The sequence below is a fragment of the Oncorhynchus clarkii genome, chromosome 20, assembly GCF_045791955.1.
Source record: "Oncorhynchus clarkii lewisi isolate Uvic-CL-2024 chromosome 20, UVic_Ocla_1.0, whole genome shotgun sequence".
NCBI classification, from domain to species: domain Eukaryota; kingdom Metazoa; phylum Chordata; class Actinopteri; order Salmoniformes; family Salmonidae; genus Oncorhynchus; species Oncorhynchus clarkii.
In genome coordinates this window covers 11684026-11828204 of record NC_092166.1, presented here as the reverse complement: position 1 = coordinate 11828204, position 144179 = coordinate 11684026, and the positions used below count along the sequence as shown (strand labels likewise).

General features: G+C 42.3%; 6 protein-coding genes, 3 non-coding genes and 2 pseudogenes across 16 annotated transcripts in view; 6 read left to right on the top strand and 5 right to left on the bottom strand.

The window, feature by feature from the left end:
• LOC139375898 (serine/threonine kinase 25b) overlaps positions 1 to 2823 on the bottom strand; it is a 13859-nt gene extending 11036 nt beyond the window's left edge. The window contains exon 1 of one of the 2 annotated variants that reach the window (XM_071117854.1): positions 2404 to 2823. In XM_071117854.1, the coding sequence (XP_070973955.1) occupies positions 2404 to 2433 (30 nt within the window). In that variant the 5' untranslated portion in view covers positions 2434 to 2823. The remainder of the gene's footprint in view (positions 1 to 2403) is intronic. The other variant, XM_071117853.1, reaches the window with a different exon arrangement.
• A 335-nt stretch (positions 2824 to 3158) lies between these two features.
• Positions 3159 to 3231, bottom strand: trnav-aac (transfer RNA valine (anticodon AAC)). Its single transcript has one exon. It is a non-coding gene; the product is annotated as a tRNA-Val (tRNA).
• A 1281-nt stretch (positions 3232 to 4512) lies between these two features.
• Positions 4513 to 4585, top strand: trnav-cac (transfer RNA valine (anticodon CAC)). The gene has a single exon. It is a non-coding gene; the product is annotated as a tRNA-Val (tRNA).
• Positions 4586 to 4935: 350 nt separating this feature from the next.
• On the top strand, positions 4936 to 5008 carry trnav-cac (transfer RNA valine (anticodon CAC)). Its single transcript has one exon. It is a non-coding gene; the product is annotated as a tRNA-Val (tRNA).
• Positions 5009 to 9237: 4229 nt separating this feature from the next.
• On the top strand, positions 9238 to 16377 carry LOC139375896 (bcl-2-related ovarian killer protein homolog A-like). 2 transcript variants are annotated; one of them, XM_071117849.1, is made up of 5 exons: positions 9238 to 9514; positions 9987 to 10303; positions 11279 to 11407; positions 14428 to 14591; positions 15166 to 16377. In XM_071117849.1, the coding sequence occupies exons 2-5, from the start codon at positions 10096 to 10098 to the stop codon at positions 15289 to 15291; spliced, it is 627 nt and encodes a 208-aa protein (XP_070973950.1). In that variant the 5' UTR covers positions 9238 to 9514; positions 9987 to 10095; the 3' UTR covers positions 15292 to 16377. The 2 variants fall into 2 exon arrangements, with proteins under 2 accessions (XP_070973950.1, XP_070973951.1); XM_071117850.1 differs by lacking the exons at positions 9238 to 9514; positions 15166 to 16377 and adding an exon at positions 15048 to 15132 and having other exon boundaries at positions 10007 to 10303.
• A 37-nt stretch (positions 16378 to 16414) lies between these two features.
• Positions 16415 to 23798, bottom strand: LOC139375897 (THAP domain containing 4). 2 transcript variants are annotated; one of them, XM_071117851.1, is made up of 5 exons: positions 23619 to 23798; positions 21154 to 21398; positions 17750 to 17859; positions 17159 to 17262; positions 16415 to 16795 (listed from the first exon to the last, which is right to left on the bottom strand). In XM_071117851.1, the coding sequence occupies exons 2-5, from the start codon at positions 21345 to 21347 to the stop codon at positions 16679 to 16681; spliced, it is 525 nt and encodes a 174-aa protein (XP_070973952.1). In that variant the 5' UTR covers positions 21348 to 21398; positions 23619 to 23798; the 3' UTR covers positions 16415 to 16678. The 2 variants fall into 2 exon arrangements, with proteins under 2 accessions (XP_070973952.1, XP_070973953.1); XM_071117852.1 differs by having other exon boundaries at positions 21154 to 21307; positions 23619 to 23797.
• An 11945-nt stretch (positions 23799 to 35743) lies between these two features.
• On the top strand, positions 35744 to 78407 carry LOC139375895 (kinesin-like protein KIF1A). Of its 5 annotated transcripts, XM_071117848.1 has the most exons (48): positions 35744 to 35919; positions 41743 to 41816; positions 42265 to 42447; positions 48454 to 48522; positions 49429 to 49607; positions 49834 to 49945; positions 50273 to 50350; positions 50574 to 50639; positions 50747 to 50764; positions 50940 to 51018; positions 51186 to 51264; positions 51525 to 51667; positions 51811 to 51849; positions 52925 to 53055; positions 53339 to 53418; positions 53532 to 53607; positions 53772 to 53851; positions 54146 to 54252; positions 56615 to 56698; positions 56973 to 57153; positions 57254 to 57326; positions 57426 to 57522; positions 57663 to 57811; positions 58604 to 58786; positions 58938 to 59071; positions 59353 to 59471; positions 59604 to 59689; positions 59824 to 59959; positions 60532 to 60712; positions 63510 to 63600; positions 63766 to 63884; positions 63981 to 64036; positions 64143 to 64251; positions 64368 to 64434; positions 64534 to 64618; positions 64940 to 65045; positions 65558 to 65581; positions 66501 to 66615; positions 66757 to 66890; positions 67023 to 67084; positions 68624 to 68769; positions 69060 to 69248; positions 69426 to 69497; positions 70738 to 70844; positions 72502 to 72624; positions 72914 to 73106; positions 73406 to 73524; positions 73737 to 74975. In XM_071117848.1, exons 1-48 carry the CDS (start codon positions 35814 to 35816, stop codon positions 73774 to 73776), a joined length of 5079 nt encoding a protein of 1692 aa, XP_070973949.1. In that variant the 5' UTR covers positions 35744 to 35813; the 3' UTR covers positions 73777 to 74975. The 5 variants fall into 5 exon arrangements, with proteins under 5 accessions (XP_070973949.1, XP_070973946.1, XP_070973944.1 ...); XM_071117845.1 differs by lacking the exon at positions 51811 to 51849 and having other exon boundaries at positions 59604 to 59698; positions 60514 to 60712; positions 63963 to 64036; XM_071117843.1 differs by lacking the exon at positions 51811 to 51849 and having other exon boundaries at positions 52856 to 53055; positions 59604 to 59698; positions 60514 to 60712; positions 63963 to 64036.
• An 8739-nt stretch (positions 78408 to 87146) lies between these two features.
• Positions 87147 to 95394, top strand: LOC139376819 (solute carrier organic anion transporter family member 2A1-like; annotated as a pseudogene).
• A 3993-nt stretch (positions 95395 to 99387) lies between these two features.
• On the top strand, positions 99388 to 108193 carry LOC139377270 (ras-related protein Rab-6B-like). The gene is made up of 8 exons (XM_071120275.1): positions 99388 to 99535; positions 102421 to 102479; positions 102788 to 102841; positions 103153 to 103258; positions 103512 to 103623; positions 105375 to 105468; positions 105770 to 105836; positions 107333 to 108193. Exons 1-8 carry the CDS (start codon positions 99466 to 99468, stop codon positions 107395 to 107397), a joined length of 627 nt encoding a protein of 208 aa, XP_070976376.1. The 5' UTR covers positions 99388 to 99465; the 3' UTR covers positions 107398 to 108193.
• Positions 108194 to 109254: 1061 nt separating this feature from the next.
• LOC139377269 (CMRF35-like molecule 5) lies at positions 109255 to 120897 on the bottom strand (annotated as a pseudogene).
• A 16174-nt stretch (positions 120898 to 137071) lies between these two features.
• On the bottom strand, positions 137072 to 142369 carry LOC139377267 (CMRF35-like molecule 8). The gene is made up of 6 exons (XM_071120272.1): positions 142324 to 142369; positions 141706 to 142047; positions 139436 to 139615; positions 138770 to 138874; positions 138405 to 138454; positions 137072 to 138231 (listed from the first exon to the last, which is right to left on the bottom strand). Exons 1-6 carry the CDS (start codon positions 142367 to 142369, stop codon positions 137905 to 137907), a joined length of 1050 nt encoding a protein of 349 aa, XP_070976373.1. The 3' UTR covers positions 137072 to 137904.
• Positions 142370 to 144179: the final 1810 nt, after the last annotated feature.

The following is a 144179-nucleotide window of genomic DNA, read 5'->3' as shown; positions in this document are numbered from 1 at the left end:
TTTTCTGATGTATCAAATACTTATGTCATGCAATAAAATGCAAATGAATTACTTAAAAATCATACAATGTGATTTTCTGGATTTTTGTTTTAGATTCCGTCTCTCACAGTTGAAGTGTGATAAAAAATTACAGACCTCTACATGCTTTGTAAGTAGGAAAACCTGCAAAATCGGCAGTTTATCAAATACTTGTTCTCCCCACTGTACATACATACACAGTACCAGTCAAAAGTTTGGACAAATGGTGGCTACTTTGAAGAATCTAAAATATCAAATATATTTAGATTTAACACTTTTTTGGTTACTACATGATTCCATATGTGTTATTTCATAGTTTGTCTTCACTATTATTCTACAATGTAAAAAATAAAGAAAAACCCTGGAATGAGTTGTATATACACAGTGCCAATCAATATATTTTCCTTTATTATGTTCTAATCCTACCACCCCACCCCTAATTGGAGTAAACTAGTGAACAACAACACTTAGGCTTCTGCTTCCAGCTTTATATGTACTATATAGTTTTTACAGGCACAATCTATTTTACAGTAGTTATATGTTGTTGGTTCTGGCCTTCCTCTAACCTCAATCTCTCCCATCTATTTCTTTCACCATAGTTCTGAACCTATATACGTTTTACAGACACAGTATGTTTTACATTAGTTATCTAGTTATTAGTCCCAACCTTCAGCTCCATTCAACCCCTCCCATCTATCTCTTAACACCATCCATATTGGATCTCTATTTGCCATATAATTTAACTGTGGTGTGATCTTTCACAAAAGTTCTGAACCTTTCTATTCTCATAATTTCTACAGATTCTAAATAAATTAAAATATTTTCTAGAAGTATTATTAATCGTTTGAATATTACTTTTCAAATCACCCAGTAGTACTATCTGCAGAGTTAGCTCCAGGTAAATGTTGCAATTCTTCAGCCGTTCCTGGACCTGTGACCAAAAACAAGCTACATATGGACAGTACCAAAACAAATGATCTAATGATTCTGTCTCTTTGCAGCAACATCTGCAGAGCTGGGAAGGTTGTATCCCCCATATATTTATTTTTTTACATTTATTTTATTTTTTATTTAACTAGGCAAGTCAGTTAAGAACAAATTCTTATTTACAATGACGGCCAAACCTGGACAACGCTGAGCCAATTGTGCACCGCCCTATAGGACTCCCAATCACAGCCGGATGTGATACAGCCTATATAACATTTTATTGTTTGCAAGAATTTTGTATAATAATTTAAATTGAAAAATTCTACGTTTTGAATCCGGCATCGTTTTGCGTATCAGTTCATAAACCATGTGCCATGGAATCGGTACGTCACAAATCTCTCTCCAACTATTTTGCAATCTATATGGCACAGCTGTCATTTTTTTGGTCCTTAAATGAAACTGTTATACTTTTATCACAATTTTCTTTAAACAATTATGGTCTTCAATGCAGGGCCGACAGACAAGTTCCCTACTTTTCCCCCCCTTCCACTTTTGCAGTTATGCTGCAATTAATTGGTTGTAATTTTGGGGAGAGCAGACATTTCCATATATTTAGTTAGCTTCATGTGTGACATAACTCCACCAATCCTATTTATGATATAATTTACAAAGATACTTAAAGAAAAACCTCAAAGTTATTGAGGTTGTAATCTGAATAAAAGGAAAAAGGCCATTCTTTATCATGGAGTGAGACATTCATATTCATTTACTAGAGAACTCGTTTGGATTTAAGTATAACTTTTGTTTCGCTGAAGCCTTTAGTGAGAGGTGTAATTAATGATTTAATCATTTCTGCTCTCCGAATTCATATTCATTATATAAATAGGCCCTTTTAATTTTGTCTGGTTCCCATTCCAAATAAAATTGAATATTCCCAATGTGCTCCTGCTTGAAGTATTCCTCAGGGTCCAGCCTGGAATTCTGCTCCACAGGAAAGCAGTGACAACATAGGACTTAGTAAGAGGCACAAATACAGGCTTTATTAGCACGTAAACTGGATCTGTCAAGACATTTGGCCATTCTGGTTTTAGATGATCTATTTGTAAGAGGTTATTAGTTTAGAAAGGTCATTTGATCATATGTTGTCCAAATAGGCTACAATATAAGTCGTGCAAATAACCGACAATGTTATTGGTTAGCTGGTTTACTTGATGGGGATTAGGAGGATGTGTGTTGTTGACAGAGACAAGATTAAACATTGGAGGCTGAATGGATTTCGGATGGGTGTGTACATCTCCGCTATCTTCGAAATCTCCTGTCGTCTGTGTCAGTGTGTAATGATTTAGCTAGGCGCCCCCACCCACATAAACCCGCCCATCTATTAATCGAATGCCTCGCAGTCATCGGGGTTCGCCTTGGCTAAACGGGGTGACAGTCCCTACAGATTAGGCTACCTACCTGGTTCTGCATGTCGCGTAGGTGCGCCATCCGCTCGGCAGGTTTGACAGGAAAAGGGCAGCCGCAGCCCTTTCTGCCTGAAAGACGGAGTTGTCAAAATTCCTCTATCTTATTTTCCCTCCTCTCGAACCCCTTCCGTTAGCAGGCTAGCTAACCAAATAGCTAAACACCCAAGCTATCGTGCTGTCACTCCGCAGTGTTTTCGGCCTCGAATCCCCCGACGGCGGGCTTTACAGCCCGGCCAAAATGCAAAGCTATGTATCGTGTAACTCCATGTATAAGAGTGACATTGAACAGGAACTAAATGTTTCCGTATATTAATATTTAATTCATATCAAAGAACACTCAGCCTGTTCTTTATTTGTGGCTTGAGGAGGACAAAATAATGGGTTGAACAGCGCATGCGCACTTGCGTCTTTCACGGAGTGCAGGGTTGTGGGAGTTGTATTTCAACGCGCAGTCGCGTCAGACACAAAGTACATTTTATCAACAGTTCATCGTATCATACACATACACTGTTGCCATTTATCTCCAATTGTAGCAGGTTGTTACATAAACAACTATATCATGCAACGCAGTAAATATGTAACTCCAAGGTGGTTTGTTTCAAACTGAATAATTCTGTATATCCCAAAGGGGAATTATTATTAAATGGTTATTACGTAATGTGATTGAAGAAATGTCCAAGTCCCTTCTATTTATTTCGTCAATGTATTTGTTCTGAGACCTAGGGTACTGTCAAATTTTGGAAAAAGTGTTTCCGCCCGGTCTCGAACCGGGGACCTTTCGCGTGTTAGGCGAACGTGATAACCACTACACTACGGAAACAAGTACGAAATACATTCCCTAAATGCAGTTAAATCGATAGTTCACCCAGAATTACAAAATTACTGTTTTCCTTACTCTGTGGTGTTGGCAGTCAATGGACATGGTATGACAGCAATCCATGCTTTGGAAATCTGTTACAAGTATTCCCACGCATAATAAAGATATATGTGATGGTATACAAATGTAAGCAAGGTTTGAAATGATTGTGTTTTAGTCAAATATTATATCTGTTTGGGCTTTTTGTGGTCAATTTGCAGTTTACAAATGATTTGTAATTATGTTTTGGTCCCCTAACAATCCGCTCAAGGAAAAAATCCGCCCGCGGCTAAATTTAGTTGATGATCCGTGGCCTACAGTATACATAAATAAAACCGTCTTGGACATTTCTTCAAATAACCAGTGGAAATGCCATGGTAATCCGTGGTGTAAAGTACTTAAGTACAATTACCTGAAAGTATTACTTAAGTCGTTTTTTGGGGGGTATCTGTACTTTACTTTACTATTTATATTTTGGGCAACTTTTACTTTACTACATTCCTAAAGAAAATGATGTGCTTTTTACTCCATACATTTTACCTGACACCCAAAGAACTCGTTACATTTTGAATGCTTAGCAGGACAGGAAATGGTCCAATTCACGCACTTATCAAGAAAAACATGGTCATTGTTATGGGTGTAAGATGGCACAGTGATGCCATCTGTTGGTAAATGTTCATTACTGCAACTCCTGTGTTTTACCGGGGTGCTTGAGATACCCGGAGGTGTTGCCATGTACTGAACAAGACTGGTTACTCGCATCAATGCCTCTGTCTCGTCATTTAACATTCAAACAGTCATCCCTACTGCCTTTGATCTGGCAGACACTCTAAACACAAGTGCATCTTTAGTAAATTATGTTGACGTGTGTCCCTGGCTATCCATACATTTCTAAAACAAGACAATGGTGCCATCTGCTTTGCTTAAAAGAAGGAATTTGAAAGTATTTATACTACTACTTTTGATACTTAAGTATATTTGAGCAATTACATTTACTTTTGATACTTAAGTGTATTTAGAACCAAATACTTTTAGACTTTTACTCAAGTGTTATTTTCCTGGGTGACTTTGACTTTTAACTTTCTATTAATAACTAATAATACTAATAATACTCAAGTATAATAGTTGGGTACTTTTTCCACCATTGATGGAAATAGACCAAGCGACCTCTCCCTTTCATTAGATTCCAAGCGCAACGAACCTCCCCAACCACTCAAACTCATACCCAAGTCCTCTTGTATCTCAGTTTCCGTAGTGTAGTGGTTATCACGTTCGCCTCACACGCGAAAGGTCCCCGGTTCGAAACCGGGCGGAAACACATTTTAACAAAATAGATGGGGACAATAACTGAAAATAGACAACACATGCATAGGGCTACATAGATAGAACCGGCTTGAACATTTCTTTAAATAAAAAACAGCAGCAATGCAATGATAAGTGCATAGACTACGTCATCCCCACAGTGACTATATGAAGGTATCCATGCTGGGTTATCGTAAATCGTAAATCTGGACTACAGTATACATGAATGGAACTGTCTTAGACATTTCTTCAAATAACCAGTGGAAAAGCAACGGTGATAGACAAAGCAATTTCTGACTTCATTACATTCTGAGCGCGACGAACCCTTCACCCAGTCAAAATTACACCTAACTAATATTTTTTAAGGTTTCCGTAGTGTAGTGGTTATCACGTTCGCCTCACACGCGAAAGGTCCCCGGTTCGAGACCGGGCGGAAACACATTTTAACTAAATTGACAGAGCCGATAACTGAAAATAAACTAACAAATTGAACGGGCTACATAAATAGATCAGTCTTGAACATTTCTTTATATAAAAAAACAGCAGCAATGCAATTATAATACGGAAGTGTTTCCGATGAAACAGAGGCTAGGCTAGTTTACCACATTTGTCACAGGCTTCATCAATAAGTGCATAGACTACGTCGTCCCCACAGTAAGTATATGAAGGTATGCATGCTGGGTTAAAGGCTAGAGCTACCGATTACAAGGAACGGGACACGGACATGGACCCATATAAATAAGCCCGCTACGACCTCCAATGAGACATCGAACATGCAAAATGACAATATAGGAGAAAGGTGGAAGCCTATTATACTGGCTCCGACGCTCGTCGTATATGGCAGGGTTTGCAGATGATAACAGACTACAAAGGAAAATCCAGCTGTGAGATGCCCAGTGATGCAGAACTCCCAAAGGCCTAAATGCCTTTCAAGAATACAACACTGAGTCTAGCGTAAAAGCTTCTGTTGTTCTGGATGACTGCAGTCTATTTGCAGTCTACTAATTGATTCTATACTGAGCAAAAGTATAAACAAACATGTAAAGTGTTGGTCCAATTTTTCATGAGCTGAAAAAAAGATCCCATTTTCCAAACAAAACAAAAGCATATTTATTTTCAGTTTGGTGCACAAATTTGCTAGGCTGGCAAGGCTAATAGCTGGCTGGCTAGCTTGCTGGCTAAGACAACTGCATAAAGCTAACATTTGTTGATAGCTGGTTCGATGAGGTTATGTATTTGCAAAAATTTGGTTTACTTTATTATAGCTGTAAGCTAGCTGTTGATAGCAAAACCGGTAGTGCTAACATAATGTTAGTAGGCTAGTTAGCTAGCACCTTTGCAAGTTAATTTGTAACAATACATTCATAAAAATCTGCTTGCAAGTTGGCTGAAAATTTTATTGAAACCAGTAGTCATGAGTGCAAACACTTTGGTTTAATTTGAAGTTATACATTTGAAATCATTTCTGTTGGAGTTTACATTATAGGGAATAGGCTGGCTAGCCAGGTCCTCCATAATACATCACCCCACAGAATGTTTTTTTGTTGCCGACATGACTTCAGCATTCTTTGCCATCCTGATCGGTTTGATGTAATAACTCGAAAAATAGAAAAGTTAGGTGTCACTTTGCATTGTCATATTCAAATCGAAGCATATTTCTATTTGATAGGGCACCAGACTATTTGATTGAATAAAAAAATATAAAAATGTATTGTCACATGCAGTGAAAGGTGTTATTTTATGGTAAGCCATAGAAGTACAGCCCTCCTGGAGCAAATTAGGGTTAAGTGCCTTGCTCAAGGGCACATCGACAGGTTTTTCACCTTGTCTTCAGTCTGTAGGCTACATAAAAACCACACAGGCTACTACTCTTTCTACTATAGACTACATGATTTATGTTAGATGACTTTAGTGTTGGTGGAGTGCTGCAGCGCTGCGAGACTAGACTCTTATGATGAACTTCACCAACAGAGTGGAGCAGAGACCCGGCTTTGTGGAATCTAGCTCTGACTACATCGATTTGCCCAATGGCAATAAAATAAAATGTCATTATGAAACACCTACCACGTACCTATGAAAAAAAAAAATGTGTCCTCTGTTGTTGCGTGCCTTTTGTTTGCTGAAATGCATACTTTTCAATATACGTTAATCAAATACAACCACTGACTTTTTGCTCGTTTCTGTTTCATGAAGATGGCAACCAGTGGAGGCTGCTGAGGGGAGGATGGCTCATAATAATGGCTGGAACGTAGCAAATGGAATGGCATCAAACACATTGAAACCATGTTTGATGTATTTGATACCATTCCACTGATTCCGTTTCAGCCATTACCACGAGCCCGTTCTCCCCAATTAAGCAGCCACCAACCTCCTGTGATGGCAACCCGATGACGTTTGTAAATGAAACCTAGGCTATAAAATGATTGTAATATGTACAAAAAAGTATATTTCTACAAAGAAAAAAATATCTCTCATAGTTATTTATCAGTATCTCTGGACAGAAAATGTGCCAAGTCAATAAAGTTATGTGCCAAATTTAGTGTTTACTGGCACCTGCTTCTGCTGGGTGAAATTTGAAATCATTTCCACACTGCGACGTAGGGCTACATGATATTGGCAAATCATCCAGGCTTTACATTTAACCAAATGTTTCAATTGCGATTTAGATCATAACCCTTGGGTAAGCTGTTGGAAACATGGACAAATAATGATTATTTTAAATCCGTAGTTATATTAATAGTGGGAACTTTGAATACAGTGTTTGACATGACAACGAATGAAAACGCCAGAGAGGAAATATTGTGACAGGGTAGGAACCAAAGTGTCAATCAGTGTTTCTTTTTGGGGAAGAATTATGTGAGGTGTTATGTCTTGTTGGAGGCGGATCTTGGTCAGTTTAACTAGGAAAATGCCACCCTTGTCAATCTACACTATAAAAGTTTGTGGACACCCCTTCACATTAGTGGATTTGGTTAGTTCAGCCACACCTGTTGCGGACAGGTGTATAAAATTGAGCACATGTCCATGCAATCGCCGAATACAAACATTAGGAAAAGAATGGCCTTACTGAAGAGCTCAGTGACTTTCAACGTGGCACCGTCATAGAATGCCACCTTTCCAACAAGTCAGTTCGTAAAATTTCTGCCCTGCTAGAGCTGCTCCTGTCAACTGTAAGTGCTGTTATTGTGAAGTGGAAACTTCTAGACACAACAATGGCTCAGCCGGGAAGTGGTAGGCCACACAGAACAGGACTACCGAGTGCTGAAGCGCGTAACGCATGAAAAACATCTGTCCTCGGATGCAACACTACGCATCTATGCATAGTCACTTTAATAACTCTACCTACATGTACATATTACCTCAACTAACCGGTGTCAGGAGAACGCTAACTGCCCGAATACATAATGCCAACTCTAAAATGTGGTGGAGGAGGAATAATGGTTGGCGGCTGTTTTTCATGGTTCAGGCTAGGCCCCTTAGTTTCAGTAAAGGGAAACCTTAACGCTACAGAATAGAATGGCATTTGAGATGATTCTGTCCTTCTAACTTTGGGAGAAAAGTTTGGGGAAGGCCCATTCCTGTTTCAGCATGACAATGTCACCCATGCACAAAGCGAGGTCCATACAGAAATGGTTTGTCGAGATCGGTGTGGAAGAACTTGACTGGCCTGTACAGAACCCTGACCTCAACTCCTACGGACACCTTTGGGATGAATTGGAACACCGACTGTGAGCCAGGCCTAATCGCCAAACATCAGTGCCTGACCTCACTAATGCTCTTGTGGCTGCGCCAATGTTCCAACATCTAGTGGAAAGGAGCTGATCATCTATTTACATTGATAGAAGTGGTTTGGACTCATGTTTGATTTGTTTTAAGTACTGTCCATACTTTTAAATTACTGTATGTGACTGGCCCCTGTGTGTTAGGCAAACACAATAACTTCTACACTACGGAAACTGAAAGAGAGGAGGGGTAGAAGTAGTTATCCCAAATGAAATCCCTACCCTGATATAAATCAATTGCTGCATCTACATCTGTTTTATTAGTATAGCCTGCATTTGGGGTTTAGAGAGCATGTAATTTGCTCATAAAGACCCCTGTATGTGTATTAGAATTTATTACACATCCCCATTAGTTCCTGCCAAGGTAGGAGCTACTCTTCCTGGGGTCCAGCAAAATGAAGGCATTTATAAACAATTACAAGCATTAACTTACACTACTCTACTACCACATATCTACAACACAAATTCCAAGTGATTTGAAGGTGCTCCACTCTTGGCGTCTCTGTCGTTTTGGTAAATTTAAATATAGAGATAAGGCTTAACAATAATATGATATGATAATAATTGTATTGAGTTTCAGCCAGGTTAGCCTATTTATTTTATGTAGCCTAGTTTTTCCCTTAATTTAAATAAAAATGTGAATTAAATTCCTTGAGATAAGCAAGAAATATGATAAAATGAATGTTCAAATGAATATTCATGCCTTTTAGGTTAAAGAAGACAACAACACATTTAGGATGTAAAGTTTATGAACCGGGCCAACGATCGTTGAGCACTGCGCCTGGTGAAGAGGGTGGGGCATGAAAAGACGCACTCTTTGGCTGCGAAGCGCGTCATCTCAACCCAAATAATTTGCTATAGAAGGAAAGCGAAGAGTGGACCTACCGTTTCCTATGAATTTGGTCTGCACACGAAGTACTGTCTAGTAGCTACATTTGTTAATATGGCTTGTTTTCTGTGTTTATTGTGAAAGGTCGCGCGCGCAAGAAAAGGAATTTCATCAACGATTTTTGCGTTGAGATTGCGTTGTTTGTTAAAATTGTGACGGTATGCAGACAGGATTTGTAATTTGAGCACTGTATTCGAGAGTACTTTTCCGAAGGGATATACATGTTTTACTTTGGCACCCAAGGAATGATTTGAATCCAATCAAAATGGCATCGGTAAGATCACTGTGATGCGTGTCTTTCAGCAGGTGTCGGGTGGAATATTCTATATCAATTTAGGAAGATACTCTTAATACCTATAGGTTACTAGGTTTGATCGAGGATTAATAATGAGTAATTAATACGAAAATAGTATTTTACTAGTTTCTCAGCCTATATAAATTGGTATATATCTAGTAAAATGAACGAGGGGAAATTCACTAGGCTATTCTAGCTTGACATATCTTTCGTACATATATATGGATATTAAATAATTGTAGACCTATGATAATTGTCGGTCTTGGCTATGCCTCTATGGCAAATTTGTGAATCATACAACCTACTTGGAGTTACATAACAAAATTGTTTATTAAATTTAAGATTTTGAATGCATTTTGACCATTCTTATTTGTATTTAATTAAAAATATATATTTTGTTAACATGTAAAATGTTTGATAGGCCTAACTTTTTAACATTTATTTTTAACAGATTTAAAGATTATCTTCATTTTGGGAGCTGCCGCTGAGCAGAACCATTCAGGCACTGACTGATACACTGAAGTGGTCAGGTTTTTCCTAATCAGAATCCTGCTTGGGAGATGCAGGTGATTCGTCGCTCTTCTGTGTTTGCAGCCGGGGTGATGGAGGCCTTTGATCATTCCCCGTCAGACAAAGAACTGGTGTCCAAGTCCAAGGCACTGTGTAGGGACTACATACACTCTAGGCTCAACCTCTATGGGCTAGGCTCGTCCAAAACTCAGGTGGACTCAACGCTTTGTGATGTGGCTGCTGTGCTTCTCTGTCTCGGTAAGAACCTGCTGCAAACCGTTACATGTGAAACTTCACATAAAAAATAGCCTAATTTCTCTTGAGAATCCCTATGTTCCACTGAATAGATATGGTACACACTGTACTGGATTTGTCCACCACGTGTGTATCAGTGGCTTGCCTTGAGATTAAGGACTGACACCGACTGACATGCATGACCCAGAATGCTATTAAAACCGTCTGGCAGTCCGAGGTGAGGGCAATCAAGCTACTGAATGGTTCAGTTTGGTATGCTAATTGAGACAGGTGAGATGACACTTACATACCCCACAGGCCCCTCTTGTTCATCATCTATATTTACTAAATGGGTTGCGCAGGACCTGTCTGGACACACTGGTGGGCTATGGCTGATTTGTTCAGCTTGGGTTGGTTTGTGGCCAAGACAATAGATTTGTTTACTTTGTTGATCACAATACATCTCTAAAAGCTTGGTCACAGAGCCAAAAGGTTTGGGGAAAAACAGATTTAGGATAACCAGACTGGTCATAGAAACTAATGCCCCAGTGGTTCAATGACTGCCCCTTATTAGACAGTGAAACAATCTGCAGTTGCTGCATCCATTTTGGATGTATAAATTAATGATATGTATCCATTGATTCTTGAAGAATATAACTTTTAAATAAAGGCCTCATGAGCTTTATAAGCGTGTTTTTCTCTCCAATGTTTGTAAACAAAGTAGATGTTAAAACACTATATAGCCTCAACATGATTGAAACTATAGGTTTGATATCATGGCTGGTCAGTCCTTGCATCCATAGCTCTGTCTAAGAATTTGAGCGATTACATTTCTCCAGCCCTATCCCTCAGCTTTTTACCGAAACAGGCGGCTAGGCACTTTATTGTTTCAATTACAGATTGCCACTGTCATTAATTGGGTTGATAGACCAGTCATGCTTTCTCAGTGCTATCCTGTTCCTAAATGTTCAGCCTTGTGGTCGCCCCTGGTTTTCCTAGGTGATGAGCTGGAGTGCATGCGGCCCAGTGTCTACCGGAACGTGGCGAGACAGCTCAACATCTCAGTAGCCATGGAGACCATGGTTTCTGATGCCTTTGTTGCCGTGGCAACAGAGATATTCGCAGCAGGTGAACAACTTCAAAGGGTTGGGGGTTGATGTTGCACAAGCTGACCAGTCAGGGCTGATGTTTGGCAACACACAAGAACATCAGGTGTCTGGAACAACTGTCCTATTCCGTCACTGGTACATGAAGTCTCTGCTGTGTAAAAGCATCACACAGTAGCCTACATCTTTATTTTCTTTACATCGTGTTTTTCTGTCTATTGGACAGAGGCAAGTTGAAACTTTGACAAAAACATGCATTTATCTTTTATCTAACAGCTCACATTCCGTCACTAGTACACACAGTTTCTGCTATGGATCATGTCACTAAAGAGCGAAAAGGTAATTCAATGCCATACATTAATTACTGCTACAGTACAGCATGGGTCCCCTGGACTGCATTAATAATATGTCGCTCAAACTTGGCTCTGTGTCTGGAAAGATAAAAATAGCCTACATTCGAAAGCATTTTTCGGGCAGGCATTTAGGCAGAACTGTGACTGTTTTGACGTCACCAGAGGCATTTTGGAACACCGTGGGATTCCTCCAGACAGAAACAAACCTTTGACCAAGACAACGTTGGTCTTTTGGGATGTGGTGTTAAACGGCAGTATATTTATTAGACTAAAAAAAGATGAGCAAGATTCCTTACATTTAATGATTGCAAAAGAGATGAATGAGTAATGATTTAATTGTCAATCAAATGCTGCACTCAGAATAATGGATTGTAATGGATCAAAATCCCAACTCTGATCATGAACTGTAATTAAAAAAGATTGAAATTAAGTGTTTCAACTTCCAACCATAGACCATTATGACATCATTGGATTACATTCGATAAGGAAGTGCTTTGGCTAGACGTTCCGTGTAACCTCGCCTCTCGTCTTTTACTCATTGCCAAGTGCACAAACTAATCTTGCTTCCCCAATGTCCCCGATTTCTCTCCCTTCCCTTCTACCCCTTCTCTTCCTCCATCTTCTCCTTATCCCCAGACAATCTATTCTTGGCTGGGTCATCTCACGTCAGGGTCAGATCTCTGTAGGGAGTTAGACGACGTGAGTAACTCCCTGTCCCAGAGGGAGTTAGCTTGTTTAAGCCTTCCCTGAGGTCCATAGATCCCTAGAACCAGGTCATAGGTCAGTCAGTGAAGGCAAACAAAAAAGGCTTAAAGGAGGCTAATGCCATTAGCCTTCTTGTTGCATCACAGTCATATGAATAACTCCTGTTAGTTTGCTTCCTGTGAGCAACAGGTGTGCATTTCTTTGTTTATTTAAAAAAAAAATGTAAGCTCTTGTGGAAAATAGTAGAAAAATGAATGTAAATAATGATTATGAAAAATGGCGTTAGGTACCCCAGCGGTTAAGAGCATTGGGCCAGTAACCGAAAAGTTGCTGGTTTGAATCCCTGAGCTGATTAAGTGAAAAATATGTCTATGGCTTTGAGCAAGGCACTTAACCCTAATCACTCCTGTAAGTCTCTCTGGATAAGAGCGTCTCCTAAATGACTATAATGCAAAGAAAGAAGCAGTACTGCAGTGTGACTTCATCTATAAATATGGGCCAATGGCTCTTCTCTAAACGCTGATGAAGGATGCCACCGAAACGCGTTTGTTCTGACCTCTGAAAATATATACATCAAAGCAGACTATTTCAGTGAGTGCCGGTTTTTCCGTTCTTCAAGCCTCAGTCATGACAAGGCTGACAGCCAAACGGCTTTACTAGGAAACTAATGAACATTTCTTTGATGTAGAGCTCAGATGCGACCGCAACCGTCTTGCTCTTTCTCTCTGGATAATGGACATACTGTACAGTTGACTTCTGAAGTATGCAGTGTCTTGGGACTATCTCTGCACTAGACTGCAGCATGTAGAAGTAGAGCAATTTAAAATTATGTACAATGGGGTCCGAAATTGACACCCATAATAAAAATGTGCAAACATTTTCAATACTTCAAACCACAGGATTTCAAGTCCAGAGAGTGGAGACTGAGATGTCAATGCAAAATGTTGATTTTTGTTGCCAATTAACCATGTCTTTGTAGGTTTTGACACGTTCCTGGGGTTATTGTCTGGAAGAGTTTCAGCCGCCTGGCAGAGGCAACCAGGTTTTTGGCTAAAATGTCCTGGTACTGGGTAAAGTTCATGATGCTGTTGACCTTAACAAGGGCCCCAGGACCAGTGGAAGCAAAATAGCCCCACAACATCAAAGATCCACCACCCTATTTTACAGTAGGTATGGGGTTCTTTTCTGCTCATGTATTCTTATTGCTGTGCACGGCCAAAGAGTATTTTCTTGACATCCAACAAATATAAATGCCTGTTTGCTAAATGGCATTGGCACATTGAACTGGAGCTTTTGGTCACGACAGGAAAAAAGAGCTCTTATGGTCATCGGCATTGTGAACTTTACCCAGTACCAGGAGGCTGAAACTTGGCTTAACACATCAAAATATGCAAATAAATGGTTTATTGGCCACAAAAATCAACATTTTGCAATGGCCATCTCAGTCTCCGGACTTGAAATCCATGGAAAACCTGTGGTTTGAATGGAAGAAGGCCCACCATAAGCTCAATGAAGGACATCAAGGATCTGGAAGGATGGTCTAAGATCCCTCTCGGTGTTCTACAACTCATAAAACATTTTAGAAAAAGGCTCAGTGCAGTTAAGGCATTGAAAACGAGTGTCAATGTTTACCCCTACTTTTTGTTGTTGTTGATTGTATAACAATTAATCTTTCTCTGAGCAAATGTATTACTATAAAATATAAATACCCCTCATTTTTTGAGCCTCTAATATAGCTCAGCATTTGACTTATTTAATTTGGTCATTTTTGCTAATCTTTATCAATAGTGTCAATTTCGGACCCCAGTGTATTTGAATTGGGACCGGTGAACTGCAATGCACACTTATCAGTCTGCCTCAACTGTTTTGATATGAGCTATGTTCTTTTCATTAATGTTGCAGTATTGCAATAAATAGTATGAAGCATCGTGATCAACTAACCACAATCAGCAAACTGATCCGTGATTCTCGCTCTCGTCCATAGGTATCACATGGGGGAAGGTGGTATCTATGTATGCCGTGGCTGGGGCTCTGGCGGTGGACTGCGTGCGACAGAACCAGCCAGCTACGGTCCAAACCATAGTGGACAGCCTGGGCCAGTTTGTCCGCAAGAACCTGGCCCCTTGGCTGAAGAAACGCGGAGGATGGGTGAGTGGCTGGACTGTTGTTGACCAAGGGACAATTTCTTAACAACCACATCGTTGTGATTCTTCGAACACACGACAGCGTCATTGCTCAAAATAGTATGCAGCTTCATCTGGATATGTAAAGTTTAACATTCACCTTCTACATTTGTTCGACAAATCCTATGTATGCACCACACCGAACGCGCCGCCTCTGCAACGCAATCTCAGCGTTTCATTGGAAATGAAAAGGTAATTTTGGTGTACCAAAATGCAATAACGCTGTCGGTGTATTCGAAGCAGGATGCTTATTGAAGCGCAGCAGACCTTCCCCTCAATGTAGTTTTTTGAAGGATGCAGAGTTTAGCCTATGCTGCCCTCTAGCGGTTCAGTGGAAATGTACGGGCAACATTACCAGAGATTTTGGCTTCTCAATTGTCTTTTCTTGATTCCTTACATCGCCCTCCTTCAAATATCTTAGATCTACGGTTTTTTTCCTGACCTTCAATGCATGTTGAGAAGGTGGTAAGGATGGAGGATGCAAAGAATGTCCTGACAGTTTCTCTTAGGTCACGTTGGAAATGCCTGTCTTTTTCCAGACGGACATTAAGAGGTGTGTGGTGAAGTTAGATGCCGTTCCTCAGACCCATTGGCTGTCTCCCATTGCCCAATCCTGCAAGCACTTTCTATCAACACTGTACATCTACATTATGAAGGAGCCATGAGACTTGGAAGAATTCAGGTTGAAAGAACACGCGCTTGAAGTCCTGACATTTTCTGGAAGATTGATGGCTGTCTAAACAGTGACTTTCCTTCTTGCCAAGTACAAGTCACAGTATCACATTTGTACAATCAAACAATGACTGCTCTTCTTCCAAAGAGTAGTGAGTCAATTTAATGTGGGTAGTTCCACCAATTAGGTGCCCTTTTTACTGCAACCTAATTAACTGTCATTAGAGCAGATGATCAACTTAAGAAAATTCCACCCAAAGTCTTGGTATTTGTTTCATTAGACTATTGTTGAGTCCCAAAATGTTTTGCATGTCAACAATAAAGTTTGATGTATAACTTTCCAAATACAGAAATGTAGCCCGTATGATGCATCAGACTAGAAGTCAAAATGCTGAATGTCATTTTCCATGTGGTCTATATTAAAGGGCACTTAATTTAACAGGCTTTTAAAATTTAATTTGTGCACAATTAAAATATCAAAGGGACGCAAAGGAACTTTGTGGAACGACCCATTCGCTTAAGATGATCAACTTTTGCTCAATGTACTTGTACAGAACCATGTATCTTTCAGTGTCGTAATGCATTTTCCACTACTGTGTCGGAGTGAGTACTGTGGTAGGTGCTCATACCGCTGAAGTGAGATCCAGTCTGATACCTACAGCATATCATCTCTGGGACTTTACACTGAAGAAATTGACAATAAATCCAATGATTGTTTTGCTGCACCACTGTAGAGGACATGAATTGTATGATGAGCTATTCATGTTGTGGGATGCAACATTCTAGCCAGGCTTTGCACACTTTACACTGCTGCATTTGCTAGGAACAGAACGGGGAGGGGGTTAACCTTGCATTTGTTGCAATGTTTTGCTATGGTGTGCACTAATGAATACTCCCGTTGATTACAAGACAGAACGATGCCCATGGGGGATATTTTAGAATGTTGGATCTTTTTAAATCTTAATGTATTTTATTCCGATACTGTAGTGATGATTGAATCTAAAAGTATCTTTCCTGTGGTCCAGTTTACTTATTGTGCTGTATATACTTTCATATGCAAAATAAACTTTTAAACACTATTGTGATAAGTGTTGTAAACAGGAGTGAAATCACCAATTAGATTATTTGTTTTTATTCCACTTATCCATTGGGTTCAATATAGCCTCTGAGAAGGACAACTTGATTATAGTAGCATTAAATTAAGGGATGAACACACTTAAATAGCTGCTTGTGTAACAAGTGATATCTAGAATCGGTTTATCCTCCCCAAACCCCAATGGGAGAAAACACAACACTAACCTAGATCAGCATTAATTAAGGGTCGGGAAAATCAAATTAACAAAGTGTAGTGCTTGTTATTACGCCGTCACCTCCTGGTGGTCAAGAGGAGCGACGGTAGGTGATGTGCAAATGCTGCATAAGTGGCCCACCCTCCATCGCCATGGAGACAGTCTGCTCAAGCTTCCCATCTGGTCTCAGCTGGAACACTCTGGAAATCTGAGGGAGAGAACAGGATTCCATCAAATCCTAATTACTGTGGTTTAACCAGAGTAGTGCACTTGACACCAGAGAGTATCCAATTGGAAGGGAGCTTGTTCAATTCTGTAACACTATTGGATCTGTCAATTTTGGAAAAGTTGACGTAACACATGTCAAGATCCAAAAGAACCAGAAAGTTGTAAGCAACTTGGCACAAGGTAGCTTCTAAGCCCAAGTCCTAAACTCCCTGGTATTTACAGATCAGGAAATAGCAAAGCAGTAAGTTGCTTTTGGACCAACCATTGAATATCTATTAGGGAAATAGGCCAAATTTTGTTGGATCGAAAAGAGTATCAACAGACTGGAAAGTGGCAGTCTCACCTGCTGTACATGGGGTTCTTTAGCGAAGGAGGTTCTGGCCAGGGCATGGGTGTGTAGAGTTAACTGCTGTCCAGTCAGGTCTCCTTCCTCAATCTCCACCAGGCCTGTAAAGTGAACTCCAGATTTATTGGAGGTTCGATCTCATGGACAGATCAATGCAAACAACTGATACTGTAAAATCTGTTGAACTAATAGGATGATGAGCAGCAGTAATTCTGGTGTTTTGTCACTGATTATTTGGACAAAAAAAAAAAAAAAAAAAAAAAGTGTTGGCATCTTTTGACATTTGGAGGGGACATTTGGCCATAACTTGCAAAGAGAGAGGGTGGAACTCGTTCTGTTTCTGCTCCAGTTCTAGTAGCTTTTCATCTCTTCTCTCAATACGCATGGAACCAGAACTTAAATCGAGCCGCTGACTAATTACGTGAGACTTCAGATTTGGGTTATCTGAGATTAGAGGTTCAGACCTGGTTTAATAGTATAGTTGAACTGACAGATGAAAGGTTGCAGATTCAAGTCCCACTTGGGCAACGCTCTAAATGATCTGAAGGGTAAGTCCAGGCTAGGTCTAAGCATTGAACAGTCTCGTACCTGAGTTCTGTGCTATAATGAAGGCTACTCTGTTGCCGCCTGGTTGTATTCTGATGAAGCCACACTCCCGGTGCATAGGTTTCTTATTCTCAGCATGTAATGCATTAAACCTGCAGAACAGGGGAAATAAATGTACACGTGATTATTATAACACGGTTCATCCTAGCCCGAAAATCCAATGTCGAATTTCGTGTGGGGCATAAATTAGCATTTGGATCAGAAATTTCCTCATGACCTCTACGAGCCAGAATGTTGAATACAATTATATTTGGAACTTACTTTACCGGTTGTCCGTGTGGTTGGTTCTTTTGCAGGTAGGAATGAGAGACAATACATCCACAGGAATGTTGATGTAATTATACTTTTCAAAGCGCTGGAAGTGCGGAGGTTTCTATCAAAGATACTGGCCAAACTTGTGCACGTTTACATGGTCCTGCGCAAGCAAATATCAAAGGCGGCATTCAAACAGTACAAGAACATTAGCCAGCAGGAATCCTCTCATCCAGAAGCATATTGTCACTGGAGATTTTAACTTGGGAGGAACCGATGACATTTTTGTCCAAAACCGATATTTTGCTTGCAATAAAACCCAATACCGATAACCAATAACATTTTAGTGGCCTTAAGCATTCTAGTACAGTTAGTTTGTTGGCCTTTACCCATGTCCCTATTACCAGTAAAACAATCAAACCAATTTGTTCAGTCTCAATCAGGATTTCATCATACATGTCAAGCAGTGAAGTTTCAGCTTTGTCCATGGCCTCTTCCTCGGTACACACTCTGTGTCCTTTTCCATCTTGTCCAGCTGTCTAACATTTAATGTAAACCCTGCTTGTTTGCGTCGAAGTAGAGGTCCTTGTACCTAGCATGGTGGCGACAGTAAAGGAGATTCTGAGAAAATGCCACCGAATTGCTTATTCACAGAGTACTTGTAGAGTGCTTTTGCAAGTTAACCCCATGGTCTGTGTCGTCAGTTTTGTTGAGCAGGCGTTTAAATGCCATGAAAGAGGGTATCACGTCTGCTGCAGACGCAGTCGATGAACGTATTTCTCAATTCAGTTGTTCGAGTGGAGCTAGGAGTGTGTTCAAGTTTCAAACAGGTTCTCAAATTCCATTTAAAATGGCAGCAGCGGTATGAGAACCAGCACATTGAGCATGCAATAAGGTTTTCCTCAGTATGAAATCCTCGTCGATCCACTGTGCTGTCAGACTCAGCATGCTCATGGAGCTGATATCGCTGGTCCAAATGTGAAGCTAATAGCAGTGACGACCATAGCAAGTAGCTCATGGATGTGGGTTTCAACAATACTGTGCAACTCCGGTAGGGTAACATCTGAAAAATAGCATCTACTTGGTAGTGTGAACCGGGGCTCGACCAGTCGGCGAAAGCCAACATCAGAGAACGGTTGATTGTCAAGGGCAATGATTTCCATTATCTTGGCGTTGATGGATTTCGCCTTTGAGTTGTCTTGCTGAAGTGTTCACTCTTTCAAATGACTGCTCGACTTGAACTTGTTGGAAGTGTGCGCTTAGTATTTTTCTGCTTTTGTTCTGTGTAGCGCAGTATTTTGTATGCCGTCATTACATCTACGTTATATAGGTATGCACGTCAGCTTTGACATCGGTATTAAGCTAGAAATCGGGCCAATGTTGACATTTATCTAATATCGTCAGATTCCAATATGCTTACCGATATCATGCATCCCTAATTTTAACCAAATTCTTCCAAAGTATCACCAACATGTATCCTAACCCATGATGCTTGACACCAAGCTCAAAGTCCTGGGTCTGGACAACACCCTCTGCAACTGGATCCTGGACTACCTGATGGACAAACCACAGGCTGAGGATTGACAACACCACCACACTACTCTTAGCACAGGTGTGTCTTCAGCCCTCTGCTGTACTCCCGGTTCACCCACGACTGACTTTGCGCGACACCAACTCTACTGAAGACACCACGGTTGTAGGCCTGATAACCAACAACGAGTCAGCCTATAGGGAGGTGGGAACTGAACTGGCATTGAGGTACCAGGACAACAACCTCTCCCTCAATAATCAGCAGAACAAAGAAGTTGACTGTTGACTTCAGAAAGCAAAGGGAACATGCCCGGATCCACAGCAACAAGACTGCATTAGTCAGCATTTTCCACTGAGGACTTGACATGGACCAATAACACCACCAGTCAGGGGTGCAACTGCGCTGCTACTTCCTAAGGCGGCTGAAGTAATTTGACATGCCATCCCCCAGTCCTCTCCCAATACTACCACTACACCATCAAGAGCATCCTGACCAGTTGCATCATGGCCTGGTACAGGAATTGCTCTGTCCACAACCGCAAGTCCCTCCAGCAGGGGGTGAAGACGGCCCAGTGCGTCACCCATCCAGGACATCTACTTGAAACAGTGCACGAGGAAGTCTCGCACATCATCATGGACCCCACACACACCAGCTGTTCACTTCCTTACAGTCAGGCAGACAGTATCAGAGCATGAGGTCTGATAGAAACTGTCTCTGAGCCTGTTGGTATCTACAAACTGTCAGACTGCTGAACACTTGGTCAGTCCAGTTTACCTGCTGAGTCTCTGCACACATGACCTGTACACTTGCCCCCCCCCCCCCCCCCCCCCCCCCCCAATTCCTGCCTTCCCGAAAATGTTTAAATATTGAACTATAAAATTGTTCCTGTATTTTATTTATTCTATTCAGCCATTTACTTTGTTCATATTCTTATCTATTGTTATTTCTTATTGTTGCATTGTCAAGAAGAAACCTGCAAGTAAGCATTTCCTTGGGTGATGTTTACCATGTAGAGAGCTTGGGACTAAGGTTCTATCTGCATTTTTGTCCAAATGTTATTGACAGCCTAGTTAAAATGTTATCTACCTATATAGTACTCAATCCCCATTCATGTTTGATAAATTCAAGATAAAAATGGCTGACACTTCAGAAATGTAAAGCCAATTATCTTAGAATCATCTTTTTTTGCAGAAAAGTTTATGTAATTCTACTTTCCTGTGGATATGTCTCACACACACCAACCTGCAAAAGGACCAACCACACGGACAAAAGGTAAAGTCAATCAAAATATAATTTTATTCATCATTCTGGCTTGGAAAGGTTGTGAGAGGAAACGTCCCTGACCCAAACACTCATTTATGCCAGACGTTGAATCCAAAACAATTAGTCATTTAGCTGACGCTTTTATCCAAAGCAACTTATGTCAAATGTATGCACGTATGACTATGTATGGTCATTACTGGCGCACTACTATACCAACTGAGCTAGAAAGGACATGATTTAAAAAAATCATAGCAGGCTAAGCGCAACCTTGACAGACTCCTTGTGTAGTGTGATTTTTGTTAGGCCTGCTGTACCCTAGTCAGCTGTCAGTCCAACTCACATGAAGTTGATGACTGGTTGGCCCACATGGGAGAAGTGCAGTCTCTCGTTGTAGCGGAAAGGCGGTATGGAGGAGAAGGAGCCCTCTCCTGGCTCATCGGACTCCCAGACCCCGAGAAGCCAGTCCAATGCCAGCAGTGCAGGGTTCAGCTCAGCTATGGGAGAACACAAGGGCTTCATATAGGGGACAGTCATTTGCGTAGGCCTAGCCGGACAACCACGGCGCGTATCCAATGTCGACGTAGCCTATGAGCACACAACAAAAACTCAGTCGCTTGCCACTTCAGCTCCACTATACGGGTCGCGTTGCTTTACTATCAATTGTTGCTAGTGGTTGTACTGAATGATCCTCCAATTACACAAGTTGTTTTTGTTTACATTGTGATAGTAGCTTCTTGACGTCATAAATCTTAGTAAAATAACCAGTGGTGTGTAGTCGAGGTCATATGCAACCAAAATGTACTTTATTTAAATACACAAAATAGAACGCGTGCGTGCCAGCCAGCAAGAATTGAACCTTGGCGATTCTTGAGCATTCACTCAGTCAGATGTTTCACTGGAAGTACAAATGTGAAGCATCTGCTTGGCGTTGCCACTCACTACCAAATATTCATTATTCATTTTGGTTGCCTATCCTGACGTGAAGTTTGTTCTATAGAAAGTATTTGACTCGAGCCACAGAAGGAAATTAGAAGGGGGGAATCCCCTCCCCAATAGGTCTCTTTGCCCTCAATAGGACACCCCCAGCACCATCCCCATCAACAGCACACCCCCAGCACCTCCACCATCCCCATCAACAGGACACCCCCAGCACCTCCACCATCCCCATCAACCCCTCAATAGGACACCCCCAGCACCTCCACCACCAACACCTCAATAGGACACCCCCAGGCAAGAAAATAGCCTTGCCGAAATCCCCCGTTCTAATTTCCTTAATTTTGTGGGTAGAGTCAAAAATTGTGGCAAACAGTCAAATTCTTTCTATAGAACAAACTTCGTCAGGATAGGCAACCGAAATTAATAATTAAAGTGTGTTATATTAAAACCGAGGGAGTAAAATGTAGGCAAGCAAGACACATTTTAGAACGACTAGTCAAATAAGACATGGAGAGATTATAAATAAATGTATTTGCCAAAATTCGTAGACTAATACACTTGAAACAAATAGCCAAACCGAAAACAGTGTCTTCGATCAAATGACTTTAAAAAAAAATGAAACGTGATCAGAAACCTCAAGGGGAGCTTTCCGGTACAATACCCGCAGTGGGAGAAGATGGCGTTAGATGGATTTTAGCCGACGTTATGCAAATTCTCATCGATTAAACATTTGACCTCAATACATTTTTATGTTTCCAAAACTATAATATGTTATGAACAGAGTGAACTACGTTTTGTAGACTTTATCCTTTGCCAAAGTTTTAAATTGGCGTTCTTCAGAAGTAATGCAAGGGCGAAATGACTTATTGCACAGCACACATCAGTGTAGACGTACCCTATTGGAAATAAGCAAATGTGGGCCTATGCTAGAACGAGCCAATAGGATCTCACTAGGTTGTGCTTGGCTTGCCCACCTACTTGCGTTTTATTTATTTAACTAGGCAAATCAGTTTCTTAATCAAATCAAATTCTTATTTACAATGACGGCCTACCGGGGAACAGTGGGTTAACTGCCTTGTTCAGGGGCAGAACGACAGATTTTTACCTTGTCAACTTCTAACCAGATCTGTTCTGCCAACACAGTACAATGTGTGGTTCTGACTCACTAATCCAAGGTTACGCGTACTACACGTACTATATGAATGGTGTGATAATATTGACCTTTTACAGTGGGGTGATTGTACTCTAATCGGGTGGATTAATTTGCTACCATTGGAAATGACTGGCCGTGGTCCATTTTGGGTTAGTTATAAAATAACTTTGGTTTAGCCCGAGAAAACAATCTCAGGACAGGATATAGCTGGGCGCACTTGCTACTAGGCTAATTCAGGACACTCATGCCTTGATGTAAGGAGCTGGCGGCAAAACGTTTGATTAAACAAGTCAGAGACAAACGAATGCATCAAATTACATATTTAAAGAGAGCGAATAGATACAATCCCTAAATCAACTAACTGGCAATAGTAAAACAAAAGTTTAAAACGATTGAGTCAACCTTAATCTAGAAAATGAATAGTGAAGTCGCCGGATGGTTGAAGTGTAGAAGGGCCATAAGGAAATTTATAAAATGTGTTTCTTGGGCCGTTATCGATATCATGAATCTAACCTTATAGCCAACCTACATAAAGCGCAATGTCGCAAGTGTTATTTATAAAAACTAAATAAAGTAAAGCTAGATCTATCGGGTAAAATTGTATCGAGTTGGTATGCTGTTGACATTGAATATACATGTATAGAGAGTAGGCTAAATAAGCAGTTCAAGGATAAAATGTTTCACTGTTGGAATTAGATTGTAAAAAAAATGCTTACCTGACTGGTGAAAAGGGCACGCCATTGCAAGGTTGTCTTATTCAAAGTATGTCATTATGTTAGAAAAGACCAATCTTTCGCGAAGCAGTGAAATGGTGCATATAATACTGCGACAATATTATTCTCAGGCTGTCATATTACTGACGCCCCCCTTTTTCACAGATGGATCTTCTTCTGTGGGGTTTATCGGCGGTTGGCATCCAACGTTATGGTGCATTACCGCAACCTACTGTACTGGAGTGTGGGCTAGAGACAGGGAGAAACGAAATCCTGCCAGCCCCGTTGCTCTTAAAAAATAGAACATATTTGAGGCTATATCTAATGACGTTCTACTCAATATACAATTAAACTAATTTCCTGTATCCCCTTCTCCCTCATACCAGATCTCAGCCTCTCATTTTCCCTCTGATACTGCCCACATTGTAGCATTACATGCTCCAATGTCTCTGTTTCCTGGCAATAATCACACTTTCCTGTTGGATCCTTTCCTATCACATTTAAGGACTTATTCAACTGGCTTTGTCCCAACCTTAATCTTGTAAAAATAGCCTCCTCTCTTCTGTCCCTTCCTGCCGTCCTCCCCTCCCTGACTTTCCTCTGTACTTGAAATAAACTCAGCAAAAAAATAAACATATGTTCACTGTCAACTGCGTTTATTTTCAGCAAGCTTAACATGTGAAAATATTTGTATGAACATAACAAGATTCAACCTCTGAGACATAAACTGAACATTTCCACAGACATGTGACTAACAGAAATGGAATATTGTGTCCCTGAACAAAGGGGGAGGGCGGGGGGGTCAAAATCAAAAGTAACAGTCAGTATCTGGTGTGGCCACAAGCTGCATTAAGTACTGCAGTACATCTCCTCCTCATGGACTGCACCAGATTTGCCAGTTCTTGCTGTGAGATGTTACCCCACTCTTCCACCAAGGCACCTGCAAGTTCCCGGACATTTTCTTGGGGGAATGGCCCTAGCCCTCACCCTCCGATCCAATAGGTCCCAGACGTGCTCAATGGGATTGAGATCCTTTCGCTGGACATGGCAGAACACTGACATTCTTGTCATGCTGGAGGGTCATATCAGGATGAGCCTGCAGGAAGGGTACCACATGAGGGAGGAGGATGTCTTCCCTGTAACGCACAGCATTGAGATTGCCTGCAATGACAACAAGCTCAGTCCGATAATGCTGTGACACACCGCCCCAGACCATGACTGACCCTACACCTCCAAATTGATCCCGCTCCAGAGTACAGGCCTCTGTGTAATGCTCATTCCTTTGACGATAAACGCAAATCCGACCATCACCCCTGGTGAGACAAAACTGCGACTCGTCAGTGAAGAACACTTTTTGCCAGTCCTGTCTGGTCAAGCGACAGTGGGTTTGTGCCCATAGGCGACATTGTACTTCATAACAAAAGTACGCATATTTCCCCCGATTTTCCATCTTCTCAACATAAAAACAGTTAAAGAGGAAATCGAATCCTATGCTGCCTGAATGGATAGTGTTTTAGGTACAACCGGTCCATGAGGGATACAAATGTTTCGCATACAAAGCGTTTGAACGGTAAGCTGAAATGACTAAATATTGCCATCTGCCGGCCTTTGGGTTAAACCTTATTAGTGTTGAACAGGTAGAAAAGATTAAATCACCCATTAGTTCTCAAAAAGAAAGGAGGACCACTCTTCATATAATTAATTAAAATGCCTTTATTTGTATGGCATGTTCAATGGAAACAAAGTTTAAAAACTCTGAAGCATTTCGGCTGCTCGGCCTTTGTCAGGGAGTAAGTACAAAGTTATGATACTACAGTCATGGCCAAAAGTTTTGAGAATGACACAAATATAAATTTTCACAAAGTTTGCTGCTTCGGTGTCTTTAGATATTTTTGTCAGATGTTACTATGGAATACTGAAGTATAATTACAAGCATTTCATAAGTGTCAAAGGCTTTTATTGGCAATTACATGAAGTTGATGCAAAGAGTCAATATTTGTAGTGTTGACCCTTCTTTTTCAAGTCCTCTGCAATCTGCCCTGTCATGCTGTCAATTAACTTCTGGGCCACATCCTGACTGATGGCAGCCCAGTCTTGCATAATCAATGCTTGGAGATTGTCAGAATTTGTGAGTTTTTGTTTGTTCACCCTCCTCTCACCCTCATCCTTCTCAATGGGATTAAGGTCTGGGGAGTTTCCTGCCCATGGACCCAAAATATTGATGTTTTGTGCCTTATGGCAAGGTATTCCATCATGCTGGAAAAGGCATTGTTCGTCACCAAACTGTTCCTGGATGGTTGGAAGAAGTTGCTCTCGGAGGATGTGTTGGTACCATTCTTTATTCATGCCTGTGTTCTTAGGCAAAATTGTGAGTGAGCCCACTCCCTTGGCTGAGAAACAAACCTACACATGAATGGTCTCAGGATGCTTTACTGTTGGCATGACATAGGGCTGATGGTGGCGCTCACCTTGTCTTCTCCGGACAAGCTTTTTTCCAGATGCCCCAAACAATGGGAAAGGGGATTCATCAGAGAAAATGACTTTACCCCAGTCCTCAGCAGTCCAATCCCTGTACCTTTTGCAGAATATCAGTCTGTCCCTGATGTTTTTCCTGGAGAGAAGTGGCTTCTTTGCTGCCCTTCTTGACACCAGGCCATCCTCCAAAAGTCTTCGACTCACTGTGCGTGCAGATGCACTCCCACCTGCCTGCTGCCATTCCTGAGCAAGCTCTCTACTGGTGATGCCCCGATCCCGCAGCTGAATCAACTTTAGGAGACGGTCCTGGCGCTTGCTGGACTTTCTTGGGCGCCCTGAAGCCTTCTTCACAACAATTGAACCGCTCTCCTTGAAGTTCTTGATGATCCGATAAATGGTTGATTTAGGTGCAATCTTACTGGCAGTAATATCCTTGCCTGTGAAGCCCTTTTTGTGCGAAGCAATGATGATAGCACGTGTTTCCTTGCAGGTAACCATGGTTGACAGAGGAAGAACAATGATTCCAAGCACCACCCTCCTTTTGAAGCTTCCAGTCTGTTATTCAAACTCAATCAGCACGACAGAGTGATCTCCAGCCTTGTCCTTGTCAACACTCACACCTGTGTTAATGAGAGAATCACTGACATGATGTCAGCTGGTGCTTTTGTGGCAGGGCTAAAATGCAGTGGAAATGTTTTGGGGGGATTCAGTTCATTTGCATGGCAAAGAGGGACTTTGCTATTAATTGCAATTCATCTGATCCCTCTTCATAACATTCTGGAGTATATGCAAATTGCCATCATACAAACTGAGGCAGCAGACTTTGTGAAAATTCAAATTTGTGTAATTCTCAAAACTTTTGGCCACGACTGTACAATGTCCACTTTTGAACAGCTTTTTCCAATCAACCCTGATTTGAAGAGTGAGTGGTACATAATTCATTGGACAACACCTAGTAAGCAAAACTATAGACATTCAAAAGTGAAATACTGTAGATATGTTATCAAAAATGCAACTCTTAGCTAGAAGCATCATAACCCCTAGAAAGATAGTTCTAACCTTGAATATGACTGGGCAAAGTGGTAAGAATAGGAGAGCCATCTATTTGATAGTACTGCACTCTCGATCACAGCAAACATGGACCACAACAGTCTAAACATAGCTGAGGGCAATAGAGCAATATGTCCATTAGATGTCAGCAAAGGGAACTATCACGACCTGACAGGAAAGGTGAGAAATCCATATCTTCATTTCAACCAGGGTACTTAGTGGCCTGTAGTTTGTAAATCCATATCTTCATTTAAACCAGGGTACTTAGTGGCCTGTAGTTTGTAAATCCATATCTTCATTTAAACCAGGGTACTTAGTGGCCTGTAGTTTGTAAATCCATATCTTCATTTAAACCAGGGTACTTAGTGGCCTGTAGTTTGTAAATCCATATCTTCATTTAAACCAGGGTACTTAGTGGCCTGTAGTTTGTAAATCCATATCTTCATTTAAACCAGGGTACTTTGTAGCCTGTAGTTTGTAAATCCATATCTTCATTTAAACCAGGGTACTTAGTGGCCTGTAGTTTGTAAATCCATATCTTCATTTAAACCAGGGTACTTAGTGGCCTATAGTTTGTAAATCCATATCTTCATTTAAACCAGGGTACTTAGTGGCCTGTAGTTTGTAAATCCATATCTTCATTTAAACCAGGGTACTTAGTGGCCTGTAGTTTGTAAATCCATATCTTCATTTAAACCAGGGTACTTAGTGGCCTGTAGTTTGTAAATCCATATCTTCATTTAAACCAGGGTACTTAGTGGCCTGTAGTTTGTAACGTTCCCTTTGGTTTAGCTATGTAAGACGGCCCCCTTTTCTAATTGAGGCCGGAACATGATCAATACCCACAGCTTGTAGGGAGGCAGGGTTGCCATGGTGTAAGGACTTGTAGTGCCTTCCATAGGTATCCTGACACCTCCTTGTGGTGACTCCAAGGCTCCTCCAGCCTCTAGAGGGAGACAAAGACTGTCACTAGTCACTTTAATAATGTTTACATATGTATCTTACGTACTCATCTCATATGTGTGTACTGTATTTTTTACCGTCTATTGCATCTTGCCTATGCCGCTCGGCCATCGCTCATCTATATATTTATATGTAAATATTCTTATTCCATCTCTTTAGATTTGTGTGTATTTTTTATTTTATATTTATTATATTTATTTCACCTTTTATTTAACCAGGTAGGCTAGTTGAGAACAAGTTCTCATTTACAACTGCGACCTGGCCAATATAAAGCAAAGCAGTTCGACACATATAACAACACAGAGTTACACATGGAATAAACAGACATACAGTCAATAATTCAGTAGAAAAAAAAGTCTATATATATTGTGTGCAAAGGAGGTAAGATAAGGGAGGTAAGGCAATAAATAGGCTATGGTGGCGAAGTAATTACAATATAGCAATTAAACACTGGAATGGTAGATGTGCAGAAGATGAATGTTCAAGTAGAGATACTGGGGTGCAAAGAAGAGAGATAAATAAATATAGTATGGGGATGAGGTAGATTGGATGAGCTATTTACAGATGGGCTATGTACAGGTGCAGTGATCTGTGACCTGCTCTGACAGCTGGTGCTTAAAGCTAGTGAGGGAGATATGTGTCTCCAGCTTCAGTGATTTTTGCAGTTTGTTCACTTTGGGGGTGACCAGGGAGATATCCCTGCTGGAGCGCGTGCTACGGGTGGGTGCTGCTATGGTGACCAGTGAGTTGAGATAAGGCGTGGCTTTACCTAGCAAAGACTTGTAGATGACCTGGAGCCAGTGGGTTTGGCGACGAGTAAGAAGCGAGGGCCAGCCAACGAGAGCGTACAGATCGCAGTGGTGGGTAGTATATGCGGCTTTGGTGACCAAACAGATGGCACTGTTATAGACTGCATCCAATTTGTTGAGTAGAGTGTTGGAGGCTATTTCGTAAATGACATCGCCGAAGTCGAGGATCGGTAGGATGGTCAGTTTTACGAGGGTATGTTTGGCAGCATGAGTGAAGGATGCTTTGTTGCAAAATTTTGGATTGGAGATGTTTTATGTGAGTCTGGAAGGAGAGTTTTCAGTCTAACCAGACACCTAGGTATTTGTAGTTGTCCACATATTCTAAGTCAGAACCGTCCAGAGTAGTGACGCTGGAAGGGCGGGCAGGTGCGGGCAGCGATCGGTTGAAGAGCGTGCATTTAGTTTTACTTGAATTTAAGAGCAGTTGGAGGCCACGGAAGGAGAGTTGTATGGCATTGAAGCTCGTCTGGAGGTTAGTTAACACAGTGTCCAAAGAAGGGCCAGAAGTATACAGAATAGTGTCGTCTGCGTAGAGGTGGATCAGAGAAGCACCAGCAGCAAGAGCAACATCATTGATGTATACAGAGAAGAGAGTCGGCCTGAGAATTAAACCCTGTGGCACCCCCATAGAGACTGCCAGAGGTCCGGACAACAGGCCCTCCGATTTGACACACTGAACTCTATCAGAGAAATAGTTGGTGAAACAGGCGAGGCAATCATTTGAGAAACCAAGGCTGTTGAGTCTGCCGATAAGAATGTGGTGATTGATAGAGTCGAAAGCCTTGGCCAGGTCGATGAATACGGCTGCACAGTATTTATTGTCTCTTATCGATGGCCTTGAGCGTGGCTGAGGTGCACCCATGACCAGCTCTGAAATACAGATTGCATAGCGGAGAAGGTACAGTGGGATTCGAAATGGTCAATAATCTGTTTGTTAACATGGCTTTTGAAGACCTTAGAAAGGCAGGGTAGGATAGATATAGGTCTGTAGCATTTTGGGTCTAGAGTGTCTCCCCCTTTGAAGGGGATGACCGCGGCTGCTTTCCAATCTTTGGGAATCTCAGACGATACGAAATTGGGTGTATTGGGTAGTTGTTGTGGAATTGTTAGATTACTTGTTAGATATTACTGCACTGTCGGAACTAGAAGCACAAGCATTTCGCTACACTAGCATTTACATCTGCTAACCATGTGTAAGTGACCACTACCATTTGATTTGATTTGAAAACTTGCTACTGATGGTACAGGGACAGTAAGCCTGAAAGCCTGAAACTGGTCCAAAGCGCGTTGTAAATTTAGCTGATTTATTTAGAGAATTAGAAGCAATCCTCAAAGTAATCAGCTAATAGACATAAAAATGGTTAATTCAATATGAATGAATATGAATGAAAATAGGCGTTTCCCCAAGAGATGCAACTGTATCTACAAGAAACAGGGTATTGTGTCTGAGAAGAGAGGAATTTAGGGCTTGAATTTGAAGTTGCAGCCATCACAAGTGTGAATTGAGATAAATACATCGAAGATACATCGGAGATAAATACATCGGAGATATACTGTAGTACAGTTGAAGTGGGTCAGAAGTTCCCAGTGGGTCAGAAGTTTACATGCACTCAATTAGTATTTGGTAGCATTGCCTTTAAATTGTTTAACTTGGGTCAAACATTTCGGGTAGCCTTCCACAAGCTTCCAACAATAAGTTGGGTGAATTTTGAACCATTCCTCCTGACAGATGTAACTGTCAGGTGTAACTGAGTCAGGTTTGTCGGCCTCCTTGCTCGCACACGCTTTTTCAGTTCTGTCCACAAATTTTCTATAGGAATGAGGTCAGGGCTTTGTCATGGCGACTCCAACACCTTGACATTGTTGTCCTTAAGCCATTATGCCACAACTTTGGAAGTATGCTTGGGGTCAATATATCCGCATAATTTTCCGTCCTCATGATGGCGTCTATTTTGTGAAGTGCACCAGTCCCTCCTGCAGCAAAGCACCCCAACAACATGATGCTGCCACCCCTGTGCTACACGGTTGGGATGGTGTTCTTCAGCTTGCAAGCCTCCCCCTTTTTCCTCCAAACATAATGATGGTCATTATGGCCAAACAGTTCTATTTTTGTTTCATCAGACCAGAGGACATTTCTCCAAAAAGTACGATTTTTGTCCCCATGTGCAGTTGCAAACCGTAGTCTGGCTTTTTTATGGCGGTTTTGGAGCAGTGGCTTCTTCCTTGCTGAGCGGCTTTCAGGTTATGTCGATATAGGACTCGTTTTACTGTGGATATAGATACTTTTGTACCTGTTTCCTCCAGCATCTTCACAAGATCCTTTGCTGTTGTTCTGGGATTGATCTGCACTTTTCGCACCAAAGTACGTTCACCTCTAGGAGACAGAACGCGTCTCCTTCCTGAGCGGTATGACGGCTGCGTGGTCCCATGGTGTTTATTATTGTTTGTACAGATGAACGTAGTACCTTCAGGTATTTGGAAATTGCTCCCAAGGATGAACCAGACTTGAGGAGGTCTAAAAAAAAAAATTGGAGGTCTTGGATGATTTCTTTTGATTTTCCCATGATGTCAAGCAAAGAGGCACTGAGTTTGAAGGTAGGCCTTGAAATACATCCACAGGTACACCTCCAACTGACTCAAATGATGTCAATTAGCGTATCAGAAGCTTCTAACGCCATGACATCATTTTCTGGAATTTTCCAAGCTGTTTAAAGGCACAGTCAACTTAGTGTATGTAAACCTCTGGCCCACTGGAATTGTGATAGTGAATTATAAGTGAAATAATCTGTCTGTAAACAATTGTTGGAAAAATTAAAATGGTGTCATGCACAAAGTAACCGACTTGCCAAAGCTATAGTTAGTTAACAAGAAATTTGTAGAGTGGTTGAAAAATGACTTTTAATGACTCAAACCTAAGTGTATGTAAACTTCCGACTTCAACTGTATTTAATTTTTTTAAATCGTTTTGCGATGGAGCGGTGTCTCACTTGTGGCAGAGGACTCCAATGCCATTGGCGGGGTTGGCGAGCCCGGCAGAGGTCTCCAATGCCATTGGCGGGGTTGGCGAGCCCGGCAGAGGTCTCCAATGCCATTGGCGGGGTTGGCGAGCCCGGCAGAGGACTCCAATGCCATTGGCGGGGTTGGCGAGCCCGGCAGAGGACTCTCCATGTGTGAGGAGGAACAGAACGGGCTTGTGTTTGGCCAGGGCCTATAGATGGATAGGCTGTCAGATAATAAACAACATTTTTGTGCACTAAATGCCATCCATAGTTAGATTCCTCCATAGTTAGATTCCTTGCAATGTTAATGTGTGATGTAACATCTTCTGAATCTGCTGACACGTGTCCAGATAATGTGACAGAGTAACAACTGTTTGTCTAAACAATGTCTTTCCTTATCCGATGAACAGAAGAGCAACAGAGGTGTTGTAACGTTTGTCATCCTCGTCTGAGGAGTATGAAGGATCGGAAGACCAATGCGCAGCGTGGTACGTGTTCATGACGATATTTATTAAACTCAGAACACTAAAACAAAAATAACAAAGAGAATGACATGAAACGAAACAGTCCTGTACGTTGACAAACGCTAAACAGAAAACAATCACCCACAAAACACAGGTGGGAAAAGGCTACCTAAGTATGATTCTCAATCAGAGACAATGAACGACACCTGCCTCTGATTGAGAACCATACCAGGCCAAACACATAAACACAACATAGAAAAAAGAGCATAGACTATCCACCCAACTCACGCCCTGACCATACTAAAACAAAGACATAACAAAAGAACTAAGGTCAGAACGTGACAGGTGTGATCATCATGAGAGGATAATGAGAAATGAGAAAGGAAGTCATGCATTATTAATGGCAGGTCTTACAATACATTATAACCACATTATAATGCATTATATACACTGAGCGTACAAACATTAAGAACACCTGCTCTTTCCATGACATAGACTGACCAGGTGAATCCAGTTGAAAGCTATGATCCCTTCTTTTTTATTTGTTTATTTTATTTTAATTGAATATTGAAACATACAATCTACCTGCAGTGAAGCCGCTCAACATTTACATTACATTCAGTTACATTAACAGACTCCCATCCAGAGCGACCCACAGAAGCAACCAGGTTAAACACCCTGCTCAAGGGCACGTCGACAGATCTCCCACAAGGTCAAAAACGGGAACCGGAACCAGCGACCTATCAGCCAGGCCACCAGCCCTCCAAGATCCCCCCCGCATTTCCCCGAAAGATTCCCCCAGTGAAAACCCCCCATAATAAAATAAAATAACATATCTCTCTGTATTAACATATCTCTGCTCTCTACTCTGTAATAGCGTTACAGTCCAGTAAAATAACATAGATTTGTTGCGGTCACTAGACAAAGAAACCATATTTATGAGAAACAATAGCCTATATTGTTAACTATTGCCCACACAGATAAATACTTGAACTTGAACAACAAAGACTTCATTCATTGGACAGCCAGTGGATACATTTCTGTTGTAGTACTGTAGGTATAGAATTACAACCTTACTATCTACTGTTTAGCTCAGTGAGAAACCAATAAGATCTGCACCACCTCAAATTATTTGTGCTTTGTATAATGGGGGCTTCCCATTGGTACCTGAATGCCCCCTCCCTCAACCTGGTCTTCTCCTCCTACCCCTCCCATTCCTTTCCCTGCTCCCTCCCTCCCTCACCCCCTCCCTCCTTCTCTGCGCTGCTTCACTGTTCTCTACCTGCTCCACTGCGATGATGCTGATGATGATGTCATCATTGACATCATCATCAGCACCATTTTTTTTGGACCTACCGTATAGGACGTTCTCTCTCTCTCTCTCTGAGCTCTCCTCCTGCATTAATCCAGTCTAGCCCCCTTCTCTCTCTCCTCCCCGTTCACTCCCCTACCCTTGGCTGGCAGACCGACTGACGCACCACTGTGTACCAGGCCCTGTTGTTAGAACCCACCCAGCCATAGCCCTGACTGGGGTGGTCTAGCTATCTCCGTTTCTCTCTGTTGCTCGAAGCGGATACTCCCTGCATGGATACACTGAGGGAAGCTGTTAGCTGATATTAACGGAAGGAAAAATATCAAGGAGGAACCCACTGCGGTTGTTGAATTCGAGGTGGTTTGGTAAGACAATTTGAGGTTTTGTTCTTTTCTGATGAGATGTTGTTTCTGATCACGGTCTTGGGTTGACGCAGTGGGGAACCAACGGTGTTGTTGTTCCTCATGGTTGTCTGTTTGGATTGGCCATTTTGAGGCTCTTCTTCCTTATCTTGGGGCAGTAAACAAGGATCTTAAAAGAGCACTGCGACATGTTTATGCATGAAGTCTGGATTATTTGGATAATGTAAACCACATGTGTTGTTATTTTGAGGAACATTGGCATCCACATGAATAGACATTGTGAAACAATTGTTTTTAAATGTACAGAATCATCTTGTGAATAGCCTCTTTAATTTGATCAGATCCACAGTCCAAACAACTAAATCTGATAATCATGAATTTGTTAATGTGTTGCAGGGATTAATTTATGTCTGGAGGAATTCAATGACATTGATTTCTACAGTGGGCGAATAGCCTAGCAGTAAATTGAGTGATGGCCTATATTAAATTGCTTCGACAGTGCGTTTGCTTTGAGGTGCGGCAGCGCTAGATGGTGGAGAATGTTGGGTCATTTCGAGTGTAAACAAAAAACCACGAACTAGGTCGCTGCATACTAACATTTGTCACTTTAATATCCATGTCAATTATGTAATTTCTGTATTTATTACATTCTTTTTGCGTGCTGTAGGTTTTATGATGCTCTGTCTGACAGTGTGCACATAAAATTATATGACTGAGATTTTTAGCTGCTGCGTCGAGTGGATATTGCTGTCTGTAGAATCAACGAATTCATGAAACGTAACAAGCCAACCCATTTTGTAATGGGTGGTACATTTTTTGGTCAATATAGGACAACAGACCCAGGCCCCAGTTAGGTTACATATTATTACCCATAGGCTATGACTCTTCAGGCAGGTGCAGTAAAGTCGGCATTGTCAGCTGCAGCGTTGTAGACGCGCCCATTGTAAGTAGGTCCGTCGAGGATGGAGAAAAATAAGGAATGATGTCCGCTACGATGAAAGCAGCCATTTTAATTTTAGATAGCCTAGATTAGAATGTTTACCCCAGCATGTACTAGTTTATAGTCGACTAAAATGACGCAATTTATTGAGAATATTTTAATTTTAGGTTTTGAATTATCCCGACTAAAGAAAAAAAAAGTAAGAAGGAGGGCCTACATTGTGATGATGGCATGATGTATCGTAGGCAAATCAACTATACCGATACATTGATTCATGAAGTGCAGGTGATGATGTGGGTCATCCGAATTCATTGAGGAGGTGGCGAATGACGCAGCATGTAGGGCTGCCTAGTCTACGTTTGTGGTTGTCAAAAATAGATTTAGGAGAACTTCATTCTGTGTGCAATAAGTAGACAATGACAACATGTCATGTGATTCTTCCAGAATAAGAAACACTGTATGTCATCTAGCAGTCAATTCATAAGGGAAATATATGTGCCTAGACTTTACAACCATACAGTGCTACTAAAAACAAGGTGACTGGCTGGCATTTAGTCAGGATCATTATAAGATGCCAGGTCCTCATGAAGTCTTTCAATGCACTATAACTGCATCACAATGCAACCACGCAGGTTATGTAAAGTTGTTACCCGTTTTTATGTTAGATGATGGCATTACAAAGTAGTTGAAGCTCTGAATGAAGATCTGATTTTATCTCACCATGACATCCCTCTCCACAGGTGTCAGGTGTCTACCTGGCGACAAGCCTCTCCCCTGCTGACTGAACTCCTCTATAAACACGTCGCCCCCCACTGACAGGAAGCATGGCGGGGGCTTCAGTGAAAGTGGCAGTCCGAGTCCGTCCCTTCAACTCTCGAGAGATCGGGAAGGAGAGCAAGTGCATCATCCAGATGACAGGGAACACCACAAGTGAGCATTGGATATTTGGTGTTTTAAGACATTTCTAGTATTGTAAGAAAATGCAAAAGGCACTTGCACACGTCTGAGTTATCTTTGTTGCAGTTGCATGGTAGTAATTGAATAACATGATAAAAAAATATGTTTTTTTTTGTTGCAAATGTGTAAAAATGAAAAAAACGGATATCACATTTACATAAGTATTCAGACCCATTACTCAGTACTTTGTTGAAGCACCTTTGGCAGTGATGACAGCCTTGAGTCTTCTTGGGTATGACGCTACAAGCTTGGCACACCTTTATTCTGCAGACCCTCTCAAGCTCTGTCAGGTTGGATGGGGAGTGTCGCTACATAGCTATTTTCAGGTCTCTCCAGAGATGTTTGATCGGGTTCAGGTCTGTGCTCTAGTTGGGCCACTCAAGGACATTCAGAGACTTGTCCCGAAGCCACTCCTGCGTTGTCTTGGCTGTGTGCTTAGGGTTGTTGTTCTGTTGGAAGGTGAACCCACGCCCAATCTGAGGTCCTGAGCGCTCTGGAGCAGGTTTTCATCAAGGATCTCTCTACACTTTGCTCCGTTCAACTTTCCCTCGGTCATGACTAGTCTCCCAGTCCCTGCCGCTGAAAAACATCCCCACAGCATGATGCTGCCACCACCATGCTTCACCATAGGGATGTTATTGGCCAGGTGATGAGCAGTGCCTGGTTTCCCCCAGACGTGAATCTTGACATTCAGGCATGGTTTCACCAGACCAGAGAATCTTGTTTCTCATGGTGTAAGAGTCCTTTAGGTGTCTTTTGGCAAACTCCAAGCGGGCTGTCATGGGCCTTTTACTGAGGAGTGGCTTCCGTCTGGCCACTCTACCATAAATGCTCTGTCAGAGTGACCATCGGGTTCTTGGTCGCCTCCCTGACCAAGGCCCTACTCCCCCGATTGCTCAATTTGGCTGGGCGGCCAGCTCTAGGAAGAGTCTTGGTGGTTCCAATCTTCTTCATTTAAGAATGATGGAGGTCACTGTGTTCTTGCTGCAGAAATGTATTGGTACCCTTCCCCAGATCTGTGCCTTGACACAATCCTGTCTCTGAGCTCTACGGACAATTCCTTCGACCTCATGTCTTGGTTTTTGCTCTGACATGCACTGTCACCTGTATACCCTTATATAGACAGGTGTGTGCCTTTCCAAATCATGTCCAATCAATTGAATGTACCACAGGTGTAGAAACATCTCAAGGATGGTAATTGGAAACAGGATGCACCTGAGCTCAATTTCGAGTCTCATAGCAAAGGGTCTGAATACTTATACTTTTTTATGTTTAAAACATTTGCAAACATTTCTAAAAGCCTGTTTTCGAGGGCCTCTTGAGTAGTGCAGCGGTCTAAGGTCTAAGTTTGGTGGATGAGAAATAATGGTCTGGGGCTGTGTTTCATGGTTTGGGCTAGGCCCCTTAGTTCCAGTGAAGGGAAATCTTAACGCTACAGCATACAATGACATTCTGGATGATTCTGTGAATCCAACAGTTTGGGGAAAGCCCTTTCCTGTTTCTGCATGACAATGCCCCCGTGCACAAAGCGAGGTCCATACAGAAATGTTTTTTTGAGTTCGGTGTGGACGAACATGACTGGCCTGCACAGAGACCTGAACTCAACCCCATTGAACACCTTAGGGATGAATTGGAATGCCGACTGACTGCGAGCCAGGCCTAATCGTCGAACATCAGTGCCTGACCTCACTAATGCTTTTGTGGTTGAATGGAAGCATGACCCCGCAGCAATGTTCCAACATCTAGTGGAAAGCCTTCCCAGATGAGTGGAGGCTGTTATAGCAGCAAAGGGGGGACCAACTCCATATTAATGCCCATGATTCCGGAATGAGATGTTCGACAAGCAGGTGTCCACACACCTTTGGTAATGTAATGTATGTCAAATCTAAAATATTTTAGTTGGGGGTCAACTGATGAAGGCAGTGATTGGCTAAGTACTGGTAGGGGAAATGCTGGTTTTATGCCTAGTGTGCCATTGTTATAGTAGGCAATGTAGCCAATGTTCTATAGTGATCTCTGGAATATGTATTGATGAATCCTATCAAGTTTCAGGCAAGACCTAAGTGCAGACTGTTGAAGTAACAATGTTTATTACAACAACAGGGCAGGCAAACAACAGGTCAAGACAGGCAGGGGTCGATAGTCCAGAGTAGTGGGGCAAAGGTACAGGACGGCAGGCAGGCCCAGGGTCAGGTCAGGCAGAGGTCGGTACTCCAGAGTAGGGGCAAAGGACAGGACGGCAGGCAGGCAGGCCCAGGGTCAGGTCAGGCAGAGGTCGGTACTCCAGAGTAGGGGCAAAGGACAGGACGGCAGGCAGGCCCAGGGTCAGGTCAGGCAGAGGTCGGTACTCCAGAGTAGGGGCAAAGGACAGGACGGCAGGCAGGCCCAGGGTCAGGTCAGGCAGAGGTCGGTACTCCAGAGTAGGGGCAAAGGACAGGACGGCAGGCAGGCCCAGGGTCAGGTCAGGCAGAGGTCGGTACTCTAGAGTAGGGGCAAAGGCACAGGACGGCAGGCAGGCTCAGAGTCAGGACAGGCAGAAGTCACAACCAGGAGGGCGAGACTAAGAGAGACTGGGGAAAAGCAGGGACAAACCACTGGTTGACTTGAACAAACAAGACAAACTGGCAACAGACAAACAGAACACAGGTATAAGTACCCAGGGGATAATGGGAAGATGGGCGACACCTGGAAGGGGGTGGAGACAAGCACAAGGACAGGTGAAACAAATCAGGGCATGACAAATCCTTGAAAGGCCTTCCATTGTGATATACATCATTTTCCAGTCTGATAACTCCAGGCAAATATGTTCTTGACAATAATAAATACAGTTTGATGAAATATTTACTATTATGGTCTGATTTAGATTGGGCCTTCAGGAGACGATCTCATTTTCTCTGATGAAAAATCTTGTAACTCCTTTTTTTGACATTACATTTTAAATGTTTTAAATTGGTTGAGAGCAGTAACTCCCCCCAATGTACTCTGAACATTTCATGACTCTTGAACCAAGGACCAAGATGGTAGCCTTGTGGTTAGAGCGTTGGGCTAGTAACCGAAAGGTTGCTAAATCAAATCCCCAAGCTGACGAGGTAAAAATGTGTCGTTCTGTCCCTGATCAAGGCAGTTAACCCACTGTTCTTAAGCTGTCGTTGTAAATAAGAATTTGTTCTTAACTGACTTGCCTAGATAAATAAATAATCATTCTGAAGTTTCATATTTTTTATGCTCATTCATGGGAAAATGTGGTCAAGAAAAGCTTCTGTTTTGGAGAGAAGAGATTTTCATCAGACATTGACAGTAATGACATTGTATATGGTTTTAAAATACATGTAAAATGCACGCTTGAAAGCAATGCGACGCTGGGCAGTGGGGCATGTAACACATCTCCATAGGAAGTGAAACAAAGGGTCCAGTCAGAACCGAGTGTGTCTGTGTGTGTGGACCTCTAGAGCGTCTTATCCCTCGAGCCAGAGGGTCCAATAGGCCTCGTTGTTTCTGTCTGAGCTGAGACACTGAGTCAGCTGATGTGTGTGTGGGTGTGTCTTGTTCCTCTGCTTTGTGCCTGTCGGCGGGTCTGTTTATGACCTCATTCCCACAATCTTTGGCATGGTACTGTCATGTCTTTACTATCATTAACTGAAGACTGATAGTTTTTATCAAAGATTCTCTGTAATTAGTTACTATGCGATCAACTGATTAATCACGTAACTAATTAACTATGAAATCGGGGCACCAAGGGAAAATAGGGGGATGGGCTTGCTCTACCCAAAAAGGCCAACGTCATGACAGTACAGATTAGGTTAGATCTCTGGAAATAACTGAAATTGATTTGGTGAAGGTAATACATTGTACTGTTTACCATGTAAACATCAGCTAGCATCATCCTCTTCCCGGTTGCTTCCACTCTACGGTTATTTCAAGGAACTTTAGACTATTAGGATGGGAATGCTTGCAGAAATCTCATCTGTCTTGTATCACTGAGGGATTGTAACCACATTTCCATCTACAGTTTTTATGTGATTAAAAGTAATTTGTTATGAACAAAAAAAATCACGACAGCTGTGATGGAAACAGGAAGTTTCAGGGCAATTATATAAATGCTGACAGATAATTTGTTGATTCGATATGGTGGGATCTTTTTGTGTCTGTAAAATGAATTTAGTTGATAATGGCAGTCGACACGCCTTTATGAGCAAATATTGATATAATAACCATCATATAGGAAGTAAACTTGGAGTTACGCGATGATATGGTGTGTGGTCCTCCCACTACAACTCAGGAAACCATGCAGTTTATTAGGCTACAGATTAAATAAGTTATGATGAACTTCACAAGGTGGGGAAGTGCACAGTGATCTTGATGCTCCTTTCCAATAAATATTGAGTGTCTGATTTTTGGTGACATGATGATCGATGCTTGTCTGCGTTTGACAAATAAAAATATTCTCACTCTTATCCATAATAATCTCATCATGTATACTAGCCTTCCTGCACAGCCTACCTGCGAGCTGTTGGCTAGAGAGCACGTGCAAAGACCAGAGTAGACACATTTGCTATTTAAATTCAACAGTTTTTGTGACAAAACTATCGGTAGAGCTGAATTGAGATGGAAACACATTGACCTTTAGATTTTTATTCTGTACATGAAAACGTAAGTGAGAAAGTACATTTTGTGTGCGAATTTCTGTGCGTTTTTTATGCGGATTTTAGAATATTTGGATGGAAACATAGCTTCTATGTTATAGCACCCATTCTTCTGTTCAACTGAAACATTGTTTTACGACTTTCAACTTCTTCCTTGCTGTGACTGCCTACTTCCTTCCTGTGACTGCCTACATCCTTTCTGTGACTGCCTACTTCCTGTGACTGCCTACATCCTTTCTGTGACTGCCTACATCCTTCCTGTGACTGCCTACTTCCTTCCCGTGACTGCCTACTTCCTTCCTGTGACTGCCTACATCCTTTCTGTGACTGCCTACATCCTTTCTGTGACTGCCTACATCCTTTCTGTGACTGCCTACTTCCTTCATGTGACTGCCTACATCCTTGCTGTGACTGCCTACTTCCTTCCTGTGACTGCCTACATCCTTTCTGTGACTGCCTACATCCTTTCTGTGACTGCCTACATCCTTTCTGTGACTGCCTACATCCTTCCTGTGACTGCCTACATCCTTTCTGTGACTGCCTACGTCCTTCCTGTGACTGCCTACATATCTCTATCAATACCTAATGCTGATACAGCAGCATCATCAGTGGTGTCTGACCAATCATAATGTCACTTATGCCATAGACTGGGGAATGTACTCTAGCCGGGTTCACGTGCTAGCAAGTTGAAAATGTCAGTTTCCTAGTTCTGACTAGCACGTGCACGCGAGTACATTCCCCAGTCTATGACATAAGTGACATCATGATTGGTCAGACACCACTGATGATGCGGCTGTATCAGTCAGGCTCAGATGAACCTAATCGCTGCATTACCTCTAAGGGCCACAGACACCAGCTGCTGCCAGGTGCTTTCTCTGCTTCTGTGCCTTGGCCATTAAAGCTTTCACAGAGACGGACTTGCTCAGTTTTCCACAAACTCTTGGCCTAGTTTCAGATTCCACCAGCTCCACAATTCTTCCTGAAATGATGACAATGCATTTTCCACTAATTGTACCTTCTGTATGTAGTCAGCCAAATATTTTATATATCTGGTCTGCCATATACAGTGTATCACAATAGTTTACTTGGTGTAGATTTCTGGGTTTGGTTTGGATACTTCTAACCTTTGTCTCCTTCCTGTCTGTCCTTTCAGCGATCCTAAACCCCAAACAGCCGAAGGAGAACAAGAGCTTCAACTTCGACTACTCCTACTGGTCACATACCACGGTGAGTTTTGCCATACAAGTCCCACACTAGAGACTTGAATGTCGTGCATTTAAAGATCATGCAAGTCTTGAGGTCAGTATTTACTCTGTAATTGCTTAATTAAGGTGTATTAAACCTCAATCCCTTTCGCTCTCCTCTCTCACTCTCTCTCTTCTTGCACTCTGTCTCTCTGTTTCTCTCTCCTCTCTTGCTCCCTTGCTCTCTCTCTCTGTTTCTCTCTCCTCTCTTGCTCTCTTGCTCTCTCTCTCTCTGTTTCTCTCTCCTCTCTTGCTCTCTCTCTCTCTGTTTCTCTCTCCTCTCTTGCTCTCTCTCTCTCTGTTTCTCTAACCTCTCTTGCTCTCTCTCTCTCTGTTTCTCTCTCTCTCTCTCTCTCTCTGTTTCTCTCTCTGTTCTCTCTCTCTCTCTGTTTCTCTCTCCTCTCTCTCTCTGTTTCTCTCTCTCTCTGCAGCCGGACGACATCAACTATCATTCACAGAAGCAGGTGTACAAAGACATTGGAGAGGAGATGTTGCTGCATGCCTTTGAGGGCTACAACGTGTGTATCTTTGCATATGGCCAGACTGGATCTGGGAAGAGCTACACCATGATGGGCAAGCAGGACCAGAAGGACCAGCAAGGCATTATCCCTCTGGTAGGATGGATGGATAAATGGATGGATGACAAAATGTAGTAAAGACATCATAATCTATAGTTACTTCATCACGTACATGTCAAATACTGAAACTATGAAAACCTAAATGTGTATGCCAAAAAAAATGCCTCTTATTCATAATACATACTGATTGCTGTGTTCAATGACCCAAGCCCAGCTCAGTTAATCCCTACCATTGTGTCACTGAGTTGTCATAATGCTTCAGCAAATGTACATTATCCCTTGTGCGTTGGTAGACACAATGTAAGTAACCTAATTTATGTCGCTCTTAACTGCCCTGAATGTCTCTGCTCATCCTACAGATATTGTATGCAGTAATCATGTGCCTATGAACCAGAGTTATACTGTTAGCACTGAGGTGGTGTGCCCTAGTAGGAAGTCCACTGTGTGCAGCACACCCTGCACTAACATAAATAATATGAGCATGTCTACTTCTGCTAACCATCCCAGTAAAGCAATGAAAACAATCAAGTATCACAGAAAAGTGCAACATCTACAGAAAAGACAGAAATGCCAATGGTGGAGGTGTGGCGGTTTATATTCATGATCTACAGGTTCATCTATCTCACCTGAATCCCATTCTTGTGGGAAGCTGCTATAGACCACCAAGTGCTAATAGTCCATATCTGGATAACATGTGAAATACTTGTTAATGTATGTGATATCAATAGAGAGGTATAATTTCTGAGTGATTTAAATATTGACTGGCTTTCATTAGGCTGCCCACTCAAGAGAAAACTTCAAACTGTAACTAGTAACTGCAACCTCGTTCAGGTTATCAATCAACCTACCAGGGTAGTTATAAACAGTACAGGAATGAAATCATCAACATGTATTGATCACATCTTTACTAATGCTGCAGAAATGTGCTTTAAAGCAGTATCCATATCCATCGGATGTAGTGATCACAATATAGTAATGGCGCCAGAGGGGATGGCTGCCATTTTACGGGCTCCTAACCAACTGTGCTATTCTGTTTGCTTTTTCCCATTGTTTGTAACTTATTTTTAACATAAAGTTGATGCTATGGTCTCTTATGACTGAAAAGAGCTTCTGGACATCAGAACAGCGATTACTCACCTCGAACTGGACAAAGATTTTTTCTTTAATGAGTCCGACGTAAATTATATACTGCTCTCCGGAGACCCGGCCCAAATCAATGTCATTTGCGGGAAGAAAAGGCGGAGATACAGAGGGAGAAGGTTGGGATGCCTTGTTAGGATTCGTAGGCGAGTGAGTAAATCACCACTACCATTGGTTCTGTTGGCCAATGTGCAATCACTGGAAAACAAATTGGATGAACGGCCGAGACTATCCTACCAATGGGACATTAAAAAATGTAATATCTTATGTTTCACCGAGTCGTGTCTGAACGACGACACGGATAATATAGAGTTGGCCGGGTTTTCCGTGCATCGGCAGGACAGAGCAGCTACGTGTGGTAAGACGAGGGGCAGGAGTGTGTCTTTTTATCAATAACAGCTGATGCACAATGTTTAATATTAAAGAAGTCTCAAGGTATTGCTCACCTGAGGTAGAGTACCTCATGATGAGCTGTAGATCACACTACCAAGAGAGTTCTCATCTATATTGTTCATAGCCGTCTATTTACCACCACAAACCGATGCGGGCACTAAGACCGCACTTAACGAGCTGTTTAAGGCCATAAGCAAAAGAAAATGCCCATCCAGAAGCGATGCTCCTAGTGACCAGGGACTTTAATGCAGGCAAACTAAAATCTATTTTACATAATTTCTACCAGCATGTCACATGTGCAACCAGTGGAAAAAACTCTAGACCACCTTTACTCCACACATAGAGACGCATACAAAGCTCTCCCTCGCCCTCCATTTGTCAAATCTGACCATAATTCTATCCTCCTGAAGCAAAAACTAAAGCAGGAAGTAGCAGTGATTCTCTCAATATGGAAGTGGTAAGATGACCCGGATGCTACGCTACAGAACTGTTTTGCTAGCACAGACTGGAATATGATCCGTGATTCATCCAATGGCATTGAGGAGTATACCCCCTCAGTCACTGGCTTCATCATTAAGGGCATTGACGACGTCGTCCCCACAGTGACTGTACATACATATCCCAACCAGAAGCCATGTATTACAGGCAACATCCGCACTGAGATAAAGTCTAGAGCTGCGGCTTTCAAGGAGTGGGACACTAATCCGGACGTTTATAAGAAATCCCGCTATGCCCATCAAACAGGCAAAGTGTCAATACAGGACTAAGATTGAATCCTACTACACCGGCACTGACGTCAGATGTGGCAGGGCAGGGCTTGCAAACTATTACGGACTACAAAGGGAAACACAGCCGCGAGCTGCCAGTGACGCGAGCCTACCAGATGAGCTAAATGCCTTTAATGCTCGCTTCAAGGCAAGCAAAACTGAAGCATGCATGAGAGCACCAGCTGTTCCGAAAGACTGTGTGATCACGCTCTCCGTAGCCGATGTGAGCAAGACCTTTAAACAGGTCAACATTCACAAGGCCGCGGGGTCAGGCGGATTACCAGGGCGTGTACTCAGAGCATGAGCAGACCAACTGGCAAGTGTCTTCACTGACATTTTCAACCTCTCCCTGACCGAGTATGTAATTCCCAAGTTTCAAGCAGACCATCATAGTTCCAGTGCCCAAGAATGTGAAGGTAACTTGCCTAAATGACTACCTCCTCGTAGCACTCACATCGGTAGCCATGAAGTGCTTTGAAAGGCTGGTCATGGCTCACATCAACACCATCAATGCAGAAACCCTAGACCCTCTCCAATTCGCATACCACCCCAACTCCACACTGCCCTTTCCCACCTGCACAAAAATAACAGCTATGTGAGAATGCTTTCATTGACTACAGCTCAGCATTCAACACCATAGTGCCCTCAAGCTCATCACTAAGCTAAGGACTCTGGAACTAAACACCTCCCTCTGCAACTGGATCCTAGACTTCCTCATGGGCCGCTCCCAGGTGATAAGGGTAGGCAACAACACATCTGCCACGCTGATCCTCAACACAGGGGCACCTCAGGGGTGTGCGCTTACTGCCCTCCTGTACTCCCTGTTCACCCACGACTTCGTGGCCAAGCACGACTCCAACAGCATCATTATGTTTGCTGACGACACAACAGTGGTATTTTTTTATTTATCCGTTATTTTACCAGGTAAGTTGACTGAGAACACGTTCTCATTTGCAGCAACGACCTGGGGAATAGTTACAGGGGAGAGGAGGGGGATGAATGAGCCAATTGTAAACTGGGGATTATTAGGTGACCGTGATGGTTTGAGGGCCAGATTGGGAATTTAGCCAGGAAGGCTTGATCACCAACAACGATGAGACAGCCTATAGGGAGGAGGTCAGAGACCTGGCAGAGTGTTTCCAGGACAACCTCTCCCTCAATGTGAGCAAGACAAAGGAGATTATCGTGGACTACAGGAAAAGGTGAGCCAAACAGGCCCCCATTAACATCGACAGGGCTGTAGTGGAGCGTGTCGAGAGTTTCAAATTATTTGGTGTCCACATTACCAACAAACTATCATGGTCCAAACACACCAAGACAGTTGTGAAGAGGGCACGACAACACCTTTTCCCCCTCAGGAGACTGAAAAGATTTGGCATAGGTCCTCAGATCCTCAAAAAGTTATACTGCTGCACCATCGAGAGCATCCTTACCGGTTGCATCACCGCCTGGTATGGCAGCTGCTCGGCATCCGACCGTAAGGCGCTACAGAGGGAAGTGCGTACGACCCAATACATCACTGGGACCAAGCTTCCTGCTGCTACTCAAGGTTTATTATCTATGCATAGTCACTTTACCCCAAACTACACTTTACCCCAAACTACCTCGACTAACCTGTACCCCCGCACATTGACTCGGTACCGGTACCCCATGTATATAGCCTCGTTATTGTTATGTAATTTTATTGTGTTACTTTTTATTTGTTACTTTAGTTTATTTACTAAATATTTTCTTAACTATATTTCTGTCACGTTCTGACCTTAGTTATTTTGTTATGTCTTTGATTAGTATGGTCAGGGCGTGAGTTGGGTGGGTTGTCTATGTTCCTTTTTCTATGATTTGGGATTTCTGTGTTTGGCCTGGTATGGTTCTCAATCAGAGGCAGCTGTCAATCGTTGTTCCTGATTGAGAACCATACTTAGGTAGCCTGGTTTCACTTTTGAGTTGTGGGTGATTATTTTCCGTGTCAGTATATGTTCCACACGGTACTGTTTCGGTTTTTGTTTCTTCACTTCGTTATTTTGTATTTTGGTGTTCAGGAAAATAAACATAATGAACACGTACCACGCTGCGCATTGGTCCGATCTCTCCTACTCCTCCTCAGACGAAGAGGAGGAAAGCCGTTACAATTTCTTGATCTGCATTGTTGGTTTATGGCTTGTAAGTAAGCATTTCACTGTAAGGTCTACTACACCTGTTGTATACGGAGCTCGTGACAAATACAATTTGTTTTTTAGTAACCATATCAAGGAAAACCAAAGTTCCAAAGGCTGGCCCTAATATAGTGTATAAGAGGTCATACAATACGTTTTGTATTGATTCCTATGTTGTTGATTTAAATAATATTTTTTGATCTGTGGTGTGCAATGAGGAGCAACCATACGCTGCACTTGACACATTTATGAAATTGCTTATTCCAGTTACTAATAAGCATGCACCCATTAAAAACAATATTGTTGTCTATCAACAATGACAAGCCACTGAGGTCTGATTTAATGGAAATGACTGAGGATAATAGTGGGCAATTTTGCCACTCCTATTTGCCATATTTTCAATCTAAACCTACTAGAAAGTGTGTTCTGTATGGTTGCTCCTACAAATCATTCACTAAACTCTAAACCTCAACTAAATCTTGTAATAAATCATGTGCAATTTGAGCAAGTTGAGATAACTGCTTGGAGTAACCCTGGATTATAAACTGTCATGGTCAAAACATGTTGATACAACAGTAGCTAAGATGGGGAGAAGTCCGTCCATAATTAAGTGCTGCTCTGCCTTTTTAACAACACTATCAACAAGGCAGGTCCTACAGGCCCTAGTTTTGTCACACCTGGACTACTGTTCAATCATGTGGTCAGGTGCCACAAAGAGGGACCTCGGAAAATGACAATTGGCTCAGAACAGGGCAGCACGGCTGTCCCTTAAATGTACACGGAGAGCTGACATTAATCATTTGCATGTAAATCTCTCATGGCTCAAAGTGGAGGAGAGATTGACTTCATCACTACTTGTGTTGACATGCTGAATGCACCGAGGTGTCTGTTTAAACTACGAGCACACAGCTCAGACACCTGATCATACACCACAATACATACCAACAGAAGTCTCTTCACAGTCCCCAAGTCTAGAACAGACTATGGGAGGCGCTCAGTACTACATAGAGCCATGGCTACATGGAACTCTATTCCACAGTACTACATAGAGCCATGACTACATGGAACTCTATTCCACAGTACTACATAGAGCCATGACTATATGGAACTCTATTCCACAGTACTACATAGAGCCATGACTATATGGAACTCTATTCCACAGTACTACATAGAGCCATGACTACATGGAACTCTATTCCACATCAGATTAAAAAAAACAGATAAAAATACACCTTATGGAACAGCGGGGACTGTGAAGAGACACAAACACACAGGTACAGACACAAACACAGGCACAGACACAAACACACAGGTACAGACACACATACACATGAGAAGACACTCACTCTACACATACACATGAATTTTGTAGATATGTGATAGTAGATTAGTGGCCTGAGGGAACACACTTAATGGGTTGTGAAAGTGTTATAACATATAATGTCATGTAATATTTAAAATGGTATATAACTGCCTTAATGTTCCTGGACCCCAGGAAGAGTGCAGCAGCTAATGGGGATCCTTAATAAATACAAACAACAACAATAATAATAACAACAAATAACCCTCCATGCTTTCTTCTCTGCTAGCTGTGTGAGGACCTCTTCACCAAGATCAGTGACAGCAATACCGACAACAGCTTGTCCTACTCCGTAGAGGTGAGTGCTCCCGACCCTCTACTGTTTTTAGAGTAAGCTTGAATACAAGAGAGGCCTACGCCATAGTAGGTTAGGGATTTTAAAGTGTTAACGTTTTGGCGTTTATAATGAGGTTGGTAGCAACATGGAAAATCGTTGTGGAAATCTGTTTCAGCTCAAGTCGACTACAAAATCCACAATGCATTGCTCCTTTCTATAATATATCTAGCAACGGCACCATGCAATGCATCCTGGACTAAAGAGGCAGACAAATTGGAAAAATGTGCTAGACCCTCCGTTAAATGGACCATTTCTCGGGGTAGGAATAAGATAGATGCAAAACAAAATGCAAACATAAGATCAATGGCTCATTCGAGAGACGCCATCCTCCCGAGTTATGACATCGGCCAGGATTTAAATCTGATGTATGATAGAGGTTTTCGCGATCTTAAAGTCGTATTCCTATTAACTTCCAGAATAGTGAGAGTGACTTTATCACGGTGCTTCATCATACCGGCCTGCTTTCTGCCTGTTTGAACGCCAATACATCAGATACACATGAAAACATGAAATTACCCTGGAAATTGTTAGAACAGCACTCAGAGATGCACAAATACGATATAACACTCAACATGAGGGAAACTTTACTTTAACTCCAGGGGGATATGAATAGCTCTGTTAAATCTATATAGAATCCACCATAACTAATTGTTGACAGTCATGAAATGGCAAATCCACATTAGGGTGCTTAACCCCAAGACAAGGGATATGTAAAAACAATGGGGAGGACACAGTATTGTCATAATGCAAACATAAGATAAGAGTTCTGATAAGAGAGTATTTTGTATCCCAAGTTCTCAATAGATGTTTGATTGGCACTTAGTTGGTTTGATTGGCACTTCTATAGAGTATTGACGACCTCCACAGGTGAGCTACATGGAGATCTACTGTGAGCGTGTGCGTGACCTGCTGAACCCAAAGAACAAAGGGAACCTGCGTGTAAGAGAGCACCCCCTGATGGGGCCCTACGTGGAGGACCTGTCGAAACTGGCCGTCACCTCCTACAACGACATCCAGGACCTGATGGAGTCTGGCAACAAGGCCAGGTAAATGAGACTTTCAGTGGATGGATGGATGGATGATGGATGGATGGATGATAGATGGATGGGTGGGCGGGTGGATGAAAGAGGGAGGGATGGATGGATGGATGATAGATGGATGGGTTGGAAGGGTGGATGGTGGATGATAGATGGATGGGTTGGAAGGGTGGATGGTGGATGAAAGAGGGAGGGATGAATGGATGTAATAAGGTTAAATTCTCTCTTCCTTCAGGACGGTGGCAGCCACCAACATGAACGAGACCAGCAGCCGCTCTCACGCTGTCTTCAACATCATCTTCACTCAGAAGAAACACGACATGGATTCAGAGAACACGTCTGAGAAGGTACGGTACAGGCTTACAACAACTTAATGACCAGGTTCAACCTCCTGTTCAAGCTTCTGCAATGGTTTGAGGCCAAAGAGTTAATGACCAATATGTATGGTTTACACTTTTATAGTTGAGATCTATTGCCATGTTATCTGGACATCCACAGTGTTATCATTTTATGATAACACTACTCAATGCTCATTACAGATAAGCCCTCAAAGAGCGTTTATTGGGGCTGCCGCTGTGTATTTGGAATCTGGACATTTTCCCTTTACAATACAGAGTACGGAAGCAGATTCATGCCAAAATAAATGATGACACCAGAGTGGTTTCTTGTTGCAGGTGAGCAAGATCAGCCTGGTGGATCTGGCTGGGAGTGAGAGAGCTGACTCTACAGGAGCCAAAGGAACCAGGCTGAAGGTGAGAAGGTCTTTTTTGGGTCTACTTTATGGGCTGAATTTGATCCCCCAGTGATGTCGATGTATGAATTCCTCAAAGTTTTGAGTTAACATTTCTAGTTGACACGTCTATGCATTTTACAAAGCATCTAGGCTCTGTGTCTCGAGATTGTGGAGATTGTAGTTTTTGCGTCCCAAGCAATGCTTCTCGATTGATTAACTTTGCCCCATCTGTTCCTTTTCAGGAAGGAGCAAATATCAACAAATCTCTAACCACACTGGGAAAAGTCATCTCTGCTTTAGCTGAAGTGGTTAGAGTCCTTACTCTTCTGTACACAACTCGTTGTCTGTATGGTAATTTAAGCAACTTGGTAAGACTGTCTATTAATTCAATACTGTCAACTTCTTATCTTTCTAGGACTCCGCACCAAATAAGGTACACCATTTCAATTACTTATTCAATTTCTGTCATGAGAAAATATTTGGGGAAATGTTATTAAGAGATGGATGATTAACAAACATTTCTTCTTATATGTATTCCTACATTTGTCAACATGTAAATGCACTTCTATTTAAGCAGTATTCTAATTGGGAAGATTATCTGTTAACAGAACAAGAAGAAGAAGAAGGTGGAGAGCCATATCCCATACAGAGACTCAGTGCTGACCTGGCTACTGAGAGAGAACCTGGGTACGTACTTTCCACCTAGTAGCCCAGGTCCTGCCGACTACGATAATTGTAGCGTCCTCATCACTGTTTACTCTTTTGTTTAATTCCTCTGCAGATTCCCTTTAAATAATCCTTCCTCCTCTCGCCCTCATCCAGAATTCATCTGTTTTCCCCTTTCTGTCCATTAGGAGGTAACTCTCGCACCGCCATGGTGGCAGCCCTCAGCCCTGCTGACATCAACTATGACGAGACCCTGAGCACCCTCAGGTAAGAACCCAGCTCTGAGGTAACATTCTCCTGTTAAAAACATAGTAGTCATTGGATGACCCTATAGTACTTCACTATCACTGTCATCATTTGTGAAGTGTAATGACAATGCATTATGAGACTAAACCAGAACGTAATACAGGAGCTTCAAGTAAGGATACCTTGAAGGCTCCCATGTTTTCACTTTCAATGTAATTATGAACAAAGTAGAATTGAGATTTTGGGGTAAACGTCCCCTTTAATGGTTTTCATTCTCTCAGGTATGCAGACCGCGCTAAGCAGATCCGCTGTAACGCTGTTATCAACGAGGACCCCAACAACCGTCTGGTGCGTGAGTTGAAGGAGGAGGTGTGTCGCCTCAAGGACCTCCTCTTTGCTCAGGGTCTGGGAGATATCATAGACAGTGAGTACATTCACACACACACACACACACACACACACACACACACACACACACACACACACACACACACACACACACACACACACACACACACACAGGATGAGTGTCTCACACACACTCTTCTCTCTCCCCTCTCCTCTCAGCATATCGATGTCCTGGTCCTGTGATAGCTGGTTTGAAAAGTGTGTATATTCTGGCAACCTCACGCTTTTGCAGCTAACTTGACAATAAAGCTCAAACTCTTATGACACTAAAGTCCTTATACCCCAGAGCTATGACAGGACTCTGAACCAAAACTCATCTAAAACCTATAGAAAGGTTTTACATGAGACCAGCAGACCCTGTAGACAAGAAACTGCTCTCATAGTACTTTCCATGTTCTCATTTCCCTCGTTTATCTGCACTGATCTGCAAACATGGGATAGGTGAACGCAAGATGGTGGACTCCTCTTAGGGAACAGACTTGTCCACCTGTCCAGTCCTTTCAGATCAGTGTATATCAAGAAGAGGAGACGAGGGGAGGAAGCCATTTTAGACTGTTGGGATGCATGCAGCCTTGGTTACACCGGTTCTCTGGGTGTGTAGCTAGCTGATTGGATGCTCTGCTTCTGAAGAGGAGCTTTGATATGCCAGATTCTTAATGTGGGCTCTGGTTGGGTCTCTAGAGCTCAGCTGCCTTCTAATTCACACTGCTTGCCCGGCATAATTGTCCCTAGCGGATGAATAACGTTTTTTGGAATTGCATTGAATTTAATTCAATAATGCTTTCACAGCCTTTCAGCCTGGAGATTATACTGCAAGTAAGAAGTAAAAGACATTTCTTCTAGGCTGCCCTATATATTGGCTGGTCTTCATATAACATTGCTTGTTTTTAGCTTGGTATTTAATGTATTTCGCATATGAATGTCAGAGAAATGCATTGGCTCTAACTTATTGTATGCTTAACATATTCTGTCAGTTTAAGTTGCTCTTTTCTCGCTCTCTCTGCAGTGGCTTTGGTAAGCACCTGTCTGCTTCTACAATCCATCTTTTGAGCTCTCTTCTTCTTTTTGTTGCTCTTCCCTTTCCTCCATATGTCCATCTCTCTGTTTTTCTCTCCACCCCGATGTCTCCTCTTCCTCACCTTCCTGCTGTCTGCTCCCTCTCTCTCCCTCTCTCCCCCACACACTCCCGCTCTTCTTCTGGCAGACTTGTGTGATTACAACAACTTTGTCAATAAACGCCAGGCTGTCAATCAAATGGGTGATCTATCCACAGTGACCAATGCCATGACTGGGATGAGCCCCTCCCCCTCACTCTCTGCTCTGTCCAGCCGCGCGGGCTCCATGGCAAACCTGCACGACCGCATCTTCAGCCCCGCCTCCGAGGAGGCCATAGAGAGACTCAAGGTAGGGAGGAGGGAGGTAGGGTGAAATGAGAGGTAGTGGGGGAGTGAGTAAGTGACTGTGTGAGCTAAAGGGATTGAAGGAGAAAGAGACAGGGTGGGAAGGGGAGAGAGAGGAGGAGAGGAAGGCGGTGGGGAGAGAGAGACGGCTGGGGACAGATGGAGATAGAAAGGAGAAGAGGAAAATTAGAGAGAGATGGCAACGGTGAGGGAGGCTAACCACAATGCTTAGTAATACCATGTGTGTACCATACCAATTTAGACATTTGTCATTATTTCCACCCTAGGAAACAGAGAAAATCATTGCAGAGCTCAATGAAACATGGGAGGAGAAGCTGCGCCGTACTGAAGATATCCGGATGCAGAGGTGTGTTAGACGGATTGAACCATTATCCTCATCTGAGTCCCTCTGTCTTAAATAACCGTTATAACTAACCCAAACCCTAATCCCCAAAAAACATGGCTCTCTGTTATCTGTAGGGAAGCCCTACTGGCTGAAATGGGTGTGGCCATGAGAGAAGATGGAGGCACCGTGGGCGTGTTCTCCCCCAAGAAGGTCAGAACCTCAAAACTACAGCACACCCCTATCACAACTGTAATGATATCCACTACAGTACCCATAATGCTCTGTACATAATCATTTTTTCCCCCCATCATGCTACAACAACCCCTGTCAACAACATTTATACACAAGTCCTAATGTTCATGTCTTTCTTTCAGACCCCTCACCTGGTGAACCTAAACGAGGACCCGTTGATGTCTGAGTGCTTACTCTACTACATCAAAGATGGGACCACCAAGTAAGAACGACTGCTTTCTTTCACCTGCAGGAAATGTGCACTTTTCATTGAGAACTATTTTGGACTGAGGTGGCCAACAGTCCTGTAGTACAGTATATATGGATTCGGAGTAGGGGGGGTCAGCTGTTTAAGATTACTACCTGGAATATCAAAAGGTGATGAGTGGTCCTGTTAAGTGGACGAGGATATTTTATCATCTTCCGAATGTGAAGACTGAAATAGCTTTCTTACAAGAAATACATCTGCGTACAGCAAATCACTCTAGACTCCATGTCCTCTGTATCTTTCCCTCAGGGTGGGTCGTGAGGACGCCAGAAGTCGCCAGGACATCGTGCTCAGCGGCCATTTTATCCAGGACGAGCACTGCACCTTCAGCAGCACCACAGGCCCCGGGGGAGAAGGTGAGACTGAATTGACCAACTGTGGACGAACCATTCTAGTTCTATTAGTTATATTTCTATGGGACAAATAACTGGCAGATTATGCCTGAGTGCACCAGAGGTTATAGAGACTCTGTAGAGACTGGGACTAGTGAGACTGGTGTTATAGACCATAGAGTAATATGACTGGGTTATAGACTATAGATTAAGATGACTGGCTAATAGACTATTAATTAGGATGACTGATGTTATAGACTATAGATTAGGATGACTGGGTTATAGACTATAGATTAGGATGACTGGGTTATAGACTATAGATTAGGATGACTGGGTTATAGACTATAGATTAGGATGACTGGTGTTATAGACTATAGATTAGGATGACTGGGTTATAGACTATAGATTAGGATGACTGGGTTATAGACTATAGATTAGGATGACTGGGTTATAGACTATAGATTAGGATGACTGGGTTATAGACTATAGATTAGGATGACTGGGTTATAGACTATAGATTAGGATGACTGGTGTTATAGACTATAGATTAGGATGACTGGTGTTATAGACTATAGATTAGGATGACTGGTGTTATAGACTATAGATTAGGATGACTGGGTTATAGACTATAGATTAGGATGACTGGGTTATAGACTATAGATTAGGATGACTGGGTTATAGACTATAGATTAGGATGACTGGGTTATAGACTATAGATTAGGATGACTGGGTTATAGACTATAGATTAGGATGACTGGTGTTATAGACTATAGATTAGGATGACTGGTGTTATAGACTATAGATTAGGAAAACTGGGTTATAGACTATAGATTAGGAAAACTGGGTTATAGACTATAGATTAGGATGACTGGTGTTATAGACTATAGATTAGGATGACTGGGTTATAGACTATAGATTAGGAAAACTGGGTTATAGACTATAGATTAGGATGACTGGTGTTATAGACTATAGGAAGACTGGTGTTATAGATTAGGATGACTGGTGTTATAGATTAGGAAGACTGGTGTTATAGACTATAGATTAGGATGACTGGGTTATAGACTATAGATTAGGATGATTGGTGTTATAGACTATAGATTAGGATGACTGGTGTTATAGACTATAGGAAGACTGGATTTATAGATTAGGATGACTGGGTTATAGACTATAGGAAGACTGGTGTTATAGACTATAGATTAGGATGACTGGGTTATAGACTATAGATTAGGATGACTGGGTTATAGACTATAGGAAGACTGGTGTTATAGATTAGGATGACTGGTGTTATAGACTATAGGAAGACTGGTGTTATAGATTAGGATGACTGGGTTATAGACTATAGGAAGACTGGTGTTATAGATTAGGATGACTGGCTAATAGACTAGTTTGTCGTTAGATGAATGAGAACAAAGCGCAGAGTGGAAAGTGTTCATGATTTTTAATACTGAACTCCGACAAAACAACAAAATACAAAACTGAACTTAAAGTTCTGCAGGGCTAGACAGCAACTATGCAAAAACAAGATCCCACAACTAAAGGGGGAAAAAAGGCTACCTAAGTATGATCCCCAATCAGAGACAACGATAGACAGCTGCCTCTGATTGGGAACCATACCCAACCAACAAAGAAATAGAAAAACTAGAATGCCCACCCAAATCACACCCCGACCTAACCAATAGAGAAATAAAAAGGCTCTCTAAGGTCAGGGCGTGACACTAGATTAGGATGACTGGGTTATAGACTATAGAGATGTGGACTAGTGAGGTTCTATACTATAGAGACGTAGACTATTGAGGTTCTAGACTATAGAGAAATGGACTAGTGAGGTTCTAGACTATATAGATGTGGACTACTGAGGTTCTAGACTATAGAGATGTGGACTAGTGAGGTTTTAGACTATAGAGATTTGGACTAGTGAGGTTCTAGACTAGAGACGTGGACTAGTGAGGTTTTAGACTATAGAGACGTGGACTAATGAAGTTCTAGACTATAGCGACGTGGACTAGTGAAGTTCTAAACTATAGAGACGTGGACTATCTGAGGTTCTAGACTATAGAGACGTGGACTACTGAGTTTCTAGACCATAGAGATGTGGGCTAGTGAGGTTCTAGACTATAGAGACATGGACTATCTGAGGTTCTAGACTATAGAGATGTGGACTACTGAGGTTCTAGACTATAGAGATGTGGACTAGTGAGGTTCTAGACTTTAGTTATAGTAGTGAAATCACAGCAGACAGTAGAGTCTAGTGAGTGTGTGGGTAGAGTCTAGTGAGTGTGTGGGTAGAGTCTAGTGAGTGTGCACAGAACCAGTGCAAGAGAGTCAGTAGAATGGTCAAATGTTCACCATCCCCGGTGGTTCTTGTCTGTTGATGATGATGACACAGGGAACGTCTTCCTGGAGCCCTGCGAGGGGGCGGAGATCTATGTCAACGGGAAACTGGTGACCATGCCTACTCTGCTTCGCTCAGGTAAGTCTTGAACCCCTCAGCGTCTTCCACTGAGCGTGGGAAACATATATACCACACACGTAAAACATACTGAAAAACTCTGTAAGGATTTTATTTCAAAATGTTTTATTTGTTTTGGCATGAATCAGCTTCCATATACAACATCTACAAATAAACTAAGAATCATCACAGGTGAACACTCCAGGGTTAGAAAAACATCAATAGGTAAAAATGGATGAAACAACTGATGCATGATGCGGTTGACCTCAGATTGACCTTTGACTCCTGACCCCAGGGAACCGCATTATCATGGGGAAGAGCCATGTGTTCCGCTTCAATGACCCGGAGCAGGCGCGGCAGGAGCGGGAGAGGACGCCCTTCGCTGAGACCCCCGTGGAGCCAGTGGACTGGGCCTTCGCCCAGAGAGAGCTGCTGGAGAAACAGGGCATCGACATGAAGCAGGAGATGGAGTCGAGGTACAATAACAGATGGGCTACCTTTGGCAAAGCACCAACTGTAATGAACTATCATCCTTTTATATAGCTTAAAACTGATTTGTGATCGTTTTGTCTGCAGGCTTCAAGAGTTAGAAGATCAGTACCGCAGAGAACGAGAGGAGGCCAGTAACCTTCTGGAACAGCAGAGACTGGTAAGACAGGCCACTAAGAGATTTTTTGAAATACGTATGAGATATATGCACTATATTCTGTCATGTGATTTGATGTGTTTGTACCATGGTCTCTCCTAGGACTATGAGAGTAAACTGGAGGCCCTGCAGAAACAAGTGGACAGAAACTCCCGTTGCCTGGAGCCCCCAGAGGAAGAGGAGGAGCCTGAGGAGGAAGGTGAGACAGTGATTGACAGTTATCCACCTAGACCACCCTTTTTCAAAATGTTACAATCGTTTTGAAATAAGATGCCCGTTGCTGAGGCCAGGCAATGGAATATTTTTAGAATGATGGAATGTTTGAAGTTTTTCCCATAGTTCCATGGACCAAGTGTGAGACGGAGCTTGCACTGTGGGCATTCCGTAAGTGGCGTTTCTACCAGTTTACCTCCCTCAGGGACCTGCTGTGGGGAAACGCCATCTTCCTCAAGGAAGCCAACGCCATCAGTGTGGAGCTCAAGAAGAAGGTAGGTACACTGTCATTATATTTTGGGGCGGCAGGTAGCCTAGTGGTTAGAGCGTTGGACTAGTAACCGAAAGGTTCCAAGATCAAATCCCTGAGCTCAAATCCCCGAGCCCCTGAACAAGGCAGTTAACCCACTGTTCCTAGGCCGTCATTGAAAATAACAATTCGTTCTTAACTGACTTGCCTAGTTAAATAAAGGTAAAATAAAATATACAGTGAGCTCCAAAATGATTGGGACAGTGACACATTTGTTGTTGTTTTGACTCCATAATGACACAATACATTATTTACCATTAATTTCTATTGGGCACAAAGTATCATTTCCAATCCAAAGTGCTGGAGTACAGAGCCAAAACAACAACAAACGCGTCACTGTCCCAATACCTTTTGGAGCTCACTGTACGTTATATCTATAAAGTAGAACAAAGATTGAATAGTGAAACTGTCAGCTATCTGTAAAATGAAACTGTGTTGTTAATCAGTTCAGTCAATCTACTAAATGTGTGCACAGAATCAGACGGGTACTGTTCTTAGTATGAACAAAATAAAACAATTATGTACTCACTGCTGCAAGTCGCTCTCGATAAGAGCATCTGCTAAATGACTCAAATGTAAAAATGTTAACTGTCTTAAGAAACTGTAAATCCATTCAACGTGCAACAAAAAAAACTTGCGTAGTCATTCAACCTTTCCAATTGTCAGTGAAATGAGATTTGACATCAACATTCTAAAACAAAACTATTTTGTTGCTAATGTGCTAAAATTTTAAAATGATCCACTCTCTCCTTTGCAGGTCCAGTTCCAGTTTGTGCTGCTGACCGACACTCTGTACTCCCCACTGCCCCCGGACCTGCTGCCCCCCAGCGTGACCAAGGAGAGGGAGAGACAGCCCTTCCCCCGCACCATCGTAGCAGTGGACATCCAGGACCAGAAGAATGGGGCCACACACTACTGGACCCTGGAGAAACTCAGGCATGTGGTGGGGGATCGTGGGAGTTTATTTTGCACATAGCTCTGGTATGTAGGACTATATGGGTTTACGTTGCCCAGCGTCTACTTTACAGTGTCGGTTGGTTTGAGGTAATCTGTGCTGACTGTGTGTTGACTGTTCTGCCCCCTGTAGGCAGAGGCTGGACCTGATGAGGGAGATGTACGACCGTGCGGCGGAGGTGCCCAGCAGCACTGTGGAGGACTGTGACCAGGCCCTGACCGGGGGAGACCCCTTCTATGACCGCTTCCCATGGTTCCGTCTGGTGGGCAGGTCAGTCATGGACCCAGGCCCTGCTCTTTTCAAATGTAGCCGTCTTTCCCTTACTTCCTTGAGGTAATCACTAAGCAGCCAGTGTTTTCATTATGAGAGCAAAAGGATGGAAACAGATCCAATAAGATACAGAGGGGAGGATACACGTGAAAAATATTTGAACAGGGCCCGGGCTTGTAGACTTGCCCCACTAGAGACCACCTCAAGATTCTATGACGCTCTGAAATGATTTCCCTGTGTCTGTTCCTGCTCCCCCTCTCCTTCTCTGTCCCCGTCCGCAGGGCCTTTGTGTACCTGAGTAACCTGCTGTACCCCGTGCCCCTGGTGCACCGTGTGGCCATCGTCAGTGAGAAGGGAGAGGTGAAGGGCTTCCTCAGGGTGGCAGTGCAGGCCATCTCAGGTACAGAGAGTTGACTCTTGTGAAACTGAGAAAGACAGAGTGATACAACAGCTATTACAGTTTGTTTATGGATGCTTCTAGTATTTGTTGAGTGTTTGGAGTCGTAACCAACCAGCTGTCTTCTCTCCCCAGCTGATGAAGAAGCCCCTGACTACGGCTCTGGTGTCAGACAGTCAGGAACTGCCAAGATCTCCTTTGAGGACCAACAGTTTGAGAAGGTAGAATCAGTAAGAGATGATATAAAAACTGGAGTACTTGCCAAGCCACTGTCTGCATGCTGTTTCTAAAACAATGCAGTATCATTATCTAAAAGGGTTATAATATATATCATATCAAGTGTTTGTCTGGTCAGTTCCAGACAGAGTCGTGTTCTGGCAGCATGTCTCACTCTAACACCTCCCAAGAGGAGCTCCGCTTTGTTGAGGGGGAGGGACAGACCTCTGACATAGGAGCTGACCCTGACGAGGTCAACAACAACACCTGTGCTGGTGAGGGCATCTTAGTCATCATCTTCATCATCATCACACCTGATTTCTCTTTAATATAATGTGTTATGGAAGTTCTGTTGGAATTACAAGTGTGGTCTCAACGTTAGGCCCCCTCCCTTTCTACTATAAATAGATATTCAGTGGTGTACAATGGCAGCGCCCACACTACAAATCATTGAGGATGACAAACAAAGTCAACGACTTAATCCCATTGTGTTCCTCAGACATTATCTGCACAAATATGTTTAGAGAAGACATTTATGTAAGCCTATCTAGGGTGTAATGCATTGTAACACATTCTAGGGTGTAATGCATTGTAACACATTCTAGGGTGTAATGCATTATTTAGGGTGTAATGCATTATCTAGGGTGTAATGCATTATCTAGGGTGTAATGCATTATCTAGGGTGTAATGCATTATCTAGGGTGTAATGCATTGGATAATTGTTTATTCAATGTGTCGATGTGTTTCGTATCGCTTCCTATCCAAATAAACCATAATATGTCAATGAAATGTTAACTGAAAGGTCAACATGTCCTCACTATGACCCCAGACTTGTCCCCCGTCACAGCCACTCCGGAGGCCCCTCAGAGCCCGTTGAAGGGGGTTCTGGGTCTGGAACTACCCCTGGAGCTGAACCAGGAGAAGGCCCTGTCCCACCTCCGCATCGGATCCACTTTCACCTTCAGGGTCACCGTGCTGCAAGCCTCCAGCATCTCTGCCGAATATGCCGATATCTTCTGCCAGTTCAAGTTAGTGCCTCCCATCCAACTTTTTGATGTATTTTAGACTTTATTTGACCAGGAAGTGTCTTGAGGTTTAGGTTCAATGTTTTTGAGAGAGAATTGACAAGATGTTAGTGAGGAAAAGCATTTTGAATGATGATGATGATGATGTTGCATATGGGGGCATTTGTTTCTAAAATCTCTTCTTAGGAACAACTACAAGTGTCTATGGTTCAGGTACTTTAACTCAGGCAGTCCTCGCATTCTAACTGTCTCATAGCTATGCTATGACAATGCCGTGCCATTCAGTTGCATATGGGGGCATTTGTTTCTAAAATCTCTTCTTAGGAACAACTACAAGTGTCTATGGTTCAGGTACTTTAACTCAGGCAGTCCTCGCATTCTAACTGTCTCATAGCTATGCTATGACAATGCCGTGCCATTCAGGGCCTGTCACTTCTCTCTATCCAGAAACAACCCATCCTCTCTTGATTTAAACAAACTTAAATCTTAAGGTTAGTGTTATTCCTAAGGGTTAGTGTTATTCCTAAGGGTTAGTGTTATTCCTAAGGGTTAGTGTTATTCCTAAGGGTTAGTGTTATTCCTAAGGGTTAGTGTTATTCCTAAGGGTTAGTGTTATTCCTAAGGGTTAGTGTTATTCCTAAAGGTTAGTGTTATTCCTAAGGGTTAGTGTTATTCCTAAGGGTTAGTATTATTCCTAAGGGTTAGTGTTATTCCTAAGGGTTAGTATTATTCCTAAGGGTTAGTGTTATTCCTAAGGGTTAGTGTTATTCCTAAGGGTTAGTATTATTCCTAAGGGTTAGTGTTATTCCTAAGGGTTAGTATTATTCCTAAGGGTTAGTGTTATTCCCAATGGTTAGTGTTATTCCTAAGGGTTAGTGTTATTCCTAAGGGTTAGTGTTATTCCTAAGGGTTAGTGTTATTCCTGAGGGTTGGTGTTATTCTTAAGGGTTAGTGTTGTTTATAAGGTTATTGTTGTTTATAAGGGTTAGTGTTGTTTATAAGGGTTAGTGTTATTCTTAAGGGTTAGTGTTATTCCCAATGGTTAGTGTTATTCCTAAGGGTTGGTGTTATTCTTAAGGGTTAGTGTTGTTTATAAGGTTAGTGTTGTTTATAAGGGTTAGTGTTATTCCTAAGGGTTAGTGTTATTCCTAAGGGTTAGTGTTATTCCTAAGGGTTAGTGTTATTCCTAAAGGTTAGTGTTATTCCTAAGGGTTAGTGTTATTCCTAAGGGTTAGTGTTATTCCTAAGGGTTAGTGTTATTCCTAAGGGTTAGTGTTATTCCTAAAGGTTAGTGTTATTCCTAAGGGTTAGTGTTATTCCTAAGGGTTAGTGTTATTCCTAAGGGTTAGTGTTATTCCTAAGGGTTAGTGTTATTCCTAAAGGTTAGTGTTATTCCTAAGGGTTAGTGTTATTCCTAAGGGTTAGTGTTATTCCTAAGGGTTAGTGTTATTCCTAAGGGTTAGTGTTATTCCTAAAGGTTAGTGTTATTCCTAAGGGTTAGTGTTATTCCTAAAGGTTAGTGTTATTCCTAAGGGTTGGTGTTATTCCTAAGGGTTAGTGTTATTCCTAAGGGTTAGTGTTATTCCTAAGGGTTAGTGTTATTCCTAAGGGTTAGTGTTATTCCTAAGGGTTGGTGTTATTCCTAAAGGTTAGTGTTATTCCTAAGGGTTAGTGTTATTCCTAAAGGTTAGTGTTATTCCTAAGGGTTGGTGTTATTCCTAAGGGTTAGTGTTATTCCTAAGGGTTAGTGTTATTCCTAAGGGTTAGTGTTATTCCTAAGGGTTAGTGTTATTCCTAAGGGTTGGTGTTATTCCTAAGGGTTGATGTTATTCCTAAGGGTTAGTGTTATTCCTAAGGGTTAGTGTTATTCCTAAGGGTTAGTGTTATTCCTAAGGGTTAGTGTTATTCCTAAGGCAGATTCGTCTGACGGTGAAAGACAAGTTTCCATCAAATGTGCTCATAATCAATGCAGGATATTGAGAGTAGTAAATATTATACACTGAGTGTAAAAAATATCAAGAACACTTTCCCTTTTGCCCTCAGAACAGCCTACATTTGTCACGGCATGGACTCTCCAAGGTGTCAAAAGCGTTGCACAGGGATGCTGGCCCAAGTTGACTCTCCAAGGTGTCAAAAGCGTTGCACAGGGATGCTGGCCCAAGTTGACTCTCCAAGGTGTCAAAAGTGTTGCACAGGGATGCTGGCCCAAGTTGACTCTCCAAGGTGTCAAAAGTGTTGCATAGGGATGCTGGCCCAAGTTGACTCTCCAAGGTGTAAAAAGCGTTGCACAGGGATGCTGGCCCAAGTTGACTCTCCAAGGTGTCAAAAGTGTTGCACAGGGATGCTGGCCCAAGTTGACTCCAATGGCTGGATGTCCTTCGGGTGGTGGACCATTCTTGATATGGAAAACTGTTGAGTGTGAAAAACCCAGCAGTGTTGCAGTTCTTGACACAAACTGGTGGGCCTGGCACCTACAACCATACCCCATTCAAAGGCACTTAAATATTTTGTCTTGTCCGTTCACCCACTGAATGTCTCATTTGCCTCAAGGCTTAAAAATCCTTCTTTAACCGGTCTCCTCCCCTTCATCTGCACTGATTGAAGTGGATTTAACAAGTGACATCAATAAGGGCTCATAGCTTTCACCTGGTCAGTCTATGTCATGGAAAGATGTTTTATACACTCAGTTGTATTTAGTAATGTTACAGTGCAATAGTTTAATGTATATTGTTTTGTATACACTCAATGTACATGATTAAGGAATATTTAATATTGATTGAATGTGTTTTTCTACTTCCAGCTTCATCCACCGACATGACGAGGCGTTCTCCACTGAGCCACTGAAGAACACAGGCAGGGGACCTCCTCTGGGATTCTACCATGTACAAAATGTAAGCACTGACCAGAAACAATATGTTCTTTTTCATTACAACTAATAGGTCTCATTTCTATGATATTACCATTATTTAATCAATTTATTTTGTATTTCCTTGTATCATCCATTGTTACAGGCCTTATTGAGTGATGGCTAACCTCACTTTTGATTTGTCTATTAGATCACGGTAGAGGTCACCAAGTCGTTTGTGGAGTACATCAAGACCCAGCCCATCGTCTTCGAGGTGTTTGGTCACTACCAGAAACAGCCGTTCCCACCTCTCTGCAAAGACCTCATCAGGTGATAAAACTCTACTCGTTCTCTTCTTCTTCAATTGATCTCGTTTCACTGTCTTGCTAAAATAGTCAATTTTAAAAGTTCACACTTTTTTTACAGTCCCCTTCGACCTTCTAGGAGGCAATTCCCGAGGGTCATGCCCTTGTCTAAACCAGGTGAGGGTTCAAACATGGCATTGTGTCCTTCTCTTTATCTTAGCAAAGTGTTTTGTCACAGTGCCAGAACGTTCACCAGGCCAGATTCATTCCTTCTCTTTCACAGTGCCGGCCACCAAGCTAAACACCTTGACCCGCTCCATGGCAGGCCCATGTCACTCCAAATATGACCTCATGGCCTTCTTTGAGATCTGTGAGCTGGAGGCCAATGGAGAGTGAGCAACCTTAACAACTATTTCCTTACTTCCCGGTTCAAATCAAGGAATCAAATGGACACAACAATCATAATCTACTCATATAGGTTGTACATTTGTTCTGTGTTTGTCCTCAGCTATATCCCTTCAGTGGTGGACCACAGAGGTGGCATGCCTTGCCATGGAACCTTCCTCCTTCACCAGGTAAAGAATTGCAACATTTTCAGAGGGGAGTTGATTTGAATCTATTTCTCAGTTATTCAAAGCCCAGTGTTGACTTCCTGTGTGGTGACCTGTCCACAGGGCATCCAGAGGAGGATCACAGTTACCATAGCACACGAGACAGGAAATGACGTAGAGTGGAAGGAGGTCAAGGAGCTGGTGGTGGGTGAGTACGGCTGGAAGAATGCTTTATTAGGAGACAACAGAGCGTAATGACAATAAAGATCCACTAGCTCCATCTTTACAGTACATCAATCGATCAATCAAATGTATTTGTAGAGGCCTTTTTACATCAACAGATGTCACAAGGTGCTATATAGAAACCCAACCTAAAACCCCAAACATCAAAGAATGCAGATGTAGAAGCACTGTGGCTAGGAAAAACTCCCTAGGAACCAGGCTCTGAGTGGTAGCCAGTCCTCTTCTGGCTGTGTCGGGTGGATCACAAACATCCATCTCTTGACTTTTGACCTTTGACCTCTCTCAGGGCGTATCCGGAATACTCCGGAGGCTGACGAGACCATCATTGACCCAAACATCCTCTCCCTCAACATCTTGTCAGCAGGCTACGTCTGGCCCTCGTATGACGACAAGTACGTATGCTTTCCCCTTTCTCAGCTTTTTACTGTACATACTGGATATACTGGACATACTGGGCATACTGTGCATACTGGACATGCTGTGCATGCTGTGCATGCTGTACATACTGGATATACTGGACATAATGGACATACTGTGCATACTGGGCATACTGTGCATGCTGTGCATACTGTACATACTGGATATACTGGACATAATGGACATACTGTGGATGCTGTGCATACTATACATACTGTGCATACTGGACATACTGTGCATACTGTGCATACTGGACATACTGTAGTTATGAATCAATGGCTTTAGCTTGTTTCTCTCTTTCACAACAACATCGAATATGTCCATAATGTTCTGCTGCAGTATGTCTATGTTTCTATGTTTCTCTTTGTATTTGTTGTATATTAACACTGTATATTTTGGTCACTTTGCTGCTGTGAAATCCTGAGCTAAGCTGCTTGTTTAACCCGCTCGCCCTCTTCTCTTTTCTTTGTGCTTCGCTGTATTGCAGTGTTTCCCTGGGAGTTGACCATAGGTATAACACACAACCTTTCTCCTTCTCTCCTCTCTTTATATAACCTTTCTGCTTCTCTCCTCTCTTTATATAACCTTTCTGCTTCTCTCCTCTCTTTATACAACCCCTCTGCTTCTCTCCTCTCTTTATACAACCTTTCTGCTTCTCTCCTCTCTTTATACAACCTTTCTGCTTCTCTCCTCTCTTTATACAACCTTTCTGCTTCTCTCCTCTCTTTATACAACCTTTCTGCTTCTCTCCTCTCTTTATACAACCTTTCTGCTTCTCTCCTCTCTTTATACAACCTTTCTGCTTCTCTCCTCTCTTTATACAACCTTTCTGCTTCTCTCCTCTCTTTATACAACCTTTCTGCTTCTCTCCTCTCTTTATACAACCTTTCTGCTTCTCTCCTCTCTTTATACAACCTTTCTGCTTCTCAACTCTTTGTTTCTTTGCTTTTTGTTGTTTTATTTCTAACTTTTTTCTGCAGTTGTTTTTAACCCGACATGTTCATTTGACATGACGCTTAGCAGTGAATTCAAAGCTGTTGTTTCTGTCCATGTATAGAGTTTGTTTCAGTACCCCTTGTCTTTGAGGGGCTTGCACAACTGAATACCCTTTCCTCTTGATACTGCCTGATCTATGCCGATGAAGGAAAGTCATACTACGTGTTTCCAGTCACTCATCATTGACAAATTGAAAACAACGTCTATACACCAGTGGAGGCTGCTGAGGGGAGGACGGCTCATAATAATGGCTGGAATGGAGCGATTGGAATGGCATCAAAAGCACGGAAGCCATTTGTTTGATGTTGTTGATACCTTTCCACTAATTCCGCTCTGGCCGTTACCACGTGCCTGTCCTCCCCAATTAAGGTACCACCAGCCTCCTGTACTAGACACAAAAAAACAATAACTTTTTCCCTTGTGTTTACCTACAGGACGTTTTACCGGTTTGAGGCAGCATGGGACAGCTCCATGCACAACTCCCTCCTTCTGAACCGCGTCACTCCCTATGGAGAGAAGATCTACATCACCCTCTCAGCCTACCTAGAGGTAAACATTTCCTTCGCTGCAACCCAGAAACATCACCCATGTTGGCTCTCTATATTGATGGGGGGGAAGTGGTGAGTTAGCCTGTACACTACAATGTAACGTGATGTGAGTTTAATGCTGGTTCTGGACCATTCTTTTCAGATGGAGAACTGCACCCAGCCAACGGTGATCACCAAAGACTTCTGTATGGTGTTCTACTCCCGTGACGCCAAGCTCCCTGCCTCTCGCTCCATTAGAAACCTTTTCAGCACCGGCTGCCTAAGGCCCTCAGAGAGGTAGCTAGGCCCGTAGAAATAGAATTAGACCATATTATTCTAGGTTATATATCTCTATGTGGGTAGGCCCCACCTCAAGCCCTCTCTGTGGAATCTGACAGTACTAACTCTGTCCTCTCTTCTCTTCCTCAGTAACCGTGTCACTGGAGTGTATGAAGTCAGTCTCTGCCATGTCGCTGATGCCGGAAGTCCAGGTAGAGTAAAGGAATGGCAGAATGCTTGATTATAAACACAATTATAAACTGGGTGGTTCGAGCACTGAATGCTGATTGGCTGGGTATGACAAAACATGTATTTTTTACTGCTCTAATTACGTTGGTAACCAGTTTATAATAGCAATAAGGCACCTCTGAGATTTGTGGTATTATGACCAATATACCATGGCTATGGGTTGTATCCATGCACTCTGCGTTGCGTCGTTCCCAGGAACAGCCGTTAGCCGTGGTATATTGGCCATATACCACACCCCCTAGTGCCTTATTGCTTAATTCTACACAAGTATCTGGGCTGCATTTCATCCAACTTGTGTGTGCAACTGTCAATTTCACAGTTCAATCTGTCTGGAGATAAATCTGGATTGAGCTGCAACCCACATCCCCAGTGTGTTCTGGCAGTATATAGACAGTATATAGAAAGTATATCTGTATATAGGCAGTATTTTAGACAGTATATAGACAGTATACCTGTATATAGGCAGTATATAGGCAGTATATATAGGCAGTATATAGACGGTATATGTGCAGTATATGAGCAGTATATGGGCAGTATATGAGCAGTATATATAGGCAGTATACAGACAGTATATAGGCAGTATATATACAGTATATAGGCAGTATATATAGGCAGTGTATATATACAGAATATAGGCAGTGTATATATACAGAATATAGGCAGTATATATACAGTATATATAGGCAGTATACAGACAATATATAGGCAGTATATAAGGAGTATATATAAGCAGTGTATATATACAGTATATAGGCAGTGTATATATACAGTATATAGGCAGTATATAGACAGTATATATAGGCAGTATGCAGACAGTATATAGGCAGTATATATACAGTATATAGGCAGTATATATAGGCAGTATATAGGCAGTATACAGACAGTATATAGGCAGTATACAGACAGTATATAGGCAGTATATAGGCAGTATATATAGGCAGTATACAGACAGTATATATAGGCAGTATATATAGGCAGTATATAGACGGTATATGTGCAGTATATGAGCAGTATATGGGCAGTATATGAGCAGTATATATAGGCAGTATACAGACAGTATATAGGCAGTATATATAGGCAGTGTATATATACAGAATATAGGCAGTATATATACAGTATATAGGCAGTATATAGACAGTATATATAGGCAGTATACAGACAATATATAGGCAGTATATAAGGAGTATATATAAGCAGTGTATATATACAGTATATAGGCAGTGTATATATACAGTATATAGGCAGTATATAGACAGTATATATAGGCAGTATGCAGACAGTATATAGGCAGTATATATACAGTATATAGGCAGTATATATAGGCAGTATATAGGCAGTATACAGACAGTATATAGGCAGTATACAGACAGTATATAGGCAGTATATAGGCAGTATACAGACAGTATATAGGCAGTATATGTAGGCAGTATATAGGCAGTATATAAACATAGTTCTGTTTCTATATTTGACATGGCTGTCTTTTTACAATTTTTTCCCCTCAGGCATGCAGCGGCGGCGCAGGCGCGTCTTGGACACCTCAGTGGCGTACGTCCGTGGAGAGGAGAACCTGGCTGGGTGGAGGCCCCGTAGCGACAGCCTCATCCTGGACCACCAGTGGGAGCTGGAGAAACTCAGCCTGCTGCAGGAGGTGAGGCCTTGGATTGGTAGGGTCTGTAGGGTGGGTGGGCCGGAATTCAGAGGGGTGGAGTCAAGTGTGATAGTTAGTCAATGAATGAATGAAATAAACAAACAATACTTTGCCAATGAAATGTGGTCTGAATAACAAGTAATCAATTATGTTTCTATTAATAAACAGTAGCTGTTTTCAAAATAGTATTGTGTGGCGGTACTACTCACCAATGAGTCACTCACCTGGATAATGGACAGTGGCCATTTTGTGCCAGAGACTCAGCAGTTTCTCTGTGTGTGTCACTACAGGTAGAGAAGACCAGGCACTACCTGCTGCTGCGGGAGAAACTAGAGGCCACCCTGGCCGCGGGGCAGGACGCGCTCTGCAAGAGTGGCGACATCAGCGACTTTGCTAAGAGCCCCATCCTCAGCTACAGCCCTGGGGGCAGTCACGCCCTGGAAAGCCCCAGCCAGAGGCAAAGGGAGCTGGCTGCCAAGGTGACTACAAGTCCCTGGCTTCTATTAGGAACCAGGCCTACCTTGGAGCTCCTAATACAACGCTTGCTTGCCAGAACACTTTCTGGTTCTCTCTCTTTTTTGGACTTTTAATGGTTGTGATTATTAGTAATAATAATACATTTTTCTGCTCCTCCTCTCCTCCTCCTGCGGTCTCAGTGTCTGCGGTTGCTCATGCACACCTTCAACAGGGAGTACAGCCAGGTGAGCAGCAGTGCCAGTGAGAGCAAGGTGAGCCCCAGCCCCCAGGCCTGTTAACCCCCTCTATAACCCACTTACAGAACCCAGCCCCCAGGCCTGTTAACCCACTCTATAACCCACTTACAGAACCCAGCCCCCAGGCCTGTTAACCCCCTCTATAACCCACTTACAGAACCCAGCCCCCAGGCCTGTTAACCCCCTCTATAACCCACTAACAGAACCCAGCCCCCAGGCCTGTTAACACCCTCTATAACCCACTTACAGAACCCAGCCCCCAGGCCTATTAACCCACTCTATAACCCACTTACAGAACCCAGCCCCCAGGCCTGTTAACCCCCTCTATAACCCACTTACAGAACCCAGCCCCCAGGCCTGTTAACCCCCTCTATAACCCACTTACAGAACCCAGCCCCCAGGCCTGTTAACCCCCTCTATAACCCACTTACAGAACCCAGCCCCCAGGCCTGTTAACCCACTTTATAACCAACTTACAGTAAGTACATCGATACTTTTACCCAGCCAGCCCCTAGCCCAAAGCACTTTGTATACCATCAAACGTGCCCCCTATAGATTCCAGCCGATTCTCACTGATCCCACCCAAGACATCTGTAATCTACATCCTTTCCCTCCTGATCCCCTGTCTAGTTAACACACTCAGCCTTTCTGATCATTTGCTTATTTGTTAAACAAAGAACTAAACTCTAACAAAAAACTGAATTCTAACAAGGAAATACATTCGAATGAAGAACTTAACATTAAAACAAAATAACTACCTTATTCACTTCTCTTAATGAATGAATTAATATTCAGTTGCTCATCATCACTCGTCAACCCCATCCCCCTGAGGTCCGATCTTTTCCATTGATTTACTTCTGTTCTATGGAATCCTTCACCCAACCTACAAATGTTCTCATTCTCACCCCTAGCCCCCACTCCTCCAATTACCCTCTCCTCCCACCCCCGTCTCAGAGAATGTCAGGCTTCTCTGTCCCTACTACAGCATGTTGTCTCTACATGTGTTACCAAAGCCTGGGGCTGAAACACATGTCCTCTCATGACCTCATCGGATGACTTGATGAGTATCAGATTCTGTCATAGACCTTGCCGACCCTCCAAATGAAATACATGGGAACTGTTGATGAATGTATAATGGTGTCATTGTATGTGCGTGTTTGTGTGTGCTTATTTTGTGTGTGTATATGTTCATGTTTGTTTGTATGTGTGTGTGTGTGTGTGATTATCTGTGTATGCTTGTGTGTACGTGTTTCAGCTGTCTGAGATGTCAGCGTCGCTGATGTCACCGTCCTCTTCTGGTCTGAGCACGCTAACGCCGTCCTCTACTTGCCCCTCATTGGTGGAGGGACATTATGACATCAGGTATGAGTCCTTTCAACTGTCACCCCTCACTCCCATTTTATTCACCCCAGACCTGCTGTTGACAAGTAGTATACGGAAAGTATTCAGACCCCTTGACATTTTCCACATTCTGTTATGTTACAGCCTTATTCTAAAATGGATTAAATAAATGTTTTTCCTTATCAATCTACACAATCTACACCCCCACACCCCCATAATGACAACATGAAAACTTTTTTTTTTTTTTTATAATTATAAAAAATAAGAAACATAAATATCTTATTTACATAAGTATTCCATTTGCTATGAGACTCAAAATTGAGCTCCATCGATCATCTATATAAGATTGTCTATAAGTTCCCACAGTTGACAGTGCATGTCAGAGCAAAAACCAAGCCATGAGCTTCGAGACAGGATTGTTTCGAGGCACAGATCTGGGAAAGGGCACAAAAAAATGTATGCAGCATTGAAGGTCCCCAAGAACACAGTGGCCTCCATCATTCTTAAATGGAAGAAGTTTGGAACCACCAAGACTCTCCTAGAGCTGGCTGCCCGGCCACACTGAGCAATCGGGGGAGAAGGGCCTTGGTCAGGGAGGTGACCACTCGGACAGAGCTCCATAGTTCCTCTGTGGAGATGGGAGAAACTTCCAGAAGGACAACCATCTCTGCAGCACTCCACCAATCAGGCCTTTATGGTAGAGTGGCCAGACGGAAGCCACTCCTCAGTAAAGGCACATGAAATCCCACTTGGTGTCTGCCAAAAGGCACCTAAAGGACTCTCAGACCATGAGAAACAAGATTCTCTGGTCTGATGAAACCAAGTTTGAACTCTTTGGCCTGATTGCGAAGCGTCACATCTGGAGGAAACCTGGCACCATCCCTACGGTGAAGCATGGTGGTAGCAGCATCCTGCTCTGGGGATGTTTTTCAGTGGCAGGGACTGGGAGACGAGTCAGTATCGAGGGCAAGATGAATGGAGCAAAGTGCAGAGAGATCCTTGATGAAAACCTGCTCCAGAGCGCTCAGGACCTTAGACTAGGGCGAAGGTTCACCTTCCAACAGGACAACAACCCTAAGCACCCCGCCAAGAAAACGCAGGAGTGGTTTCGGGACAAGTCTTTGACTGTCCTTGAGTGGCCCAGCCAGAGCCCGGACTTGAACCCGATCGAACATCTCTGGAGAGACCTGAAAAAAGCTCCCCACAGAGCATGAGAGGATCTGCAGAGAAGAATGGGAGAAACTCCCGAAATACTCCCGAAGTTGTAGCGTCATACCCAAGAATACCCAAGGCTGTAATCGCTGCCAAAGGTGCTTCAACAAAGTACTGAGTAAAGGGCCTGAATAATTATGTAAATGTGTTTTTTTTTTGGTTTTTTTTATACATTTGCAAATAGTTCTAAAAAGCTGTTTTTGCGTTGTCATTATGGGGGTATTGTGTGTAGATTGATGAGGGGAAAAATGATTTAATCAATTTTAGAATAAGGCGGTAACGTAACAAAATGTGGAAACAGTCAAGGGGTCTGAATTCTTTCCGAATGCTCTGTATATGCAAATGACTTAATTCGCTTTGTAGAAAGAGCTTTGTTAAAAGGGCATTGATAGAACATTGAGAAAGCACAGAGAATGTTTTAAGAAAGTTGAGAGAACATTGATGGAACGTTATCTCTGGTCTGCAGACACATTGAGCCCAGCTCTGGAGCTTCAACCCCAGACCTGGACCCCTTCAGCCCTGTAGATAGGAAGAGGATCCCGGGTAGAGGCTGTACTTTCGTCCCTGACATCCAGGAGATCCGCGTCAGGTGAGACCAGACCACTCTGGGGCTTAGCGATTTCAGCTAGGACTAGACTGCTGTACAGGATTCCATAGAGGTCAGACGAGTCATACAGTTTGATATTGGGGTGAATTATGATATATCTCTGCTAGATTCATTGTTTGGAATCACTATAAAGATGAAAAAATATATGAGCAATACTTAAGTTATTCGGATGGGCTGTATTTCTACTAAATCAACAATAAATAAGAAAATATGATGTTTACTTCATATATAAGTGAAATATAACTGTCCTTCTATCTCCCCTGGGCTGCAGCCCCATCGTGTCGAAGAAAGGCTACCTGCACTTCCTGGAGCCCCACACCAGTGGCTGGGTGAAGCGCTACGTGGTGGTACGCCGGCCCTACGTCTACCTGTACCGCAACGAGAGGGACAATGTGGAGCGCGCTGTCATCAACCTCTCCTCTGCCCAGGTGGAATACAGCGAGGACAAGCAGACTCTGCTCCGGGTAGGACTGACAGAAACCTCTTCCAAATATTTCAGAAATATATAAAAATATACCATATACATTTTACAAATAAATCACTCATATATTACAAATATACAATGGATATACCAAAAATACAGTATACCACTAATATGTTTGTTGGAATGTACTTCTTGGATATATTTTTTGTTAATAGACAAATATATATTTTTAATAAATGGATAATAAATATATTTTTTATACCATTGATTTCCTGTATCTGTCGAATTGTAGTTAATTTACCAGATCCTTTTAGTGATCTAAATCATTTCTGCTTTTAGACTCCAAACACATTTGCAGTGTGCACCGAGCATCGTGGAATACTCCTCCAGGCCAGTAATGACAAGGAGATGCACGACTGGCTGTATGCTTTTAACCCCCTGCTCGCCGGAACTATCAGGTATAGTAACCCCTCACTGCCTCAACATTGTTACCTCGTGTTCATCAATAAAAACCCTTCCTCAAAATGTTATTTTTTTTTGTGTAATACCAGGTTACTTAAATCTCCTCGTAAACACTTGTTCAAGCTAATTTCTAATTCAAATTCACTGTCTGCCCCCGATCATTTTCAGTCAAACATTAACCCTCCCCTCTTTTCCCTCCCTCCCCAAGGTCTAAGCTCTCCAGAAGAAAGTCAGGCCCAAGGATGTGAGAGAGAGGAACACACACGGGAGGGGGGGGGAGAAAAAAGAAAACAAAAACACAATCTCAAAGCTCCACTGACCCTCTCCTGTATACAGCTCATCTAAACAGCTCTCCCTGTCCTAACAGTGCTCCATCCTGTCGCTGATACTTCCCCAAACTGCACTTAAAACCATCCCAGCTGATGCCCTATTTGAAGCCTCTTCCTGGTTACCTGGAACATGCACAGTTTAAACTACCCATTAAACACCCTTAATACCCATGTAAGACTTAACTAACAACCCGACCCTGTGTAGTGGGGCTTACCCCTGCTGGCTGTATTGTGCCTGGTTGTGACACGCCCCCTTGTCATGTGCACGTAAACTTTACCGTTATCTAACATGCTAACAGTCCCCATAGGGTTTATCCAAACAAAGAGAAACGGTATAGTGTATAAGTCTTAGTCCAAGTTGTTATCAGTTCCAATGGCCTGCTACTTACTACCGCCCCACTCTGACTGTACATTAAACCCCAGATCAAAACCACTCATGTATTTCTTATAAACACTGTAGACTGATAAGAAAAATATTAATGGTGACATGGTATATTCCCTTTTCTAGTCCTCTCATAAGAGATATCTGTTTCTGTGTGTGTGTTCTCATGTTAAAACAGCATATCCACATTTACCTCATGTTGAAATGGCTGCCAGTCGCAAACTGGAACTCGTTGTCGTTGTATCTGTTTTTATCCAAGGTTTTAGACAGTATAGGATGAACGTGATATATCCAGGTTTTAGACAGTATAGGATGAACGTGATATATCCAGGTTTTAGACAGTATAGGATGAACGTAAATATATATCCAGGTTTTGGACAGTATACAGTGGGATAGAAGTGGGGTATTGTAATAGTTGGATAATGTAATGGACAGATTAGGGTAATGGGGATATGATAGGGCAATAGGATGACTCTTTGCCTTCCATGCTTGGAGAATGGCGAGTTCACTGTGTTGACATTTCATAGTAACATGTTTGTAGAGCATTAGGCAATATAATACGCCACCTGCCTGACTCACACTGGAGAGCAATGTGTCCTTGACCGTTTACATATTCTTTGTGTATATACATTATTTATTTGTTATTTTAGTTTTCATTTATATATCACTGACCAGTTTAATTTATTTGTATGGGATCACTGACCAGTTTAATTTATATATCACTGACCAGTTTAATTTATATATCACTGACCAGTTTAATTTATTTGTATGGGATCACTGACCAGTTTAATTTATATATCACTGACCAGTTTAATTTATTTGTGTAGGATCACTGACCAGTTTAATTTATTTGTGTGGGATCACTGACCAGTTTAATTGATTTGTGTGGGATCACTGACCAGTTTAATTTATTTGTGTGGGATCACTGACCAGTTTAATTTTATTTGTGTGGGATCACTGACCAGTTTAATTTATTTGTGTGGGATCACTGACCAGTTTAATTTATTTGTGTGGGATCACTGACCAGTTTAATTTATTTGTGTGGGATCACTGACCAGTTTAATTTATTTGTGTGGGATCACTGACCAGTTTAATTTATTTGTGTGGGATCACTGACCAGTTTAATTTATTTGTGTGGGATCACTGACCAGTTTAATTTATTTGTGTGGGATCACTGACCAGTTTAATTTATTTGTGTGGGATCACTGACCAGTTTTGTCGCATGGCACTTTATTATTGCATTATATTCTCTTGAGTTGATGTCTGGCCCATTCACTCAGTTGTTTTTAACCAAAGCAGTCCAATCTATTTAAAATAGTGAAGAGATCCTCTGTCATGTAGACTTGAAAAAATGTCTCCTAGGTTTTAGTGAGATATTAATGTAATATCTACGATTCTGCTATTGGCCCTGAATGTATGTTTATAAGTTAAATATTCCACGTGGATACACTAAGAATGGCTCCTCTCCAGCAAGAGGATGATTATTGCGTTCTATGGTGGTGGGTTACTTTGTGTTCTATGGTGGTGGGTTACTTTGCCTTCTATGGTGGTGGGTTACTTTGTGTTCTATGGTGGTGGGTTACTTTGCCTTCTATGGTGGTGGGTTACTTTGCGTTCTATGGTGGTGGGTTACTTTGTGTTCTATGGTGGTGGGTTACTTTGCCTTCTATGGTGGTGGGTTACTTTGCCTTCTATGGTGGTGGGTTACTTTGCCTTCTATGGTGGTGGGTTACTTTGCCTTCTATGGTGGTGGGTTGCAGTACATTGAATAATTTAAAAGAACCCTGTGATTATACTCTATTGATAAGTTAGTGGGATATTTTTGACCTTTTTTCCACCAGTCGAGTTGTCTGAAAGTGCATCGCTATGCACCAGGTAGTGCCTCCCTTTCTCCACTTCGCTCTCTCTCTCTCTCCTGTTTTTCATCCAATCCACACTTTAGTATCGTTGACGTCCACCACATTAGCTCAATGTTACATGTATTGAAGCAAGCTTTTATTTACTCTGATGCTATGAACCTAATATTGATGCCGTGTGTCCATGTGATTCTATCCATTTTGACTAATATGTGTACAGTCTATAGGCTACACTAGCTTCTTGTGTAAAGTAGCAGCTAACCTCCTCTGCTTTGCTTTTGTATAGCTGTTTTACAGCCTGATGCTTGTGTCAGAAACCTATACAGTATGTAGATGTTATGAAGTCGCACATCCTGGGGACTTTGGCTGTGGTTTATTGTCGCTGTGACTATTCTTTCACACCCAGATGACCACAAACTGCTATCTGAAACGAGAGTAGTCCAAAGTGAATCAAGGTGGCACTGCCGACTGAAGCAAAGTGACTCTTTAGTACCACCTTGGTCTAGCAGCCGTAGGAGATGGACAATTTCAAACTGAAGTGGCCTGTTGTCTCATAGTCTGAGTGTTCTATGCTTTTGTACGTCCTTTTGCTTTATTGAAAACCAAGCGTTAGTGTTGTGTTTACAGTAACATCATGTGTGAGTGCAGCAGACCAGCCATGGCCAGACAGCCAATTGGATCATGTCCTACGGTTGTTCCTTGTTTGTATGGCGAGGTTCGTGTTTTTGGTCAAACACAATTCTCCCATCTAACACACAGTGTTGGGTTTTTATGCATGCCTCAGGCCTGCCAACCTACAGAGCATGCTCAGATAGCCACAGCAAGGGAGCAACATGCAAGACATGGCATACTCACACATGATTTTCCTCAAATAATATTAATAAGCGCTTATATCCTCAATTATGAACATATCTTCTTATATCCTTCCTACAAGGAATATATTGCGTACATACTGCAGTGCAATAATTGAGAGTTGATTGGTTTCAGTGGAAAATCACACGGTTCTTTGTTTTCTGTTTCTAGAATGCTAAAACTTAAATACAACCTATCACAAGATAAATACTACGAACTAATTAAATTTACAACCTATCTCTGGGTTTCATATTGTGGAGTTGTTTTTTTATTTTTTTACATTTTAGTCATTTAGCAGACACTCGTTTCCTGAGCGACTTACATGAGCAATTAAGGTTAAGTGCCTTGCTCCAGGTCACATCGACAGATGGTTTTTTCTCACCTTGTTGGCTCGGGGATTCAAACCAGCAATCTTTTGGTTACTGGCCCAACGCTCTTAACTACTAGGCTACCTGCCGACCCAGTTGTGGTCATCTTGGTGTGTGTCGTATGCAATTTTTTTTTTTTACTTTGGTGTACACTGGTATGCCACTATTTTGCCTGCTCGACCAATGGAAGAAAAGAAAGCTTTATTTATGAATTCTTGTTTCTATTTGGAGGTGGATTACGTGAGTAAGGAATATTAGGGCTATTGAATTGTCATCCAAGTATAATTTATTGTACTTATCACATCATCATTTATCATATTAAAAATGTACAGAATGCATAAGATTGTTTGGGGGTTACAATATTATCCCTCAAAAGAAGGAGATGTTGTTTTGTTTGAAACTGTACTATTGTCGCTTTATCGTTTAGCGTCTACTAACTCTTAACTCTACTTCTTAAAACTAGGATACTTCTTAAAACCAGGGTACTTCTTTAAACTAAGATGCTCCTTAAAACTAAGATGCTTCTTAAAACTAGGTCACTTCTTAACGCTAGGATACTTCTTAAAACTAGGGTTCTTCTTACAGCTAGGATATATGAAGTTCCATCCTCAAGGAAGAAGTTAAAACGATGCATTTGAAGTTCCGTGAGCCGGCTATATATACAAATACAGATGGATTCGGTTACTGCTTTGACAGCTTTTTTATGTAGCATTACATTTCCCGGATCCAAGCATGTGGATCTGCCTCTTCTTCACCCTGCTCTCTCTTTCCCTCACTGCTTGCTAATGACGCCCTATCCCCCTCAGTGCAGCTTTGTATAAAAACAGCCCGTATACTAAACGCCCGCCTAAATGACTCTGCATTGAACTTGACATTTGATTGGCTCTTGTCTTGTCAATAATGAACCCGATTGGCTGTGGTGGGTCCGATCGCACAGATGTAACCCCCGTTCCATAATAACTGGCCTGTGATGTCATCTCAGTGCTCACGTTATCTTTTGAGTGTTGGAGTTCTAGTGTCTTCTAATGTTTGTGGACACGTCAACAATTTGTCAGAATAAAGTGAAATAAATGTGGAACTTATGCAACATTTGCTTGTGTCCTTTGTCTGGATTTTGTTGTCTGGCATCGCCAATCATCTAAAACTCATAGATCCTACCTTATACAAGGATGCAAGGACGTGCTGGTTTGAAATGTGTAAAAAGGGTCTCTAATGTAGTGTTGTTCAGACCTGTTCCCGGGGCCTCTACTGTACATGGGGTGCAGGTTTTTGCTCCAGCCCAGCACTAACACATCTAATTCAACTAATGAAATATACTGAACAGAAATATAAACACAACATGCAACAATTTCATTGATTTTACTGAGTAACAGTTCATTGGAGGATGTCAGTCAATTGAAATAAATTCACTAGGCCCCAATCTATGGATTTCACATGACTGGGAGTACAGATATGCATTGTCATCACAATGAGCCTCAGGATCTCGGCACGGTAATTTTGAGCATTCAAATTGCCATTGATAAAATGCAATTGTGTTTGTTGTCCGTAGCTTATGCCTGCTCATACCTTAGCCCCACTGCCATCACGGGGCACTCTGTTCACAATGTCGCCCACACAACGCCATACACGTGGGTCTGGGGTTGTGAGTCCGGTTGGACGTACTGCCAAATTCTCTAAAACGACGTTGGACGATGTTGGAGGCAGCTTATGGTAGAGAAATTAACATTACATTCTCTGGCAACAGCTCTGGTAAACATTTCCTGCAGTCAGTATGCCAATTGCACGCTCCCTCAAAACTTGAGACATCGGTGGCATTGTGTTTTGTGACAAAACTGCACATTTTCGAGTGGCCTTTTATTATCCCCAGCACAAGGTGCACCTTTATAAATATCATGCTGTTTAATCAGATTCTTGATATGCCACACCCGTCAGGTGGATGGATTATCTTGACAAAGGAGAAATGCTCACTAACAAGGATGTAAACAAATGTGCTCATTAAATTTGAGAGAAACACGCTTTCTGTGCGTTTGGAACATTTCTGGGATCTTTTATTTTAGCTCAAGAAACATGGGACCAACACTTTACATGTTGCGTTTATATTTTTGTTCAGTGTACTTAACGATTAGTTGTTTGGTTGACCGCTGTGACAGTGTGACCCTAAAGATACAGCCCAATTCAGGGATTAAAGGGCCTTTGTAATGTGTGACATATTGGGGAAGATGGCCTGTTTATATGTGGAATTATTATTATTGTTATTATTGTATTGTGTGTGTGTGTTTGGCTTTAGTGCTATGCCTTTTCACACATGTTCTCCCTATAGCCTCACTCATTTTGTTTTGGCCCCATCACTGCAAAGCCAAATCTCTATCAATCAACAGCTTGATGCCAATGAATGTCTACTATGCTATAACATAATGATGAACCAGTCAGCCAATAAATGTCTCCGATGCTCCAACATAAAGGCTACCCAATGAGCCAAGAAGTATTCAATGCCTTTGTTCTGGTTGGTCTGACAGGCCTTCCATTGTTGTAGGTCATTTCTTTCCCCTGCCCAAGTGTTTGGTTCTCTCACATACATACATCCATAGCTATAGAACACTGCTTTATATCTATGCATACATGTTACATCTGCCCCTGCCACGCCCACTACTTCTCATCCTGTGTCTCCCTAAACTGCCGCCACTCTCCCAGTGCTCTCTCTCTCTCTCTCTGTGGGTGTATCTGATTGTGTGAGTGGAGACAGGTGTGCTAGAGTTAGAGCAGATGCAACCAGCTGCAACCTGTTCCATAATCAAGACCTCTACAAATACTCAGCCCTGCCACTTCCGTGATGCCAGATTGTAGCCTCTGCTCAGTCTGCATTTCTAGCTGTTTGTGCCTGCATAGAGCTTGTTATCCTGTGGTGCCTGGTTTCCCTAGCCTGATGCTGCTTTTCTCTCCGCTACAGTTCTGTCCACTCTGACTCTGGTCCATGTCCCTGGTCTTGTCAGTCCTGCTCCCCTGCCCTGGACCCCTGCTCTACTGCTTCCTTGGATTCTGCTCCGGACCTGCTTACCCTGCCCCTACTTCTCTTGCTCCAGTGTCAGTTCCTGGTTCCCTGCTACCCGCCTGAGATTCCCCTGGCCTGCACCCCCCTCCCCCACACACACACACACACTTTTCAATAAATACCTTGGTAACCTTGTCCCAGTCTCCTCATCTGAGTCTGCACTTGGGTTCACCTGCTCCACCCTGCGTAACAATATAGTTGAAGTCAGAAGTTGACATACAATTATGTTGGAGTCATTCAACCACTCCACAAATTTCTTGTTAACAAATTAGAATTTTGGCAAGTCGGTTAGGACATCTACTTTGCATGACACAAATAATTGTTCCAACAATTGTTTACAGACAGATTTATTTCACTAATAATTCACTGTATCACAATTCCAGTGGGTCAGAAGTTTACATACACTAAGTTGCTGTTAAACAGCTTGGAAAATTCCAGAAAATGATGTCACGACTTTAGAAGCTTCTGATAGGCTAATTGACATCAATTGATTCAATTGGAGGTGTACCTGTCAATGTATTTCAATGCCTATCTTCATACTCAGTGCCTCTTTGCTTGACATCATGGGAAAATCAAAAGAAATCAGCCAAGACCTCAGAAATAAATTGTAGACCTCCACAAGTCTGGTTCATCCTTGGGAGAAATTTCCAAATGCCCGAAGGTACCATGTTCATCTGTACAAACAATAGTACGCAAGTCTAAACACCATGGGACCATGCAGCTGTCATACCGTTCAGGAAGGAAACGCCCTCTGTCTCCTAGAGATTAATGTACTTTGACCATCGTTATGTTTGGAGGAAAAAGGGGGAGGCTTGCAAGCCGAAGAACACCATCCCAACCGTGATGCACGGGGGTAGCAGCATCATGTCATGGGGGTGCTTTGCTGCAGAAGGGACTGGTGCACTTCACAAAATGGATGACATCATGAGGGAGGAAAATTATATTATATTATGGATATATTGAAGCAACATCTCAAGACATCAGTTAAAGCTTGGTTGCCAATAGGTCTTCCAGATGGACAATGACCCCAAGCATACTTCCAAAGTGGTGGCAAAATGGCTTAAGGAAAACAAAGTCAAGGTATTGGAGTGGCCATCACAAAGCCCTGACCTCAATCCCATAGAAATTTGTGGGCAGAACTGAAAAAGCGTGTGTGAGCAAGGAGGCCTACAAACCTGACTCAGTTACACCATCTCTGTCAGGAGGAATGGACCTAAATTCATCCAACTTATTGTGGGAAGCTTGTGGAAGGCTACCCGAAACGTTTGACCCAAGTTAAACAATTTAAAGGCAATGCTACCAAATACTAATTCAGTGACCCACAGGGAATGTGATGAAAGAAATCAAATCTGAAATAAATCATTCTCTCTACTATTATTCTGACATTTCACATTCTTAAAATAAAGTGGTGATCCTAGCTGACCTAAGGCAGGGAATTTGTACTAGGATTAAATGTCAGGATTTGTGAAAACTGAGTTTAAATGTATTTGGCTAAGGTGTATGTAAACTTCCGATTTCAACTGTACATCCACATAGCCATTGGTCTACTCAGCAGAGGCTGGTGGGAGGAGCTATAAGAGGATTGGCTCGTTATGGCTGAAATGGAACAGAGTCAAACATGGTTTACATATATTTGTTTACCATTACAACGAGCCCATCCTCCTATTGCTCCTCCCACCAGTCTCCTTTGATTTACTTCCTCATCCCTGGACATCCAATCCCACCGTTGAATAATTAACACTCAGAAGGCCCTATCTGAGTTGTGACTATGGGCTGCTATTGCTGTTGTTTCTCTTTGCTTATTTGAGCTGTTCTTGACATAATATGGACATGGTCTTTTATCAAATAGGGCTATCTTCTGTATACCACCTCTACCTTGTCACAACACAACTGATTGGCTCAAACGCATTAAGAAGGAAAGAAATTCCACAAATTAACTTTTAAGAAGGCACACCTGTTAATTGGAATGCGTTCCAGGTGACTATCTCATGACGCTAGTTGTGAGAATGCCAAGAGTGTGCAAAGCTGTCATCAAGGCAGAAGGGGGCTACTTTGAAGAATCTATTTTGGTTACTACATAATTCCGTATGTTTTATTTCATAGTTTGTCTTCACTATTCTACAATGTAGGGAATAGTAAAAATAAAGAAAAACCCTGCAATGAGTAGGTGTTCACACTTTTAATTGGTACTGTGAATATGCAGCAGAGGGTGGAGAGGGAGATCAGCAGTCTCGGGTATCGGTTAGGAGTTTGAGGTCCAACTCTTGAGACAAGAGCGCATCGTTGTTCTGTTCCTGAAGTCGGTGTAAGCCATCTCCATGAGAGCCAGGGTGAGATAGGAGGCGGTCGAACGAGGCAGTGGTCGACACAATGAACTCGACACTGTCAGGGATACAACATTGGACGACAACACAACTGGGGATGCCACACCGGACCAGCTCTCTCTTCCACTTCTACCACGTAAAAACTGCCATGGACAAGAGGGTCAACACCCGTATTCTCCGATATCCCCAAGCCAGCATCGCCCCACCACCTCTTGCCCCGAGCACTTCCTGCCTCCCCAGGTGATCTACGACAGCCTGACCATTGACCTTTACATGCTGGGCTACTTCCACATCCTGGAGCAGGAGTTGACAGCTGAGGAGCTGAAAATGAGGGCACCTGATGTGAGACGATGTCTTCTACCACGTAGGGGGTTTCCCATGGGAGACCGTCAGGGACTTCCACAAGGCGGTCCTCCAGGAGATCCAGGAAGGGAAGCGGCTGTGGCTTGACAGATTTGAGGACATCAAAGCCCCGTTCTTTGGGACTGCTGCAGCACATGGAAGGTATAATCCAGGGGGCACCAGAGAGTGTCAGTGTCTGGGCACAAGGCTAGTTCATAGTGTAGACTGTCAGTCCGGAAGAAAAGCTTCAAAAGTGTAGCAGTGCCACAGAATTTTCCTGTTTCAGCAACAACAAGATCTGTAAATACATCAACCACAGCCTGCTTTCTGTAAGGATTTCAAACATTAGTCCTGGTTTTCACTTTGTCTTTTGATATTTTTTTGTAAAACTTGTTTGTGTTGTTAGACTGTTCAGTGCATTTTGGGGCTTTTGGAGAGACTATTAATTCAGAATGAGTGTGCATGAGTGTTATGTCATTGCAAATCAATTGAAAGAAGCTCAATACATCCTTGATCATGATATCATTACAGCTTTTAGATTGTTGATTTATGTTGGATATTAAATGCCCTAATCAGCCGTTTTTATATCAATATAAAATAATTTCTGGTAACAATTAAGTGCATTACTGTAATAGATTTCCATTAAAATGGGCCCCCCAAAAATGTTAAAGCAAGAATTTTGCTTGGACTGTCTGAGAATAGTCTGAGTGGGGAGGGACAAATTTAAACTAGCTGTTATTGGCAGAGGTTTGGAATTGGTCTACTAACCAATTTACCTCATGGTGATGTCACCATGGAAAGCCCATGCAAACCTGCTGATTAGAAAGTCCTTTCTAGATTGTATTTTCAACCTGGGACTATCAGCACCCCCCTTTGACCTCAGAACAGACTCAATTGGTCTGAGCATGGAATCTGCAAGGTGTCGAACGCTTTCCCCAGGGATGCTGGCCTGTGTTGACTCCAATGCTTCCCACAGTTGTGTCAAGTCGGCTGGATGTCCTTTGGGTGGTGGTACTTTCTTTATACATTCGGGAAACTGTTGAGGGTAAAAAAAAACAGCAGCGTTGCAGTTCTTGACACATTCAAACCACTGTGCCTGGCACCTACTACCATATCCTGTTCAAAGGCACTTATATATTTTGTCTTGCCCTTTCACCCTCTGATTGACACACATACACAATCCACAATCTATCTCATGGAAAGTCTGTTTTACATCAATAGTTTTATGTGTTTTAAAATCAGCAATAACATAAGCCCCTATAATCTGATGTCTGCCCAAGTACAAATTACAAACTGTTTTTGCATTGACTCATTATAACAGTGCCTAATGCTATACTGAACAACAATATAAATGCAACATGCAACAATTTCAAACATTTTACTGAGTTACAGTTGTCGTGTCTTTGGCTATGCCGGATTAAGCGATATGACATGCTATTCTATAAAATAATTTATCCGGAATTAATATCACCTGATTGAGCTAATCATGTAAATGTAAATAACTAGAGAGTCGGGGCACCACAAAATAATATTTATAGAGCTGTTATCTTCCGAATAAACTCTTAAAGACCTAGTAATATTTTACATCAATAGCAATCAATATCAATCGTCATCTTAATTCAGTCTCATCTGAAAGTTGTACATTCTTGGTTATCTGCACGAACCCTGGCTAACAATTTGAATCAGCAATACAAAATTGGGTTTAATTATTTATTTACTAAATACCTAACTAATCACACAGAATTACACATACACATAATTAAATCATAACTTGATTACAAATTACGTCATTGTCACGTTCTGACCATAGTTCTTTTGTATTTTCTTTGTTTTAGTGTGGTCAGGGTGTGAGTTGGGTGGGCAGTCTATGTTTTCTGTTTCTATGTGGGGTTTCTTGTTTGGCCTGATATGGTTCTCAATCAGAGGCAGGTGTTAGTAATTGTCTCTGATTGGGAACCATATTTAGGTAGAATGTTTTCTGTTGGGGTTTGTGAGTGGTTATTTTCAGTCTTTGTGTGTCTGCACCAGATAGAACTGTTTCACTTTGTTGTTTTGTGTTTTTGAAGTGTTCAGTTTTCCATTAAAAAGATGAACCCTAACCACGCTGCGCTTTGGTCCTCTCTATCTCCAGACGACAACCGTTACAGTCATACAGGAAAACGTCCCTAGCGGGCGGAACAGATATGACAGCTTGTTACACAAAGGAAAAGGGCTGGGTTTGAGTGAAAGAGCGGGAAGACTGAGGGACACAGGGAGAAGCTGTGCTATCGTAAATACAGTATCTGATGCATCCTAAATTACCGCACATTTGAAAAAGGAAAATGCAACAAATGTTTTCTCTGAGCTGCGCTTTGGTAGGTTGGTGGTAGATGGAAGGCTGTGTTGCCAAACCGAGTCCTTTGAAGAATGTCTCTGGTTGTCAATTGGATACGTTGTAGTAACGTCATTGGGTGATAGACGGGATACTCTGTCTGTTCCTTCCTAACCCTCGTTGCATCTGCTGTTGCTAACTCAACGGCTAGGAGGTATCACTTCTGTAGTGAATAAGAGTTCAAAGTTCATACCATTCGCAACCAAAGCTCACACTGATGTTGGCTTCGTTCTGTAGTTATTATCTGAACCATTCTGACATCGGACCGTCGTCCTACATCCTCGGAACAGGAAGTTATATTGTCATCAAGGGCTTATATAGGAAGGGAGAGGAGGCCGTGTTTGAAAAGTTTTATAGCCCATGTCCCTTCACAGGGGTGGGCCACTGATTGAGCAGAGCCCTGTCTTATGAAAACCCAAATCTCACATTTTAGAAGCTAAAATCACATTTCATCCCATCACGAATAATTTCATATTCAAGCATTTAAATTGAACAACAATTCCATGTGAATCTGATAACTCTGATGTGTAGACTTTCCACTGTAGAGTTTATGTCCTCTTATCATTGATGAGAATGTCTCAGATGACAACCGAACTGACATCATATTCATTAAGTACCACCGCATATGTTCAATTGTTCGGATTACCAGAATATAGGTCATTTCCCCCCATCTACTGATGTTTCCAGAATCTCTATGTTAACCAAGGGTTTTGCAAATGTAACCTCAGTAGGGTAGAGAGAGGAAAAAGGGGGGAAGAGGTATTTATGACTGTCATTAACCTATCCCCCAGGCCAACGTCATGACACAGTTCATATAAAGAAATCAGTCACTTTCTGGTGTGAGTCTAGACTTCTTCAGTTCCACGTGTTGCACGGACTGCAAAATGTCTATATTCATGCTCAAAGTAAAGATCAAAAATAGTTTGCCCTCATTCTGTAGCCACAGCAAGATATCATATGTAGACAAACGTCTACCAGAGATAAAACGGCCAAGAATCTTCTTCTCTCTTCATCTCTCTTTCTCTCTCTGTCTCTCTTCGTCTCTCTTTCTCTCTCTCTGTCTCTCTCTCTCTTCGCCTCTCTCTCTCTCTGTCTCTCTCTCTTCGTCTCTCTTTCTCTCTGTCTCTCTCTCTTCGCCTCTCTCTCTGTCTCTCTCTCTCTTCACCTCTCTCTCTGTCTCTCTCTCTCTTCGCCTCTCTCTCTCTCTCTCTCTCTCTCTTGCTTTGCCTCTCTTTCTCTCTCTCTCTGCCTCTCTTCGTCTCTTTTTCTCTCTGTCTCTCTCTTCGTCTCGCTTTCTTTCTCTCTCTCTGTCTCGCTCGTTGTCTCTCTCTGTCTCTCTCTCTCTGTCTTTCTTTCTCTCTCTCTGTCTCTCTCTTTGCCTCTCTTTCTCTCTCTCTCTGTCTCTGTCATTCTTTCTGTCTCTCTCTCTTAGTTTCTCTCTTTGTCTCTCTGTCTCTGTCTCTGTCTCTCTCTTTTTGTCTCTCTCTCTTCGTTTCTCTCTTCGTCTCTCTTTCTGTCTCTCTCTGTTTCTCTCTTCCTCTCTCTTTCTGTCTCTCTCTTCGTCTCTCGTTCTGTCTCTCTCTGTTTGTCTCTCTCTTCCTCTCTCTTTCTGTCTCTCTCTCTTCGTCTCTATTTCTGTCTCTCTCTGTTTGTCTCTGTCTCTGTTTCTGTCTCTCTCTCTTTGTCTCTCTCTTCCTCTCTTTCTGTCTCTCTCTCTTTGTCTCTCTCTTCGTCTCTATTTCTGCATGTCTCCTTTCTTCTTTATCTCTCTACCCCCTCTCTACAACCCCTCTCTACCCCCTCTCTACCCCCTCTCTACCCCCCTCTCTACCCCCTCTCTACACCCCTCTCTCCATTCTCTTCCTCCCTCACTGTCCCCCAAGCTATTTGTGCTGTGTCACAGTCTGCTCCAGCTCATCCAGCTGCTGCAAAGTGCCTACGTCAAGAGCTGCATCACCACCATAGAGCACCCCTCCGGTTTCAACAGCACATCTACAGTATGGGCACCATCTCCTCCCTGCATGAGGTACAGCACCTCTTCCGTTCTCAACTGGGATAGCAAGTCATACGTAATTGCAAAATCTCTCCAGCACTAGCTGGAGGGAATGTTATTAATATTTTTCATAATTTCATAATGAATACACTTTTTTTAAACAGCTGAAAATACGGTGTATCTATGACAAACATTTTTGTTATATTTCAGTCTTTATGGATGTACAGAGCATTTGGAAAGTATTCAGGCCGCTTGACTTTTTCCACATTTTGATACAGCCTTTTTCTAAAAACTGATTAAATGTTTTTTCCCCCTTACACACAATACCCAATAATGACAAAGCAAAAACAGTTTTTATAAACTTTAACAAATGTATAAAAAACATTAAAATGGAATTATCACATTTACACCCTTTACTCAGTACATTGTTGAAGCACCTTTGGCAGCGATTACAGCCTCGAGTCTTCTTGGGTATGACACTACAAGCTTGGCACAACTGTATTTGGGGAGTTTCCACCATTCTTCTCTGCAGATCCCCTAAAGCTCTGTCAGGTTGAATGGGGAGTGTCGCTACACAGCTATTTTCAGGTCTCTCCAGAGATGTTTGATCGGGTTCAAGTCTGGGCTCTGGCTGGGCCACTCAAGGACATTTCGAAGCCACTCCTGCATTGTCTTGGCTGTGTGCTTAGGGTTGTTGTCCTGTTGGAAGGTGAACCTTTGCCTGAGCGCTCTGGAGTAGGTTTTCATCAAGGATCTCTCTGCACTTTGCGCCGTTTATCTTTTTCTCCATCCTGACTCGTCTCCCAGTCCCTGCCGCTGAAAAACATCCCCACTGCATGATGCTGCCACCACCATGCTTCACCGTAGGGATGGTGCCAGGTTTCCTCAAGATGTGACACTTGGCATTTCGGCCAAAGAGTTCAATCTTGGTTTCGTTAGACAAGAGAATCTTGTTTCTCATGGTCAGAGTCCTTTATGTGCCTTTTGACAAACTCCAAGCGGGCTGTCTTTTACTGAGGAGTGGCTTCCGTCTGGCCCCTCTACCATAAATGCCTGATTGGTGGAGTGCTGCAGAGATGGTTGTCCTTCTGGAAGGTTCTCCCATCTCCACAGACAAACTTTGGAGCCCTGCCAGAGTGACCATTGGGTTCTATTTTCTGTAAGCCCATAACCATATGTGTGAGGTGTATACTTTTGTTTCAAAGTAGATGTGTTTTAAGATGACTAAGAAACACTCTAATTTATCCCACTGTAGTAAGCCCACTGGGCTGTGACTGCATGTGTGTGTCCTGCAGGGAACATGGTGCTAGTGGTGTTTGTCAGTCACTTTAGGAGCCGGGTCCAACGGCCTCATTTCAATGGCCTGGGAGGGCTGTTCATGTCCTGTGCTGCTGCCACCCTGACCTTACCTCACTTCCTGTCCAAGCCCTACCAGTGTCACTCTATGTTAGCTGGTAAGAAGACAAACCCAAATATTTTACTCAATATATTACAGTGCATTTTTGCCAAAATTCAAAGCATTACAGTGCAGGAAGTCCATGACACTAGTTTGACTATGAATACAGGTGTAATTGTGTTGCTCTGGCGGGCTCATGATAGCATCCTCTAGAGAAAACCTTGAAGAATTATATTCTCAGTTAGAGTTTAACAATATAACAATGTATATTATTTCAACAGGTTATCAAGCGATTATTTTGTAAATCCTCAGTCACTGAATACAGTATATATATATATCAAATCAAATTGTATTTGTCATGTGCGCCAAATACAACAGGTGTAGACCTTACAGTGAAATGCTTACTTACAGGCTCTAACCAATGGCGTGGAGAAAAAAAACACACAAAAAACAAATATGTGTGTGTGTGTGTGTGTAGGTAAGTAAAGAAATAAAGTAAAGAAATAAAACAACAGTAAAAAGACATTTGAAAATAAGAGTAGCAAGGCTATATACAGACACCTGTTAGTCAGGCTTATTGAGGTAGTATGTACATGTAGGTATCGTTAAAGTGACTATTCATATATGATGAACAGAGAGTAGCAGTAGCATAAAAAGAGGGGGTGGTGGGACACAATGCAGATAGCCCGGTTAGCCAATGTGCGGGAGCACTGGTTGGTCAGGCCATTTAGGTAGTATGTACATGAATGTATAGCTAAAGTGACTATGCATATAAGATAAACAGAGAGTAGCAGCAGCGTAAAAGAGGGGTTGGGGGGGCACACAATGCAAATAGTCCGGGTAACCATTTTGTTACCTGTTCAGGAGTCTATGGCTTGGGGGTAAAAACTGTTGAGAACTCCGGTAACGCTTGCCATGCGGTAGTAGAGAGAACAGTCTATGACTGGGGGTGGCTGGGGTCTTTGACAATTTTTAGGGCCTTCTTCTGACACCGCCTGGTGTAGAGGTCCTGGATGGCAGGCAGCTTTGCCCCAGTGTTGTACTCGGCCGGACGCACTACCCTCTGAAGTGCCTTGCGGTCGGAGGCCAAGCAATTGCTGTACCAGGCAGTGATGCAACCGGTCAGGATGCTCTCGATGTTGCAACTGCAGATGCTTTTGGGGATCTCAGGACCCATGCCAAATGTTTTTATTTTCCTGAGGGGGAATAGGCTTTGTCGTGCCCTCTTCACAACTGTCTTGGTGTGTTTGGACCATTCTAGTTTGTTGTTGATGTGGACACCAAGGAATTTGAAGCTCTCAACTAGAGGTCGACCGATGAATCGGAATGGGCGATTAATTAGGGCCGATTTCAAGTTTTCATAACAATCGGAAATTGGTATTTTTGGACACCGATTTGGCCGATATTTTTTTATATCTTTAATTAAAAAACTTTACACTTTTATTTAACTAGGCAAGTCAGTTAAGAATGTTCTTATTTTCAATGACGGCCTAGGAACGGTGGGTTAACTGCCTTGTTCAGGGGCAGAGCGACAGATTTTTAGCTTGTCAGCTCGGGGATTCAATCTTGCAACCTTTCAGTTATCTAGTCCAACTCCCTAACCACCTGCCTCACCAGGAGCCTGCCTGTTACTCGAATGCAGTAAGAAGCCAAGGTAAGTTGCTAGCTAGCATTAAACTTATCTTATAAAAAACAATCAATCAATAAATCAATCATAATCACTAGTTAACTACACATGGTTGATGATAATTACTAGTTTATCTAGCGTGTCCTGTGCATTCGCGGAAAAAGGACTGTCGTTGCTCCAACGTGTACCTAACCATAAACATCAATGCCTTTCTTAAAATCAATACACAGAAGTATATATTTTTAAACCTGCATATTTAGCTAAAAGAAATCCAGGTTAGCAGGAAATATTAACCAGGTGTAATTGTGTCACCTCTTTTGCGTTCATTGCACGCAGAGTCACGGAATATGCGATAATAAACGTTTTGTTTTCGAAATGATAGTTTCCGGATTTGACCATATTAATGACCAAAGGCTCGTATTTCTGTGTGTTATTATGTTATAATTAAGTCTATGATTTGATATTTGATAGAGCAGTCTGGCTGAGCGATGGTAGGCGGCAGCAGGCTCGTAAGCATTCATTCAAACAGCACTTTAGTGCGTTTTGCCAGCAACTCTTCACTGTGCTTCAAGCATTGCGCTGTTTATGACTTCAAGCCTATCAACTCCCAAGATGAGGCTGGTGTAACCGAAGTGAAATGGCTAGCTAGTTAGCGCGCGCTAATAGCGTTTCAAACGTCACTCGCTCTGAGACTTGGAGTAGTTGTTCCCCTTGCTCTGCATGGGTAACGCTGCTTCGAGGGTGGCTGTTGTCGATGTGTTCCTCGTTCGAGTCCAGGTAGGGGCGAGGAGAGGGACGGAAGCTATACTGTTACACTGGCAATACTAAAGTGCCTATATGAACATCCAATAGTCAAAGATATATGGAATACAAATGGTATAGAGAGAAATAGTCCTACAAATACTATATTAACTACAACCTAAATCCTCTTACCTTGGAATATTGAAGTCTCATGTTAAAAGGAACCACCAGCTTTCATATGTTCTCATGTTCTAAGCGAGGAACTTAAACGTTAGCTTTTTTACATGGCACATATTGCACTTTTACTTTCTTCTCCAACACTTTGTTTTTGCATTATTTCAACCAAATTGAACATGTTTCATTATTTATTTGAGGCTAAATTGATTTTTTTGAGGTATTATATTAAGTTAAAATAAGTGTTAATTCAGTATTGTTGTAATTGTCATTATTACAAATAATAAATAAAATAAAAAAAATGTCAGATTCATCTGTATCGGCTTTTTTGGTCCTCCAATAATCGGTATCGGTATCGGCGTTGAAAAATAATAATCGGTCGACCTCTACTCTCAACCTGCTCCACTACAGCACCGTCGATGAGAATGGGGATGTGCTCGGTGCTCCTTTTCCTGTATTCCACAATCATTTCTTTAGTCTTGGTTACGTTGAGGGATAGGTTGTTATTCTGGCACCACCCGGCCAGGTCTCTGACCTCCTCCCTATAGGCTGTCTCGTCGTTGTCGGTGATCAGGCCTACTACTGTTGTGTCGTCAGCAAACTTAATGATGGTGTTGGAGTCGTGCCTGGCCATGCAGTCGTGGGTGAACAGGGAGTACAGGAGGGGACTGAGCACGCACCCCTGTGGAGCTCCAGTGTCTTCATCGGAAGAATCCCGGAACATGTTCCAGTCTGTGATAGCAAAACAACCCTGTAGTTTAGCATCTGCTTCATCTGATCATTTTTTTTATAGACAGAGTCACTGGTGCTTCCTGCTTTAATTTTTGCTTGTAAGCAGGAATCAGGAGGATAGAGTTGTGGTCGGATTTACCAAATAGAGGGCGAGGGAGAGCTCTGTACGCATTTCTGTGTGGGGAGTACAGATGATCTAGAATTTTTTTCCCTCTGGTTGCACATTTAACATGTTGATAGAACTGATTTAAGTTTCCCTGCATTAAAGTCTGCTGCCACTAGGAGCGCCGCCCCTGGGTAAGTGGTTTCCTGTTTGCTTATTTCCTTATACAGCTTATACTAAAACCGGTCAAAGGTTTTAGAACACCTACTGTACTCATTCAAGGGTTTTTCTTAATTTTTACTATTTTCTACATTGTAGAATAATAGTGAAGACATAAAAACTATGAATTAAAACATATGGAATTATGTAGTAACCAAAAAAGTGTTAAACAAATCTAAATATATTTTATATTTGAGATTCTTCAAATAGCCACCTTGATGACATGCACATTATTGGCATTCTCTCAACCAGCTTCATGAGGTAGTCACCTGGAATGCAGTTAAATTAGCAGGTGTTCCTTCTTAAAAGTGAATTTGTGGAATTTCTTTCCTTCTTAATGCATTTGAGACAATCAGTTGTGTTGTGACAAGGTTGTGGGGGTATACAGAAGATAGCCCTATTTGGTAAAAGACCAAGTCCATAATATGGCAAGAACAGCTTGCCATAATAAGCAAAGAGAAACGACAGTCCATCATTACTTTAAGACATGAAGGGCAGTCAATCAAGAACATTTCAAGAACTTTGATCGTTTCTTCAAGTGCAGTCGCAAAAACCATCAAGTATTTAACGATTGTTGTCCTCTTCGGATGAGGAGGAAGTAGGAAGGATCAGACCAAAACGCAGCGTGGTAAGTGTCCAAGTTAATTTAAAAAAATAAACTGAACACTGCAATAACCAAAAAACAACAAAGAGAGAGCGTGAACGAAACGAAACAGTTCTGTAAGGTGAAGACACACAAAACAGAAAACAACTACCCACAAACACAGATGGTAACAGGCTACCTAAGTATGGTTCTCAATCAGAGACAACGATAGACAGCTGCCTCTGATTGGGAACCATACCAGGCCAAACACAGAAATACAAAACATAGAACAAAAACATAGAATGCCCACCCCAACTCACGCCCTGACCAAACCAAAAATAGAGACATAAAAAAAAAACTAAGGTCAGGACGTGACAAAGTGCTATGATGAAACTGGCTCTCATGAGGACCGCCACAGGAATAGAAGACCCAGAGTTACCTCTGCTGCAGAGGATAAGTTCATTAGAGTTACAAGCCTCAGAAAGTGCAACCCAAATAAATGCTTCACAGAGTTAAAGTAACAGACACATCTCAACATCAACTGATCAGAGGAGACTGTGTGAATCAGGCCTTCATGGTATAATTGCTGTAAAGAAACCACTAATAAAGGGCACCAATAAGAAGAATAGACTTGGCAATAGACATTAGACCGGTGGAAATTTGTCCTTTGGTCTGGAGTCCAAATTGGAGATTTTTGGTTCCAACCGCCGTGTCTTTGTGAGACGCAGTGTGGGTGAACGGATGATCTCCGCATGTGTATTTCCCTCTGTAAAGCATGGAAGAGGAGGTGTTATGTTGTGGGGTGCTTTGTTGTTGACACTGTCTGTGGTTTATTTACAATTCAAGGCACACTTAACCAGCATGGCTACCACAGCATTCTGCAGCGATACGCCATCTCATCTGGTTTGGGCTTAGTGGGACTATCATTTGTTTTTCAACAGGACAATGAGCCAACACACATCCAGGCTGTGTAAGGGCTATTTGACCAAGAAGGAGAGTGATGGAGTGCTGCGTCAGATGACCTGGCCTCCACAATCCCCCAACCTCAACCAAATTGAGATGGTTTGGGATGAGTCGGACCGCAGAGTGAAGGAAAAGCAGCCAACAAGTGCTCAGCAGATGTGGGAACTCTTGGTAAAGCATTCCAGCTGAAGCTGGTTGAGAGAATGCCAAGAGTGTGCAAAGCTGTCATCAAGGCAAAGGGTGGCTATTTGACAAATCTCAAATATAAAATATACTTTGATTTCTTTAAAACGTTTTTGGTTACTACATGATTCCATATGTTCTATTTCATAGTTTTGATGTCTTCACTACTATTCTACAATGTAGAAAATAGTAAAAATAAAGAAAAACCCTTGAATGAGTAGGTTTTCAAAACAAAATTGACGGGTAGTGTAAATATATATATATTTAAATGTTTTTGTACTTCATGTGTATGGGTTGGCACAAGCAATAATAACGCTCACTGCATGTTTCTCAAAAATACTGAACAGATTACAGAGAAATATATGCATGTGTTGTTGTTTTTAGCCGAAGGGTTGTGGGACGTGTGTGTTCCCAGGGAGAACTCCTCTGCCCCTGAGGTGTGCAGACAGGGGGGCAGCGGACACCCCTCTGAGGAGCGGACACAGTGGCTGACCCTGGCTGCTTCCCAGGTGCTGTTTGGCATCTCCTATGTGGACGTTGGTAAGCTACTGCTACAGTACTGCCTGAATCTATAATGAAGTTTCTAATAGGAGAACCAGACAAAATGTTAATTGACACATTCTTTAGCTAAAAAAAATAATAATTATCACGTGCTTCGTAAACAACAGGTGTAGACTAACAGTGAAATGTTTTGTTGTGAAATGTTTTGTTGAGGATATTGATTTGATCTGAGCGTTTTATCAATGAAATCATTTCTAGGGGTTCATTGAATCTGGCCCTGGTGATGAGTTATATTTTAAGTATCACCTGGTTGATATTTTATTCACAATTAATTTATTGTGTCTTCCAGCCACCCCGTTCGCCATCTCTGTTTTTGGGCCAGCCTTCTGGTACCTCCTGGGTTCCATGATGCTCTGAATCTATGTAGACGTGGACAAGATAGTTTTAAGAATGTCACTGCTCCACCGTTAGTAATAAGAAGAGCACATACAGCCAGAAAAATATGAAGCAATGACTTTCAAATTCAATGGAATTTTCCCCTATCATTATCTCTCTGCTCCTGTCCCGATAACCCCCGTATTCTCCCTCATCCTCTCCATCCATTAATCTTCTTCCCCATCCCCTCTTCCCTATTCTCCTCCATCCCTCTCTCCCCCATCCCTCTTCCACCCTAAACCCAACTGTGACCTCCACCCTGTTGGTTCTCTCCAGGGGCATCAACCTGCCCACTGTTGCTGTAGGGCTGCTGCTGGGCGGGGTGGTGATGAAGCTGTGTTAGGTACCTCTCTCCCTCTCCATCCTGCTCTGTGTACCTCTCGTCTTCATGGGCTGTTCCACTCAGAGAGTGGCAGGGGTCAACATGGGCTACAGTGACACACTGGACCAGTGGACTGTATGAAAATACCCCTCATTACTGTGTGGCACTTTACTGTGGGACATTTGTTTCCTTTGGCGGTACAAATCCTAACTCAATTATTAATGTTCAGTCTCCCTATGCTGTCTCTACGTCATTCACTTTATATAGACCACTGACTGCATTGTGTACTCAACATGTTGCACCGTTGTAGCCAAAGCAACCATCACTGATAGGTTGGCAAATATTCTAGTCTGTTCTATTCTGTTATTATTTTACCAGGTTTCTCCCTCTCTGTAACTCCAACTGTTCCTGTCTGAATGATGTCTTTAACCCTGTGTGTAGAGTCAACAGCACAGAGTACATCTCTCTCTGTCACACTGGCTGCACTAATGTCACTACCGACCCACTAAATTCTCACAGAGTCCAGGTACTGAATAGTTCATCCTTGAGTTATATCACTATATCAAATCCCCTGTCAAATCTTCATTGTTCCACCTCCACAATATTTCCAAAGTCAGGTCCTCCCTCTCCCGTCCTGCCGCTGAAACCCTCATACATGCATTAATCTCCTACTCTACCGGCATCAACGCAAGCTCCCTCTATAAGCTCCAGATCTTTCAGAACTCTGTAGCCCGACTCCTCCAGCCCAAAGTCCTGGCAGCACATCACCCCCATCCTCCATAAACTCCACTGGCTTCCTGTCTCTCAACGCATTAACTACAAGATCCTCCTTCTGACGTACAAAGCTCTTCTCCACATTGCCCCCCCCCCCCCTCCCTCTCCCTTACCAACCCACACGCTCACTCTGTTCCACCACAGCAGGCCACCTTGCCGTTCCCAAGTCCAAGCTCCACGGCTCTGGAACTCCCTCCCTCCAGCCATCTGTGACTCTAAGCCCATCACCATCGTTCAGTCCCTCCTAAAGCTTTTCCCTGCTTAAACACCTCCCCCTTCTCTTTGTTTCATGTTTCTGTTTCTCCCTGCTGCTAGTCTGGTGTTGCCTTGTTTGATCTGTTAAGTTTCTACAATTGTAAAGCGATTTTGGGTCCTTGAAAAGTGCTACAAAAGTCCCATAGATTATTATTATACGATATTATTACTATTAGAGATTATTATTATTATTATTATATATTATTATTATTAGAGATTATTGTTGTATATTATTATTATAGATCATTATTATAGATTATTATTATTATGATATATTATTATTAGAGATTGTAATTACTGTATATTATTATGATATATTATTATTATTATATATTATTACTATATATTATTATTATATATTATTATTATATATTATTACTATATATTATTATTATATATTATTATTATTATATATTATTATTATTATAGGTTATTACTATATATTATTATTATATATTATTATTATTATAGATTATTATTATAGATTATTATTATTATGATATATTATTATTATATATTATTATTATTAGAGATTATTATTATAGATTATTATTATTATGATATATTATTATTAGAGATTGTAATTACTGTATATTATTATTATATATGATTATTATTATATATTATTACTATATATTATTATTATATATTATTATTATATATTATTACTATATATTATTATTATATATTATTATTATATATTATTATTATATATTATTACTATATATTATTATTATATATTATTATTATTATATATTATTACTATATATTATTATTATATATTATTATTATATATTATTATTATATATTATTATATATTATTATTATTATATATTATTACTATATATTATTATTATATATTATTATTATATATTATTATTATATATTATTACTATATATTATTATTATATATTATTATTATTATATATTATTACTATATATTATTATTATATATTATTATTATATATTATTACTATATATTATTATTATATATTATTATTATTATATATTATTACCATATATTATTATTATATATTATTATTATATATTATTATTATATATTATTATAGATTATTATTATTATATGTTATTACTATATATTATTATTATATATTATTATTATTATAGGTTATTTTTTTATTATTATAGATTATTATTATAGATTATTTTTTAGAGATTATTATTAGAGATTATTATTATAATATATTATAATATAATGACAGCATCCCCATATAATGCTGTCATGGGTAAGGGCACTGCCCATCCAGGTTCCTCTGCTAAGAGCAACCCCCATCTCCTGCCCTCCATGATCCTCATGGTCTTCACTGTATTCATCCCACAACCCCATCTACACTGAACAAAAATTAAAACAAAACATGTAAAGTGTTGGTCCCATGTTTCATGAGCTGAGAAAAAAAAATCCCAGAAACGTTCTCTCAAATTTTGTTCACACATTTGTTTAGATCCCTGTTAATGAGCATTTCTCCTTTGCCAAGATAATCCATCCACCTGACAGGTGGGGAGTATTTATGTCTGTAATAAAGCCTTTTTGTGGGGAAAAATTCATTAGATTTGGCTGGACCTGGCTCCCAAGTGGGTGGGCCTATGCCCTCCAAGGCCCACCCATTGCTGCACCCCTGCCCAGTCATTTGAAATCCATAGATTAGGGCCTAATGAATTTATTTAAATTGACCTATTTCCTTATATTAACTGTAACTCAGTAAAATCTTTGAAATTGTTGCATGTTGCATTTATATTTTTGTTCAGTATAGATTCCAAATATGTTTCAACCCATACATTTCATATATACTTCAGCCTGGCTGCCAGCCCTTGCTGTGTTTAAGCTGGCCATTGACTACTCCTGTGTCTGGTGGAAGCAGGCCTGTGGGAATAAACTGAGCGCCTGCGGTTACTACTACAACAAACAACATCCTTTGGATCAGGTGCAGATGCACTTGATGTGCTTGTAAATTAGGGGTCACCACGAACAAAGTCTTGTTGTCCTTCTTATTTTGTGAACGTTTTATTTACACATTTTAGCAATTTAGCAGATGCTCGTATCCAGAGCAACTTACAGGAGCGGTTCGGGTTAAGTGCCTTGTTAAAGGTCCCATCGGCAGATGTTTATCCTAGTCAGTTTTGGGGATTCGAACCAGCAACCTTTCGGGTTATTGGGCTACAGGTGGGTTATAAGTGCCTTGGGTCAGTGCTCTTATTCCTGGCTGGCTGGAGATTACAGCCATCACAGGCCTAGCCTGAGTATTGAGAAGGAGCCTGGGAGGCCGGAGTAAGAGGAAGGCACTGAGCCTGACAGGGTCAAGGCCATTGGTTCCTTCAGCTCAAGTTAGATCACAATACTGGAAACACTATGGTTGCAGGTTCAATTCCCGCATTGGCCAATTTAGCTGAATATGTGCCACTGTCAATGACAGCTCTGTTAGTCACTTTGGATAAAAGTGCCTGGTAAATGACCATATTATTATATTACGTAGTATCAACATTGAAGATTTTATTTTGAACTATAATACAAATTAACATAGCACTTTCTTCCATTTTGAAGGGACTTTTGATAACTTCATATGGTTTTGATAAAGGGATGTTTTCGGTTTGTTTATCATGAAAAACGCTATATGCTACGGGTTTATTGTACGGTATTCGCATGTTTTTAATTTTATGAGGATTTGTATCAATGACACTATTTGTGAATGAATGTGAATGTCATATTACCATAACAAATTGTTTATAATACAATGTGTTTGGAAATAAAACTAACCCGAAAACACAGCTATTGCATTACGTTACTTACTTTTCTGAAAATGTATACACTGTGTAAATGTAAGGAATAACGTTAGAAAATGCCATAATATTTCAGAAGGTGAGAGAACGAATAAGGTGAGGTCGCGCACAGGCGCACACGCATCCTAAATTGACAGGACGATGCTGAGCTGCATTCCCATCATCATATGAGCAGAGGAGGATCCCAACACACCGATAGTGAAAGAAACAACGCCTCTGGATCAGAAAACCTGTATTATAATCCGATAGAGCTTTATCGCTGTAACCATGTCCGCCGGAGGAGACTTGGGGAACCCTCTGAGGAAATTTAAACTCGTCTTTTTAGGAGAACAGAGCGGTGAGTCGAGCATTTTGGAGAGCCTTGGCTTGGAGACTTGCTTGGTTATCAGTTGCCAAACACGCTAATGCATCCTGAAGGCCATAACTGTGTTATTTGGTCTATTTGAAAGTTTCCACTATTTTGTAAATGTTTTGAGAGGTTGTGTAATATGTTAGCTCAATCAACCAATTCACCGGTTCCTGTCACGATTTTGTTTTTGTAGAAAATTTGATTAGTCATCCATTGTGATCTAAAACGTCATGAAATAAATCTATCTTCCCGGTTTTCCAGATGTTAATATTTCATTTAAACCAATTTCTCTATTTAAACATGTTTTATTTGAATGTATCATTGGTATTAGAGAAATAATATAGTAGACGACGTGAAATACGAATTTGGATGTTTTGATGTGGTGCAGTGACCGGCAGAAAGATTCGTTCTGTTCCAAGATTATAATAACATGTTATCACAGTTCCATCGTTGATTATAGGCGTAAATGTAACATTAAAATATATGACATGACAAGCTATAATTTTTTGTTAGGTTTAAAAGGGATAAATAGACCAACAGTTTCCATGTGTCAGTTCGGGACACACCCAGGTTGGCGATGTCTGTAGAATGTATAAACCTCGCAGTCACTGTCTCCAATCTCGGTCACTTGACTCACAGTTCCGTAACATAATGATAGTCACGAATGGTTTTTCCGTTTCGTAACATGATGCTGTATTCAATAATTCAATCATTTAGGGAACAATGACTGTTTACGTGGTTGATATGGCACAGATTCAGGAGTCTAGATCGATAAATGGTTTAGCGCTATAAACCTCTTGGAATATGTGGTCACTGGTCAGACATCAGACAGTCGGAATGGCTATACACATTTCGGTACGATCATGGAAGTGAAAAATACTAGTGGTTTATTTGTAATAGAATGGATGCTATGTGTGTGTGTGTGTGTGTGTGTGTGTGTGTGTGTGTGTACTGTATGTACGTGTGTGTGTCTGTGTTTGTGTGTGTGTGTGTGTGTGTGTGTGTGTGTGTGTGTGTGTATATATGCATGTATGTATTTGATTTAAAAAATCAAGGGGTCTGAATGCTTTCTGAAGGCACTATATGTACAGTGCATCAGGAAAGTTTTCAGACCCCTTCCCTTTTTCCACATTTTGTTACGTTACAGCCTTATTCTAAAATGTATTACATAAAACATCAATCTATGCACAATACCCCATAATGACATGATTTGGAAAGGCTCACACCTGTCTATATAAGGTCCCACAGTTGACAGTGTATTTCAGAGCAAAAACCAAGCCATGAGGTCAAAGGAATTTTCTGTATAGCTCTGAGACAGGATTGTGTCAAGGCACAGATCTGGGGAAGTGTAGCAAAACATTTCTGCAGCGTTGAAGGTCCACAAGAACACAGTGGCCTCCATCATTCTTAAATGGAAGAAGTTTGGAACCAAACTCTTCCTAGAGCTGGCCGCCCGGCCAAACTGAGCAATCGGGGAGAAGGGCCTTGGTCAGGGAGGTGACCAAGAACCCAATGGTCACTCTGACTGAGCTCCAGAGTTCGTCTGTGGAGATGGGAGAATCTTCCAGAAGGACAACCATCTCTGCAGCACTCCACCAATCAGGCCTTTATGGTAGAGTGGCCAGATGGAAGCCACTCCTCAGTAAAAGGCATATGACAGTCCGCTTGGAGTTTGCCAAAAGGCACCTAAAGGACTCTCAGACCATGAGAAACAAGATTCTCTGGTCTGATGAAACCAAGATTGAACTATTTGTTCTGAATGCCAAGTGTCATGTCTGGAAGAAACCTGGTACCATCCCTTAGGTGAAGCATGGAGGTGGCAGCATCATGCTAAGGGGGATTATTTTAATCGGCAGGGACTGGGAGAAGAGTCAGGATCGAGGGAAAGATGAACGAGCAAAGTACAGAGAGATCCTTGATGAAAACCTGCTCCAGTGCGCTTCAGTTTTTTATTTTGTATACATTTGCAAAAATGTCTAAAGCTGTTTTTGCTTTGTTGTTATGGGGTATTGTGTGTAGATTGATGAGAAAATCCCCCCAATTTAATCAATTTTAAAATGAGGCCGTAACATGTCAATGCGTATGAATACTTTCTGAATGCACTGTATGTATGTATGTATGTATGTATGTATGTATGTATGTATGTATGTATGTACTGTATGTATGTATGTATGTATGTATGTATGTATGTACTGTATCTACTGTATGTACGTATGTATGTATGTATGTATGTACGTATGTGAATGTACTGTATGTATGTATGTATGTATGTATGTACTGTATGTATGTATGTATGTATGTATGTGAATGTACTGTATGTATGTATGTATGTATGTATGTATGTATGTATGTATGTATGTACTGTATGTACTGTATGTACTGTATGTATGTACTGTATCTACTGTATGTATGTATGTATGTATGTATGTATGTATGTATGTATGTACTGTATGTATGTATGTATGTATGTATGTATGTATGTATGTACTGTATCTACTGTATGTACGTATGTATGTATGTATGTATGTATGTATGTATGTACGTATGTGAATGTACTGTATGTATGTATGTATGTATGTATGTATGTATGTATGTATGTACTGTATGTACTGTATGTACTGTATGTATGTACTGTATCTACTGTATGTATGTATGTATGTACTGTATGTACTGTATGTACTGTATGTATGTACTGTATCTACTGTATGTATGTATGTATGTATGTATGTATGTATGTATGTATGTATGTATGTATGTATGTGCTGTATCTACTGTATGTATGTATGTATGTATGTATGTATGTATGTATGTATGTATGTACTGTGTGTATGTATGTACTGTATGTTCACCCTCGTGTTCTGTTCATCTTCCAGTGGGGAAAACATCACTGATCACCAGGTTCATGTACGACAGCTTCGACAACACATATCAGGTAAAACTTGGCTCCTTTATTTAATGTTCAGGTACAAACAAATTACAGGACATAAATTACAAACAAATTACAGGACATCAATTAGAGTACAAAGTACAAAGGGCAATACAAATCTAATTACCATAGATTGGATTAGATGTCAGTGTTTGGCCTAAACACTGAATAGCTTTTTATGTTTCCTATCTATCACAATACATATTTTCTTTTGTGAATAACAAACTATAGAGGGTGAAACACTGTACCCTGTAGGACACATTTTTATTGTTCTATTATTCCTAACATCACTTTCCTGTTGTTTTATTTGACAGGCAACCATTGGGATTGACTTCTTATCGAAGACCATGTACCTGGAGGACCGAACAGTAAGAAACTTAGTCAGTTTCCTGAAAGGAACACACAGATCAACACAGACTACATTATTTCTACACTTTTAGTGGCTAACTAGTACAATAGCATTCCAGCCATTAAAATGAGCCCATCCTCCTACAGCTCCACCAGCCTCCACTGAACTATACATACTTGTACATACTACATACTAATTACATCGATGAGGCATTCATAAATGAGAATGTATTCTCATTTAACTTACCTGGTGAAATGAACTTAAGTAAATGTCTTAATACAGAGTTGTTGTTTAGCCAGTACTGTATCTCTGTGTATGCTATCTATCTAGGTGAGGCTGCAGCTGTGGGATACAGCTGGCCAGGAGCGCTTCAGGAGTCTGATTCCTAGCTACATACGGGACTCTACTGTCGCTGTGGTGGTGTATGACATCACAAGTGAGCATTACAACTCACACAACAAGCAGAACCACACACACACACACACACACGCACGCACACACACGCACGCACACACACACGCACACACACACACCACACACACACACACACACACACACACACACACACACACACACACACACACACACACACACACACACACACACACTGTGTACTATAGGGGCTTGTCATTTTGGTGTACACAGTAAAATACAGTAAAAAGGTTGTAAATTACGTATTTCCTCTACAGACATGAACTCGTTCCAGCAGACCTGTAAGTGGATTGATGACGTTCGAACAGAGAGGGGCAGTGATGTCATCATCATGTTAGTGGGCAACAAGACAGACCTGGAGGAGAAGAGGTAGGTCTAGTTCAGGGTTCCCCAACTGGCAGCCTGCAGGCCGAATTCGGCCCACGGGTGGTAATATTTGGCCCCCCAAGTTGTTGGACATAATTTTTATTTATTTAATCTTCATTTAACTAGGCGAGTCAGTTAAGAACAAATTCTTATTTACAATGACGTCCTAGGAACAGTGGGTTAACTGCCTTGTTCAGGGGCAGAACAACATATTTGTACCTTGTCAGCTCGGGGATTCAATCTAGCAACATTTCGGTTACTGGCCTAATGTTCTAATCACTAGGCCACCTGCCACCCTAGAACTGTAAGACTGTAAAAACAACAGGAAATCAGCTCCAAGTTATTTTAATGTAAGAAATCTGTTCCCAAGTGTTCCCATGCATACTAGAAAGACACATGATTGTATACAAATGTAAGCAAGGTTTGTAATGATTATGTTTTAGTCAAACATTATATCTGTGTGGGCTTCTTGCGGTCAATTTGTACTCTACAAATTTTAGTAATTAGTAATTATGTATTATGTATTATGTATTATAATTTAGTAATTATGTTCCGGCCCCCCGACCATCCTCAAAAAAAATGTGTCCCATGGCTGAAACTAGTTGATGATCCCTGTCTGAAACTAGTTGATGATCTGTGGCTGAAACTAGTTGATGATCCATGTCTGAAACTAGTTGATGATCTGTGGCTGAAACTAGTTGATGATCTGTGGCTGAAACTAGTTGATGATCTGTGGCTGTAACTAGTTGATGATACCTGTCTGAAACTAGTTGATGATCTTTGGCTGAAACTAGTTGATGATCTTTGGCTGAAACTAGTTGATGATCTTTGTCTGAAACTGGTTGATGATCCCTGTCTGAAACTAGTTGATGATCTTTGGCTGAAACTAGTTGATGATCCCTGTCTGAAACTAGTTGATGATCCCTGTCTGAAACTAGTTGATGATCTTTGGCTGAAACTAGTTGATGATCCCTGTCTGAAACTAGTTGATGATCCCTGTCTGAAACTAGTTGATGATCTTTGGCTGAAACTAGTTGATGATCCCTGTCTGAAACTAGTTGATGATCCCTGCTCTAGTTTATATCTGATAAATGTATTACATTTACACTGACCTTACAAAACATTAGGAACCCATGCTCTTAGCATGACATAGACCGACCAGGTGAATCCAGATGAAAGCTATGATCCCTTATTTATGTCACTTTCTAAATCCTCTTCAATCAGTGTAGATGAAGGGAGGGAGACAGGTTAAAGGATGATTTTTAATCCTCGAGACAATTGACATATGGATTGTGTATGCGTGCAATTCAGAGGGTGAATGGGCAAGATAAAATATTTAAGTGCCTTTGAATGTTGTATGGTAGTAGGTGACAAACGCACCTGTTTTATGTGTCAATAACTGCAACGGTGCTGGGTTTTTCACGCTCAACAGTTTCCTTTGTGTATCAAGAATGGTCCACCACCCAAAGGACTTTCAGCCAATTTGACACAAGTGTAGGAAGCATTGAAGTCAACACGGGCCAGCATCCCTGTATAAGCTTTCCGGAGGGGTAGTTTGTCTGCCTTAATGCTACTTTTTCAATCCCTTTAAATTGATTATATATGCATTTACAGCGTGAACATGAGTCACCTGATTTGATTCAATTGTGCATCAATTGTTCAACGTCATTGGTTCTACATAAACCGTTTAAGATGTCTAACAAGTATTTCCCTTGAAACATTTGAATGCATGCTATGGTCTGATTCTCCCACAGGCAAATCACTATTGAGGCGGGAGAGCAGAGAGCCAAAGAACTGAATGTGATGTTCATCGAAACTAGTGCCAAGACAGGCACCAATGTCAAACAGGTGATTCTTGCTATATAAATTTAGCATTTCTTAATTAGGCTGTCAACATTTCAGAATTTTAGCTTCTTAATTTGCTTCATGTCACTCACTCAAACATAAGATTTAGATTGTGGAAATTCTTTCTAGTATGTCTTTTTATTATGTTAGTTTGATTCAATTTTTTCTAACTATTTCCCCTCCTCTCTCACTCTCTCTCTTCCTCCCTCTCTCTTTCACTTCCTCCCTCTTCCTCCCTCCCTCTCTTTCTCTCCCTCTCTCTCTCTCTCCCTCTCTCCCTCCCTCTCGCTCCCTCCCTCTACAGCTGTTTCGGCGTGTTGCAGCAACCTTACCTGGGATGGAGAGTTTGGACGATGTGAACCCTGAAGGCAGTATCCTTTAGAACAGAGAGAGTGAGTGACTCAACACGGTTAATCAAGGCTCAGAACAACAAAGAGAAACTCAGTAGAGGGAACGAATCCTTTAACTCATCGTGGTTGCTGGTACGGTAATAAAGAAGTAGGCAGAAATCGGCTGCCATCTCCAGTGCAGTGAACCCGTAATATGATCAGTTTGTATGGAATCTATACTGCCCTACAAAGTTCACGAACTACGTTATGGTACTTCATGATGTATTTTGATCGATTGGCTTGTTCTTGTTTCAGGTAACTAAATACCACATTAATCAGATAACCTACCTGGCCTTTACAACAGATGAAAGGTTTTGTAGGGCAGCATAGGACAAGGGGAAAGGATCCCCCCTAATGATGGTATAGCAGGATAGCAGCGTAGTGACGGTATAGTAGGGTAGGCCCCTGCACCTAGGGAGTAGAGCCCTGCACGGGCATGAAATTTAAGCCTGAGCCCTTCCAATACCCACGACATTCAGGCCCTACCGTTCCCTGGCCCGTACCGTTAGCTTCTCCTCCCTGTCTGTCCCCCGCTCTATCCCTGCACTGCTGCGTTTATCTGCTCCAATACGCTCTCTACATGTGTGAGTATCCATAACAATGGCTCCGCTTGGCTGCTCACCAGACGAGAGGGACTGACTGAGTTGGCTGCTCACCAGACGAGAGAGGGACTGACTGAGTTGGTTGCTCACCAGACGAGAGAGGGACTGACTGAGTTGGCTGCTCACCAGACGAGAGAGGGACTGACTGAGTTGGCTTCTCACCAGACAAGAGAGGGACTGACTGAGTTGGCTGCTCACCAGACAAGAGAGGGACTGACTGAGTTGGCTGCTCACCAGACGAGAGAGGGACTGACTGAGTTGGCTGCTCACCAGACGAGAGAGGGACTGACTGAGTTGGCTGCTCACCAGACGAGAGAGGGACTGACTGAGTTGTTAAGTAGCTTCTTTAGATCACTCTAAACTATGTCAAAAGTGTGAAATAATCTCTCCAGTTGAAGCACTTCTGACACCGTGTTATAATGTTAAGAGATGATTGTACAGAGACACTGTGAATAAGAGCAGGAGGGTGTGAATGGCTCAGCTTCAAAATGTTATTGATCAATTGAATAATTCTTGAAAATGATACCCAAGCCTGGCCAATACCCTAGTTATTGATTTAAAAAACAGTCCCTTCCTAACCCGATGTATAATGTCAGGGCCCTTAGGGCTCGAGTTGGGTAGCAGAGCTGTACTAGGGAGACATGATGAATACACTATTGTGGTTGGAAGGAGGGCGTACTGTAGTTCCATATAGTGTGGAATTGTGTGATCGTGTGTGTGGGTGTGAGAGAGAAAGAAAGAGGGTCTATTATATTGCATTAAAGTCATTTTTGTTGATGTTATGTGACAGTTTTGTTATTTAGAATGGAATATGCAGATAATGTTTAACCATTTTCTATGTATTCCCCAAGTTTTCCTTAATTGGACACTTTCCAGTGATTGACATAAAGCTGGACAAACCAGCAGAACCCACTGTCCCAGAGGGCGGGTGCTCGTGTTAATGCATAGCTGTCGGACATCTTTCTTCACACCATAGGCTTGTTGTGTTGCTTCCTACTGGTTAGCTTCCAGTTGGCTTTTCTGATTGGATATTTGGCCTTACACCGTATATATCCGATTAGACGAATCAAGTGTTATTTCAGTCTTCAGTTGTAAAATATTGTATACTTTGTCAATATGTAGCTAAGTGCCGGACAAGAAAAAAAAACAAAAAAAACAAAAATGGAAAATGGAATGAAACTTGAATTATTTTCGCCGTTATGTTTTGTATTTTTTTATATAAAAGGGAAAGCACCAAAAATGAGGCTTAAATGGGGAGAAGTGGGCCAGTCCATTTTCAAGATGGCTGCCCTATCTGAATGTCTGCAGCACGCATGCACGCTGATCTCATGCCTCTCCTCTGGCTCTCGAACCCCGGAGCTGCTCGACTAACTTAGAATGTTTTATAGCGTAATAATAGCATACTCATATCAACAATGTGTCCCAATTCATATTCCCCACAGGAGTTGCTTTACCGTAGATTCACCCTTAAGTTACTGTAGCTGTGAAAATGTGTAACTCTCAATGGGCAACTTTTATAGAACAACTGTGCTGTGGTACAAGAAGAAGAAGCCAATGGAATTTCACATTCCCTCCCCGTTCCCCCGGCAACACATAACGATCCACTGTACTGCACTGTATATAATAATGTAATATGTATGTCGTGAACGTCCCTTAGTAAAAGTGGTCATTGTTCACCGGTATGAATAATCTAACAATGTTTAATGATTAATAAATAAAAGATTAAAAGGGCTTCACTCTAACCATCCACACTTACCCATTTCATAATGGTCTCGTCTTTCAAGTGTCTCTTTTGCTTTACTCGTCGTTATATTTATGATCCTTTCAAATACATACTGTATATCAGACTAAGTCAGAATATAACATGTTTTAATTCTACATAACATGATCCTCTCATTTACAGTTCAAATCAAATGTTATTTGTCACATGCTCTGAATACAACAGGTGTAGTAGACCTTACCATGAAATGCTTACTTTAAAGCCTTTAACCAACAACGCAGTTCAAGAAAAGTTAAAAATATTTACTAAATAAACTAAAGTAAAAATAGTAAAATAAAAAAATAACGAGGCTATATACAGGGGGTACCGGTATCGAGTCAATAACTATTAAATGATGTTGGGCATAGTGGGCACATGGTGGGGGGGAAATGGAGACCATGGTTGGAGACTATTACCTATTTGACACTACCAGGGGTTTAACCTGCTTTGGAAAGCAAAAGTCAAATTGAAAACATAATTGGCAATATTGATTTTCATTAATAGCAAGCTAGGACTGATGGTTTGCTTAGCTAATCTACTGTAGCAAGTCTGTTTGGTTAGGTTAACTACTGTAACTATCTAGGAAACTTGCCAGCTAGCTACTTTTTCATTTCTAGCAGAAAGTGTTATAGCCGTGGTATAAGCAGAATAATCAACTCAGGGCTCTATGCGTTTCCTGGTAAATAATGCAACGCCGTGGAAGGTTAGTGCCACGGCGCTGTGCGTGGTGGCACAACTTCCAAATCGTGCATTATTTTCCACAGAAAGCATAGTCCTTCATTGATTATCCCTTAATTATGTCTATTTAATCATGTGTTAAAAACCATTAGACAGTTATAATGCATATAGTGAGCCAATATTTACTTAGATATTAACATGCAAATTAGGCCTAAGTGAGCTAAACATTAAGACAAGGTGAGCAGAGACATGAAAGACAGAAGTCAAAGTAGCACATCTGATTGAGGACATAAAGCAGATTATGCAGATGTTTGCTCAAATTAAATCTCAACGTTCAAGAGGTGGCACACATAGTTAATAACAGGTCACTGTGATTGGTTGCCAGTGTGTGTGTATGTCCCTTCTGATTGGTTGACAGTGACTCAGGTGTTTCTGGGTTTGCGGACTGTGGAGTAGATGGGAGGACTAGGTAGGGTTTTGACCAACGTTGACAGTGGCATCACCAGAAGAAGTGCCCTCTTAAAATGACAGCACTGGCTTCATTGGGGCAGCTGGGGTCCTTGTGGAAGTTGAGACCGGCATAGTTGAGATTCAGAGGGGCTTGTGGGTAAGTTGGCGTAGATGTTGGAATGTAGGGGTTGTTCATTTATTTCCTCATAGTCACCATCACAACCCTGGAAAGGAGGAAAACGAGGAGAGAAATGGGAGGACTTACGAGAGGGAAGAACATACACTTAATAAAAACACATGTCAAGTGTTGGTCCCATGTTTCATGAGCTGAAATCAAAGACCCCAGAAATGTTCTCTACGCACAAAAGTCTACATTTTGTACACAAATTTGTTTACATCTCTTAGTGAGCATTTCTACTTTGCCAAAATAATCCATCCACCTGACAGGTGTGACAATAAGCTGATTAAACAGCATGATCTCACACTCAATGACTGCTACATTAGGCATATATTTTGTAGGAAACAATCAAAATTGTCAAATTTACTTTAGACAGATGCCAGTGTTGTCATTAGCTAGCAAAGTTTGTCAAATACCTAGCAATGCTAATTAGATATAATTCGGTGTGCTCCCCTCACTCTTATCTAGCTAGCTAACATTATACTAGATGTTTGTAAATTCACTCTGGGCATTCGTAAATTCAGAACGTTGTCAGATTGAATTTACTATGACAGAGCATTTCACTCCTGGAGCGTTCAGAGAGAACACTTGACGCTCTGTCCGAGGAGTAGGGTTGATCCGAGCATTCTGACTTCACAACAGCAGTCAAGCGCCCAAGCGAACTGGCTAAAGTTGGCTAGCTTGCTAGATACTTCTGACACAAATGAGGGAACTTCACCGTCAAGACCCAGATGCAGACAGTTTCAAAGTAACAAAAATGTTTATGAGCTGAAATAAGATCTCAGAAATGTTCCATATGCACAAAAGCTTATTTCTCAAATTTTGTACATCCCTGTCAGTGAGCATTTAAACTTTGCCAAAATAAGCCATCCACCTGACAGGTGTGGCATATCAAGAAGCTACACAGTGTGTTACACATTGCTCAGTATTGGGTATCCAGTAATCTGTTCAGGTGGTTTTAAGAGCTGCATTTCCACCAACAGGGCACACACACTGACCTCTCTGTTGATCCCAGTGTTAACCGTCGATGCAGAGGAGACAGCTGTAGAACACAGACAAAACACAGCTCACTATTTGGCTCCAGCATTCTGTTCAGGTGGATTTGAGAGCTGCATTTCCAAGAAACAGGGAGCCGAGGGCACACTGTTCACAATGAGACCTCTATTGTTCAATCAGGGCCAAAGGATGATTTGTACCTCTGTCACTCAGCTGCGTTATGCCATGGTCATCAACATTCTCATGACGCTCAGCCATACTGATGCCCAAAAGTCAAGTGGTGCCCAGTCATTCTTAACAGGGGCTATGAGTGTTTTGTCTAAATTACACTATAGTAGCTTGGAAATGCATGACATTGCCATTATGCAGCTATTTTGTAGGAAACAATTGTAATTAATATGTTGTCAAATTTACTTTAGACAGATGGCAATGTCGTCATTAGCTAGCAAAGTTTGTCAAAACTATCTAGCAATGCTCATGTTAATTAGCTGTAATTCAGTGTGCTCCCCTCCCTCTTATCTAGCTAGCTAACATGATACTACGGGTGTGTTCGTAAATTCACTCTGGAGTGTCAGAGTGCGCTCAGTGTTTTCTGGGCATTTGTAAATTCAGAACAGTGTCAGATTGTCATAGTAAATTCAGAGCGTTTCACTCTCGGAGAGTTCAGAGAGAAGACTGGACCCTCTGCCCGAGGAGTAGGGTTGATCCAAGCATTCTGATTTCACAACAGCAGTCAAGCGGCCAAGCTAACTGGCCAACTTGCTAGATACTGCCGACACAAATGAGGGAATTTCTCACTCTGTCAAGGCTCAGGAGAAGACCCAGATGCAGACAGTTTCAAAGTAACAAAAGTTTCATAAACAGGGGGGCAGGTAGAGGACAGTAATCCAGGGTGGTGTGACAAGGTACAGAATGGCAGCCAGGCTCAGGACAGGCAGAATGGTCAAAACAAGAATACAGGAACTAGACAGGAGCATGGGAAATCCGTGCGTATGCTTGACAAAACAAACTGACAGGCAAACAGAACACAAGTACAAATACATTGGGGATAATGGGGAAGATGGGCGACACCTGGAGGGTGGCAACAAGCACAAAGACAGGTGAACCAGATCAGTGTGTGGCACTGACCATTTTACTCATTCTAGCAGAGCTGGTTAGGCTGTTTATGTTATCTAGAGCTTTGATACTATAACTGCAACAATTTAATGGCGTTTTTTTGCCAATGTTTACTGACACCGGTCATATTCAACAGGTATTGCAGTTCGTAAATTCAGTTATTCTGCACTCCTGTCACAGATGAGTGCTCTAAAATCAGAGTAGATAGCCAGAGTGAATTTACTAACACTCTTAGCTAGCTAACGTTATACTACACCTAAAGTCAATCGGATGACATCACAATGATAACAGAAGGTTCTCCAACTAATTATTTGTTTCCAAATCACTATAACGCACTTTAGACTAAATCTTAATCAGTGCTAGTTGAGAATGCACTAGTCAGTTGAGAATGCACTAGTCAGTGCTCAAGAGAACACTCAAAACAATAGTGACGAAATGTGCAATCATGAATATGCTAATTATTTATTTGAAATTAAGTGTGAAAAGGGGCATTTATGTTTTGACAGCGTGTGCGTTTCTCACCTGTTTCCTTGTTGCATTTCCATCTGTAGACTATAAGCAGACCGACTACAAGCAGCAATGTAACCAGACTCATAGATACTATGATGATCACTGATGCTCCTGGAACACAGACACACAAGTAGTGCCAACACTTCACAATCAGCAATTTAACTTACATGAGGCCTTTTTACACTAATATGTAAAACAAGATCTGCCTCTGATAAAATGTAACATTTTATGTGCATCTTTTGTTTACATCCTATCCTTACATTAGCCTTGGATGTGGTGGCCAACATTCATGCATTGGTGCAGCCATTAGCATACACCATAGTATATAGACCACCAAAAGGCTAGCTGTTCAACTATACAGGAGCTCCTCATCTAAACCATAATGCAAACTTAAGTAATGCATCAAATCACAGGTGTGGACATTTTCCCCTATTTGTTTAAGGCTGATTTACACAGGCAGCCCAATTCGGATCTTTTTTTTCACTAATTGATATTTTGACCAATCAGATCAGCTCTGAAAAAGATCTAATGGGTTGTCCGAGAGACATGGTCTTTGCACTATACCACTCAGTGGGGAATCTGGTGTAGAAGTGTCCCACACTATCTAAAGTCAGGTTTGGCTCCAAATCAGTAACTTAGACTACAAAAGTACGTGTTGTGAAACCAGTTTCAAAGAGAAACCAGCATACAGTAGTTTTAATTAAGGCTCATAGGCTGTGTTCACGCAACTTTTGACCAATCACAGATATTTTCAAATCATCTTTTTCAGAGCTGATCTGATTGAATTAGTAAAAAACACAGCCATAAGAGCTTATTTACCAGATCCATTGTGCGTTGATGAGATGGATGATGGTGAGATGGCTAAGGAGGATGAAGTTGGTGAACCAGGGTTTGATGTGGTTGTAGTGGGTTCTGTTTTGGTGGTGATTGTTGGTGCTGCTAAAAAGGACCACAAAACAAAGTGACAATTTTCCACTTGGCAAAAAAAAAAATGCTGTCTACTGGTATTAAAGTAGTTATTGCAGGGGGATGTTGTAGAAAAGGATTGGAGACAGGAATACGTAATAGGGGGTTTTAACTCCACCCAAAAATACAACATGCCATGTAAAGTCACAGGGACGAAGTTCAAAACAAACACATGTACAAAAACACAGGGATGTAACCCAAACAAGAGGTTAAACCTCTAATAAATACCCAGGACGAGACCCATAATAACGAGGACACAATACACCACCGCACATCTACTCACAAGATCAACGGTCATGGGAACAATAACCGACCACACAATGGTGAGCAGAGGGCACATATATACAAGGACTAATCAGAGGGAATGGGAACCAGGTGTGCGTAATAGGACAGTTCAGTGCCGCCTAGAGGCCGGTGAAGTAGACCCCCGGAACTGGTGCACGGAGCTCACGGGGAATCGGTGACAGATGTGTTGTCGGAGAGACATTGTTTGTACACTATACCACTCAGAGGCGGGAATCTGATTCAAAGTCAGATTTGACGCCAGATCTGTCTCTTTACAGTACAAAAATATGTTTACAAACTAGCGTAGTGTAAAAAGGATCCATTGTGTGTTGATAGTGTTATGATATGGAGGGAAGGTTAGAGTTAGGACATTGACAAACAACACACTACCATGATACACTTTCACACTACATCCTCAGGTGGCAGCACCAACCTAGTCTAGATGCTGAGCCAAGTTTCTAGTTGCACACAGGTGCTGCCAATTAAGGTGTGTCCCAGCTGGCAGAGCCATGAGGCCTTTCGTTTGTTTTTGAGTCTTTAGTTTGGGCATGCTTTTTTTCTACTTTTCTTTTTTGTACATATGTATTTTTCGTCACCATCTGAACAAACAATAATGCTCTTGGACTGGCTGACCAAGAGGTCAAGAAGGAGCTGGCCCTGGACCTAAGATAAGTTGGCTGGGTTCACACCCTCAAGTCTCCTGGGTTCACACACTCAAACACATAGATCCCCTGAACGCAGCTCACTCTCCAGATCCCAATCACCTGAATTCTGATCACTTGTTGACACACCTGTATGTCATTATCACACACTATTTAGTTCAGTTCTTTGCACCCCATCATTGTGAGGTATTGTTTGTTTTGTGACACACTTCTATTCGGTGCTCTGTTTTTCCCGTAATTTAATTATCCTGTGTATGATAGGCTATTGAGGCAGGCAAAAACGGATTTCCTGTTATCAACCTATTGCCTGATCTCCTGGGCAACATTACTAGCCTTTTCCCTTCCTGTACTGTTATCTTGTTGTCCCCCTTTGTATGACCTTCTGCCCGCCCCTGGACCCAGCTACCTGCCTTCTCCTATGGTCCTTTACAATAAAGTTGGAACCAGGTGAGAATTGGAACCAGGTGTGATGGAAGACAAGACAAAACCTATGGAAAATGAAAAGTGGATCGGCGATGGCTAGAAGGCCAGTGACGTCGACCGCCGAACGCCGCACGAATAAGGAGAGGGACCGATTTCGGTGGAAGTCGTGACAGTACCCCCCCCCGAGACACCGGCCTCGGGATGACCCGGAGGGCGAGTTGCAGGGCGATCCAGACGAAGACGGTGGAACTCCTGCAGCATAGAAGGGTCCAACACATCCTCGGCTGGAACCCAGCACCTCTACTCCGGACCGTACCCCTCCCACTCCACGAGATACTGAAGGCCCCTCGCCCGATGCCTCGAATCCAGTATGGAGCAAACGGAGTAGGCCGGGGCCCCCCCGATGTCCAGAGGGGGCGGAGGAACCTCTCGCACCTCAGACTCTTGGAGTGGGTCAGCCACCACTGGCCTGAGGAGAGACACATGGAACGAGGGGTTAATACAGTAATTGGGTGGAAGCTGTAACCTATAACAAACCTTGTTCACACTCCTCAGGACTTTAAATGGCCCCACAAACCGCGGGCCCAGCTTCCGGCAGGGCAGGCGGGGGGGCAGGTTTCGGGTCGAGAGCCAGACCCGGTCCCCTGGTGCGAACACCGGGGTCTCACTGCGGTGGCGATCTGCCTTCGTCCTCTGGCGCGTCATGGCCTGCTGAAGGGAGACACGAACAGCTTCCCATGTCTCCTCCGCGTGCATAAACCAGTCGTCCACCGCAGGAACCTCGGTCTGACCCTGATGCCAAGGTGCCAGAACCGGCTGGTACTCCAGTACGCATTGGAAGGGAGAGAGGTTAGTGGAGGAGTGGCGGAGCGAGTTCTGTGCCATCTCGGCCCAGGGCACGTATGCCGCCCACTCCCTGGCCGTACCTGGCAATAGGACTGCAGAAACCTACCCACATCCTGGTTCACTCTCTCCACCTGCCCATTAATCTTGGGGTGAAAACCTGAAGTAAGGCTGATCGAGACCCCAGACGCTCCATGAACGCCTTCCAGACCCTAGACGTGAACTGGGGACCCCGATCAGACACTGTATCTTCAGGCACCCCGTAGTGCCGGAAGACGTGTGTAAACAGGGCTTCCACAGTCTGTAGGGCCGTCGGGAGACCGAGCAGAGGAATGAGACGACAGGACTTAGAGAAGCAATCCACAACAACCAGGATCGTGTTACCCTGTGAGAGTGGAAGATCAGTTAGAAAATCCACTGACAGGTGCGACCAAGGCCGCTGTGGAACGGATAAGGGGTGTAACTTACCTCTGGGCAGGTGCCTAGGAGCCTTACACTGGGCGCACACCGAGCAGGAGGAAACATAAACCCTCATGTCCTTAGGCAAGGTAGGCCACCAGTACCTCCCACTCAAACAGCGCACTGTCTGACCGATCCCAGGATGACTAGAAGAGAGTGACGTGTGGGCCCAATCGATCAACAGGTCAGGAACAGCAGACGGGACGTACAGACGTCCAGCGACACACTGGACGGGAGCAGGCTCTGCACGTAACGCCTGCTCAATGTCCGTGTCCAGCTCCCATACTACCGGCGCCACCAGGCAGGAGGCGGGGAGTATGGGAGTGGGATCCATGGGCTTCCCCTCTGTGTCATACAGCCGGGACAATGCGTCTGCCTTCACATTCTGGGAGCCTGGTCTGTAGGACAGGGTAAACCCAAAACTGGTGAAAACATGGCCCACCTTGCCTGGTGAGGGTTCAGTCTCCTCGCTGCCCAGATGTACTCCAGATTGCGGTGGTCAGTCCAGATGAGAAAAGGGTGTCTAGCCCCCTCAAGCCAGTGTCTCCAAGCCTTCAAGGCCTTGATGACAGCCAACAGCTCCCGGTCCCCCACTTCATAGTTTCGCTCCGCCGGGATGAGCTTCTTCGAGAAGAAGGCACAGGGGCGGAGCTTCGGTGGCGTACCCGAGCGCTGAGAGAGCATGGCTCCTATCCCAACCTCGGACGCGTCCACCTCCACTATGAATGCCAAAGAAGGATGCGGATGGACATGACCAAAACCTTGGATAAACCTCCGGTAGTAGATGGCAAACCCTAAGAACCGCTGCATTTCCTTTACCTTGGTGGGAGTCAGCCAATTACGCACGGCTGAAATGCGGTCACTCTCCATCTACCCCCTGCGCTGGAAATGCCATATCCTAGGAAGGAGACGGATTGCTAGATAAACAAGCATTTCTGAGCCTTAACGTGCAGGTCATGCTCCAACAGGCAACCAAGCACCCTGAGCACCAGGGACACATGCTCGGCGAGTATATCAGAATGTCAACGATATACACCACTACAACCTGCCCGTGCAGGTCCCGGAAAATCTCATCTACAAAGGCTTGGAAGACTGATGGCGCATTCATCAACCCGTACGGCATGACGAGATAGTGCCCTGAGGTGGTACTGAAAGCCGTCTTCCACTCGTCTACCTCTCGGATACGCATCAGGTTGTAAGCGCTCCTGAGATCTAGTTTGGTAAAGAAGTTTGCCCCGTGCATTGACTCAATCACTGTAGCTATGAGTGGTAGCGGGTAGCTATACCTCACAGTGATCTGATTCAGACCTCCTCCTTCTTCACAAAAAATAAACTCGAGGAGGCGGGTGAAGTGGAGGACCGAATGTACCCCTGACGCAGGGATTCGGAGACATATGTTTCCATAGCCTCCGTCTCTGCCTGTGAGAGGGGATACACGTGACTCCTGGGGAGTGCAGCATCTACCAGGAGATTTATTGCACAATTGCCCCGTCGATGGGGTGGTAATTGAGTCGCCTTCTTTTTAGAGAAGGTGAGAGCCAAATCGGCATATTCAGGGGGAATGCGCACGGGGGAAACCTGGTCTGGACTCTCCACCGTAGTAGCACCAACGGAAACCTCCCCGAGCACTCCTGCGACCACCCCGTGAGAGCCCTCTGTGGCCAAGAAACAGTGGGGTCATGACAAACTTACCAGGGTAGGCCTAGCACCACGGGAAACGCAGGAGAATCAATAAGGTAGAGATTAATTCTCTCCTTGTGCCCCCTCTGCGTCACCATACCCAGAGGAGCGGTGGCCTCCCTGATCAAACCTGACCCTAATGGTCGACTATCTAAGGCGTGAACGGGGAAGGGCACAGCCACGGGAACAATGGGGATCCCTATACTATAGGTGAACGCTCTATCTATAAAGTTCCCAGCCACGCCTGAATCGACAAACACCTTATGCTGGGAAAGCGGGGAAAACTCAGAAAAGGTAACAGAGACAAACATATGAGCAACAGAGGACTCTGGATGAGAATGGTGCCGGCTCAACTGGGGTGATGCCAGAGCGCCCTGCCTGTTACCTCGATCCCCAGAGGAACTAGCCCAGCACCGACCGGCAGTGGGCCTCTGCGGCCACAGATGGTGCACGAGCTGGAACCCCCTCCGGTCTCCCTGCGCACCGCCCCTCCCAGCTCCATAGGTATCGGAGAGGGTGTGCGGGGGGATGGAACCCCCCGCGGACCATCGTCCAGGTATAGGTCCAGTTGGAGAAGGAACCCCTGGCAGTTCGCAGCCTTCCCATCGTATCCCTGGGGCAGGGAGAGACGAATCCCACTGGGACCAGGATGAAGAAGCTCAGTGGAGACCCCAGTTGTGCTGGTGGAGGCACTGGAAGACCTCCCTGTCTCTCCCAGAGGTCTATTGTCTGGACAACGCGGTCCATGACTGTGCCAAGATGTTGGAGCATTGCTGCGTGCTCCTGGACGCGTTCCTTCACCCCTAATACCGGGGTACCTGCTCCTGCTGACTCCATAGTAGCGGTCCGTAATTCTGTCAAGGGTGTATACTGGCGGCAAAGAAGTCAGACGCAGGAGAGCAAAACTGTGTTTCCAACGGTTAAGTTTAATTATCAAATCCCACTGGATACAGAACAATAAAATACATGGGTACATAACCCGACGCACACCAGAACAAAACATGCACAAGCACTGACAACAAACAATTACGGACAAGGACATGGGGGGAACAGAGGGTTAAATACACAACATGTAATTGATGGAATTGGAGCCAGGTGTGATGGTAGACAAGACAAAACCAATGGAAAATAAAAAGTGGATCGGCGATGGCTAGAAGGTCGGTGACATCGACCGCCGAACGAACAAGGAGAGGGACCGACTTCGGCAGAAGTCGTGACACATCCTCTGTCTTGTATACAGCTTTGCACACTCTTGGAATTCTCTCAACCAGCTTCATGTGGTAGTCACCAGGAATGCATTTCAGTTAACAAGGCACACCTGTTAAAAAGTTAATTTGTGGAATTTCTTTCCTTCTTAATGCGATTGAGCCAATCAGTTGTGTTGTGACAAGGTAGGGGTGAGGTACAGAAGATAGCCATATTTGGTAAAATACCAAGTCCCTATTATGGCAAGAAAAGCTCAAATAAGCAAAGAGAAACAACAGTCATCATTACTTTAAGACATGAATCCGGAAAATGTCAAGAATGATGAAAATTTCTTCAAGTGCAGTCGCAAAAACCATCAAGCGCTATGATGAAGCTGGCTCTCATGAGGACCGCCACAAGAAAATAAGACCCAGAGTTACCTCTGCTGCAGAGGATACGTTCATTAGAGTTACCAGCCTTAGAATTTGCAGTCCAAATAAATGCTTCACAGAGTTCAAGTAACAGACACATCTCAACATCAACTGTTCAGAGAAGACCGTGTGAATCAGGCCTTCTTGGTCGAATTGCTGCAATGAAACCACTACTAAAGGACACCAATAATAAGAAGAGACTTGCTTTGGCCAAGAAACATGAGCAACACACATTAGACATCTGTCCTTTGGTCTGAATAGTCAAAATTTGAGATTTTGGGTTCCAACCTCCGTGTCTTTGTGAGACGCAGAGTAGGTGAACGGATGATCGCCGAATGTGTAGTTCCCACCGTGAAGCATGGAGGAGGAGGGGTGATGGTGTGGGGGTGCTTTACTGGTGACACTGCCAGTGATTTATTTAGAATTCAAGCCACACTTAACCAGCATGGCTACCACAGCATTCTACAAATAGGGCTGTCTTGTGTATACCACCACTACCTTGTCACAACACAACTGATTGGCTCAACTGCATTAAGAAGGAAAGAAACACCTGTTAATTGAAATGCATTCCAGGTGACTACCTCATGAAGCTGGTTGAGAGAATGCCAAGAGTGTGCAAAGCTGTCATCAAGGAAAAAGGTGGCTACTTGGAAGAATCTCACATCTAAAATATATCTTGATTTGTTGAACAGTTTTTTGGTTACTACATGATTCAATATGTGTTATTTAATAGTGTTGATGTCTTCACTATTATTTTACAATGTAGAAAATAGTAAAAATAAAGAAAAACCCTTGATTGAGTAAGTGTGTCCAAACTTTTGACTGGTACTTTATGTAGCAATTGCAGATTGCCCCTGCAATTGCTACATGCGCATAACAGAACAATGCATTCATTGTGTCAATTAATAATATGCATAAAAATAATTGAATAATGTGCAGGATCTCAAGTTAAGACTCAGGTCAATAGCAGAAGCTTGATTAGCAATGTATATTATAATATGTTTAGTTTGGAAGTGACAAAGTTTTGAGGATCCAATGTTTACACTACCTTCAGAGACTTCAAGGTTCACTTTAATGTAGTTATCTTTTCCCCATTTGTCCACTCCACACCAGTATCTCCCAGCATCATTTAACGTCAGGTTGGTGATTGTCACAATGAAGACACTTTCCTCTCTGTTGTCCTTCAGCGAGTATCTCCCGTTAGAAGCACTGTTTTCCCCTGCCTCAGTCTTAATAACTTTGTCTTTATTAAAAACAGAACAATCCCCTTTGCAGAGGTACTTCTGTTGGCTCCTCCACTCCTCTTTATAAGGGCATCTGATCTCTGCCTTGCCCCCCTCATATCCTTCCACTGTGATCAACTCTGCTGAACACACACTCCACACAGCAGCTGTAGGACACACCAACAGTCTCATTACAAACAGTACAAACACCCCAGCTTCCATTTCACATACTGTAAGAGGGGATTCTGGTCTGGTACACAACTGGTGATCACCATCACATCCATCAGTACATACTGGACCTTGTGTTCCTCAGTGTCCCCTCCCCTTTATCCAACAACATTATCAGTGAGTGAATGGAGTTACACTGTAAAATGTTACAACCAAATGTATCCAACTATAGAGAGGAGTCACTGGACATGTGTTCATTCAGTCTGATGTACTCACCTAAGAGGAGGACAACCTTCAGTGTGAGGACCAGCAGGTTAACCATGATGACTTGTGGCTCCCAGCTAGTTCAAGTCTCTTTAGACCCTGTACACCCTGTTTACTACAGTCCCCTCAATACTTCTACGTCCAGTTACCACCCCAGTACAGGAAGGTCTGCTCCTGCAGTGTGTATGAGAACCCCCCTGAGAGTGAGTGTGTCTACGCTGAGCCACAGAAGTCCTGCTGTTTCACTTCGTACTTCCTGAAACAATTTCACTTCTCAGTAACACTTTATAATAACGTCCGCAATAAACAATTTGTAAGACATTTATATACAGTTTACTCACCATTTATTAATCATTTATTCCTACAATAAATATTAAATAAAAACATATACTGTATATAGACAGATTTTCAAACAACTTTTAGATTATTTGTTAAAGATTTACTAGTTAGGGTGGCAGGTAACCTATGGGCCAGTAAGCGAAAGAATGCTGGTTTGAATCCCCGAGCTGACTAGGGCATTCTCGATGACAAGGCACTTAACCCTAAATGCTTCTGTAAATCACTCTGGATAAGACCATCTGCTACAGTGCCTTCAGAAAGTATTCACACCCGTAGATTTTTTCCACGTTTTGTTGTGTTACAAAATGGAATTAAAATGCATTGTCATTTTTTGTCAACAATGTAAACCAATCAAATTACGTTTTTAACAACACTGCCCTTTAATTTAAAGTCCATTTTAAATCACAACACAATTTATAATTAAAACAATATAATTACAAATGTGGAAGCAAACAGGAAGCAGTAAAAAGGATGAATAAAATAACATAAATCACAGAGGATGCCTAAAACAGTCACTGATTAAAGGCCAAGCTAAAAGGTACATTGTTAACTGTGATTTTAAAAACCTCAATGATTTTTGCTCCTTTTACCTGAGAGGGCAAGCTGTTCCATAACTGAGGGTCTTTGATAGAGGACATAGATTAGAACATTTTACACACACACACACACACACACACACACACACACACACACACACACACACACACACACACACACACACACACACACACACACACACACACACACACACACACACACAGAGCCCTGTTCACAATGAGAACTCTATTTCTCAGGGCCAAAGGATGATTGTACGTGCAAATAGTTTCTTGGAATTGAAAACTGGATGTGAAAAGAGTAATTTCCCTTATTTGACACAGTGTGTGTGTGAGAGTGAGTGTTTCTCACCTGTTTCCTTATTGAATTCACATCTATAGGCCATGAGCAGGCTGAACACAAGCACCAATAGCAGCATAACCACATTCCCAGATACTATGATGACCACTGATGTATCTGAACACAGAAACAAACAGTACCATTAGAACACGTACTATACAATCAGCACTTCTGTTCAACACTCTAATGTACTTGTCCTCTTGCTCAGTTGTGCACCGGGGCCTCCCACTCCTCTTTCTATTCTGGTTAGAGCCAATTTGTGCTGTTCTGTGAATAGAGTAGTACACAGCGTTGAAAGAGATCTTCAGTTTCTTGGCAGTTTCTCGCATGGAATAGCCCTCATTTCTCAGAACAAGAATAGACTGATGAGTTTGAGAAGAAAGGACTTTGTTTTTAGACATTTTGAGCCTGTAATCGAACCCACAAATGCCGATGCTCCAAATACTCAATTAGTGTAAAGAAGGCCAGTTTAATTGCTTCTTTAATCGGAAAACAGATTTCTGCTGTGCTAACATAATTGCAAATTGATTTCTAATCAATTAGCCTATTAAAATGATAAACTTGGATTAGCTAACACAACATGCCGTTGGAACACAGGAGTGATGGTTGCTTTTAATGGGCCTCTGTACGCCTTTGTAGATATTCCGTAAAGAATCTGCTGTTTCCAGCTACAATAGTCATTTACATCATTAACAATGTCTACACTGTATTCTGATCAATTTGATGTTATTTTAATGGACCAAAAATGTGCTTTTCTTTCAAAAACAAGAACATTTCTAATGACCCCAAACTTTTAAACGGTAGTGTAAATATTTACACCTGTATGTCGTTGTCTTCTCTGTTGGAATCCGGTCCGTCTGCTGGAGAGTCAACCGACAGAAAGTCTCTGGTTATGTAAATTATGGATACGCCAGGCTGTTTTATAGAATAGATGTTTCGGCGGTTGTCGGTATTCTTGTCCCAGACTTACGTAATTTCCAGCTGCAGACTAGTAATTCTACTTCTAGGATTTGCTCATATTCTGTAGTGATCGATAGTCTCAGAGTTGAACCATTTCCAGCCGTGTAGCCAAAACTATATCTGTATGGTCTCTGTGGCGTGAGTTGGGGTGGGTAGTCTATGTTCTTTTTTCTATGTTGTGTTTATATGTTTGGCCTGGTATGGTTCTCAATCAGAGGCAGGTGTCGTTCGTTGTCTCTGATTGAGAATCATACTTAGGTAGCCTTTTCCCACCTGTGTTTTGTGGGTGATTATTTTTCCGTGTCAGTGTTTGTTACACACGGGACTGTGTCGGTTTTCATTTATTTCTTTTGTTCCTTTTGTTTTCTGTGTCCAGTGATATTTCATTAAAATATATCATGAACACATACCATGCTGCGCCTTGGTCCTCCTCTCATTCCACCGAAGACAACCGTTACAGGAGTTGTAGTTCTTAACCATTTCAACATGTAGCGTCAGCTCCATATTTTGGTCTATAGAATTGCAGCAGTTCCAACGTGGGGACTCCGTAATGTACATTTCTTAGGAAGTGGTTTAATTCTCTGTGGAAAAAGGGGCAGTTCTATGACACCTGATGTAATGTCTGGCCTCACGGGGGCATGGCCACTGACTAGTTAAACTTTATATGAACATCCATACTCTTATTTAGAAGGTTAACGTCACATTACATCTTTTCACAAATACAGTATTCGGCCCCCTTGAAATTTGCAACCTTTTGCCATATTTCAGGCTTCAATCATAAAGATATAAAACTGTATTTTTTTGTAAAGAATCTTCAGGCTTCAAACATAAAGATATAAAACTGTATTTTTTTGTAAAGAATCAACAACAAGTGGGACACAATCATGAAGTGGAACGACATTTATTGGATATTTCAAACTTTTTTAACAAATCAAAAACTGACAAATTGGGCGTGCAAAATTATTCAGCCCCTTTACTTTCAGTGCAGCAAATTCTATCCAGAAGTTCAGTGAGGATCTCTGAATGATCCAATGTTGACCTAAATGACTAATGATGATAAATACAATCCACCTGTGTGTAATCAAGTCTCCGTATAAATGCACCTGCACTGTGATAGTCTCAGAGGTCCGTTAAAAGCGCAGAGAGCATCATGAAGAACAAAGAACACACCAGGCAGGTCCGAGATACTGTTGTGAAGAAGTTTAAAGCCGGATTTGGATACAAAAAGATTTCCCAAGCTTTAAACATCCCAAGGAGCACTGTGCAAGCGATAATATTGAAATGGAAGGAGTATCAGACCACTGCAAATCTACCAAGACCTGGCCGTCCCTCTAAACTTTCAGCTCATACAAGGAGAAGACTGATCAGAGATGCAGCCAAGAGGCCCATGATCACTCTGGATGAACTGCAGAGATCTACAGCTGAGGTGGGAGACTCTGTCCATAGGACAACAATCAGTCGTATATTGCACAAATCTGGCCTTTATGGAAGAGTGGCAAGAAGAAAGCCATTTCTTAAAGATATCCATAAAAAGTGTAGTTTAAAGTTTGCCACAAGCTACCTGGGAGACACACCAAACATGTGGAAGAAGGTGCTCTGGTCAGATGAAACCAAAATTGAACTTTTTGGCAACAATGCAAAACGTTATGTTTGGCGTAAAAGCAACACAGCTCATCACCCTGAACACACCATCCCCACTGTCAAACATGGTGGTGGCAGCATCATGGTTTGGGCCTGCTTTTCTTCAGCAGGGACAGGGAAGATGGTTAAAATTGATGGGAAGATGGATGGAGCCAAATACAGGACCATTCTGGAAGAAAACCTGATGGAGTCTGCAAAAGACCTGAGACTGGGATGGAGATTTGTCTTCCAACAAGACAATGATCCAAAACATAAAGCAAAATCTACAATGGAATGGTTCAAAAATAAACATATCCAGGTGTTAGAATGGCCAAGTCAAAGTCCAGACCTGAATCCAATCGAGAATCTGTGGAAAGAACTGAAAACTGCTGTTCACAAATGCTCTCCATCCAACCTCACTGAGCTTGAGCTGTTTTGCAAGGAGGAATGGGAAAACATTTCAGTCTCTCGATGTGCAAAACTGATAGAGACATACCCCAAGCGACTTACAGCTGTAATCGCAGCAAAAGGTGGCGCTACAAAGTATTAACTTAAGGGGGCTGAATAATTTTGCACTCCCAATTTTTCAGTTTTTGATTTGTTAAAAAAGTTTGAAATATCCAATAAATGTCGTTCCACTTCATGATTGTGTCCCACTTGTTGTTGATTCTTCACAAAAAAATACAGTTTTATATCTTTATGTTTGAAGCCTGAAATGTGGCAAAAGGTCGCAAAGTTCAAGGGGGCCGAATACTTTCGCAAGGCACTGTAGTTTCATGTTTAATCACATACGTTTCACAATATTTAGATGTAAACCTGACAGCTGGGAAATGTACACTTTAACCTTTTCACATGTACCAACACACGGGTGTGATCATTCTACAGTGGTCCCTGTAGCATACGATCAAACTGGTGTGATTAGAACGCTTATTTAAAACGGCCAGTTTCGAATGATGCAACAATCAGCATTTGAGCTGGCCACACTTTTTTTCAGAAACATTTTGCACAAACACAGTCCTTACAAAGTTATGTCCAGAATGTTAGCAGTTTATTTTTGGATGCAATGTTCAGACATTCACAGAAGTATCTACAGCATAACACAATCATCCAAATTGGAAAAATGTAGGCTACATTTGTCTTAGCGCTAACTGAGGAAAGATTGACATAACACATGCGGTCAAATTTGTATAACTCTCGCTGAGCAAATACAATATGAATTAGCTAATATAAATTACTATGTATAATGAATCACATCCCGGGTGAGCTCACCATTGATCAAAATAATTGAGTAAAACACTCTCTAGAAATCGAAAGTAATCTGACATTGGGTAGTTTCTGCTCGCTGCCATGCTTTTTTCCCCTCAAAGAAACCAAAGATAATAAGAGGAGGCAAGATGAGTTTGGTCTGTTTATAGTATGCATGTTCAAAGGGGGGTGTCATCCACCATGGTTCACATCCCACCATTAATTTCCGGAAGTCCTCAAGAAATGAGTGAACCCTTACGCCCCTCATTTTGTTATAACATTTTCGGTCCAACAGACGATTACGTGAAACCCAGTAGGCATTGTATGTCAACAAACATGGCTCCACACATATAGCTGGAATTAGCTTAGCTCATCATAATCAGTACAACCTTCAAAAAAGTATTTTACACACATAATATGTGCATATTACAATCTATGCAAGAATCGGAATGCATGATTCATCCCCGGTACTTGAAAAACGTGAATAAAACAGTAAATATATCAATAATTTGATACAAATGGTGCGTGCAGGTAGTCAATCACGTAACCTCTCACTCCCACTCTGAACCATTCAGTGTTGTTGTTTATGTATGTTGCTAGTGAGCTAAGCTGTAGTATTAGCAATGTCTTTCAAAAGGAGACAACTCACAAATGCGGAAATTCTGGAGATTTTTTAAAATTCTGACAATGAGCCTGAAAGTCAGTAATCAGATTCTGGCAGTGACAGTGAGGAGCTGCCCCCCAACCATTGAAACTCCTTCATCTGAGGACCCCTTGTCCACGCACAAAGTCCCAGTTCCCTTTGAAGATGCTGGTGGTGATGGAGGCAGACTGACAATGGATGAAGTACAGGAGTTCTGTGGTAGCTGGAAGGCTGCCAGCCACACATAGCCAGCTAGCTAACATAGCATCCCTCTCTGTTTCAACCAGGTGTTTGAGTAGGCTAAACTAGATAGCTGCATTTGCTAGCTAAGTAATGAAAGTAAAAGTAAAAAAATATACACTACGAAACATAGATAGTTCTCTCTCTCTCGCTCTTAGTGCTAAACACGGCTGCTAGAATCTTGACTAGAACCCCAAAATTTGACCATATTACTCCAGTCTCCAGTCTCTCTACACTGGCTTCCTGTAAAGGCTAGGGCTGATTTCAAGGTTTTACTGCTAACCTACAAAGCATTACATGGGCTTGCTCCTACCTATCTCTCCGTCTTTGTCCTGCCGTACATACCTACACGTACGCTACGGTCACAAGACACAGGCCTCCTTATTGTCCCTAGAATTTCTAAGCAAACAGCTGGACGCAGGGCTTTCTCCTATAGAGCAACAATTTTATGGAATGGTCTGCCTATTCATGTGAGAGACACAGACTTGGTCTCAACCTTTAAGTCTTTATTGAAGACTCATGTCTTCAGTAGATCCTATGATTGAGTGTAGTCTGGCCCAGGGATGTGAAGGTGACCAGAAAGGCCCTGGAGCAACGAACCGCCCTTGCTGTCTCTGCCTGGCTGGTTCCCCTCTCTCCACCGGGATTCTCTGCTTTTAACCCTATTACGGGAGCCCTCCTGTCTCAGCCTCCGGTATTTACGCTGCAATAGTTTGTGTAGGGGGGCTAGGGTCAGTCTGTTATGTATGGAGTATTTCTCATGTCTTATCCGGTGTCCTGTGTGAATTTAAGTATGCTCCCTCTAATTCCCTCTCGCTCACCTCCCGGACGACTTGAGCCCTGGGACCATGTCTCAGGAATACCTGGCCTGATGACTCCTTGCTGTCCCCAGTCCACCTGGTCATGCTGTTGCTCCAGTTTCAACTGTTCAGCCTGCCCTGACCTGTTCACCGGACGCGGTACCTTGTTCCGGACCTGCTGTTTTCGACTCTCTCTCTCTGCCTCACCTGCTGTCTCTAACTCTGAATGCTCGGCTATGAAAAGCCAACTGACATTTATTCCTGAGGTGCTGACCTGTTGCACCCTCTACAACCCCTGTGATTATTATTATTATTATTGGACCCTGCTGGTCATCTATGAACGTTTGAACATCTTGGCCATGTACTGTCATAATCTCAACCCGGCACAGCTAGAAGAGGACTGGCCACCCCTTAGAGCCTGGTTCCTCTCTAGGTCCCTTCCTAGGTTCCATCCTTTCTAGGGAGTTTTTCCTAGCCACTGTGCTTCTACATCTGCATTGCTTGCTGTTTGGGGTTTTAAGCTAGGTTTCTGTAAAGAACTTTGTGACATCGGCTGATGTAAAAGGGCAAACCACCAGCTTTATAAATACATTTGATTGAAATTTGATTGATTGATAGGTTGGAGGATTTCATCCGGGAAGTCTATCGAAGGGGGTGAGAACTATGAGCCTCCTACTGTAGGTTTTGAATTGTTCAATGTACCCAGAGGAGGACAGAAGCTAGCTGTCCTCCAGCTACACCAAGGTGCAACGCTAAAGAGTGCTGCTGAGGCTACTGTATACCTTCATTGAAAACAGTGTGTTTTAATCAATTATTTGGTGACATGAATATACATATTTAGTATAGTTTTATCTAAAAAGGATCATTTTTTATGTTTAACTTATTCATTTTTCTGAAATTCATTGAGTAGGATGGTGTGGTGGAAATGATGAAATAAGGATCTGCTGGAGTCCAAGTCTAACCAAGATTCTTTATTTCTGAGCTCAGAGAGAATAACAGAGTTACACAGCGCAGTGTAGACAGTCTGAATTCTGAAGCATTGGGTGATAAGCACATATCTTTATAGTTCCTGTTCTTGGGCAGGACTCTCAGTTCCCTTTTTATCTATACAAGGACACAGGAGCAAACTGGTTTGCAACACAGGATTATACTCCCAAGAACAGGAGATTATAATAGGAGGATGGTTGGAGTGGCGTTCGCGTCATGGCCTGCCACTGGATTTGATATTGACATCAGGAGAAGCAGTGCAGCATAGGGTAGTGTGGAAACAGGAGGTGGATGGGGTGATAAGTCTGGATAAACTCAACAGGTAATTTTGGTGACCAGTCATTTGGGAGGCTTAGGGTCTCGGCGGGGGCGGTCCTGAGGTGTCGGAACTCAGTGTGTATGGTGGTCAGAGGTGTTTCTTTTTCTTCTTTGTCTTCCTCAGATTCTCCGCCGTCTGCCCCCACAGCCCACACTCCTGCTGCTGGGGGTCCTGGTTGTGGAGGTGGTAGCTGTTTTGAGGTGGGGGGAGTGTAGTGTGGTGGATGATGTTGATACAGTTCCTATTTACGTCTGTTCCTACTTGCTTTGCCTTTCTCTTCTTCAGATTTCATCATTACCTCTGCACTTATCCTCTCTCACTCTGTCCTTGTCTCTGCTTCAACTTCCCACTTTCTAAAATTATCCCATCCTATATTAAATTTCTTGCCTTTCCCTACTTTCTCCAACCGTTCTGACTAATTTCAACTTAACGACATTGAGGGTGCCTTCTTTGGGAAAATCTCAATTTGTTAAACTGTGCCATTGTGACACGTCCTCGCAACAATCGGTCCCCATTTGCTTACCATTACTTTCAATGGCCTTGTGTAGCATGTGGTGGCTGGAAAACACTTTTTGCTCGAGGATGATCTCATCTTGAGTTCCTATCTCTTGTACACTCACACACAACATAGAGGAGTGATCAGTTCCTGCAACCTAAACCATGCAATTGCATGACTGCTAAAATATTGCCCAATTTGTCGTTGAATCACTGGAGAACTCGTCCAAATGGATATCGTAACAACATAAACACAGTTTTGTTATTATACTTAGTTTCAAATGTATGATAAACAGTTCTTCCTGTCCACTGGTTAGTAAGTCCATCCCTAACCGGATATTATAGTCTAACAGGACATCTTAACCGGTCTACCCGCATCGCACTATGCGGTAGAGCATGCTCCTCTATCCCTTAGCGCAAACTCCCGTGGACGTCAAGCGGGTCTCTAAGTTCCCTCGTCTGGCGAGGAGGAATTTACCCTAGCTCAGTGAGCCTCTGCCGGCAGTTTACCCTCGGAGCCACAGGTCAACGATACGTCAGCCAAATTGTGGTGGATATTATAAAATAAGGATCTGCTGGAGTTACACAGAGCAGTGTGGACAGTCTGAAATCTGAAGCATTGGGTGATAAGCACATATCTTTATAGTTCCTGTTCTTGGGCGGGACTCTCAGTTCCCTTTTCATCTATACAAGGACACAGGAGCAAACTGGTTTGAAACACAGGATTATACTCCCAAGAACAGGAGATTATAATAGGGCAGTTTCACACAGTTTCACAAGGTTAGTCACATACTCAGTTATGTGGATACATACAATTAAAATGTTACATTAAAATGGTCCTCCCCTTCCTCTGAGGAGGAGATTCCACTGCAATATGTACATACAGTGGGGAGAACAAGTATTTGATACACTGACAATTTTCCTGGTTTTCCTACCTACAAAGCATGTAGAGGTCTGTAATTGGTATACTTCAACTGTGAGAGACGCAATCTAAAACAAAAATCACATTGTATGATTTTTAAGTAATGACTTAGCATTTTATTGCATGACATAAGTATTTGATCACCTACCAACCAGTAAGAATTCCGGCTCTCACAGACCTGTTAGTTTTTCTTTAAGAGGCCCTCCTGTTCTCCACTCATTACCTGTATTAACTGCACCTGTTTGAACTCGTTACCTGTATAAAATACACCTGTTCACACTCTCAATCAAACAGACTCCAACCTCTCCAAAATGGCCAAGACCAGAGAGCTGTGTAAGGACATCAGGGATAAAATTGTAGACCTGCACAAGGCTGGGATGGGCTACAGGACAATAGGCAAGCAGCTTGGTGAGAAGGCAACAACTGTTGGCGCAATTAGTGGAAAATGGAAGAAGTTCAAGAAGACGGTCAATCACCCTCGGTCTGGGGTTCCATGCAAGATCTCACCTCGTGGGGCATCAATGATCATGAGGAAGGTGAGGGATCAGCCCAGAACTACACGGCAGGACCTGGTCAATGACCTGAAGAGAGATAGGACCACAGTCTCAAAGAAAACCATTAGTGACACACTACGCCGTCATGGATTAAAATCCTGCAGCGCACGCAAGGTCCCCCTGCTCAAGCCAGCGCATGTCCAGGCCCATCTGAAGTTTGCCAATGACCATCTGGATGATCCAGAGGAGGAATGGGAGAAGGTCATGTGGTCTGATGAGACAAAAATAGAGCTTTTTGGATGAGAAGGATGAGTACAACCCCAAGAACACCATCCCAACCGTGAAGCATGGAGGTGGAAACATAATTCTTTGGGGATGCTTTTCTGCAAAGACAGGACAGGACGACTGCACCGTATTGAGGGGAGGATGGATGGGGCCATGTATCGCGAGATCTTGGCCAACAACCTCCTTCCCTCAGTAAGAGCATTGAAGATGGGTCGTGGCTGGGTCTTCCAGCATGACAATGACCCGAAATACACAGCCAGGGCAACTAAGGAGTGACTCCGTAAGAAGCATATCAAGGTCCTGGAGTGGCCTAGCCAGTCTCCAGACCTGAACCCAATAGAAAATCTTTGGAGGGAGCTGAAAGTCCGTATTGCCCAGCGACAGCCCCGAAACCTGAAGGATCTGGAGAAGGTCTGTATGGAGGAGTGGGCCAAAATCCCTGCTGCAGTGCAAACCTGGTCAAGAACTACAGGAAACGTATGATCTCTGTTATTGCAAACAAAGGTTTCTGTACCAAATATTAAGGTCTGACTGGGAGACCCATGGGGTGGCACACAATTGGCCCAGTGTCGTCCGGTTTAGGCGAGGTTTTGGCCGGCAGGGATGTCCTTGTCCCATCGCACACTAGCAACTCCTGTGGCGGGCCGGGTGCAGCACACGCTGACACGGGCGCCAGGAGTACGATGTTTCCTCTGACACATTGGTGCGGCTGGCTTCCGGGTTAAGTGGGCATTGTGTCAAGAAGCAGTGCGGCTCGGTTGGGTTGTGTTTCGAGTCCGTACGGGAGTTGCAGCGATGAGACAAGACCGTAACTACCAATTGGATACCACAAAAAAGGGGTTAAAAAAACATGATATATATATATATATTTTTAAATGACTATCCATTTTAGAATAAGGCTGTAACGTAACAAAATGTGGAATAAGTCTAGGGGTCTGAATACTTTCTGAAGGTGCTGTATATAGCCAAGTCATCATGGTGTATTTATTATGTTTCTCTTTTTCTATTTGTATTATTTCTCTTTTCTCTCTGCATTGTTGGGAAGATCCGTAAGTAAGCATTTCACTGTTAGTCTACACCTGTTGTTTACCAAGTAAATTGGATTTAATCCATCGAGGTCCTACACGTCTCCAGGTCAAGTAATCATAAAGGACACTTAACTTCCTGCCTAGTAATAAAGATGCAATGTTTAGAGAGAAGGGGGAGACTCCACCCAAATTGGGGTATATACAGTTGAAGTCGGAAGTTTACATACACCTTGGACAAATACATTTAAACTCAGTTTTTCACAATTCCTGACATTTACTCCTAGTACAAATTCCCTGCCTTAGGTCAGTTAGGATCACCACTTTATTTTAAGAATGTGAAATATCAGAATAATAGTACAGAGAATGATTTATTTCAGATTTGATTTCTTTCATCACATTCCCAGTGGGTCAGAAGTTGACATACACTCAATTAGTATTTGTTAGCATTGCCTTTAAATTGTTTAACTTGGGTCAAATACTTCAGGTAGCCTTCCACAAGCTTCCCACAATACGTTGGGTGAATTTTGGCCCATTCCCCCTGACAGAGCTGGTGTAACTGAGTCAGGTTTGTAGGCCTCCTTGCTCACACACGCTTTTTCAGTTATACCAACAAATTTTCTATAGGATTTTTTTTCTTATTTTTTTACCTTTATTGAGGTCAGGGCTTTGTCATGGCCACTCCAATACCTTGACCGTTGTCCTTAAGCCATTTTTCCACAACCTTGGAAGTATGCTTGGGGTCATTGTCGATTTGGAAGACCCATTTGCAACCAAGCTTTAACTTCCTGACTGATGTCTTGAGATGTTGCTTCAATATATCCACATACTTTTCCTACCTCATGATGCCATCTATTTTGTGAAGTTTCATCAGACCAGAGGACATTTCTCCAAAAAGTACGATCTTTGTCCCCAAGTGCAGTTGCAAATCGTAGTCTGGATTTTTCATGGCGGTTTTGGAGCAGTGGCTTCTTCCTTGCTGAGCGACCTTAGGACTTGACTTGTTTTACTGTGGATATAGATACTTTTGTGCCTGTTTCCTCCAGCATCTTCACAGAGTCCTTTGCTGTTGTTCTGGGATTGATTTGCACTTTTCGCACCAAAGTACGTTCATCTCTAGGAGACAGAATGCGTCTCCTTCCTGAGCGGTATGACAGCTGCATGATCCCATGGTGTTTATACTTGCATACTATTGTTTGTACAGATGAACATGGTACCTTCAGGCGTTTGGAAATTTCCCCCAAGGATGAACCAGACTTGGGGAGGTCTACAATTTTTTTCTGAGGTCTTGGATGATTTCTTTTGATTTTCCCAGGATGTCAAGAATTGAGGCACTGAGTTTGAAGGTGGCCTTGAAATACATCCACAGATACACCTCCAATTGACTCAAATGATGTCAATTAGCCTATCAGAAGCTTCTAAAGCCATGACATAATTTTCTAGAATTTTCCAAGCTGTTTAAAGGCACAGTCAACTTAGTGTATGTAAACTTCTGACCCACTGGAATTGTGATACAGATACAGATAAGTGAAATAATCTGTCTGTAAACAATTGTTGTAAACTTTCTATGTCATGCACAAAGTCCTAACCAACTTGCCAAAACTATAGTTTGTTAACAGGAAATTTGTGGAGTGGTAGAAAAACGGGTTTTTATGACTCCAATCTAAGTGTATGTAAACTTCCGACTTCAACTGTATACTATGACTGGTGGAAATATGTCTTTGTCTTATTCAGCTGTGTAACCCAATGGGTGAAAAAACTTGCTTTAAGCTTTACTAATGGTAATTTAAAACCTAACAGTTGGCGCTGTGAGCAGGGTTGGCGCTGTGAGCAGGGTTGGCGCTGTGAGCAGGGTTGGCACTGTGAGCAGGGTTCACCATGATTTACAGTCAAACTAGAAATTCCGAATCAGTGAACAGGAGCCAGCACCAGAAACAAGGTAGGCACAGTTCGTACACCTGTTATCACTCATTCTGAAATCTTGAGGAGACGAGAGTCGTGAAACATTTTCCATCACCAAACTGTTCCTGGATGGTTGGGAGAGTTGCTCTCGGAGGATGTGTTGGTACCATTCTTTATTCATGGCTATGTTCTTAGGCAAAATCATGAGTGAGCCCACTCCCTTGGCTGAGAAGCAACCCCACACATGAATGGTCTCAGGATGCTTTACTGTTGGCATGACACAGGACTGATGGTAGCGCTCACCTTGTCTTCTCCGGACAAGCTTTTTTCCGGATGCCCCAAACAATGGGAAAGGGGATTCATCAGCCCTGTACCTTTTGCAGAATATCAGTCTGTCCCTGATGTTTTTCCTGGAGAGAAGTGGCTTCTTTGCTGCCCTTCTTCACACCAGGCCATCCTCCAAAAGTCTTCGCCTCACTGTGCGTGTAGATGCACTCACACCTGCCTGCTGCCATTCCTGAGCAAGCTCTGTACTGGTGGTGCCCCGATCCCGCAGCTGAATGTGGAAATAGGAAGAATGTGTATTTTGTGGCTTATGAAAGTGTTGAATACAAAGTGTTGACAGTGGCGAGTAAGAAGCTAAACATGAACTCACTCATAAAAACAGCAGTTCTACTTTTGACATTTGAGTCATTTAGCAGACGTTCTTATCCAGAACAATTTACAGTCAATGCATTCATCTTTAGACAGCTAGGTGGGACAGCCACATATCACAGCCATGTGCTGTATTCGTTGACAGCCTCTTTCTAGTTATGGTTTTAAATGTTTTGAAATCTCACACTATCAATTTTTCTGTAGCTTTCTCTTATGCCTGCTAGATTACTGCAGACACGGTATTCCGAGCCATCCGATTGGCCAGCGGTAGCCCTATTTAGTGCACTTGATTTGCTCTCTGGTTCCCACCGGGAAGGCAGAGTTTGAACCTTTAGACACATGATATGGTTCCACATGGCAACAATTCTACCGCCAACAGCCCAAGATGAATAACAGCCCGAGACAATAAAAAAATAGGAACACAAGGCTTTATCGTTGGGCTTTGTACACAAATGCTTAGAGATCGACCAGTCGATTGCGCTCCACCGGTTGGTGACTACTGCTCTAGAAAGTGGAGTAAAGTTCAATCTCGTGCTTTTCTCCGTGGGCTGATATTTCTTCTTCATGGCAGTCTTGAGCGGTGCAGTTTAGAGGCAACATTGATGGTGAGTATTACTCCTCTGTCCCACTGCATGACCTGACTGCAGGACACAAGTCAAAGACTGCAAATACCATAGACCACCACTAGATGGAGACCAACACCAGGGTTACAGACGTACAGGAAGAGACTGTTATATCAGTTCACTATGACCACCAATCAATGTGATTTTCTCCAGAAACTGACAAATAATTTTGAGAGGGAGTGTGTTTATGTAGTTTATGTATCTAGTTGACAGGGACAACACACATTCATAAACATTTCAATTTTCACGTTGATGTATTTAGTAGTATTTACTATTTATTAGGATCCCCTTTAGTTGTTGCTGAGGCAACTACTCTTCCTGGGGTAGTCGTGGAAATATTTGGTCAATCATATTTCACAAATCCCGGAGCATGTGAGTTCAAATAGACTATTTATTACTTCATAATAAAAGCCGAGCTGGGATCATGAAAACAACTGCCTTCCAGTCTTGGCACAGAATACTTCTACATTTGTCCTTCTTACGTCATTCTCATAGTAACTCCTCTTAATGGCTTATCACCTCTGACATTTAGCCACCGTTATCATATTGTCTTCAAATTAGGACATGCAACCTGTAGAGTCACAAAAATAGTTTCATGCATGTAGGACCATTGCAACAGACCTTGGCACTCTACAGGATTAACCAATACATGACATCCTGCTGAATCCTCTGAAAGGGGAACCCCTGTTCTGGAAAAGACCCAAGAGGTGTAACCATAGTTGGCCATAACAGTTACAAGAATAACCACGTGCATGTCTAATGGTTTCCAATGACCTAGAGCACATGGAGTGCACTAGTTTTGCTGGCTCCTTCTGAAATAAATAATTTGCACATATGTACTGAAAAAATCACAATGGGGTCCAAACATGAAACAAAATAAGAAATGAAGTACGTAATATACAGAAATATACAGCACTACATTTACATTGCAATTGAGCCATTCAGCAGACACTCCCATCCACAGCGACCCACAGCAAGTGGATTCATCTTAAGACAGCCAGACGAGACAACCACATATCAAAGTCATATCCTAACCACGTATCACATACATAATACAACACATAATACAATGCAGAAAACAATACAAAATGCATAAACATGTCTGTGTCTCTTTACAGTCGCCATCCTGCAATAAGGAGGTATTTTATCTGTTAGCTTGAGTTACCTGGGGTGGCAGAGAGTTCCATGTAGTCATGGCTCTATTTAATACTGTGTTTCCCAGCCTCTGTTCTGGCCCTGGGGACTGTGAAGAGACCTCTGGTTGTCTTGTCCGGTACCAATGAGTGTCCGAACTGTGAACCAACTGCCTAAACAGACAGTTCGGTAGCTTCAACACATCAACATCTCGCACAAAGACCAATAGTGATGCAGTCAATGTTTCCTTCAACTTTGAGTCAGGAGAGACTGACATGCATGTCGTTGACATTTGCCCTCTGTGTACATCTAAGTGCAATATGTGCTGCTCTGTTTTGTATCAACTGTAACATACTGTATGTGAAAATATCAAATCAAACTTAAGGCCCCCATGCAGTTATTTCAATGTAATTTTTATAGTCACTGTGTGTTTATTTGATCAAAATAAGTCAAATGTATATTTTTTTATAATGTATTTCCCTGAGCCTCTTTTGGCCATTGATCGTGTGGGTGTTAGGAAACAAACACAGCCCTGATTGGCTGATAGGATGGCCTAGAGCCCACCCACTTACCTAGATGACCCGTTATTGGTCCCTTATAATCAGATCAGATTGTGGCTTCATGAACATGCTGAAATTTCAGGCATTCTTTTAAAACAGCTCTCACGCAGAAATGTAATTATCATAAATGTCACAATATCCTAGTGTTATTTCCACCTCTCTAGTGTGGTAATATCATAAAAAAATAGGGAATTCAAGTTTTTAACTGCACTTCCCCTTTAATTTAAATTGCATTTACAATCGCAACACAATTCACAATAAAACAATCAAATGAAAAAGTAGAAGCAAACAGGAAGCAGTAAAAAGGATAAATTAAAGAACATAAAACACACAGGACGTCTAAAACAATCACTGGTTAAAGGCCAAGCTAAAAGGGCTGTTTTTAAAGGCACCCTTTATCAGGAGTTTATCAAGACATCATTAATGCTTATTTAATCATTTACAAATGTGTAAAAAAAAAAACACAGTTAATAGACAGTTATAATGCCTTGGTCAAAAGGTGTGATACCTTTTTAAGTGCTTGCCAAATAGTGAGACAATATTTATCTGCAGATATTAACATGCAATTAAATGACATGAAGACAAGTTGAAGAGAGACATCAGGGAAGCACATCTGATGGAAGAGAGAAGTCAGGGAAACACATCTGATGGAAGAGAGAAGTCAGGGAAACATCTGGAAGAGAGAAGTCTGGGAAACACATCTGATGGAAGAGAGAAGTCTGGGAAACACATCTGATGGAAGAGAGAAGTCAGGGAAACACATCTGGTGGAAGAGAGAAGTCAGGGAAACATCTGGAAGAGAGAAGTCTGGGAAACACATCTGATGGAAGAGAGAAGTCAGGGAAACACATATCATGGAAGAGAGAAGTCAGGGAAACACATTGTGAGGACATGAAGCACATTATCTAGCTGTCAGCTAAAAACAGAGCTCACTGTTCAAGAGGCTGTTAGTGGCAAACGTAGTTCATGACACGTTTCTTGTGATTGGTTGCCAGTGTGTTTTTTCTCCCTTGTGATTGGTTGTCAGTGACTCAGGTGTCTCTGGATTTGCTCACTGTGGAGTAGATGGGAGGCGCCTCAGAGGAGCTGTGTGGATGAATGACAATAGAGTAGGCAGGGTTTTGACTTATGTTGACAGTGGCATAGTCACCAGAACAAGTGCTCTTTTTAGCGATGGCGACAGTGGCCTCATTGGGGCAGCTGGGGTCCTTGTGGAAGTTGACGCTGGCATAGTTGAGAGAGTCAGAGGGGCTTGTGGGTAAGTTGGCGGTGGCGTAGATTGTGGGGGTCTCACTACCTGAACTGGACTGTAGGGGGCGGTCCTTTATTTCTTCATAGTGACCATCACCATGACAACCCTGGAGAGGAGGAAAAGGAGGAGAGGGACAGGCGGACATGATGAAAGAGGGAAGAACATAGATTAGAACATGCTCTCTCTCTCTCTCTCTCTCTCTCTATATATATATATATATCACACAGACATGCAATGACGCTCACAGGCAGGCGCTTGCACACACACACACACACTGACCTCTATGTTGATCCGAGTGTCTGTGTTCACCCTGGGTGCTGAGGAGCCAGCTGTGGAACACAGCACACACACACACACACACACACACACACACACACACACACACACACACACACACACACACACACACACACACACACACACACACACACACACACACACACACACACACACACACACACACACACACGTCAATATTGGGCTGCAGCAGTCTGTTCAGGAGGTTCTCAGAGCCCTGTTCTCAATGAGACCCCTATTTCTCAACCAGGGTCAAAGGAAGATTGTATATGCAAGTTTCTTGCAATTTAAGACTGGGTGTGAGTAACTTCCCCTTGTGTGTGTGTGTGTGAGAGAGTGTTTCTCACCTGTTTCCTTGTTGAATTTCCATCTATAGACTATGAGCAGGCTGACCACAAGCACCAATAGCAGCATAACCAGAGTCCCAGATACTATGATGACCACTGATGTATCTGAACAGACAAACAGTATGATTAGAACACATACTTTACAATCAGCACTTCTGTTCAACTTACATAGGGCCTTTTACACTGTGAAGTAAGATCTGCCTCTCTTCCACATCAGATGTGTAACTTTTCTGTTTACTTCCTGTCCTGACATTAGCCTTGGATGTGGTGGCCAACAATGTGTAAAAGCAGCCTCATACAACAAAAATGCTGTCGACTAGTATTAAAGTAATTATTGCAGGGGCATGTGGAATCGGAGAGACATTATCTTTTCACTACCACTCAGAAGGAGGAATCTGGTATAGAAGTGTCCCAGATTACCTAAAGTCAGATTTGACGCCAGATCAGTCTCTACATGACAAAATGATGTGTTGAGAAACTGGTTTTAAACTAGTGCAGCGTAAAAAGGCTCATAGGCTGCGTTGACACAGCTTTTTTCCACTAATTGGTCTTTTGACCAAAGAAATCAGATCTTTTCACATCCGATCTTTTTCAGGGCTGATCTGATTGGTCATATTTTTGGGCTGTTTAGATGTCTGTTTAAAAGCAACCATTAAGTTTATTTACCAAATCCATTTTTTGTTGATGATGAGATGGATGATGGTGTTGAGATGGATGATAGTTGAGAGATGGATGATGATGATGATGAGATGGAGGTGGCTAAGGATGATAGCGTTGGTGAACCTGGATTTGATGCTGTTGTTTTTGTAGCAGGTTTTCTTGTGGTGGGGGTTATTGTTGGTGTCGCTAAAAACAAAGGACCACAAAACACAGTTGTTGTGAAATGTGTGGACATTTTTCACTTGGCTAACATGTTGTCTACTGGTATTAAAGTAGTTATTGCACAGAGATGTGTTGTCAGAGCACCATGTCTTTACACTACACCACCAAGAGAGGGAATCTGATTCCAAAGTCAGATTTGACGCCAGATCTGTCTATGTACAATACACAAATATGTTTATGTGATAGAATGAAATGTGCCTTAATAATAACTAAATAATAACACAGCATCATAATGTGTACCAGGAAGTAATATGCTCTTCATTTATCTGAATGGTGATAATATGATCTGTGTGCTCTAGTGATGTCTGGACCACAAACACAACAGTGAATTCAGCTCACTGCAGTGGCCTGCCCAGTCACCGGATCTCAATCCAATTTATTATCTGTGGGATGAGATTGAATGAGCTATTTGGAGTAGAAATCCACTACCAGCCAACTTGATTCAACTGTGGGAAGCATTGTCAACATGGACCGGCATCTCTGTGGAACGCTTTGGACACCTTGTAAAGTTCATGCCCTGACGAATTGAGGCTGTTCTGAGGGCAAAAGGGGGTGCAGCTCAATATTAGGAAGGTGTTCCTAATGTTTTGTCCACCCAGTCAAAAGTCTGACTGCTGACATGGTATCAATTGTGTGGTTGTTCTGTACTCCACATAGATATCCCCCAGCATCCTCTTGGGTTAGCCTGGTGATGGTCACGCTGAAAACTCTGTCTGTCTTGTTGTGGAACAGTGAGAACCTCCCTGTCTGGCTTTTGGTTTTTGTCACTTTAACATCAACTAGACAATTCGATCGTGTCTTTTCTTTGCAGAAGTATTTCTGATTGTCTTCATACTTTTCATCATAAACACAGTGGTGGAGACTGACCGTTCTTCATACTGTAGCCAGTCACTGCAGTGCGATTCTCGCAGCACCAATCTGTCATTTTAAACAAACATGTAGGCCTAGCGCTCAGAAAGAAGTTCAGCCGATGTATTATCAAATAAATATATACCATAACAGAACAAGAAAGGTTTGGAAACTCCAATGACAAAAAATTGTACACCATGAAACTTCCTTGTCTCATGTCCAGACGCTGTCTTGTCCTGTTCCTTGTCTCATGTCCAGACGCTGTCCTGTCCTGTTCCTTGTCTCATGTCCAGACGCTGTCCTGTCCTGTTCCTTGTCTCATGTCCAGACGCTGTCCTGTCCTGTTCCTTGTCTCATGTCCAGACGCTGTCCTGTCCTGTTCCTTGTCTCATGTCCAGACGCTGTCCTGTCCTGTTCCTTGTCTCATGTCCAGACGCTGTCCTGTCCTGTTCCTTGTCTCATGTCCAGACGCTGTCCTGTCCTGTTCCTTGTCTCATGTCCAGACGCTGTCCTATCCTGTTCCTTGTCTCATGTCCAGACGCTGTCCTGTCCTGTTCCTTGTCTCATGTCCAGACGCTGTCCTGTCCTGTTCCTTGTCTCATGTCCAGACGCTGTCCTGTCCTGTTCCTTGTCTCATGTCCAGACGCTGTCCTGTCCTGTTCCTTGTCTCATGTCCAGACGCTGTCCTGTCCTGTTCCTTGTCTCATGTCCAGACGCTGTCCTGTCCTGTTCCTTGTCCGTTGCTCAATAAATGTTCTCCCTGTACCTGCTTTTCGTCTACCAGCGTTGATCCTTACACTCACATTTATAGACAGAGCTATAGATGCAAGGACTGACCATCCACGAGATCAATATTGTAGTTTTAACCATGGTTTGTGGCTTTACAGTGTTTTTGTTAACAATTACATCGTTTACAAACAATGGAGCAAAGAAAGCAAATATTTTTAATTTTAGTGTGGTATGACAGTTGAATTAAGCTCATGAGGCATTTTATAAGTTATATATTTCAAGAATAAATGGGTAAATATCATACATTCTAAAGTACAAAAGTTTGCAAAAGTGAATGTAAAATATGGAATGAAGTGGAAGGATCTCAGGTTAGGATTCGGGGTCAATAGCAGAAGCTTGATTAGGAATGTATATTATAAAATGTCTAGTTTGGAAGTGATAAAGTTTCGAGGATGAGAATCAAAGATTTACAGTACCTCTAGAGACTGCAAGGTTGACTTTAGTGTAGTCATCTGCCAATGAATTGGTCACTCCACACCAGTATCTCCCAGCATCATTTAACGTCAGGTTGGTGATTGTCACAATGAAGACACTTTCCTCTCTGATGTCCTTTAGCGAGTATCTCACTTTAGAAGCACTGTTTTCCCCTGCCTCAGTCTCAATAACTTTGTCTTTATTAAAAACAGGACAATCCCCTTTACAGAGGTACTTCTGGTGGCTCCTCAACACCTCTCTATAGGGGCATCTGATCTCTGCCTTGCCCCCCTCATATCCTTTCACTGTGATCAACTCTGCTGAACACACACTCCACACAGCAGCTGTAGGACACACCAACAGTCTCATTACAAACAGTACAAACACCCCAGCTTCCATTTCACATACTGTAAGAGTGGATTCTGGTCTGGTACACCACTGGTGTTCCACATCACATCCATCAGTACATACTGACCTTGTGTTCCTCAGTGTCCCCTTCCCTTTATCCAACAACATTATCAGTGAGTGAATGGAGTTACACTGTAAAATGTTACAACCAAATGTATCCAACTATAGAGAGGAGTCACTGGACATGTGTTCATTCAGACTGATGTACTCACCTAAGAGGAGGACAACCTTCAGTGTGAGGACCAGCAGGATAACCATGATGACTTGTGGCTCCCAGCTAGTTCAAGTCTCTTTAGACCCTGTACACCCTGTTTACTACAGTCCCCTCAATACTTCTACGTCCAGTTACCACCCCAGTACAGGAAGGTCTGCTCCTGCAGTGTGTATGACAACTACTCTGAGTGTGTGTTAGTGTGTGTGTGTGTGTCTACTCTGAGCCACGGAAGTCCTTCTGTTTGACTAAGTACTTCCTGAAACCATTTCACTTCTCAGGAACACTTTAATGTCCGTCAATAAACCATTTCTAAGACATTTATAAAGAGTTTACTCACCATTTATTAATCGTTTATTCCTACAATATATGTTAAATAAAAACAAAGTCCTGCTTTAAATGAAGTGCATCTTATAAAGCCTTTATAAAGCCTCGTTAACCACTACATGAATGTGTTACAAATCCTGTTTTATAAAGCCTTGTTAACCACTACATGAATGTGTTACAAATCCTGTTTTATAAAGGGTTCACAACCACTACATGAATGTGTTACAAATCCTGTTTTATAAAGGGTTCATAACCACTACATGAATGTGTTACAAATCCTGTTTTATAAAGGGTTCATAACCACTACATGAATGCGTTACAAATCCTGTTTTATAAAGGGTTCATAACCACTACATGAATGTGTTACAAATCCTGTTTTATAAAGGGTTCATAACCACTACATGAATGTGTTACAAATCCTGTTTTATAAAGGGTTCATAAATTTGTCTTAAATGTGTGACATAACCACCACAAGCTGTAGACCACACTGTTTACCAAGACATATTGTTAGCTGTCTATTCACCACCACAAACGATGCTGGCACTAAGACTACACTCAACGAGCTGTATAAGGCCAAAATCAAATAAGAAAATGCTCATTCAGAGGCGGCGCTCCTAGTGGCCAGTCACTTTAAAGCAGTCTTAGACGGATTACCAGGACGTGTACTCAGAGCATGCTCTGACCAACTGGCAAGTGTCTTCACTTATTATATTTTCAACCTGTCCCTGACCGAGTCTGTAATACCTACATGTTTCAAGTAGACCACCTTCCCTGTTCCTGTGCCCCAGAACGCCAAGGTAACCTGCCTAAATGACTATCGACCCGTAGCACTCACGTCTGTAGCCATGAAGTGCTTTGAAAGACTGGTCTACCTAAATGACCTCGTACACTTGCACATCGACTCGGTACTGGTACCCCGTGTACATAGCCAAGTTATTGTTACTCATTGTGTATTTATTCCTTGTGTTATTATTTTTCTATTTTTGTATTATTTCTCTATTTTCAATCTCTGCGTTGTTGGGAAGGGTCCGTAAATAAGAATTTCACTGTTAGTCTACACCTGTTGTGTCTAACCTGGGCTTCCCCAGAAGCATGTGACAAAAGCAACTTGATTTGATTCCATCAAGGTCCTTTACGACTCCAGGGCAAGGAAGCTTACAGGAAAGATCAGCTGTATAGCCACTACACATTTACATATCTGCTCATTCTCTTATAGCTCTATGCTCACTGTACCTAGCTGTATATACAGTGCCTTGCGAAAGTATTCGGCCCCCTTGAACTTTGCGACCTTTTGCCACATTTCAGGCTTCAAACATAAAGATATAAAACTGTATTTTTTTGTGAAGAATCAACAACAAGTGGGACACAATCATGAAGTGGAATGACATTTATTGGATATTTCAAACTTTTTTAACAAATCAAAAACTGAAAAATTGGGCGTGCAAAATTATTCAGCCCCCTTAAGTTAATACTTTGTAGTGCCACCTTTTGCTGCGATTACAGCTGTAAGTCGCTTGGGGTATGTCTCTA

Excerpts from the sequence above, each read along its gene's own strand:
- LOC139375896 (XM_071117849.1), top strand. The coding sequence starts at position 10,096 with ATGCAGGTGATTCGTCGCTCTTCTGTGTTTGCAGCCGGGGTGATGGAG. Across the intron at positions 10,304-11,278 it reads TGCTGTGCTTCTCTGTCTCG|GTGATGAGCTGGAGTGCATG; the intron begins GTAAGAACCTGC and ends TGGTTTTCCTAG. Across the intron at positions 11,408-14,427 it reads AACAGAGATATTCGCAGCAG|GTATCACATGGGGGAAGGTG; the intron begins GTGAACAACTTC and ends TCTCGTCCATAG.
- LOC139375897 (XM_071117851.1), bottom strand. The coding sequence starts at position 21,347 with ATGACTGTCCCCTATATGAAGCCCTTGTGTTCTCCCATAGCTGAGCTG. Across the intron at positions 17,860-21,153 it reads CAACCAGTCATCAACTTCAT|GTTTAATGCATTACATGCTG; the intron begins GTGAGTTGGACT and ends CCTGTTCTGCAG. Across the intron at positions 17,263-17,749 it reads CATTATAGCACAGAACTCAG|GCCTGGTGGAGATTGAGGAA; the intron begins GTACGAGACTGT and ends TTCACTTTACAG.
- LOC139375895 (XM_071117843.1), top strand. The coding sequence starts at position 35,814 with ATGGCGGGGGCTTCAGTGAAAGTGGCAGTCCGAGTCCGTCCCTTCAAC. Across the intron at positions 49,946-50,272 it reads CAGAGAACACGTCTGAGAAG|GTGAGCAAGATCAGCCTGGT; the intron begins GTACGGTACAGG and ends TTCTTGTTGCAG. Across the intron at positions 72,625-72,913 it reads ATCCAGGAGATCCGCGTCAG|CCCCATCGTGTCGAAGAAAG; the intron begins GTGAGACCAGAC and ends CCTGGGCTGCAG.
- LOC139377270 (XM_071120275.1), top strand. The coding sequence starts at position 99,466 with ATGTCCGCCGGAGGAGACTTGGGGAACCCTCTGAGGAAATTTAAACTC. Across the intron at positions 99,536-102,420 it reads CTTTTTAGGAGAACAGAGCG|TGGGGAAAACATCACTGATC; the intron begins GTGAGTCGAGCA and ends TTCATCTTCCAG. Across the intron at positions 105,469-105,769 it reads CAGGCACCAATGTCAAACAG|CTGTTTCGGCGTGTTGCAGC; the intron begins GTGATTCTTGCT and ends CTCCCTCTACAG.
- LOC139377267 (XM_071120272.1), bottom strand. The coding sequence starts at position 142,369 with ATGGTTATCCTGCTGGTCCTCACACTGAAGGTTGTCCTCCTCTTAG. Across the intron at positions 138,875-139,435 it reads ATCAACAAAAAATGGATTTG|ATACATCAGTGGTCATCATA; the intron begins GTAAATAAACTT and ends TTGTCTGTTCAG. Across the intron at positions 138,455-138,769 it reads GAAATTCAACAAGGAAACAG|CTGGCTCCTCAGCACCCAGG; the intron begins GTGAGAAACACT and ends TGTGTTCCACAG.